Below are 131,689 nucleotides of genomic sequence, written 5' to 3'. Positions count from 1 at the left end.
GATCCTGCTTCCAAAACAAAAACAAAAATTAATAATAAACCGAAAACTCGAATGGGGAAAATGATTATTTTAGTAGAAGCTCAACTAAAGAGAAGAGAGGTCTGGGAAGAAGGTTCCATAGGTAGAGTGCTTCTGTGCCATGAGTTCAAATAACCCGGCGAAGGCCAGACTTGGAAGCATGTGCCCACAATTCACATGCTCTTGTTGAGAGATGAGAGGAGTTAAGTGAATACCCAGAAGCCACAGAGATCTGATTTAGACAAGGTACGTGAGGAGTGACACCCGAGATGGTCCTTCGACCCCCATATGCACACTGTGGCATGTGCATGTATGCTCTCTCTCATACACTCACACACAAAACATCCAGACAACTAAAATGGAGAGGAATGGCAACACGCACAAACAAAAATCATGAACAACATTAGTGATTAGGGAAATACTAAATAATAGCACAGCTAATGAGATCGGCAAATATTGAGAAGAGCAATTGAGCAGAAAAATGTTGGTGAGCATGTGAGGAACTGGTCATATGGACAGGACACAGTTCGCCTGTGTGTAAGATAAACATGCACATAGCCTTTGACCAGAGGGCTGTGTTCATCAGTTTCCGTATGTGACAGCTTTAATGCTTCCTAAGGAAGGCTGGCCAGTCTTAGAAACACCAAAGGGCCTCTCCAGGAACACAGCTCTCATGTGCAAACCAGTGACTCCTGCGTGCACAGACTGGCTTCTCCATTTAGCACCGAAGCCAGTGTTTTTCCAAGCCAACACCTCAGGACCAGGCATGGCTATAATCTGAAATCTGTCAGCATTATTCAGAACAATAAATTCTAGAAATGTTTACTCTGCCTGTGGAATCCCAATCAAAGGATGAGGGCTCCTGATCAACACCGGTCCCTCATGAGGCCGTGTGGCATGGTATAGGACCTGCTAAGGGAACATGTAAAAACAATGTTCTCTCACTGCCGACCTTCCTGTGCTATCAGTCACGTCTCTAAGGGAAATCCTCATGGGTAAAATGAGACATCCAGGCCTTTGATGCCTGGATTTTAACCCACCAGAGACACTAAGAGGTAAATGTGCATAGCAGCTTCATTAGGAACGGTCCAAACTCGAGGGATCTAATTGTCCCTTAACAGATGGACAAACTATAAACAATAATGCAGGACAAAATATAACACAACAATCCACTCTTATAATACAACAGTCAAGCACTCATATTCTAATGGAGAAATCTTTATGGTCATATGGGAAACAAAGACACTTATTTTATTTCCATGAACTTCTGAAAAGAAAAACAAATCTGTAGTAAAATCAGTCAGTGAACACTGGGATGGTCAGTTAGGAGAAGAGTGGAGAAGGGTTGGAGAGATGGCTCAGTGGATAAGAGCACTGGCTGCTCCTAAAGAAGGTCTTAGTTCAATTCCCAGAAACCACATGGTGACTTATAGCCATCTTTAATGGAATCTGGCGCCCTCTTCTGGTATGCAGGTGTACATGCAGACAGAGTACTAATATATTTTTTAAATTAATAAATTACTTAAAAAATAAAACATGTGCTAAGTAGGAGGAAATAACATGAAGAGCAATGAAGATGCTCATCATCGAGACTGCAGTGATTTCATAAAACCTACCGTATTTCATACTTTAACTACACACAGCACAGGGCACATCAATTCAACCTCAATAGAGTTTTAATAAAATAAATGGTTCAGTGCAAACAGAATGGTGAAAAGCTCAAAAATATGGACTTCTTCTCTACTGAAAAAAGAAGAAAGTTTGGCAAATATACACTGGTTCTACCCTGTTTGTGATAGAGGGCCACTTCGAAGGACACAGAGCATCATGAGCAATAGAGATTGGCTTTTTGAGTCCCAGGTTACATACAAGGACTGGCATCTCTTTATTTTCTCCTCATTCTGGCCCACATAGCCCAGGGAATCCAGCTCATTTGAACATCTGTCATTGCTCTGAGTATCAGAAGAAAAACAGCCAGGGAAGGCCTGAGACTGTGTGTGCACCCTCACCTCTCACAGCTGCAGTGAGCAGAGCATTCCAGAAGCACATTTAGATGCTGACATTCTTGGATTTGCTGCCCTCCATGTTTATTAATCAAACCCAGGGTATGGATGTATTTGTGGCAGACTGTAATGGGCTTACTCCTTGCCTGCCATCCTCCAGGAATAACACAAGAGGTAGTACATGCCAGGGTTCTCTAAGCATTGAATAACCTGATTCACGCTGACTTCTAGAGGTGGGATAGCTTCAGCCACAAGTACCAACAGTGATATAACTGTGCGAAGGGCTTTGTCTGGATTAAAAGTGCAATGGAGCTAATGATGCTCTCACATACCTGTCACCCACAGCTCACGTCTCCAGTGTGGATGTCCAGATGGGAGGCAGCTTGTGCTTGAAGGCTGTATCACAAAGGCTACTTTCAGAGTTATCTCTGCTATTACTCATTAAATTGTCTGTACACGTCACATACTCTCTGAACTCCAAGGCCTTTCTTCAAAGTGAATTTTCTAGTACCAAAGAAGGGGGAGCCATTGACTTAAGGCCTCCTTCAGTGTGAATTCTTTGGTGTTTAAGGAGGCTGGATGTCTGGGTAAAGAGTTTGCACTGCACCCATAGTGTTTCTGTCCAGTGTGGATTCTCTGTTAAGTGAATTTAAGTGTTAAATTAAGTTAAAGGCTGAAGGCTTTCCCACACTCACTGCATTTTAAGACCTTTCTCCAGTGTGAACTCTCTGACGCAGGTTTAGGGTGGGATCATTGGCTAAAATATTTCCCACAATGAATGCACTTCGATGGCTTTTCACCAGTGTGACTCGTCAATGTAAAATAGGGTCAAAACTTTCGTTGAAGATCTTGCCACACTTATAAGGTCTCTCTGCAGTGAGGATTCTCTGATGCCGAAAAAGGGTGTTTCTACAGCTAAAGAATTTCTTACATGTAATACTAATTAAATTTTGATCTTATATGAATTTTCTGATGCTGGAGAAGATTACAGCTTTGTTGGAAATCTTTTCCACATTCCCTGAATTCATGAGAACTTCCCACGTTGTGAATTTTATGATGCTCAACGAGTGTGCACTTCCTGCTAAAGACTTTGCCACAGAAAGTACACTCATGAAGGCTTTGTTAGTGTGACCTCGCTGATGTTGAGAAAGTTTGTGTTGGTAGGTGAAGGCTTTTCCACATTAGTTTTTTTTTTTTTTTCATAAAGCCTGGCTGGGAGTAGGGTGTGTAGTTATGTGAACTCTGCAGTGTATGGCAAGGTCAGAATTCTGGCTAAAGCATTCCCCACCGTTACTGCATTCACTGGAACCTGCTACACTGTGTACCCCCCTCTGATCCACAATAAGGCCAGAATGTTGGCTGAAGAACTTGCCACACATGGTGAACTCATTCTCTCATGCTGAAGAAGTAAGTATTGGCTGTGATAGGCTTCCCCACATCTGCTGCAGGAATATGGGCTGTCCCGAGGATGGAACTGTTCATGATGAACAAGATAATATCTTTGGCTGAAGGTTTTCCCACATTCATGACACACAGAGAGCCTTTCTCCGGTGTGAGCTTTCTTATGCCTGACACAATGAGACCATCTGATGAACATTTCTCACATCCAGGACACTTATAGGGCCGTTCTGCACTCTGGATAGTCTGGTGCTCAGGAAGACCATTTTGTGGCTGAATGTTTCCCGCATTCACTGCATCTGAAATGTCCACCTCCACTGAGTGAGGCCCGCAGCATCCATAGTGTACAGGTAAACTACTTCTGTTCTCATGCTGGAGAAGGCCTGAGTTTTCCCTACCCTCTTCACATAGCTAAGGGATTTCTGCAATGGAGATTGTGTGGTCCTCGTTGTCACTGAGACCTTTTCTTCCACTGTGTTGGGGTTGGGAGCAGTTTACACTGAAGGAGAACTGCCTTCCACATCTCCACACGTATGCAGTTTGTGTGGGGAATGTAACCCTGCTGTTCAGACTGCAATACAAGATGTTTTGTGACTGGGCCACACATCCCACAAGAGTAGGATTTCTGGAGACTGAAATCAGCTGTGGCAACCTTGACTTTTGATCCTCTTTGAAAATATGCCTCCTCAGTCTCCACTCGAAACCAGAAACCTCAGAATAGAAAATATTAAGGAAATGGAAATGTCGTGGGAGGAAATGCCCCCACTTAAAATGCAGGTCTTACATTTCTAAGAATACATACATGACACTCTTTAATGACTAACAGCAAAAGTTATCAAGAGAAAACTTCTGTTGTAGTGACCAAGCCATGTCACACACAGGGAGCTTCACCGTAGGGCAAAGACACTGATGGTCGGCATTTCAGGAAGGACGGCGGCCTCTGACTCACTTCCCTGCAGACGGCTTTCAACAAGGCTTGCTGAGGTGTGAGCACTGATGACATGCTAGGGTATATTAAAGCCAGGAAAGGAAAGAGAGGAGGACCTGACCACAGACTACGTAGGCATCCATGCCACACCGAGTAGGTAGTTCATTGTGAGAGAACACTGCAGATGGAGCCATGGAAAGGAATTGGCCTGAGAGGTTTGCTTCACCTAAGCCAAAAGCCAGAGCTAGCCGGGAAAATCATCAAAAAGTAAGGAATGGGTGCTGAATCATAACCAAGTAAAACTATAACTATTTATTCTTCAACTCCATCAAAGACTCCAGAAGGATATAATAATACCTAAGTATATGAGAAGTAAGCAACTTACGAAACTCTAGAAATCACAGAGACATCTCGCTGCCTGGACAGTCACCCAAAGTTCCTCTGTATCGTTGGGGCATCCATCTTCAGCCTACAGGCCCATAGTTTCCAGCAGACATTTCCATAAAGCAGGAAATTTCAAAGGCAATTCAGTCAGTATCTGCTGTGTCCTGTAGAATGTCTCGCAGACTCTTTCATGAATCAGGAACCCCAAAAGATCATCTCACCTTTAGGCAAGTTCAGCAGTCCTCTCTCTGCGGGTTCTTTGTGTCCATTTTATGCCAACAGTCCAGGCAAGAGCACTTTCTTGCCCAAATGGCTATCAAACTCCATAAGGAGCCTCTTCGATGCCCTTCTTCCTCTTGAAGTAGATTGGTGCTGCCAGGAGCAGACGTGTCTCACTGTCATGAACAGTCCTAAGTTATTAAAACATTTAAAATGCCATATTCTGTAGTCTTTGGAAGATATGAAGAATGCCTATCTAACTGAAATATGTCTATATATCTAGAAAATCTAACTAACATGACTACAAGCTTGACTATTATTGATGACTATCCATTAACCTATATTTCCTAATTATACATTATATTTTTAAATGAACTACACAATTACACTACCTTAATCAGTATCAGAAATACATATACATATAACAAAATTGACCTTAAATTTATATCAATAGAGTAAAATTTATACCAATGTAAATTATTCATATCTATATCATTTCCCTTTTAAATGTAAAAGAACACTTATAAACAATACTTGGGAATATGGACACAGTTATTTCTCTCCAAACTGCTTCCTGCTGAATGGGGACGCTGTTAATCAGATCTTTCATGGTGTAACCTGTGTGCCAGGTTCATCTCAGTCATCAGTTGGGTGAAGTAATTTTCTGAAGGTGTTCACAGCAACCTTTCAGGAGGGCGTGGTCTATCATACCATATTGGGATAGATGCAATCCATAGGGTCTCATTTTCTGTAAAAACAAAAGAAGAATCTCTTTTCCAAAGTATCATATCCTTAGATTCAAATTCTGAAGTCAAGGTATTTTCAAAATATCTATGTTGGATTAGTTCAGCAGCATTTATAAACAAAAATATCTTTTAGCAGCTGTTGCTCCTTCCTCAGCATTCAAACAATTCAAAGAGAGCATAATAGCATACAGTATCAAGATTCTCTGTGTATTTTCCATCTTTGTGCAGCTTTATTTTAACCTCTGTTTCATCTATTTTTACTTTTATGTTTTGAGACAGGTTCTCTGTATATCTTTGTCCCGGAATAACTCTGTAGACCAGGCTGTCCTTGAACTCTCAGAGAACCTGCTGTCTCTGCCTCCCAGGCATAGGTATTAAAGGCGTGTGCTACCACACCTTGAAGTCACAGAGGTCAATCTACCTCTACTTCCCAAGTGTTGGGATTAAAGGTGTGTACCACCACACCCAACTACTTCCTTTTTTTCTTTTTTACTTTTAAGAACTTTAACCTTTAGCCTGCATATATTTTTAACAAAATGTAAAGCATTTAGAGGTTTTTTTTCGACTTTGAATCTTTCTTTTACTGTATATCTCTCTTCCTGTGGCCACGTGAGTCTTTAATTTACCAAGTAATATCGGTAGGACTAAAGCCGTGGCTTTGACAGCTAGATCCAGCCCATTCCTTAGCTTTCTGCGATTCCAGCCTTGTGGCTGAGGTACCAGCCAGAGCCATGTTCATTGCCACAGCTCTAAAGTGTTTCAAGGTCCCTGCCAGCAAGCAAGTTGCAGCATTGCACTCAAAAAGCACACTCAAATGCTCTGTAGTCGGATTGCCTGCCAGAAAGAGTCAGAGTCTGCCCTGGCAAGACAGCCCACAAAGCCGGCATTTTAAAATGGCACAGCTTTTTTTCCTGCTAAGGCTAAAAACGGAAAAGCATGTGTTCAGCTTTTCATCAACATTGTTTAAATGTTCATGGCAGGACCTCTTAAAAGAGCTACAAGGTTTTGCAGCTAAAGCTGAGTCAGGAAGCCTCTCTTAGATGAGAGCGCTTGCCTCCCTCTTGCAAGCAGGGCAGACCTCAGAAATTCTGCCACCAAGAAAACATGCTTTACTCTAGTCTTTCCCAAGCTTTCTCAGGCTTTCTGTGTATCCAGTTATCCATGTGGGCGCCATTCTATAGTGTGGAGAGCTGCGGGAAGGCCTGCTTTTCATCCTGCCCGGCTCCCGGCCACCGGCTAGCTTATGCCCAGAAATAACAACACACAAACTGTATTCATTTAAACACTGCCAGGCCCATTAATTTCAACCTCTTACTCACATCTTGATTAACCCATATCTAGTAATCTGTGTAGCACCACGAAGTGCTGCCTTACCTGGAAGATTCTAGCATACGTCCATCTTGGGCCGGAGCTTCATAGTGTCTGGCTCAGAGAGGAGAGGCATGGCATCTGTCTCACTTAGGAGAGGCGTGGCATCTGACTGAGCCATCTACCTCATGTCCTTCTTCCTGTTCTGTCTACTCCACCCACCTAAGGGCTGGCCCATTAAATGAGCCAGGCAGTTTCTTTCTTAACCAATGAAATCAACTCAAACAGAAGACTTTCCCACATCACCTATCCCATGTCATGGCAGGTTTCTGGGTCCTCAGTTGAGCAGTCGAATGAGATGAGCAAGTACTCAGCCCATTTGCCACCCACAGCACCTAAGCAAGAAAACCAGGAAGGAGGTGGGATCTACAGATGACCATGAGAAGCAGAGTAGCTGCTGGGAGAAAGGGAAAGAGCCCAGGCCAGGAGGCAGGGGAAGTGCAGGGAACTGAGCCAGTCTGGCAGAGAGGCAAAGTTACCCAGCATCACATCATGGTACAGAAGTCTCTGTGACTCATCCAGAAGCTTCCATTGCCCCCAGGGAAGTCCTGGGTCACATCCTGAAAGGTCACACTGCCCCACTGTGGTGATGAGAGAAACGGTCCCCTAACCAGAGCCCCTGCTCTCAGTCAATCCATTAACTGAAGGGCAGCTGCCCAGCCCACTGTGACCATGCATATAAGGTCACAGGGGAATAGAAGGTGGGGCCAGAGCCGCCCCGTTCTTCCTTCTCTCATTGGTCATCCTGTTGACGCCAGAGCAGATAAATCCCATCTAAGCAGTGGGTCTGACATGAAGGTCTCAGCCTACTCCTTGCCTGTCTGCATTCCATAATCTGCTTGCCCTTAACTGCACAAATCCAGGCTTTCTTTCCTCTCCTGATTCTGGGAATACCAGTTACACCCCCTTCAAGAACATCACTCTGTTCATCAACTCTTTCCTGTAATATGGAAGGCAGCTTGTTGGGGTTTCTGCCCTGCCCAGTTCCCCAGAGCCAGCAAGCCCCAAAGAAAATCACACAGAGGTGTACCTCCATGAGTTATAAAGCTGACTGGCCCATTAGCTCAGTCTTGTTATTAGCTCTTGTAGCTTATATTAACCCACTATTCTCATCTATGTTAGCCATGTGGCTTGCTACCTTTCAGCCGGGAGGTTACATCTTGCTTCTCAGTGGTCTTGGCTGGAATGCATAGGGAGCTTCCTGGTTCGCAGAATACTCCTGTTCTCATTGCCCTGCCTCTACTTCCTGTCTGGTTGACCCACCTATACTTCCTGCCTGGGCAATCAGCATTTATTTTAAACATGATTGACAGAATACAGACAATTCTCCCGCACCACTTTCCCATTTTTTTCATCTCCCACGCCACAGCAAGCCTGTGGCTCACACCTAAGGTTAAGGCATCCTGCACACATGGGCTGTGTAACTTGGATGCCATCCTGTATCAGACCCGTCTTGGTGCACAGTAGTTGGGGGAACTTTGCCTTGCTCACAGGCTGTCCCCCATTATCTCAGCCATCAAAACCCAGCTTCCCTGGTCTTACAGTTGCCCCTAACCCTCTCATCTACCCATAAGCTTATCCACCAGCCCAAGTGAAGACTTCCAGGACCCACCGTGGGATACCACAAAAGCCTGGGGTGTGGTCACAGGTACGGGTCCCTGTCTCACTGTCACCTTTACTGTTCTGCTTTCCTATCCATCTCATGGCCAGGCTCTTGGCAGCCTTGGTCCCCCACCAATCACAGTTCTACTCCATGAGCATGACTTAACCTTGTCTGTCTTTGTGACGCCCATCTCAGTCTGAGAGATGAGTTCAGGGTTCCTAATCTGATGGGGGAGGAGGATATCCCTTGCTCCCAGCAACACTGCCTCCGTCCACTGAATTCCATTCCTAAATAGAACTAATTTCTACTTCTATCTACATATAGGTCACCAAAATAGGAACCTTCCGTCAGAAGTTCTGTCCTGAACTCTGGGACATACATACAATGCATTCCCACAGAGTTCTCTAGACCTATTCAGATTCAACATGCCCCAAATCTACTTCTTTTCTCTCTACTTTCCTTACTTTTTTTCCTTTTCTTCCCCCCTCCTTCCCTACTCCCATCTGTAGCCAAGTCTGGTCTCATGTCTCAAATTCAGAAATTCGCCTGTTTCTGCATCACGAGTGCTGGGATTAAAAGGTGTGCATCACCATGGCACGGCCCAAACCTATCTCTTAAGATTACTTTCAATAAATTATCCAACCGACCTTTCCACTTCACCTGACAGCATTTCCTTCCTTCCATTGACTTAAGAATCTTTTTGGTTTGTAGGTATAAAAAGGCTGGAGAAGGCTTGGTGGTTAAAAGATTGGTTGTTCTTTCAGGGACTCCAGTTTGATTCCCAGCACCCACATGGTAACCCACAATCGTCCATAACTTCAGTCTCCGGGGACCTAAACCTTTTTTCCGGTTTCCTGGGGCGCTGAACGTTACCTGCCCAGACGTACATTGGAGCTAAACACACAACACATATACAAATAATAGTCTCCAGCTCCCCATGGCACCAGCGCCCTCAGAATCAAAGTCCCTGGGCTCATCCTCTCAGTCTCCCATCTCTTCCGAAGGTCATCTCCAAGCCTCGCAACACGTAGGTCGCACTGTAGAGAAAACTTCTCGAGCCTCCCTTGCACTGGGTGACAGACCGGGACCTCCCTCAGCCTGGCTGCCCAGTCCCTACCAGCCTAGTGAAGCCAAAAAGAGCTGGGCAGAAGCTGCCTCTGAAGTCAGATGAGCGCCAAGCCCAGACCAGAGCACATCCCTGGCCTAGTTAGTCAGGGCGGCCTCCACCTGCAGACTCGGAGCTGAGAGAAGCCGCTCAGGCTGGGACTCAGCGAATTTGTGCTGGCCCGTGCTGTCCGGTACTGGTGTCACCTAGGCGGCATATTCTCGAGTCTCCCTCTAGTCTCCAAGTTACCTGATCTGAGGAGGCAGCACAAACTCAGACTCTCATCTCCTAAACAAATTCCAGTACAGGAGCGCCGCCGCCGGAAGTGCCTCCTATAACGCAAAGTGCTGAGGCTTCTGGGTAATGTAATATCCTCAAGCCATGACCCTTCATGGGAGGGATCACCCTAAAGTTGGAACGTGGGTATGAACAGATACTTGGCAAATAGCCTCGCTGGTAGCCGGAAGTCCTGGTCTAAGTCCTGCATCAAAGGATGTCATATGGCGATTGCCGTGGAAAGGACTAGAGCCAATCACAGAAGTGTAGAGAGTCCTTATTTCAGATATTCTCCAAAGCTACAAAATCAGATTACACAGGCAACCAGATTTGTCTGACCCAAAAATTGTGTTCATTTGATAACGTTGTCATTAATAGTATTCCCTTATTTCTACTCAGATGTGTGGGAACTGACCCTTTATAAAGTCAGTTGTGGGGCTGGTGAGATGGCTCAACAGGTACCTGCTCACTGCCCTGAAATTCTGAGTTCAAACTCTGGGACCTACAAGGCAGAAGGAGAGCACCTTTGACCTCTACACACACACACACACACACACACACACACACACAAATGACAAAGTAAGGCGTGGTCCCAGAACCCTGAGACAGCTGGCCACATCCCAGCTGTGGTCAGGTTTTATAGATGGGACCCAGAGGCACAGAGGAGCGTTTTAACTCATGCACACTACAAATACACAATTGGCCATTGTCCCAAGCAATGGGAAGAAGGCACAAATTTTGCTGTCTGGAGCCTGTGTGATCCTCAGCAGACACTCGGCCTCTCTGGCCCTTTACTGTTCCATGTTTCTGGGGAGTTCATGCCCTATGGACCATGGCCCCTGAAAGTGACAAGCACTCTGGCTGTGGTGACTGTGGTCCCCTAATGTGTTCTGCAGGGGCATTTTTCAGAGCTGCAATTCAGTAGTGACTGTTCAAAGTACCGCTGGTTGTCCCTGCCATGTCCCAACCCACTTAATGCACATCCCCAAATCCAAACAGTCCAGCCTCCCTGTGAATTGCAAGGCTTTTATTGATGGAACCCTGTTTTTAGACACCTGGAGGGTAGGGGTAGGGCTTGCCACATTTTTGCAGGTGAGCAGGCAAGTGGATTCCTTGAGTCTTCTGGCAAAGATGGAATCAACAGAGAGGGTGAGCTTCTATTTTTGCCTGAAAAGAAAAAGGCGGCAAAGCCTCAGAGGTGAAGGGGATCTCAGCAATCATATATGCAACACCACTTCAGAGGGACCTGCCCTCTGCAATAGCTCCTGGGTCGGACTTAGCCCAGGGAGTCTCTTCTGCATTCTGTCTCCAACAAACCACATCAGGGCAAGCTTTGTAAACAGCCTCCAATCCAGCCTGATGGAAGGGCCAACTGTCTTTGAGACACCATGGGCACATGTGGGGCAGAAAGGAGAAGCAGCTGGGCAGGGCCTGGCAGGGCACTAGGTGAGCCTGAAGGCAGCTGTGGCCCCACAATGAACTGATTGCTGTCACATGATGACCTCAGAGACATGCAGCTGGATTGTTGACAATCCCACCAGTTCTACGGATAAGAGGGCATTCAACCAGACACTCCAGCTGCGTGTCCCATGCCTGGATTCTACACAGTGACCTCGGAGATCCAAAGGACAACAAGAAAGATGAGTGTTTGGGGGTGTGGTGGTAGACTTAAAAAGTTAGGATAAAAATTCCAGACTGGAAACGGGATGCCAGGCACGGATGTAGCTGGACTCGGGAGTCTAGGCCAGAAAGCCTGATGGAGGCCCAGTGGTACCATGGGGGCAGGGATTCTGGGGATCTGGTCTGGCTTGACTGAGATGAACAGCCAGTATCCTTCCTGCCCCTTCTCCTGATATCTTTCTGGATTCACAGAGGAGCTGCAGTGCTGGGGAATAATGCACGCTCCATCCCTAAGCTGGGGTGAGCTGGTTGGCACACAGGATCCTGGACCAGACACACAGAGAACTCACCACCAAACTCTGTGCATTCGCCTTATCTTCCTCTGTGAGCTTGTTATCAGCACATATCTTCAGATTTTCAGCAACTTCCAATGTGGCAGAGTCGTTCCTGTACTGGCTCACGAAATCCACATAGTCAGACACAGATGGGCCAAGAAAAAGAGCAAGCTCCTCCTTCAAAGCAGGGCACATGCCACAATCTGGAACACAAAATACAGGTGATCCTCCCTTGAAAGCCTTGCATTAGAATACAGATGTCCTTCCTGGGGAGTAAGGGTGTGAGAGCCCTGGAGACCCTGCATCCCTGACACCAAGCCTAGTACCGACTTTACCCTGAGGTCACCCTAGTACCCACTTCCCCCAGAAGTCAGGAGCAGGGCAGCCCCAAGCAACACGAGAGCACCAGTGAGCTTCATGGTAATGGCAGCAAGTGCTCCTACCCAGCTTGGGCCACTTTTGTAACTGCCCTGGGCTGCTCAGGAGGCAGGGAGGCTGGGTCTGAGCTCTCCAGGTCCCTCCCAGTACCCTGCTTGAACCTCCCTAAGGCTGTGTCAGGGGGAGATGTGTGTTTTGGCGAGAGTAAGATCCTGGTCAACAAAGGCCCAGGTTCAGCCCGGTCCTCTTCTTAGTGCTCTGCTTAAGGTCACATATCATGTGAAGACTCAGGAAATGATGAGCAGGGAGAAGACAAGGTCCTTCCATCTGGCCTCCAGAGTGAGCCTCTGTCACCCTGTCACACCAGGGAACTAATGTTTATTAAAAGCCTCCCTAGTAGTCAATTTCTAGGGTACACCAGACCGCTGACCACTTGGGGACCCTGCTCTGACTGTTTCCGTCCCTGCCCCCATCTTCCACTTGCTTTACGGCTCCACTGAAGCCGACTCTAACTCGAAGTCCTCCTGCGGTCGGAGTCATCTTCAACTGCATCTTTTCTTTGTTTGTTGTTATTTTGTTTGTTTTGCTTGCTTTGTTTGATGTTAGGGTCTCTCTCTATATATAGCTCTGGCTGTCCTGGAAGTCACTCTGTAGACCACGCTGGTCTTAAACTAACAGAAATTCACTTGCCTCTGACTCCCGTGTGCTGGGATCAAAAGTATGCACTATCCAGCTAAACTTGACCTATTACACCCTTTGCTGATGTTTCTGGTTTTTTGCAGACCGATTCTTGCCCAGGTTAATTTTGAGTTTATAACCCTGAGAATGGAGTGTGCCTCTCTCTCTCTCTCTCTCTCTCTCTCTCTCTCTCTCTCTCTCTCTCCTCTCTCTCTCTCTCTCTCTCTCTCTCTCTCTTGTGTGTGTGTGTGTGTGTGTGTGTGTGTGTGTGTGGTATGTGTGTATATGGCAAATTCTGCATTCCCTGGGCCTGGTAGGAAGCATTGTTAATATTCATTAACACTGCCTGATGTGGTGTCCAATACTTTCAATCCTAACACTCTGGATCCAGAGACAGTGGACAACTGTGAGTTACAGGTCAGCCTCGTCCCCAAAGGGAGTTCCAGGCCAGCCAAAAACACACTTTAAGTTCATACTGCAAGTGGCTCATGTTCATTTTCTCATAACTAAGCACAGACACCTCATTTGGAACAATCTGACCCCCTAATTTGTCACAGCCTGATTTTCTTGATCCAGTTGCTCTGACTTTCCACCAAGAACCCAGCATGGCGGCCCTGATGGCAACACCAGCCACTTTGAATACTCCCCAGATTCCTTGAGAAAACTAGAGGGCAATCTCAGCTGGTTAAGCCAGATTCTGAAGACACAGCCTAACTTCGGCTGGTTCAGAGGGTCTAGCAGATTTTCAGTATCACAGAATCAAAGATGACTCTTCAACAACTTCTACCTGAGTCAGACGGGAAGCACCCTGCCTCCCAGTGGCCCAGCAGAGGGGGCTGCTAAGAGGCAGGTTGTGGTAGGTAGTGCCCCTCTGGCCTATGAAGGGCAGAAGCCCAGACCCATTCACTGGGCAGGGAGACATGTTCACACTCTCTCCACTGGGACTGACATTGTAGGCCACATGAAAGGTTTCTGTCTTTTTCCTTCCCTACTTTCAGCAGTGTGGGCTGAAGGGACAGTGACAGTGATGGAGAAGGGGACAGGGGAGCAAATGCAGAGGCAGGGGAATGACATTGAGTGGTCAGCAGGCAAGCACTTGATGTGTGCTAGCTGAGCATTTGACGGAGACAGGGCAGGAAAAGGAAGGGTCACAGCAAGAGAGGGCAGAGAGCAGAGTCTGAGGAAGGATCAAAACGGACAGATCCAGAGGACAGAAACTTCAGGACCTGTTTGACAAAGAGGTGCATGGAGCTATGGCGTCTTTAGACACAAGAGCCTCAACAGGGCCAAGAGCCACAGCACTGGTGAGTGCCAAGGAGGTCTGTCTTCCTACCCATGAGGCTCTGTGTCCCATGCTGGAGTTAGGCCCCTTCACTAGAGGGTTCCTCCTGCTGCTGCTCCCACCTTCCAGCTGCTTCTGCTCCCTGCTGGGACACATGGAGGGCAATGAAAGCTGCCCAATACAGCAGCTGGATTGTGCCCCTTCCTGCACCCATTTCTACCTTTGTGAGCAAAGGGATCCCAGACAGTTAACTGGGGACACACCTGCCTCAGCCTCCCACAAGTGGAAATTCCATGTGGGAAGCACCAGTCTTCCCCTCATTTGTCTGGACTCTGCCAGTCCCCTGAACGCTCTGTGTGCCCTGAAACTGACACTCATCGTTACCCTGGCCTGTTTGTCATCCGGAGCATCTCTGTACCAGGTATGGCATCACTTCCCCATAAGCATGACCCCCGGGAGAGCCCAGGCCTCCAAATGCTCTGCCCTCTTGTCTGATGTGATTGCCCTTCCCCTGGCTGGGAGATTCGATGATTTATTTCCCAGACTGCATCCAAAACCACCAAATCAGAGGGGCAGCCTGCTATGGCATCCACATGTCTAGGCCACACCAAACTCCACCTTGTGCCCTGGTCCCAGTGTGGCAGGTCAGAGGCAGTGCATGGTGTGTGGCTGTAAAGCATGTTGCAGCCTCTGCTCTCCTACTGTCTCCCGCCAGCCCCACCTCCCCACCCCTCATGCTGCCCTTCTGCTCTGCACCAGGAGCTCAGACAGGGCAAGGCACTGGGTGGATGTGGCTGCTCTGTCTTGACTTTCCAGACTCCAGACCACGAACTAAGTTAACTTCTTTCCCATATATGTATCCTGGGTGTTTTGTCACAGCAACGGAACACGGATTATACACCTCAGTGCACTTGGACCCCTCTTATCTAAGAGCACACCAAACTTACCAGAGCACTGGGCTCTAAACCCTGTTGTCATTTCCCTAAGTCCCCTTGCATTGTCTGATTTGGGTGTCCCTTAGCTGTCTAAGTGCTCAGGAGAGCAAGGCATGTGCCACTCTATCCCAGGGACAGCACATAGAAGGTCTCCACAGATGCTGGGTAGATGGGTCGAAGGTCTAGTTCATGTCTCTCAAGTCCATAAACAAGACCTTTCTTAAGACATGAAACCAACAGCCAGGCAGTGGTGATGCTCACCTTCAATCCCAGCACTTGGGAGGGAGACAGGCAGAGCTCTGTTGATTTCAAAGCCTGCCTGCTCTTCAGAGTGAATTCCAGGACAGCCAAGACTATTTCACTGAGAAACCCTATCTTGAAAAACCAAACCAAACCAAACCAAAACCAAAAAACCATGAAACAAACATTATCTTCCTACATAGCCCAGGCTGGCTTCAAACTCTCAGCCTCCTGGCTCCTCCTCCCTGTTTACATTTTACAAGTGCTTATAGAATTTGTCTGGTATTGATTTTTGAAAAGAAAGAATCTAAGTGTCTTGATAAGTCAGAACTAAGTAGTTCATTGTCAAAGGCTCATGGCTCTCACTTTGTCTCCATCAGCGATGACAGATGAAGTTTGCCAAAGACTCAGAGAACCAAGAACCTTCTGACTTACTGGTTAGCTGAGACAAACAGGATTTTCATCCGGTAACTGTTTTGGAAAAGAGGTGCCAAGCGCCAAGGCCCACTTATGAGCTGTCTACTCTGTCCTGTGTTCCTTGTGCTTATGACCTTGCAGGTCCCAAGGGCTGCTGAGGCCTGCACAATATGTCTGCCCAGCTGAGGCCTTCTCACTCTTGGAATTATTAGGAGTGGAGACGAGGGCGTACTGTGGCTAAGATGTGTCTGCTGCTGGGTGACACCTGTAGCCCTCTGCTACCTGTCAGAGCTGGCATCAGGCTTTTTGTAGATCTCACAGAGGTTAAGACCCTTGACCCCACATGTCAGAGGACACAAGACATGTACACATTTCCTCAGTTATTGGAACTGCCCACTAGAACCATTAATATTCTCTGACAAGATGTCTCTATTCTTTTCCCAGCTCCTCAAAGTTTCCTATTTGTGTTCATGTGTGTGCATGTGTGCTTGTGAACTCACACAAATGCTCATTTGTGTGTGTGTGGCTACATGGTATGCTGTCTAGTTTTAAGTCACCTTGACACAAGCTAAAGTCATCAGAGAGGAGGGAACCTCAATTAAGAACATGTCTCCTCATGGTAGTGCTGGCACATGCCTTTATTCCCAGTATTTGGGAACCAAAGGCAAGGATTTCATTGATTTTTGAGGCCAGCCTGGTCTACAGAGAATTCCAGGATGGTCAGGGCTACACAGAAACCCTGTCTTGAAACACCAAAAAATAAGATAAAATAAAATAAAAAAAGAAAAGACAAGAAAAAGAAAAAAATGCCTGAATAAGTTTGGACTGCAGGGAAGCCTGTGAGGCATTTTCTCTCCCCCACACCTCAGACAGATTTTCTCTGTGTAGCCCAGGCTGTCTTGGAAATCACTCTGTAGACCAGACTATTCTTGAACTCAGAGATTCGCCCGCCTCTGCATCTCTAGGGCTGGAATTAAAGACATGTACCACCAACACCTGGCCAGGCATATTTTTATTAGTGATAATGGGTGATGGCTCAGGCCATTGTTAGTGGGGTCATCACTGAGCAGGTGGCCCTGGGTTCTGTAAGAAAGCAGACTGAGCAAGCCATGGGGAAAAAAAAACAGTAAGCAGCACCCATCTTGGGCCTCTGCATCAGCTTCTGCCTCCAGGTTACTGGCCTGCTGGAGTGTCCTGACTTCAATGTTGAATGGTTCTGCAAGGATAAGTCAAATAAACCCTATCCTCCTTAATTAGCTTTTGGTCATAGTGTTTAATCACAGCAATAGCAATCTTTTTATTTTTTATTTATTTATTTATTCCTGATAGGGTTTATGTAGTAACTTCTATCATGGAACTCCCTTTGTAGACCACGATGTCCTTGAAGTCACAGAGATCCACCTGCCTCTGCATCCTGAGTGCTGAATTAAAGGCATACACCACCAGGACCAGCTGAGAAAAAGCCATCTGATCTAAAGCACATGGCATACATATGTGTATGCACAGGGCAGTCAGAGATAGACAATCAGGTGCCTTCAGTTGCTCTCCAACATATCAATGTGTGTGTGTGTGTGTGTGATGGAGAATTCTTATTGGATAATAAACAAACTGCCTTGGCTTTTTGATAGTGCAAGATTTAGATAGGTGGAGTAGACAGAACAGGAAAAAGGAAGTGAGGTAGATGGCTCAGACAATTGCCCCGCCTCTCCTCTCTGGCGCAGACCACCATGCCTCTTCTCAGGGAGAGACATTTGATGAAGCCAGCTGCCAGGTCAGACATGCTGAATCTTTCCCGGTAAGACACCACTCGTGGTGTTACACAGATTATTAGATATGGGTTAATCAAAATATGAGTAAGAGGCTGGAACTAATGAGCCAGGCAGTGTTTAAAAGAATACAGTTTCCGTGTAATTATTTTGGGGCATAAGCTAGCCAATGGCCGGGAGCCAAGCGGCGGGAAGCCGGCCCAATGTTCCCCACTACATGTGTGTATGTGTGTATTTATTTTTGATTATGTGCCTGGGGATTTTTTCTGCATGAATATCATATGATCTGTGTGCAGTGCCTGTGGAGGTTGGAGGAGGGTGTTGAATCCTCTGGACTGGAGTGACAAATGGCTGGGAACTGTCATATGGGTACTCAGTCCTCTTAACAGCTGACCACCTTATAGACAGGGTCTCTTACTGAACTTGGAGTTTGCTAATTCGAAAAGATTGGCCGGTCAGTGACCTCCAGGGGTGGACTCCCTAGGGCTGGGACATTGTGTGCTAGTGTGCCTGGCTTTCCTATTGTGTTCTGGGAATTGAAATTCAAGTATTTATGCTTACACAGCAAGCACTTCCCTGACAGATCCATGCCCCTGGCCATCTTGCTCACAATGAAGGACTGAAGGAAGTAATTGGAACATCCAGAAATACTCATTATTTCTTTTGGAAGAACACTGTCATTCATTCATATTTATCTGCTCATCTAACCATGCATGCCAGCATGGACTCATGTTATTTCACAATTCCTTTATACCCCAATAAGGGTGTTATTTCGTTTGTGGTTCAAATTGTTGAATATTGACCATTAGGAGCTCGTTTAGAATCCCCCGTGCCATTTGTCAAAGACAGTATTCATATGTGTGCATTCATGTACTTCTGTGTGTTTGTGTGCTTCTGTGCATGTGTATGTGTATGGGAACAGGTGTCCTGGTGTATTTGTGTGTACATCAGAGGACAGTTGCTGGAGTTAGTTCTCTCCTCCAACCATGTGTGTTCTGGGATTTGAACCCATGTCAGCAGGCTTAGCAGCAAACACCTTTAATCAATGAGCTATCTCAACTGCCTCCCACCCTACCTTTTGAGACAAGGTCTGTTATTGAACCTGGAACTCCCATGGCATTGGTGGAGCCACCACACTCAGCTCTTTACAGCGTCCTGGGGATCTGAACTCACATCCTTAGGCTTGCATAATGAGCACTTGTCCACTGAGCCATCTCCTTAGTCACTCCATTTTTGTGCGTGGAGCAGTGGATTAACCTCAGGGCTTTGCACATGCTAAGAAACACTCTACTAGTGTGTTAGTGAGCTAGTGATAAAACCCAGATAAGAAGCAGCTTTCTGCTCACAGTTTGCAGGGAAACGGTTTATGATGGTGGAGCAGGCATGGTGGGGCAGGCATGGTGCAGGAATTCGACATGGTTGATCACATCTACAGTCAGGAAGTAGAGAGACATGAATGCCCAGCTTGCTTTCTCCTTTCCTCTTTGTCTATTATCCTAGTCCATGCTGAACACATAAAGTCAGACATCAGTTGACCTAGCCTCTACACTCCCCATCAATAGCATTGATTCCATAGTGATTCTAAACCCAGTCAGGATGACCAGCAAGATTAGCCATCACATACAGTAAACCTCCTGTCTCTAGGAATGATTAACACTGTGCCCTGCTAACAATGTCATTTGTGCCGCCATCTTGTTTCTGAGGGTAGTAGATTGAATTAAACTTGAGAGAGTCCACACACACAGCACTGCCCGGGGACAGTGGAGCGCTCTAGTTTTTACACGGCCAGTCCACAGTGACCTGTGGGGCTGTGACAATGGGGAGTTCATGGCACAGTGAGGAATCCCTCCGTCTACTGCTATCTGCTGTAACCACATTGACTCTACTATTTAGACCTCTTTGAGGCCTGCTTCCTGGTGGAAGTGAGACAGACAAGAGCAGGAAGACAGGGATGAGCTCCCGTGGTGGGGAGGGGGAATTTGCAGCATGATGCGGTTGGTAGAACAAAATCATCACCAGCCCCTGAGGATCCAACGTGACCAAACACACTGGGACTACCCTGGCTGGCAGTCACTAAAGCCCCAGATCTTTCCCCCACATCCTCAGAGGTCTAGACCAAAGGATGTAGCGGCTAAAGTGTCCCCACTATGGCCCCTCAGATACACTTCTACATCTTGAACTCAGGCAGATGCAGAGTTCTGGGCTGTTGGCTGTCTACAGTGACAGAAACACTCCTTGACCCCGTGATTTACACCTCCAAACTTGACGAGGAGATGCTTGGAGCCAGGAGAGGAAAACAAGGTAACAGTTGAGCAGGGACAACAGGGCATTTGTCTCAGCACGTGGCTGCTTGCAAAGGTCAGCTCTAACCATCTTCTGGCAAAGGTACAGCCACTTCTGTACAGAAAGTGAGCACACAGGATGTCTCTCCAGTCATTCGTTTTTCAGAGTGGGAGGGGCTCCTAAGCTCACTCCCCCATGCAAGTGGGAAGGGGATCCATAGGTGCCAGGTTCTTGCCCAAAGGCATTGATAATTCCTGGGAGGCAAGTATAGGGGTGGGGTAAAGCAGGACTGGGCTCAGGGAGACAGCAGTTTATAAGGTAGCAGGATCTGCTCTGGGAAGAGCATTTAACACTCACTCTACACCATGAAGGGGACACTGCTTCTGCTGGCCTTGCTGGTGACCGGGGAGCTGGGCTTCCAGACAAGTAAGAATGGGAACAGATGGACTTTCTGACCCTTGCTCACTCCTCCCTTCCTTATGGATCTGTTTGGAGATCTAGGGGTCCCTTGGGGGGTCATTAGCCATCTGAAAAAGACCCTTGAAATTTCCTCCTCAGGATGGCTGCAGTTGGGATGGGTGGAATGGGGAGACGGAGGTGAGGTAGTGATGATGGACCCTTAGTTGCACGTACAGTTGAAGCTAGTCATGTGTGGGATTTATGTGAAGGTCAGATGTGCAGGCTGGTACACTCATACATCCCCGTTGCTGGGTGTGTGTGTCTATGGAAACTGTGTGCCTTATCTGGGAGACAGCAGCCTTTGGGAGGGCAGGACTGTGTGGAAGGTCAGTTAAGATTTTTTAGAAGTGGCAAGAAACCCAGAGCCTCCATTTCAGCCAGCCTGGGGCTCCTTTAATGATGCCCTTCTGTCTGTGTTTGCAGCGGAAGCATGCATTCCTTTCTTTGAAGTCTATGCTGCAGTCTCCATTGGTAACACGAAATTATTGAATGCCGTCCTTAACAAGTTTGATCCTACTGACGGGGAAAGGGAGGCTTTTGAAAAAATCATGGATTGCTTCAATGATGCAGGAGTGGAAGGCAAAATCCTGAAAGCCAAATTCATGGTAACTTCCTCCCTATCCTGATTCTCCCTGCACCTTTTGGTAGAATGCTGTGTAGAAATATTGCAGGCCACCAGTCACATGTGTCAGGGAATGGACACCAGAGCACTGAAACCTTGCTTACCCTAGCACATGTCCATGCAGCATGCAGGTCCAAGTTCCTGCAGAGCGGTCCTCAATGATGGGTAACCATTGGGTTCTCACCACAGCAGGGCAGGCAGGGACACAGGAGAGTCCTTGGTCTGGATTCTGCACAGGGAGGGCACCCTCAGCTCTCCTCTACTGTTAGGTGCCTGAAGCTTCTGTCTAATGGCCAGGGTCACCTTCTCTGGAGCCTCCCTTAACTCTGCTCTCCTGTCTCAGATGGAGCCCTCCTTCCACTGGCTTCCTCAGAGCCACAGCCAGAATCTCCCTCCATGGCTTAGATGCCACACCCACCACCAGAGAGTACCTGCAGCTACTCACCACAGATGCTCCTGGTATCCCTTAGTCTCTTATTTAAGCATAGCTGGATTACAGAGATGCATATTTTGAATATTGCATCTCTCACTGTCTGTCTCCCAAAGTATTTTTAGTTTGGGTGTCAGGTCCTGCAAAACCACAGCACTCTCCAAGAAGGAATTTCTTCCAGCACATCCACACAGGGACGTATTTCTAACATGGTCATACAGACAGCCAATGTGCTGACAGATTTCCTCAGGTATGAGTCATCATCAAAGCTAGAACTCAGCCATCTTGTTCCCTCTCCAGACCTAACCCCTATCATGCTTTAGGGAACTTCTCCCTTCAACCCCCCCTGGCTAGGGTGGCTTTTCAGACTCCTCCTGACAGCTGTGGAGGAGCTGCAGCTCCCTGGGCAGAGTCTGTTGCTGGAGCCCTGAATCACTGCAGGGTATTTTCTTCCTTGTGCAGAAGGAGCAGCCTCAACATGGGTGACTGGGGAGCCCTGCTGGCGTTTTGCTCCTTGATTATAACCACCTCTGCCCCTTTCTGTCTTTTGGTTTTCCAGGAAGCCATTGTCTTCAGCCAAGAATGTAGAGCATACTATACCCAAGACACCATAGACAAATTCAAGGCATTACTTTCCAAATTTAGCTTCCTTGGAAAATGATGACGGATCTGAGAGACACCGTGCTGCCCTGTCCTCTTTCCGTCCTGAAGCTGGAATCCAGACACCTGTCCCCTCCTTGCTCAGTCTGTTAATCTGGTTCAATAAACACCTGCAGCTTTGCTCTGGGTCCCATGTCTGTGTGTTGTACATGCGTCATGTGATGTGTTCACATCTAGGAGACAGAAAAAGGACTTGGGTAGACACTCAAAGCAGGGCAATTGCCACTGACTGACTAGGTATCATTGGAAGACCTTGCAATCTTTTTGCTATGTAGACCAGGCTGGCCTCAAACTCACAGAGATCCACCGATCTCTGTCTCCCAAGTGCTGCGATTAAAAGTTTTGGCCCCACCACAAAAGGTTCACTGCAGCTTTGTGAGTCTGTAAGGCAGTAGTTGTCTGATACTAAAGAGCATGACATCAGCCACAGGTTTCATCTCATGCTGCCAGGATAGGAACAAGATGCACAGCTACTCACCTCATATGTAGTCTCTGGGTTTCTCACAGGGCAGCTTGATGTAGGTGTGTCTTCTATCTATCTGATGATTTCATTGGTAATTAATAAAGAAACTGCTTGGCCTGATAGGTTAGAACACAGGTGGGTGGAGTAGACAGAACAGGATGCTGGGAGTGAGGCAGATGCCCCGGGCAATCGCCATGCCTCTCCTCTCTGGGTGAGACACGATGAAGCTCTGGCCCAAGATGGACGTACGCTAGAATCTTCCCAGTAAGGCACCACTTCGTGGTGCTACACAGATTATTAGATGCGGGTTAATCAAGATGTGAGAGTAAGCTAGTAAGAGGCTAGAGCTAATGGGCCAAGCAGTGTTTAAAAGAATACAATTTGTATGTTGTTATTTGGGGGCATAAGCTAGCCAAGCGGCCGGGAGGCGGGCGGGATGAAAAGCAGGCCTGCTCGCCTCATCACTACAGCAGCTCACTCCTTATAGGTCAGACTATAACAGTGCTGTAACTCAGAAGATGACTTGGTGTGCTGATCAGATTCTCTTGGTCTGCACGAAAGGTCATCATTTGTCGTGGCTTTGTCTATACAGCAAGTTCCAGGACAGCCAGGGCTACACAGAGGGACCCTGCTCAGTAACAATAATAAAATTAATAATAAACCAAAAACTAGAATAAGGAAAGAGTTGAATAGATGTGCAACTAAAGAGAAGAGAGAAGGTCTGGGAAGAAGGTTCAATGGGTAGAGTGCTTCTGTGCATTTCTGGTGACGTGAGTTCGAATCCCAGAACCCATCTAAAGTCAGACTTGGAAACATATGTCCGTAATTCCAGTTGTCTTGCCAGAAGATGAGAGGAGATAGGTGAATGCCCAGAATTCTGGAGTCCAGACAACCACAGAGACCTGTCTTAGACAAGGTAGGTGAGGAGTGACACCCCAGATTGTCTTTTGACCCCCATATGCACACTGGCATGTGCATGTATGCTCTCTCTCATACACTCACACACATAACATCCAGACAACAAAAAGGAGAGGAATGGCAAGAGGTAAAACCACAAATCATGAACAACATTAGTGATAAGGGAGATACAAAATAATAGCACAACTAATGAGAGTGGCAAATATTGAGAAGAGCAATTGAGCAGAGAAATGTTGGTGAGCATGTGAGGGATGAGTCATACGGACAGGACACAGTTTGTCAGTGTGTAAAATTAACATGCACGTAGCCTTTGACCAGAGGGCCATGTTCATCGGTTTCCGTATGTGACAGCTCTAATGCTTCCTTTGGAAGGCTGGCCAGTCTTAGAAAGACCACAGGGCCTCTCCAGGAACACAGCTCTCATGTGCCAACCAGCAACTCCTGCGTGCACAGACTGGCTTCTCCTTTTATCACCCAAGCCAGGTTTTTCAAAACCAACACCTCAGGACCAGACATGGCTATAGTCTGAAACCTGTTAGGATTATTCAGAACAATAAATCCTATAGCTGTTTACTGTGCCTGTGGAATCCCAATCAAAGGATTAGGGCTCCTGATCAACACAGGTCTCTCATGAGGCCGTGTGGCATGGTAGCCCCTGCTATTGGGACATGTATGTACTATGTTCTCTCACTGCCGACCTTCCCGTGCTATCTGTCACGTCTCGAAGGGAAATCCTCATGGGTAAAATGAGACACCCAGGCCTTTGATGCCTGGACATTAACCCACAGGAGACACTAAGAAGTAAATGTGCATAGTAGCTTCATTTAGAACGGTCCTAATTGAAAGAGATCTAACTGTCTCTTAACAGATAGGCAAACAATGGAGTAATAATGCAAGAGAAAAGTGCCTCATAACACAACAATCAAGTGCTCATATTCTAATGGAGAAATCTTTAGGATCACACATGAATGAAAGATGCTTATTTTATATTGAGGTTTATTGGAATGGCATCTTCTTAAACCTCTCAGAATAAGAAGGAACAGCATGAGAAACTGACTAAAATGGGTTCTGAGAGTGAACAACTCAGCTTCTGCATGTCTTCTCATCAGGGCCCATTTATTTTTCCAGTGTTCTCCCCTATGCTCTCTTGATGTTCTCTCCATGTTCTTTAATCCCACAAGGTTTTAGTTCTATACCTGCACAGACACAATTAACAATTCTTTGGCCATAGCAAGGATACCAGGCATGCGTTTCCCAGGGCAACAAAAACAGAGAAGTCTGCCAGGTAGTGGTGGCACACGCCTTTAATCCCAGCACTCAGGATCCCCATGCGTTTGCAGCCAGTCTGGTCTAAAGAGTGAGTTTCAGGACAGACTGTAAAGCTATACAGAGAAACCCTATCTCCTAAAACCAAATAAATAACTAAATCAAAAGAAAGAAACCAGATGAGCCTGACAAAGCAGGTGCTGGCTCCCTTGCATATGTCTCAGAGGGGCGTGGCTGTGAGATGCCTGGGCACCTCAGAAACTGATAAATAGGGGAAAGGGCCTATGTTTTCCAGGAGGGGAGAGGGGGGGCTTTGTGCATTAAATACATTTGTGTGGTTATGTAAGATCGAAGTTTGTAGTTAGTAAATATAGACAAAGAGGAAAGGAAGAACCTGGCGGTGCTGTGCAGTCTGCTCTTCTGCTCCAGTGGCGGCTGGGAGCCCAGCATTTGTGGAAGCCAGCGTAAGCTGTGGGAGGGCACAAGATGGCACTGGATCTGTGTTGGCATTTTTGCCAATTTTTCCTGAGTGCAAAGAATTTCCTTTCTCTGCAGTCTTTTTGAGAACTCAGTCACTCAGTATATATCCAGTATATCAAGATCATATGGCCAATGAAAGGTCATCCAGTATAACCGCACATGGCAGAGTTATGTACAATTTTTGATTAGTACACTACTGAGGTTTTTTGGGGGGGCCCACTATGGAGAAGGGAGTACTATGGGTTGACAAGGGTTTTACAGAAATGCCAGTGGCCATTCAAAAGCAGTCACCAAAGCTTTGCAAGTTGGGTGCTAGCCTAGTGACTGTCAGCTGTGCTCTCACTGTGTAATACCTGCTCCACAGTGATTTTATTTCCATGGACTTCTGAAAGACGAAAGCAAATGCAGAGTCAACTCAGTCAGTGAACACGGATGGGCGGTCAGGAGAAGAGTGAGTATACGGGGAGAGGAAGAACATTAGGAGCAGTGAAGATGCTCATCGTCACGACTGCAGTGGTGAGTTCATGGGTTTGTACATCAAATTACACTTTAATTACACATAGCATGGGACACATCAATTCAAGCTCAACAGAGCTTTAACAAAAGAAATGGTTCAGAAGAAATGGAATGACTAAAAGCACAAAAATAAGGATTTCCTCTATATTGAAAAACCAGAAAGTTAGGCAAATGCACTGTTGTGCTATCCTCTTTGGGTGAGAGGCCTACTTTGAAGGACACAGAGCATCATGAGCAATAAAGATTGACTTTAGTCCTAGGTCACACACATGGACGGGCATCTCTTTCCTTTCTTCACTTTATCACCCACATAGCCCAGGCAATCCAGTAAACATTAGATCATCTACCATTGCTCTGAGTATTGAAAGAAAAACATCCAGGGAAGGCCTGAGACTGTGTGTGTGCCCTCACCTCTCACAGCTGCAGTGAGCAGAGCACTCCAGAAGCACATTTAGATGCTGACATTCTTAGATTTTTCTGCCCCCACTATTATTAATCAAACCCAGGGTATGGATGTATTTGTGGCAGACTGTAATGGGCTCATTCCATGCCTGCAGCCCTCTTGGGATAACACATGAGTACACACCAGGGTACTCCCTGAACCCCAAATCCTTTCTTCAAAGTGAATTTTCTAGTACCAAAGAAGGAGAAGCCATGACTTAAGATCTCCTTTAGTGTGGATTCTTTGGTGTTGAAGGAGGCTAGACTTGTGGGTTAGAGTTTCCCACATGCACAGCACCCATATTGTTTCTGTCCAGTATCACTTCTCTGGTGTTTATATCTGGTCTTTGGTAGTCCAAAGCTGATCTTTGGGTGGAGTTTGTCACCTTAGTGACACTCGCTTAGTCTAAGTAGAATCATCATTGTGGGGCCCCACTCACATTTTTAGACTTCAAAGGTCACTGTTAGACATAGTCATGTGTCACTGCAGAAAAATTAAACATTTTAAATGCCATATACAGCATATTTTAAGAGGTTACTGGCACTATTAAGGAAAGGCATGGGGCTTCAGGATACATTGCCTGGAGGTACTAGGAGACAGTGAACAAATACAATGGTTTAATTAATAATCTCTGGTAATGGAGGTTGTAAAGTATGACAGTCAGTATCTGAGTTTTACCTTGAGATAGTGTGAAAAGCTTTTTGTTATATTTTAAATTTTTAGCCTAAGAACCAGTTAATCCTAATTTACTAACCTTTTAGTATTACTAGCAGTCCCTAACTTACCAGGAAGCCAAGATACCTTAATCTGCCGTGTAGTGGGAGATGGTCTTTCTGCAGGACATAGCAATCCTGTTTTTCTCCTGGAGAGCCACAACAGATGAAATCTGCTCTGTTCCTTTAAGGGAAGTCCTAGCAGAACTATCTGCTTCTTCTAAGGCGAAGATGTGACTTCTTTTGCTAATACTCTACTAAAGTGGAAGGCCCTGCAGAAATGTGGAAATCTCCTCTAGCTCCTTGAAAAGTTGTTACTTTTTCTGCTTAGCCTTACTCAGACCCCCTTAGGGAGGGATTGGCTAGCTTTCCATGCTCAGGGATTGATTAGTTTAGTTGCTCAGGAGCATAAATGGCTCTGATTCCATGGCCAAACTGTGTTTCTATCACTGGTTCTTTTTAGCCTTTTGAGTTTTATCTTAGGACCAGGGCATATGTCTTTTACTGACTCTGATTCTATGGACAAAGTGTGTTTCTTTGACACTGGTTTCAGAGTCAGGGCATGTTTCTTTGGTCCTGAGCTCAGGAATAAAGATGTTTCTTTCCCTGGCTCAGGTTTCAGATCTAGAGTGTGTTTCTTTCACGGACTCTGGGTTCAGAGTCAGGATGCTGAATGATTGGTTGGTTTACCTGTTTCAGTTGCCCCTTTTACCCTACAAAACTTCAATCAACATATATATATATATATATATATATATATATATATATATATATATATATACACACACACACACACACACACACATGCATATATATTTTCTTGGGCTATTGAAGTCCTTGTCACATTGTAGGTTTTGAAACAAATCACTCAGTTCTTGAGCTGTTAATTCAATTGTGGACCATAGCCAGTTAGAGTCTCTCAACAATTTTTGAAAGTCGTTAAGAGTCCACAATTGATCTCTTCTGATTTGTACCTTTTGGGATGAATTTTTTTTGTAAACCTATTATATATCCCAGGCAATTAGCAGGATCTCCTCTATGTATTATTTTAGGAGCAATTTGTAATCCTTAACAAGGCAAAATTTCCTTCTTCACACTTTTTCTCTAAAACATCTACATTTGAATCAGCCAGCAAGATATCATCCACAGGATGGTAAATTACAGATTGAGTAAACGGTACATAAATCATTTCTAATGGATGTCATACTAAATATTGGCACTGGGTGGGGCTTTGTAACATCCTTGTGGAAAAGTTTCCACTGAATTCTCTTAGCAGCCTGAGAATTAATATAAGTAGGCTTTGTGAAGGCAAATTTTTCTCTATCCTTTTCTTGTAAATGATCAACAAAAAAGCAGTCTTTTAAATCAGTAATTATAATAAACCATCCTTTATGTAATAGAGAAGACAGGGGAATTCCAGGCTGTAAAATGCCCAATGGCTGAATCACCTTATTAATAGCTCTTAGATCTGTTACCATTTTCCAGATTTCTTTTTAAGAACAAATACAGGGGAATTCTAAGGAGTGGTCAATTCTTTGATAGGTTGAGCATTTACCTGCTCCTGTACCAGCTGTTCTAAGGCCTGTGAATTTCCTGATGTCAAAGGGCATTGTTCCACCCAGGCAGATTTGTCAGTGAAGCATTTTAAAGGTAGAGGTATTGATACTTTTGAAAAATCAGCAGCTGTTATGCTCTGTTTTGTACAACCTAAATATTTGGTGTCTATTCTTTATAATACCTTTTAATATTTTCCCCAGAACATATGTTAGTTTATGGCTTGTTTCTGAGGTTGGAGGAATGTTAATCTGTGCATTCCAAATCATGTCCCCATTAAGTCATTGCTATAATAACCACATTTGACTTTAATTTTTGTCTGTATCCTTTTGACTGTATACATTCAACCCATCTCATGCTTGTTTTACCTGAGATAAAGTTCCAGTCCCTAAAAGCTGAATATTTACATATTGAAGAGGCCAATTTGGATGTCAAGATTCTGGTGCAATTTTTGTTACATCTTCCCCTGTGTCTATAAGACCCTCAATTATAATGTCAGTTACTTGCATTTTATCTTTGCTCTTTGACCAATTATAGAAGTTTGCTTAAAATATTTGCTTTATGCTTTCTCCTGAAATTTTTGTTTTATCTTCTAATGTTGTTCTACCATCCAGTCAGTATGTTTTTTTGCTATTGTTTTGCTTTTATAATAGGCATTAGGTCTTTTAATTGCTCTGGGGAGGAGTTTTTTTCTATAGTAACAGGGAATAATTGAACCAAATTTGACATGGGGTCTGTGAGAGGTCCCAAGAAAACATTTCCCAATAGCAGAGGATTACCATGTCTGTCCCTTGTTGATCTGCATACATTGGTCTAATATTGGTCTTTGCTGCACCTTCTGCATACTCCAGAAGGGAGGGGCCTTCTGTTTGGAATATTCCTATAAAATACATTGTTTCTAGGAATGTACTGCCTATACCCCCTTTTTAAGTGACCTTGTTTACCACAAACTTTTGACGTGTTGGTTTTTCTTCAAGTCTCTAGAAATTACCTCTCCTATCCAAGTATCATCATGGTTATGAGATTCAATATTGACTATATCTCAGATCCATTCCCGTATGGCTGATGATAATGCCTTTAAAGATCTAATTATGCTTATGCATTGTGAGTTATCATGCTTTTCTTTTTTGATTTTCAAGACAGTGTTTTATTATGTAACAGTCCTGGCTGTCCAGGTATTTGGTTTGTAGATCAAACTAGCCTCAAACTCACTGAGACTCACATGCTCTTACATCCAAAGTCCTGGGATTAAAAGAGTGTGCAACCACTGCCTGTACATAAATTAGCATTTTTAGAGCCCAAAGATTCAATTATTATTTTCTAGTTTTTGAATTTGGTATTGTTGTATTAATGCTTGATGGAGGACTCTCATTGGTTAATAAAGGATCTGCCTTGGCTTTTTGATAGGGCATATTTAAATAGGTGGAGTAGACAGAACAGAATGCTGGGAAGGGAAGTTAGTCAATCGCCATGCCTCTCCTCTCTGGGACAGTGGCCACGAAGCCAGCCACCAGGTCAGACATGCTGAATCTTTCCCGGTAAGACAACACTCGTGGTGTTACACAGATTATTAGATATGGATTAGTCAAAATGTGAGTAAGAGGCTGAAACTAACGGGCCAGGCAGTGTTTAAAAGAATAGAGTTTCCGTGTAATTATTTCGGGTGTAAAGCTAGCCATGCGGGAGCCGGACAGGACGAAAAGCAGGCCTGCCCACCTCTTCACTACAAATGCTGAAGTCATTCTTTGTTTAAAACCAGTAAAGCTTTGTTTTGGGCTCTGTAAAACTTTAGTAAATGACTCAGTTTTGGCATCCCAGGATTGGTTTCACATGAGTTCATAGAAAGAAGACTAACAGACACCTTAAGTATGTATTGCTCTTTGGAGATTTCAATACCTCTAGCCCTTCTTCAGTGTTCAATGGTCCTAGCCTCATCTTTCCACTAGGTCTTCCACTGTAATTGAGGAACAGGTTCCAATACTGCTGTAACCAAGTCTTTCCAGTTTTGTGGGACAGTTCTGGTACTGACCATGAATTTAATATTTGCTGCACAAAGGCTGGATACATACCATTTTTTACTATCATTTCCTTAAATTTCCTCAAATCTGTAACGTGCCAGTGGGTCAGCTATTCCAGGGTCTGAAGAGGCGCTATCTGAAAGAACATGGGAGGGAGACAAGAACGAGACCAAGCAAGATCCTTTTGTCAAGGTGTCAGTTTATTAACGTAATGGTTGTGGCTATATAGCCCTTGGATGGGGGGTGGGTGGGTAAGGGTAAGAAGGAATGTTGCCGGAATAGCAAAAAATCACTAGTCAGCACACCTGGTCAAACAGCTCTCAATGTAGCTGGGAGATGAGGGCTCTCTGCAAGCATTCTTAGGACAATAGTCCCTGCTATCAAGATAGTTGGGAAGTGAGGTAGGTTCCGTCAGTAAACAGCTCTCAAGGTTGTGGGGCTTTCTGCAAACATTCTTAGGACAATGGTTCCTGCTATCATCCTTTAGGACTATGGTCCCTGACACAAATCTAACATTTCCACAGGAGTCTAGTCAGTTCTTGCATAGCTTTGGGTATACTGTTATTTAGCAGTTGTTCCCAAAAGGTGACTTAATAAATTAAGGTTGGTTGTTTGACATCCTTGGACTGTTCTTCTCTAATTTTATAATGTAATGGTTGTAATGTAGTTGATTCTCCTTTAAATTCCTCTGTCTGTGTTTGAATATCTGTATTACCTGTTTTAATAAGATTTCCTAAGACTTGTAACTTGTCAATTATAATTCCACTATCTTCTTTAGCAACTAGTTGTAGGACTTATTTTTATGACTAACAAATTTCCTAAGGTCTGTGTCTTGGCACATAAATCAACCAACTTTTTAAGGGTTAAAACATGAATTATCAAACCCATAATATTTATAGTTGACATCATGTAAATCCCATCTAAGTTAATTATTCCCTCATTTAATTGTTCCATTTTAAACCATCCATTGTGAAATCATACAGGGACCTTACTCTCTCCATCCTAATAGTGTTTCCCATTTTTTAACATGGGAAAAACTCTCTCTTATTTTAAACTAATTTCCCCCTCTAAGAATTCCCAAGTGTCTCAAAAAAAATCTGCTGTGTGAGGCTGGCTGCTACTGCATAGCACGTCTGAGCAGAGAACACAGGCAGTACACATCATGACTCCTGAAGACAGTTGCTGCTGATAGCATGTCAGCAGCCTGAGGAGAGAATCCAAGAAAAACCGCAACGTTTTCCATCTTGACTCAATATGTGTTAGAGTTTAAAGTAGTCAAAGCCAAATAACAGGATGTTTGGCCAAAGGCCTGGTCACTAGATGCTTTGCTCCTCGAGGCCAAATAATAAAATGTTTGACTAAGGCTGTGGTTTGTAGATGTTTTGAGTATTGAGGAAGTAATTACACTTTGTTTCTTCCTTGTGTCATTGGTCAGGAAGTCTTTTGCCCTCCCCTTTGGTTTTCGGTATATAAGAACTATAAGAAATAAACTCGATGCTGTTACAGTATTCACTGGAAGTCCTCCCAATTCTGTCTTCTGTCTGTTGCCTCTTTGTCTCTCAGTCCTCACTCCCCCTTTCTGGCATGTTTGAACAGGGCCAGCTAGTGCTGAAAAATGATGCCCATACGTGGACCCTCATTAGGCCAGGGCAAAAGACACTGCAGCTGGAAGGAGCATTCGGATCATAGTAGAGTAGAAGTGTGCTGATCAACTTGGGAGTTGGCTATTTAAACTGCCTCCCAGAGAATAACCACGTCGCCTTCCCTCTTCCTTTTTGGTGGTCATGGTGGTCATCTAGGCTTTCCATTTTACCCCTCGGGCCACCTGAGAATGCAGATGTTTAATTAAACCTAAATATCTTTTAATTTGTTCTGATTTGGTCTGATTGGGATTATTTGCATTGGCAGAGAGGCTAGTTTAAGGTATATTCCTAACATTTTGGAGGTCCCACGGGGGCAGGGAGGCTGGCTGTTTCTCACACAGGCCCAAGGCCACGTTTTGGAAAGTGCCCTTATGGTGAATGCTTTGCCCCAGGCTAAAATCAGCTTCCAGGCTGAGATTGGCTTCATCTCCGTGAGTTCCCCCTTTTTTGCTTGATGCTAGTAGGGCTAGTAGACCTAAGGTTCATTTTTGTCAGTTTTCATGCTTTCTGTTGAAGTCACAATGGTGATGTGAAAATCCCAAACAAGTGGCAAAGCAGGACTTTGCTGAGGTGAAAAATTGCGTGGCCAGAGATGCCTACCACTCATTTTTCACAACCCCCTGTTTTGACTCAAGATCACTGTGTGGTGGACGCATTGCCGCAGGCTTGAGTCCCAGAATTTGGCATAAACTTCTAAATGGGTTCTTGCAATTGGAAGCCAGATCCTTTATTGTCCCTGGGGTGCCTCCTACAAAATTTTTATTAATTGGGAGTATTTGATATAATCTGTCCCTAATGGCTAATTTCTCTATGCTCTAAAATTTGTCCTTTATACGACCTTGACAATGGGACATGGTGACCACCAGTGGGAACTCTTGAGTTTTCCATCTTCTGGGACCTCAAAAATTTTTACTGCCGTGGGGAATAAATGGACAGAACTCTCATATGCCCATGCTTTTGGGGCACTGTGCTCTCTACCTCCCTCAGTAGCCAGTGCTACAACACCGGTTTTGATTACCAGGGTCATAGTGCCTCCAGATTTCCAACCATCTGGGAAATTGGACCCTGATAGGTTCAGCATGACCTATCAGACCCCTCCTCTACTCCTTCGTACCCTAACTATTCAACCCCCTCCTGTGAAACAATATTCTTCATGTTCCTCCCCTTACCCATCCCTACCTATTCCCTCCCTAGTCAAACCAGAAGTTCAAGGCCAACTTTCTCTCTACCCACCTTCTTCCCCTCCCTTCCGTCCTACCACATCTCTCTACCTACCCCTTGCCAAAACCCACTTCTTAGACCACTTCTACACACTGGCCTAACCCCTCCCAATCCTCCCCTGTCTCCTCTCATATCAGATCTCACCGTAACCGTGCCCTTCTCTGTCCTCTCCGAGAGGTAGCAGGAACTGATGGCAAAGTTCATGTTCCCTTCTTTCTTCCAGATCTCTCTCAGCTAGAAAAGCAGCTGGGTTCCTTATCTGCTAATCTTTCCTTTTATATTAAGGAGTTTTGACATCTGTCCCAGGCCTACGATCAAACCTGGCATGATTTCTATGCTACTTAGGTCTCTGCTCTCACTCCTGAAGAGCAAAGTAGAATTCAGACAGCAGCTAGACAGTATGCAGACCAGACTCACCTAGTAGACAGTAAGGTCCCTCTGGGGTGAATGGCCATGCCAGCCATAAAACCATACTGGAATTAAGAACCTGGCCAAAACAGCCGATAGAGGCAGGACATCATTATCCAATGCCTCCTTCAGGATATGGAGATGCTCTCAGAAAAAGTAGTTATTTTTGACAAACTTAGAGAGATCACATAGTTAGCTGATGAAAACCTAGCCATTTTTAAAAAACTGATTACAAGAGACCATGGTCCAATATACTAGACTGGACCTAACCTCCCCAGAGGGAGCCACGGTCCTGGCTACCTGTAGGGCCCATGGGTCTACCCCTCTTCCCAGGGTTCATTTTGAGGACAGTTTCTGGCCAGCCAGTGTTTCCTGTTTGTTTCTGTGCTCCCTCTGCCCCACCTGGTGATTAGCTATAGGGCATTGTTTCTCCATCTTGGGTGTGGCAATTTCCCACCTACCTGAATAGAGTTCCTTGTGCAGCAGCTAGGTATATAAGGATTTTCTTAAGTTTGATTAATGGTATTCGGCTGATCTCCTTTCCAATGACCCAGGTCTCTTGTGTGTTCTTTCAATCTCCAGGCTCTTGTCTGGAGTAACGCAGAGGCAGGCATTACGGTTACCCATTTTATTTCTCAGTCAGCACAAGATATTAGAAAAAAGTTCAAAAAGGTTGAGGAAGGTCCCCAAATCCCTGTACAGGTATTGGTGAAAATGGCCTTTAAGGTTTTTAATGCCTGAGAAGAAACAGCCGAGTCCTCCTGACAGACAAGTAGCAGCTGCCCTGAGGCCACTTGGACACCCAGAGGGAGGACAAGGGAAGTCAATCCCGAGGCTCCATCCAGCTTAAGTCAACTTCACCAGCAGCCTGATACAAATGCCGTCTAAATGGCCACTGGGTGCGATATTGTCCTGGACCTCTGCCTACAAGGCCATGCCCTATATCTGCAAGCAGCCTGAACACTGGAAACCACAACGCCCCCATGCCGCTTGTCCCCTATGCCATGCCACTGAAGTCCAGTCTAACCAACATTGGCACGTGAGACTGTGTCAGCCTTCGAGCTTCTCGGCCTTGTGGAGGATTGATGCAACTGAGTTGGTGACTCCTATAGCCCTCTCCAAGCCTAGGGTAATATTGCAGGTAGTAGGTAAGTCCATTTCTTTCTTTTGGCCACGGGAGCTACATACTCTATTTTAACATATCACTTGGGCCTTAAGTTTCCCTCACCAATTTCAGTCATGGGAGTAGATGGGACCCACTCCTTCCCACTTAAAACTCTGCCACTGCCCTGCATTTTTGCAGGGCAATTCTCTCTTTACTAGTCATACCTGCTTGCACTGCACATCTACCTGATGGAGATATTCTCAGCAGCTTCAGGGCCACACTCACTTTGGTCCCCATACCCTCTCCTGAGTCACACGTTCTTCTCACTTTAAGAGCCTCACAGGTTCCTATCCCAGACTGTCCTGTCCCTACTCTTCCTGATCCAGTAGATCCCCAAGTATGGGAAACTTCCACTCCTGTGATTGCTACTCACCCCAGCCAGTCCTAGTTCACCCTAAAGACCCTTCGTCCTTCCCTTCCAGAACTTAGCTTCCTATTTCTGAAACCCACCACCAAGACCTTAAGCCTATTATCACCTGTCTAATGTTTCAAGGACTTCTGATTCCTATAGACTCACCCTGTGACACTCTAATCCTTCCCTTGTGTATGCACTCTGGTGCTTACCACTTGGTTCAAGACCTCTGCCTCATAAATGAGGCAGTTATTCCAGTTCACCCATTGGTTAACAACCCTTACAATCTCCTGTCCAATGTTTCTCCTACCACCTCCTACTTTACTGTTCTGGACCTAAAAGATGCCTTCTTTACTGTCTCTTTACATCCTGACTCATACTTCCTCTTTGCCTTCACCTAAGAGGACTCTGACTGCTGGTCCTCCAGACAGCTTACATGGACTGTTCTCCCTCAGGGTTTTCAGGACAGCCCCCATTTCTTTGGAGAAGCTCTGGCTCAAGATCTGTCAACTTTTGACCCTGGTCCTAACATGCTCCTCCAGTACATTGATGATCTCCTTCTCTGCAGTCCTACATTGTCACTGTCCCAACAGGCCACCTCTGCTCTCCTGAACTTCCTTGAATCCCTGGGATATTGAGTCTCACCAAGTAAGGCTCTCTGTCTCTCTCTGTATGTCTCTCTGTCTCTGTCTGTCTCTCTGTCTGTCTCTCTGTGTGTCTCTCTCCCCCCTCTCTCTCTCTCTCTCTCTCTCTCTCTCTCTCTCTCTCTCTCTCTCTCTCCCCTTGGGCCTGTATGAGTCCAGGTTTTTTACTTACCATTTCCAGAAAACCCCAATATTACTTCTACCTCCAGTCCTGTCCTAAACCCCACAACTCTCCTTCCTGTTCCCTCCTCCACTGGCACCTCCTCTCACTTTTGCCCAGAGGCTGTAGAGGCTTTAACCTCAGCTCATCCAGGTCTTCTAGACCAGCCACTTACAAATCCCTACCTCACCTTGTTTGTTGATGGAAGTTCCCTTACAGATAAATCAGGAAACTGCCAGGCAGCGTATGCAGTGGTCACTTCCACTAACACAGATGAATTGACCTGCCTGCCGTTGGGAACCTCCTCACAAAAGGTCGAATTAATTGCCTTGACTAGGGCACTCCAAATAGACAAGGGCCAATGGGATAATATCTATACTGACTCTAAATATGCCTTCTTTATAGCCCATACCCATTCTGCATTTTGTTAGAAAATATGGTTCCAGATGCCTTGCCTCCTGGGAAACAGATACAGATGGCCAAAGCTTCCCTATCAGGAGGGGATTACCTGTTATGGAAAACTGAATTTGCAAATCAGTGTCAAGGCACAATCAAAATAAATCAGATTGCTTTGAGACTGTTTTATAAAGAAATACAACGTCTCTGATTACATTAACTTTGTTCAGATATTGGGCCCTGATATACTCAAGGCTGAGCTATGACTACTGTATTACAAGGAAAAACAGTTAAGTATGCTGTCTTCCAACTAAGGCCAGTGGTGAGAGAGAGTTGTTGGATCTCTGAGAAGTTGCTTTTGGTGTGGTCAGATGGGGCACCAGGTCAAACAATGTCCTGATAAGGGAATAGGCCTATGGGCAAGAAAGGAACTGGGATTGTTCCAGAGATGTTAGGGAGGGAAGCACTGGGCTAATGAATGTGAATCAAAGAATGCCCAAGGGAATCTCCTACAGGAAAACAAACAGAGAGGCCCACCTCAGGCCCGAGGCAATGTTTTGAGGTCCTTCAGGAGTCTGTCCTCCTCAGGGAAATCCATTCAGGACCTCTGCAGAACAACCCTGGTAGTGCAGGATTGGCTCTCAGCTCTACCAAATTGATAATAATTTTCCAGCTCATCAATTGATGCAATTTCCCTACACATATTCCTTTATATTTCCTAAAGCTGTGAGGAAAGATCCCATCAAAGATGCTATGCTGGTTTTTACTGATTGTTCCTCCAATGGAAGAGCTGCCTATGTTATTAATGTAGTACAAACAGCTCCAGCTTCATCTCAGAGGGTTAATGTATGATTTGTAGCTATGGTTTTCTAGATTCTTATAAATAGTTCATTCCATTTGTATACTGATAATCCTTACATTTTAGAGTCCCTCAAGTTATAAAGACTGTTTCTTCCATTGGGACTAGTAATGGCCAGGTTAGGACGCTATTCAGCACATTCAAGATGCCACTCATCAAAAAAAAAGTTGACATGCTTTGTGGGCCATATGAGAGTTCATTCCAGTCCTTCTGACCTTCTAGTGGATGGCAATGCATCAGCTGGCAAATGAACACAGATGGTTACTTTGTCCCAGGTAGAACTGGCTCAACATTCACATGCCTGTCACCATCAGAACATCAGTTGTTCAAGAAAACAATTTTTACCAGGGAAATTGGTCGTCAAATTGTTAAACAATGTTTTGCTTCCCCACAGTGTTTGCCTGTGCCTCCCTAGGGGGTAAATGCTTGAGGCCTTCTTCCTAATCATTATGGCAAATGGATGTTACTCACACTGCAGAATTTGGCAAATTAAAATATGTGGATGTGATACATATTCAGGGTTCTTGATAGTCACTATGCAAACTGGGGAATCCACCATGCATGTGATATGTGATATCTCATTGTTTAAAATGTTTTTCATATTTGGGGATTCCTAAAATTAGGAAAACATAGAATGTATCCTAATATATTAGTAAAGTATTCTATCAGATTTGTTCCCAATGTAAAAGTGAGCATAAAACGGGAATTCCTTATTATCCTTAAGAATGAGGTTTTCTTGAATGAGCCCATGGCCATCTCAAGATGCAGCTTAAAAATAAAATTAATAAAAATTCATAAATGGGAAGCTATACCCTTAGTCACCACATAATGCTTTAAATTATGCTTTTTTATTTTAAATTTTCTGATGGTGGATGCCCATGAGCAATCTGTCCTAGATAGATTTTGGCATGTTGACATTCAAGTGACTTTTCCTTAAGTGAAATGGAAGGATCCTTTCCCTGGATTATAGAAGGGTCTCAACCCTGTTTTCATATGGGGTCGAAGGCATGTTTGTGTTTTTTCACAGGAAGAAAATAAAGCCTGGTGGCTACCTAAGCATTTGGTGTGGTGTGTGGAACATAGGAGTGATGGCTCTGATGATATTGTGGCTGCTGCCCCCTAGAGGAGTTGGAGTAAGATCTGCTGAACCTATGTTCCTGATCCACTGATACTGCATCCTGCATTTGGAGAAGAGGAGGAGATTATAGTGATGGTTAATGACTCCTGGCTTCCTTGCTAGATCTGCAGCACCAATTTCCCAGACCTCTGTGAGTTTTAATTATTCTGGATTCAGATGAAGAATGCCTATTTAGTGTTTAACCATTCATCTGCAGTTTTACATAAGATGCAGAAGTCCTCTTTGCCAATATAGTGTTCATCTTCTGTTGAAATAGAAGACCTGGAGAACAGGTACTTCAGGACATTACCCTGTGTGGGAAAGATTTGTTGGAGCAATCAAACACTATTATGGAGGTGTTGTGTGGCTAAAATTTCTCTTCTGTAAATGAGGAAGAGTAGAGGTTTCTCCTTCTGGCATTTGGAACTCAAGGACAGGAACCACTCAAACATATCTTTGGAAGTTGGCAACAGTGATGCATTGGACTTTAGGAGAGGTAAAGAGAAAGGTTCAGAATTAGGAAGTTCTTCATACCCACCAAAAAAATCATTTTTTTGCTTCTTGATTGGATCAAATTTATGTAAATTGTAGTTTAACCAATTGTATGTTCATTGTTAATATTCACACTAGAATTACGGTATTGCCCTGATGTGTGATTTCCCTCTGTATGCTATGAACACCATTGGTTAAAAAGGAGCTGCTTTGGGCCTATTGCAGGGCAAAGTAGGGCAAGGTGGGAGTTCCAAGCAGATAGAGGAGGGGAGAGTAGGAGGTGTCAATGAGATGTCATGCAGCCACTGCAGGGGACAGATGCAGGACACTGGACTGAAACTTGCTGGTAGACCACAACCACATGGCGATACACAGATTAATAGAAATGGATAAATTTAAGATATAAGAGGCTTGATGATTGTGGAACATGCCTTTAATCCCAGCACTTGGGAGGCAGAAGCAGGTGGATCTCTGTGAGTTTGAAGCCAGCCTCATCTACAAGAGCTAGTTCCAGAACAGGCTCCAAAGCTACAGAGAAATACTGTCATGAAAAAACAAATTTTTAAAAGCTATAAGATCTAGATAGAAATATGATTAAGATAATAGGACAAGCAGTGTTTGAATTAATACAGTTTCTGGGTGCGTAGTTCCAATCTACCTGGCCAGGAAACTAATGAGCAGCCTCTGTCTACATTGACACGTTAATGTTTGTAACCTCTTCTCTTCACTTTGAAAGTGCTACTGGATGAAAAAAGGTTAGAGCTCATCTGAGAGGAATTTGGCATGCTAATGAGTACTTATATTTGATGAAATTAATAAGGCAAATTTGAATTTTGATGTGCTAAAATGGCTAAAGATATACAGGAACAATTTTTAAAAGGTCACTCCATCATAGTCAATCTTTACTCCTTCATTAGAAAGTATTGTAGCCGGGCTGGAAGATGGCTCAGAGGTTAAGAGCACTGGCTGCTCTGCCAGAGGTCCTGAGTTCAATTCCCAGCAACCACATGGTGGCTCACAACCATTTGTAATGACATCTGGTGCCCTCTTCTGGCCTGCAGGTATACATGAAGGCAGAACACTGTGTACTTAATAAATAAATATTTTTAAAAAAAAAGAAAGTATTGTAGCCATAGGAGCATGTGTACTCTTAGACATCATTTGCTTGCCTATGATTATCAAGTTACTTGGGAACTCTCAGCGGAAAGTTGGCTCAGAGGTTCATGACATCAAGCTGCACACTCTGCCTTAACCCTTTATAATCAGATGCTGGTAGTCAAAGATGGAGAAGATCTTTTTGCTTTCAGTTAATCTAAGCCTGCGTACACATGGTGGGATATGTGTATTGATGACAGATAAGTCTGTAAGATTGTAAAGGACAACCTAAGACAGGCACAGTCACCTGTCCTGTGGCAGAAGTGCAGGATATAAAAATAAATTAAAAGGGGGGAAATCTGTGGGAGCCCACAGTGAATTTATTTCCATCTTGACTGAAGTCCAGAGATCTTAAGGTTGCCAAGGCCAAACGAAAGGATGTTTGGCCAAGGCATGGTCACTAGATGCTTTGCTCCTCAAGGCCAAATAACAAGATCTTCGAACTGGTGGTTACTAGATGTTTTGAGTATTACGGAGGTAATTATGCATGCTTTTTCCTTGTATCATTGGTAAGGAAGCCTTTTGCCCTCTCTTTTGGCTTTGGATATATAAAAGCTATAAGAAATAAACTTGAGGCTGTTATACTATTCACTGGAAGCCCTCCAGATTCTATCTTCTGTCTTTTGTCCCTTTGTTCTCAGTCCTCACTCCCCTATTCAGGCATGTCTGAACAGGTTGGCTGGTCCTGACAGGGCTGCAATAAGAAAATACCAGATTTGCCCAAAGGGCTTGGGAAAGATGGTGATTCGGTGACTACACTGAATGCAGATCGCACATATATCTCCTTGCTCCCAGGAATCCCTGAATTCTTTCCTTTCCTACATGTGACAAAGTTCTACTTCTATTCACATTGGGACACTAAAATAGAGTGTATTTATTTGGAGCCTTTGTTCTGAACTCTAGCCACTCAGTGCCTTCTCAGGGTTCTCTAGAACAGCTCAGATTCAACACGGCCCCAAACCTACTTCTTTTTCTTCTTTTTTATGCTGCTATTTATTTGCTTGGTTTTTTGAGACAGAGTTTCAATAGAGCTGCATAATGCTGGCTGCTCTGGAACTTGATATATAGAACAAGCTAGTCTCAAACTCAGAGATCCACCTGTCTTGGCCTTCTGAGTGCTGGGATTAAAAGGTGTGCACCACCATTGACTGGCCCAAAACTACTTAGCATTCTTTAAAAAAAAAATCTGTACAACTGACCTTTCAATGTCAGTTGATAGCATTTCCTTCCTTCCATTGACTCATGACTCTCCTTTGGTTTGTAGGTATAAAAGGCTGGAGATGGCTCAGAGGTTAAGAGATTGGCTGCTCTTTCTGGGGCTCCAGTTTGATTGCCAACACCCACATGGCTACTCACAATTAACTATAACTTCAATGTCCGGGGTCGCTGGATGTCTTATGCAGAGATATACATGCAAGCTAAACACCCACTATTATATACAATATAGTCTTTTCAGTTCACAGTGTCACCAGCGGTCTCAGAATCAAAGTCTCTCGGTTCATCTGCTCCATTTCCCATCACTCCCACTGTGTATCTCCAAGCGTCTCAACACGTGGGTCTCACTATAGAGAAGACTTCTTGGAACTTCCTTGCACTGGGTGACAGAAATAGAGACATCCCCAGCCCCCAGCCAGGCTGTGGGAAGGTCAGTAAACTGCTGATATCAAACCTTAGGAACATCAAGATCCAAAGTGAGGCTACTTCAGAGCAGCAAGTGCGTGTTAGGTAGGAGGCTGCTTACTCAAGCACAGGAATGGTCTTGTGGTTAGGTACTGACTGACTGTTTGCCTTTTTTCTGCCATTGAATATAAGCAAGCTCTAAAATAAACTCTGGGCTCTTTGGCTGTTTCAGCATAACCAAACAGATTTGATTCTATCCTGTGTTTTCTGTCTGTTTCTTTTATCTGGCATTTCCTTACCCTCAACATAATCTTAATCTAGGAACCCTAACTGGCTTTGTGGGAGCAGGTTCCTACAGATGACATTGGAGTTAATAGTATTCCCTTATTTCTATTCAGATACTTGTGAACTCATCCCTTATAAAGTCAGTTGTGGAGCTAATGAAATGGCTCAAGAGGTAAAGGCACTTGTTCCCTACGCTGGAAACCTGAGTTCAATCCCCAGGAGCTGCATGATAGGAGAGCAGCTTTGATGTTTATACATACATAGATACATAAATGGAAACACACATACACACACACACATGCACACTCACACACACATGCACGCACAAACAGAAACACACACAGAGAAAAGTAGCAACAAAGGAAGTCATAGCCCCAGAAGCCTGATGCAGGTGTCCACATCCCATCTGTGGTCGGATTTTATACATGGGACACAGAGGCCCAGAGGAGCACTGTGACATGCATATACTACACAATTGGTCCATGTCCTCAGCAGAGGACAGAAAAGACAGATTTTATTGTATGCAAACTGTGTGATCCTCAGCAGACACTCAGACTCTCAGGTTCTTCACTGGTCTATGTTCCTAGGGAGTTCATTCGGGCCTGTCATGTATGTGACCTATGGACCATGGCCTATGAAAGTGACAGACACTCTGGCTGTGGTGACTGTGGTCTCCTAGCATCCCCTGATGCATTCTGCAGTGGCAATTTGGCAGGGTTGCAATTCAGCAGGGACAGTTCAAATTCCCACTGGTTGTCCCTGCCATGTCCCAAACCATTCAATGCCCAAACTCAAATCCAAACAGTCCAGACCCCCTGTGAATTGCAAGGCTTTTATTGTTGGAACCCTGTTTGTAGACACCTGTAGGTTAGGGGTAGGGATAGCCGCATCTATGCAGGTGAGCAGGCAAGTGGCTTCCTTGAGTCGTCTGGCGAAGACTGAATCATCAACAGAAAGCATTAGCGTTTATTTTATCCTGCAAAGAGAAAGGCAGCAAAGCCTCAGAGGTGAAGGAGATCTCAGCAGTCATACATGGAACACCACTTGGGAGGGACCTGCACTCTGTCTGCAACAGCTCCTGGGTCTGACTTGGACCTGGGAGTCTCCTCTCCATTCTGTCTCCAACAAACCACATCGGGCAAACCTCATAAACAGCCTCCAATGCAGCCTGATAGGAAGAGCCACCTTGGTCAGGACACGATGGGCACATGTAGAACAGAAAGGAAAAAACAGATGGGGAGGACTTGAAAGGGCTCCAGCTGAGCATCCAGAGCAAATGTGGCCCCACAATGAACTGATTCCTGTCACATGATGGCCTCAGAGGCATGCAATGGGGCCATTGCAATCCCACTAGTTCTAGGGACAAGATGGGATTCAATTAGATTCTGTAGTTGAGCAACCCAGGCCTGGATTACACAGTGACCTCAGAGATCCAGGGGACAAGAAAAAAGATGTGTTTGGGGGTGTGGTGGTAGACTAGAAAAGTTAGGAGAAAAGATCTGGGCTGGAGAAGGGGTGCCAGGTGCTGATGTTGCTGGACTCAGGAGGCTGGGCAAGAAAGTCTGGTGGAGGCAAGCAGTATTGTGGGGGCAGGGATCCTGGGGGATGTTGTCTGGCTTGACTGAGCTGATCATCCAGTGTCCTTCCTGTCCCTTCCTCCTGACATCTTTCTGGATTCCCAAAGAAGTTGCAGTGCTGGGAGGGAACACACTCCATCCCTAAGCTGGGGTAAGCCGGTGGGCACACAGGCTCCTGGACCAGACACACAGAGAACTCACCACCAAACTCTGTACATTCGCCTTGTCTTCCTCCGTCAACTTGTTATCAACACATATCTTCAGATTTTTAGCATTTTCCAATGTGGCAGAATTATTCTTGTACTTGCTCACGAAATCCACATAGTCAGGCACAGACGGGCCAAGGAAAAGATCAATCTTCTCATTTATAACAGGGCAAATGCCGCAATCTAGAACACAGACAAAGGTGATCCACCCTTGAAAGCTTTGCATCAGAACACAGATATCCTTTCTGGGGAGTGAGGGTGTTAAATCCCTGAAGACCCAGCATCCCTGACACCCACACCATAGTACACACTACCCCGAGGTCACCCATACTCTAGTACTCACTTCCTCCTGAAGTCAGAAGTAGGGCAGCCCCAAGCAACACGAGAGCACCAGTGAGCTTCATGGTAATAGTGTCAGGTGCTCCTACCCAGCTTGGGCCCCTTTTATAACTGCTCTGTGCTGCTCAGGGTGCAGGAAATAAACAGGTCTGAGCCCTCCAGGCCCCTCCCAGACCCTGCATGAACCTCCCTGGGGCTGTGTCAGGGGAGATGTGTATTTTGGCAAAAGGATAAGATCCTGGTCAACAAAGGGCCCTGTCTCAGCCTGGTGCCTTCTTAGGGCTCTGCTTAAGGTCACATGCCATGTGAGGACCAAGGAAGTGATGGGTTGCAAGAAGGGAAGGGCCCCTCCATCAGGCATCCAGAGTGGGCCTTTGTCATCCTGTCACACCAGGGAACTCACCGTTTACTGAAAGCTTCCCTAATAGTCAGTGTCTAGGGTAGAACAGTTGGGGACCCTGCTCTGGCTGTTTCCATCCTTACCCCCGTCTTTCACTTGCTTCAGGGCTCCAATAAAGCAAACTAACCCTGAAGTCCTCCTGCTGTCGGAGTCATCCTTCAACTCTGCCTTTCTGTTATTGTTGTTGTTGTTTTTGGTTTTTTGTTTTGTTTTGATATAGGGTCTCTAGACACAGGCCTTGCTGTACTGGAACTCACTCTGTAGACCAGGCTGGACTTGAATTCACAGAGATCCGCCTGCCTCTGTCTCCTGAATGCTGGGATTAAAGGCATGTGATAATATCTGTGTTTTTGCGTTGTGTGGTATTGTATGTGGTGTATTTGTGTGGTCTGTGTATGGTGCTTATTTGTGGTGTATCTCTGTGTGTGTGGTATGTGTGTTTGGTGTGTATATGTGTGTTTGGTATGTAGTATGTATCTAGTATGTGTGTGCTCTATGTGTGTAATATGTGTGTAGTGTGTGTGTGTGTGACAAATTCAACTTTCCCTGTGGTTGGTGATAAACACTGTTGAGATCCATTGATAACTGCCTGGTGTGGTGTCAAACACTTTTAATTTTAGCACTTAGGAGACAGAGACAGGTGGACCATGGTGAGTTTGAAGTCAGCTGGTCCACACAGGAGGGAGTTCCAGGCCAGCCAGATATACAAGTTCATACTACAAGTGCCTTATGTTCATTTTCTCAAAACTAAGCAAAGATTCTTCCATTGGAGCAATCTGACCCCCTGACTGGTCACTGCCTGACTGTCTTGCTGCTCCAGTTGCTTTGTCTTTCCACCAAGAACCCAGCATGACGGCCCTGACGGCAGCACCAGCCACTTTGAATACTCCACAGATTCTCTGGAAAACTAGAGGGAGATCTCAGGTGGTTACCCCAGATTCTGAAGACTCAGCCTTGGTCCAGCAGGTTCAGAGTGTCTAGCAGAGTTATGCTATCAGAATTCTAGATGACCCTTCAACCATTTACATTTTGGTCACACAGGATGTACCCCCCTGACACCCAGTGGCCCAGCAGAGGGGGCTGTTAAGGGGCAGGCTGTGGTAGGCTCCAGTGCCCCTCTGGCCGATAGAGGGGGCTGCTCAGACCCATTCACTGCACAGGGAGACATGCTTGACTCTCTCCCCTGGGACTGACATTGTAGGCCTCATGAGAGGATTCTGCCTTTTGCCTGCCCTACTTTCAGGAGAGTGGGCTGAATGGACAATGGTGGTAAAGGAGGCAGCCAGCAGTGGAGCAAAGGCTGAGGCAGGGGAATGACAGCTGTGTGGTCAGCAGGCAAGAAGCTTGATGTGTGCTGGCTGAAGCATTGGACAGGGACAGGGCAGGAAAAGGAAGGGTCACAGCAAGAGAGGGCAGAGCACAGAGTCTGAGGAAGGATCAAAACGGACAGATCCAGAGGACAGAAACTTCAGGACCTGTTTCACAAAGAGGTTCAGGGAGCTGTGGCGTCTTTAGACACAACAGCCCCACCAGGGCCAAGAGCCACAGCACTGGTGAGTGCCAAGGAGGTCTGACTTCCTACCCATGAGGCTCTGGGTCCCATGCTGGTGAGAGGGTATCTCCTGCTGCTGCTCCCACCTCCCAGCTGCTTCTGATCCTGATGGGATACATAGAGGGCAATGGAAGCAGCCAAGGCCAGTACCTGCAGAGTGTCCCCTCTCACCCCACCATTTCTATCTTTGTGAACAAAGGGATCCCAGACAGCTAACTGGGGACACAGCTCCCTCAGCCTCCCACAAGCAGGGATTACGAGGGGGGCGCACCATGTCTTCCCCTCATTTCTCTGGACTCTGCCAGTCACATGACCACACAGGAGGTTTCCACAGATGTTGGCCAGATGGGTTGAAGGGCTAGCTCGTGTCTCTCTAGTCTGTACACAAAACTTTTCTTAAGCCTTGAAACAAATGGTATCTTCCCATATAGCCCAGGCAGACCTCAAACTGTGAATCCTCTGCCCCCACCTCCCTGTTCACATTATATAAGTGCTTATGTCATTTGGCTGGTATTAACTTTTAAAAGTAAAGATTATAAGTGTTTTGAGAATTGAGAACTAAGTAGTTTGTTGTCAAAGGCACTCGGCTGTCACTTTCTCTCTCCATAAGCAGTGACAGATGACGTTGCCAAAGACTTACAGAGCATTGAGCTTCTGACTTACTGGTTTGTCGATGCAAACAGAATTTGCATCTGGTAACCATTTTGGCAAAAAGGTGCCAAACGCTATTTCCTTGTGGGTTATCCATTATGTCCTCTAGTCCTTGTTTGGATGACCTTGCAGGTCCCGAGGGCTGCTGAGGACTGCGCAATATCCCTGCCCAGCTGAGGCCTTCTCACTCTTGGAAGTATTAGGAATGGAGACGAGGGCGTACTGTGGCTAAGATGTGTCTGCTGTTGGGTGACACCTGTATTCCTCTGCTACTGGTCAGAGCTGGCATCAGGCTTTTTGCAGATCTTACAGAGGTTAAGACCATTGACCCCACATGTCAGAGGACACAAGACATGTACACATTTCCCCAGTGACTGGAACTGCTCACTCGAACCATTAGTATTCTCCTACAAGATACCTCTACTGTTTTCCCATCTTTTCTTATTTTCCTTTTTGTGGATGTGAGGAGAGACACATATATGTTCGTTTATGTGTGTGGTTACATGGTATGCTGGATAGTCGTATGTCAACTTGACAGAAGCTAAAGTCATCAGCGAGAAGTTATTCTTAATTCTGGAACATGCATCTGACTGGCAGTAGTGGCACATGCCTTTAATCCCAGTGTTTGGGAAGCAGAGGCAGGCAGATCTCTTTGAGTTCAAGGACAGCCTGGTCTACAGAGAGTTCCAGGACTGCCAGGCCTACATAGTGAAAACATGTCTCAATCATCTACAACAAACAAATGAACAAAAAACAAAAAGAAAAACAAATGCGCAGCTCACTATTTTGGGATCACAGGAATACAGGTAAGGCACCCATTGTCATTCCTCAATCCGAACCCAAGACAGGGTTTCTCTGTGCAGCCCTTGCTGTCTTGGAACTCACTTTATAGAAAGGCTTGGTGTTGAAATTATAGATCCATTGGTCTCTGCCTCCCTCGTGCTGAAATTAAAGGCATGTACCACCATCTTTTGGGCAGGTGGTTTCTTTATTAGTGATCAGTGGGGATGGTCAGCCTATTATGAGTTGTGTAATCCCTGGGCAGGAGGTCATGGGTTCTATAAAAAACCAAGCTGAGCAAGCCATGGGAAACAATCAGTAAGCAGCTCTCCTCCGTGGCCTCTGCATCAGCTCCTGCCTCCATACTCCGGACTTGCTGTAGTTCCTGTTCTGACTTTGATGTTGAATGGGTATATGGATATGAAACAAGTAAACATGATCCTCCTCAGTGAGTTCTTGGTCATGGTGTTTTATCACAGCAATAGTATCTGTTTATCTGACTGTCTGTCTGTCTGTCTCTCTGTCTATCTGTCTGTCTGTCTGTCTATCTGTCTGACTGTCTATCTCTCTGTCTCTCTTTCTATCTGTTTATGTGTCTATATGTCTATCTGTTATCTATCTATCTATCTATCTATCTATCTATCTATCTATCTATTTTCATTTTCGAGAGGGTTTCTCTGTGTAGCCTCATCTTTCCTGGAACTCACATTGTAGAACATACAGACCTCAAAATCACAGACATCCTATCATCTCTGTATCCTGAGTGCTACGATTAAAGGTGTGCACAACCACACCTGGATGAACAATAGTCTTAACTCGACACATGGCATGCATATGTGTATGCACAAGGTAGCCAGAGATAGACCATCAGGTGCCTTCAGTCCCACTTCAACAAATCAGTATGTGTGGGTGGGGCTAGAGGAAAGTGTTAGATCCTCTGGAACTGGAATGACAGATGGTTGTCAGCCGCCATAGGGGTGCTTTGTCCTTTTAACAACTGACCACCTTGTAGATTTGGGGACAGGGTCTCTTACTGAACCTGGAGTTTGCTAATCTGGTTAGATTGGCAGGTCAGAGATCCCCAGGGGCCGACTCTCTAGGACTGTGATTACAGGTGTGCCATTGTGCCTGGCCTTCTTCTTGGGTTCTGGAGATTGAAACTCAAGTATTCAGTTTCACATCAAGCACATTTATGACTGGGCCAGCCTTGAGCCCACCTTGTTGTTGTCTTTGGAAACATGTGCTCACACTGAAGATCTCAAGGAAACAATCTTCCCTAACCAGAGGAGCATCTAGAAATAATCATGATTTCTTCTGGAAGAACACCCTCACTAATCCTATTTATCTGCTCATCCAACCATTCATGCCAGCATGGATTCATTTCTTATTTCACAACTATGTTACAAGATGATGTTATCAGGGACCTCTGAGTGCCAGCCTCGGGGTCTCCTCAGTGTCCAGACAGAGACTCACAGCAAGCACGGGTTTAGAGCTGAGGGAGAAATGAACTCTCCACTGCCTACTTGTTTGCATCCGTTTCTTTATTCTTCTCCTACCGTTCTCTTCTAATTCTGTGACGTTTTCAGTTTATGCACACACAAAACAAAGGCAGTTCTCTGGGCCTGAATGTCCTTTGATCTTTGAAGGTCCCAAATGAGATCAGTACGAAAGACTCCTTTCCTAAATGCATGTCCTGACAAGATGGGGGCAAGAAGGTGGCTTCTAATGTGTCTCAAGGAATGGAGCAGAGATTAGATTGTGGGAACCAAGGTTATTGACTGTGTGACTAAATTTCCCACTGAGGTCCCATGGAGTGATTGGGTGATGGCCCACTATACCAGTACGTGGGAAAGAATTGTGCCCGATGATCCATCCTCTGTCAAATCTTGCCCCAAGGGAGAGACTTTATGGCTTCACAAGACATCTACTGAAAGAATCAGATGATATATGGAAGGTGGTGGGCCCAGCGCCTTGAGTACGAGGCTTCCCTCAATCAGAACGCATTTGTTCTGGGGGAGTCAGCCTTCTGTTCTGTCAGCTGAAATCTTACTTCACAGTTCCTGTGGACCACAGCAGATGTTATTTAGTCTTTTTGTTCAAATATTTGAAGTTTGATCTTTAGAAGCTTGTTTAGCCTTCATTTTGGTAGTTTCTGCAGACATTATGTGTGTGTGTGTGTGTGTGTGTGTGTATGAGAACAGGTCCTATGGTGTGTAAGAGTGTCATCGGACAATTTGCAGAAGTTAGTTCTCTTCTCCAAACATGTGGGTTCTGGATTTGAATCTAGGTCATCAGGATTAGCAGTGGCAACATTTAATTACTGTGCTATCTCAACTGCTTTCCACCCTATTTTTTGAGATGAGTTCTGTGTTTGAACCTGGAGCTCCCATGCAATTTGTGGTGAATCCACCACACTCACCTCTTTACAGAGTTCTGGGAATTTGAACTCAGGTCCTTAGGCTTGCACCATGAGCGCTTTATCTACTGAGCCATCTTCTTAGCCACCCAATTTTTGTGTGTGAGTTAGTGGATTAACCTCAGTACTTTGCACTTGCTAAGTAAGTCTCCTGTCACCAGGTATGATTAACACAATGCCCAGCCGACAATATCATTTGTGCCACAAACGTCTTTCTGAGGGTAGTAAGTTGAATTGAACTTGAGAGACACCACACACAAAGCACTGCCTGGGGACAGTGGAGCGCTCCTGTTTATATGCAGCCAGTCCACAGTGACCTGTGGGGATGTGGACAACGGAAACTTCATGGTACATGGATGAATCCCTCCCTCTACTGAGGGCTGCTGTAACCACATTGACTCTACTGTTTAGACCTCTTTGAGGCCTGCTTCCTGGTGGACTGAGACAGACAAGAGCAGGAAGACAGGGATGAACTCCCATGGCGGGGAGGGGGAATTTGCAGCATGATGCAGTTGTAGAACAAAAGCATCACTGGCCCCTGAGGATCCACACATGACCAAACACACAGGGAATATCCTCCCAGATGTTGCCCCCATGTCCTCAGTGGTCTAGTGAAAAGTTTGCAGCAGCCAAGATGTCTGAGTGTGCCCAGTATGGCCCCTCAGATACACACACTTCTGCTCAGATCGTGAACTCAGGCAGATGCAGTGTTCTGGGCTGTTGGCTGCCTACAGTGACAGAAACCATCCTTGACCCCTGTAGTTTCCACCTCCAAGCTTGAGGAGGACATGCTTGGAGCCAGGAGAGATGAGAAGTGTTAGCAGGAAGCAGAGGTTGGGGACAGCAAAAAGGGCATTTGGCTCAGCATGTGGCTTCTTACAAAGGTCAGCTCTAATTGTCTTCTGGCAAAGGTACAGCCACTTCTGTCCAGAAACTGATGAAGCAGAATGTCTCTCCAGCCATTTCTTCTTCAGAGTGGGAGGGCTTCCTAAGCTCAGTCACCCATGCAAGGGGGAAAGGAATCCATAGGTGCCAGGTTCTTGCACAAAGGCATTTGGAACTCTTGGAAGGCAGTGTCGGGAGTGGAGTAGGATGGGGTAGGCGGGACTGGGCTCAGGGAGACAGCAGTTTATAAGGTAGCAGGATCTGCTCTGGGAAGAGCAGTTAGCACTCTACACCATGAAGGGGACGCTGCTTCTGCTGGCCTTGCTCTTGACTGGGGAGCTTGGCTTCAAGACATGTGAGAACGGGAACAGACAGGCTTTCTGACTGTTGGCTACCCTATCTCCCTTCCATATCTACCTGCTTGGAGATCTAGGGGGTATCTGGGAGGTTTCTAGCTAGAAGAGCTGCAGGAGACACTGGAAGCTTTCTGTTCAGGATTACGACAGTTGTGGGTGGAATGGGGAGACAGAGGCATGGAGGTGATGACGGATTGTGAGGTGCATGCACAGCTGAAACTGAGTTATGTGTGGGATTTATGTGAGGGTCACATGTGCACGTTGGTGCACTCATGTATCTGCCTTCTGCTGGCAGTGTGTGTCTATGGAAACCGTGTGTTGTATCTAGGAGACAACAGGCTTCAGGAGAGCAGGACTGTGCGGAAGATCAGTTAAGATATCTGTAGAAGTGGCAAGAAACCCTGAGCCTCCACTTCTGCCAGCCTGGGGCTCTGTTAATGATGTTCTTCTGTCTGTGTTTGCAGCAGAAGCATGCATTCCTTTCTTCGAAGTCTATACCACAATCCTCATTGGAAACAAGAGAATATTGAATACCCTTCTGAACAAGTTTAAACCTACGGACGGGGAAAGGGCAGCAATGGAAAAACTTCTGGAATGCTACAATGAGTCAGGATTGGAAGGCAAATTCCTGAATACTAAAGTTCTGGTAATTTCCTCCCTACCCTGATGCCCCCATGCACCATATGGTAGAATGATGCAGGCAACCAGTCATGTGTGTCAGAGAACCCACACCATAGCAGTGAAACCTTCCCACCCCAGTACATGTCAATGCAGCATGCTCGTCCACATCCAGTCTGTCTATGCTAGTTTCTGCAGGGCGCTCCCCCATGATGGGTGACCACTGGGTTCTCACCTACAGCAGGGCAGACAAGGACACAGGAGAATCCTTGATCTGACTTCTACGTAGGGGGGCACCCTCAGCTCTACTCTAATCTAAGGTGCCTGAAACTTCTGTCTACTGGCCAGGGTCATCTTCTCTGGAGCCTCCCTTAACTCTACTGTCCTGTCTCAGATGGAGCCCTCCTTCCACTGCTTCCTCAGAGCCACAGCCAGAACCTCTTTCCATAGCCTAGATGCCACCACTACCATCAGAGAGTGCCTGCAGCTATTCACCCGAGCTGATCCTGGTCTCCCTTATTTAAGCACAGCTGGATTACAGGGATACATATTTTGAATTTTACGTCTCTTACTCTCGGTTTCCCCCAAGTACTTTTAGTTTGGGTGTCAGGTCCTGCAAAACCACTGCACTCTCCAAGAAGGAATTTCTTCCAGCACATCCACACAGGGACATACATCTAACATGGTCATACAGCCAATGTGCTGATAGATTTCCTCAGGTATGAGCCATCATCAAAGCTAGAATTCAGCCATCTCGTCCCCTCTCCAGACCTAGCCCCCATCATGCTTTAGGGAACTTCTCCCTTCAACCCCGCCTGGCTATGACAGCTTTTCAGACTCCTCCTGACAACTATGGAGGAGCTGCAGCTCCCTGGGCAGAGTCTGTTGCTGGAGCCCTGTTCACTGCAGGGAATTTCCTTCCCTATGCAGAAGGAGCAGCCTCAACATGGGTGACTATGGAGACCTGCTGGGGGTCTGCTCCTTGACTGTAACCACCTCTGCCCCTTTCTGTCTCTTTGTTTATCAGGAAGCCATCGTCATCAGCAAAGAATGTAGAGCATACTATAAACAAGACACCATAGACAAAATCAAGGCATTACTTTCCAAACTTAACTTGAGTGGGAAATGATGACTTATCTGAGAGACACCGTGCTGCCCTGTCCTCTTTCCGTCCTGAAGTTGGAATCCAGACACCTGTCCCCTCCTTGCTCAGTCTGTTAATCTGGTTCAATAAACACCTGCAGCTCTGCTCTGGGTCCCATGTCTGTGTGTTGTACAGGCGTCTTGGCTGTCTTCAAATCTAGGAGACAGCAAAAGACTTGGGCAGACACTTAGGGCAGGGTGACTGCCACTGACTGGCTAGGTATCATGGGAGAGCCATTGCAGCCTTTTTTGCTGCTATGAAGACTAGGCTGGCCTCAGACTCACAGACATCCACCCATCTCTCCTTCCCAAGTGTTGGGATTAAAAACATTGGCCTCCACCTTGCAAGGCTCACTGCAGCTTTGTGAGACTGTAAGACAAGTTGTCTGAGGCTAAAGAGCATGGAAGCAGCCACAGGCTTCTCCCCAGCTGCCAGGATAAAAAGAAGATGCAAAGCAATCACCTCATATGTTGCCTCTTGGCTTTACACAGGCTGCTAGCTCCATAGAGGTCATTCCACAACAGTGCTATGTATGACTCAGAAGATGACTTGTATGTGCCTATCATATATTCTTGGTCTGCAAGAAAGATCAACATTTGTTGTAGCCTGGTCTATATAGCAAGCTCCAGGACTTCAATGGCTACATAGAGAGATACTGCCTCAGAAACAAAACCAAAAATTAATAATGAACCAAACACTCAAATGGGGAAAACATTTAGAGTAGGAGCTCAACTAGAGAGAAGAAAGAAGGTCTGGGGAAAAGTTTCAATCGATAACGTTGCTTCTGTGCATTACTGTTGACATGAGTTCAAATCTCAAAACCCAAATAAATCCAGACTTGGCAGCATACATCCATAATTCCAGTGTTCTTTTTGAGAGATGAGAGGAGATAGGAGAATTCCCAGAAGTCTGTCTGGAGTCTAGACAACCACAGCGACCTGTCTTAGACAAGGTAGGTGAGAAGTAACACCCAATATTGTCCTTTTGACCCCCATATGCACACTGTGGCATGTGCATGTATGCTCTCTCTCATACACTCACACACAAAACATCCAGACAACTATAATGGAGAGGAATGGCAAGAGATAATCCAAACAGAATATGCAGAAGGTATGGCAAAAGATGACATTGAACTAATGAATGCAGATCCACATGAGACAGGCAAGGTAACCCTTTGCCATGCCTTAGGGGCCCTCTTGCAGGCCCCCATGTCAAATTCAATCATGTGGAAGTCAGATAACAGCTGACAGGAAATTGAACTTGGGCACAAAGCAAGCCCTGATTTCTGTCTTTGAGAAGTGTGTAGGGAATGAAGTACAGTTGTGGAGTTGCAGGGATAACCTGACTTATTGGAAGCCAGGCAGTACTTAGAGCCGCAATAGGACAGCTCTGGAGGGGTAGAGCCAAATTCAAGCCAAGGGGAAGAAGTCGAATCCCAGGGAACACTTTCCAATCACACACCCTGAAGCTTCAACAAATTAGAATTTTAATGAGAGTTGTTTACTTTGGCTTCAAATTTTAGGAGTATATATGTATGGCTGTATTGTACAGTAGTCTTATAGCCAGTACTCTTTCCTGTCCATAAGTGTAAACACATGTACCGTGCATGCATGTATATAACAAATTAGCACACAATGTACTTGAGGCCATTACATTAGAAAAGCATTAGTATCTTTATTATAAAGAACAGTAATTATAAATATATTAGCATCTGTCTATACTAGTAGTGTGTGTTTAAATAGAAAAAGCTTATCTATTGATTGGTTGATAAAAAAGATTTAGTTACCAGAGACGCATGAGAATACAGTCTCAGCCAGGCAGTGGTGGAAAAGGCCTTTAATCCAAGCCTGGTCTACAGAGAAAATTTCAGGACAACCAGGGCTACACAGAGAAACCCTATCGCAAAAGAAAAAAAAAAATACAGCCTCAGCCTCAGTTTTCCTGAGCAACAGTGGTTCAGTACAGAGTTTGGTGTATTGTAAATTCAAAGACTAGAACTATCACATATAACAAGAATTCACTACAATGTAAAGATGTATGTATATGAGTATTTGTACCAGCAGGTTCTTCTATTTGTCACATCACTTGCACTTTGTAGGGTAAAAGGGACAACTGGAGCAGGAAACCAACCAATCACTGAGCACCCTGATTCTGGACCCAGAGCCAATGAAAAACGCGCCCTGGATCTGAGATCTGAGCCAGGGCAACATCTTTATACCTGAACCCAGGACTAAAGACACGTGCCCTGACTCTGACACTAGTGTCAAAGAAACACACCTTGTTCCTAGAATCGGAGCCAGTGAAAGAAATATGCCCTGGTCCTAAAATTAGAGTCAAAAAGCTAAAAAGGATTAGTGAAAGAAACAGTTTGGCCATGAAGTCAGAGCAATCTCTGCCCCTGACCAACTAAACTAACCAATCCCTCTTCTCCCTGGGAAAACTCCACCCCTAAGAAGTCCTATATAAGACTCTCTGCCTGTTCAGTTAGAGGCTACCATTTATTCCTCCCTGGCAGAGGCAGCTGCTCTCCTAGACTCCTTCCCAAATAAATCTCTTTCTCAAAAGTCTTAGAGTCTAACATCTTAGACTCTTAACATCTTTCAGTGGAAACATAAGAGGGAAAGGTGGGATGGGGAGAGAGAACCAAGAGCAGAGAGGTCACTCCAAACTCCAGAATAGGGGTGGTGGGCAAAGCAATGGGTATAATGTGTGCAGTCAATGTGGTATAAGGAAGCATCGTGATGCTAAAACAACAGAGAGAAGTTGGGCCTAATTTGGCATGGATGGAAGGCCAAAAGAGATCAGCCGAGGATATGCAAAAATATTGGTATGTGATCCTATTTCTCAGGAAGAGTGAGAGTTACCAAGCAGAAGAAATGAGGCGTGTGGTCGGAGAGACAGACACTGTACTAAGTGAGAACAGAGTACAAAGGTTTGACAGAATCCTGAATACCAAGCAAAAGGTGAAGAAGGCGAGAGCTGTGGAAATGAGGAGGAAGACAGGCAGGACAGAGAACATACACTGTCAGGGTCCTGGTCCGTGCAGGAGTGAAGGAGGGCGAGAAGCTCAGACACACTGGGTCTGCTGCCGTGAGTAAGGACTAAGGGAACAGAACACATGCAAAGCCAATAGCATTTACATAAGATCAGGGACATAACACAGGCAAATCAACATTAGGAACAACAATAAGGATCTATAGGAAAAGAAGTTAAAAGTACAATGCTAATTCGCCCAAAATTTATCTACAAATGCAATATTACATTAATTCCATCCCCCTCCCCGAATAGCTATCATTATGACAACAAACCGAAACAAATGCTCATGAGGACAAGGTCAACACACTGCTGGCTGAGATGGAAATCTGACCGGAGGTTTCTCAAAAACACTAAGAACAGGATTGACATGTGATCCAGCTACACCACTCCTGGCTTTACCCAAAGGTGTCTAAGTCCACACAGCACAGAGGTAGACACCTGCACAGCCATGTCTGGAGCACTATTCACACAGCTAAGTTGTCTGAGTAAGGGCAGAGTGTAAGGTGGGTGTGACGTCAGGGGACCACAGGTGAGGGCTCCATGTTCTGAGCAGCTGAGATCCACCAGGCTGAGGAATCTCATCACAGCTGCCCCTTGGTGCCCACGGCCACTCTCAGCCACGCCCCTTGGTGCTCCATGGCCACTCTCAACTGCCTACCTGTGCGGGGGCTTTGGAAGAGACCTCTCTTCGCTGCCCATACTCCCTGCCGATGCTCCTGGAGGTAGATCATCTCTGGCATAGGAACAGATACCCTGGCATGAGAAATACAGAAAGTAGCATTTATAGGTAAGGACAGAATTACAACCTCATGTTTACAGTGTGCATGTATTGGCACACTGCCAGGAAACCACAGTGGGAAATAGAGTCCTGGCCTTGGAAGGCATTCTCTGTCAGTTTGAGTCAGAAGCATCCGACCTGCTTGGAGAGCACAGTTCCCTAGCAGTGCCTGTTTCAAACCCAAATGAAAACAGAGGACATTTCTGCCCATAAGCACCCAGCATGTGGGTTTCAGAGCTCCCAAGTAACTGTGGTGTTTAAGGATGACTGAGAAACAGGGGACCCTCGAACTGAGGACGGGCGTCTACCGACAGTTGTTTGAGGCAGGCCTACTGCTCAGTTGCTGCATCATCCTGCACCCCTACCAGGGACAGCCTGAGGACTTAGAGCAGGAGAAAGGTGACAGGAGAACGGCGCTGGCTGCTGTCTAGCAGGAGCCAGCCGCACCTCTGGGCACCTAAGCAGATGGAATCACACGCCTGGCTTGCAGGATGACTCTAGTATGGCAAAACTCCTTTACTTTCAGTCAAACACGAAGGCTTATGGACAGAAATCGGGCTGAGGGAGCCATAGGAAAATCACTGAAAATCCCACATGGCAGACAAAACAGTCAGGATTCGCTGGGCAAAGGCTCACTGACAGCTGCCACATGCCTGGCACTGAGCTTGGTGGTGGGACCTTGGGGGCAGAGCACTGAACCTCCCTTCATTGAGCTCCCTGTTCTCGGGGACTCTGCTTGTTTGGTTCCCACATCCAGAATGCTATTCCTGGAACACGCCCAACACTAGCGCACAAACCAACATGTTTACTGTGGACACAAGGCTGGCAGAACCCCAAGCCATTTGAGTATCTAGGGAAAGGGAAACTTGGGCTTCCCCTCACTTCCGACTTCACACCGAAGGTAAAGTGGCTTCCGTGGAAGACACTTGGGTTTGTCTGTTGTGCAGACTACGGTGGCCCTGAGGTGCTCCTCGTTCTGCTCTAGGCAGTCTGGATACTGGCTCACTTGCTTCACAGGTGTTACTAAAGGGCTGCACTAAACATGAAACCATCTGGATAATGAGGTCAGCAAGCTCATAAGCCCCACTCAAGGTTGGGCCTGGGAGGTGATTTCTTTTCTGCAGAGGCTAGCCAACAAGAGCAGAGGACTCAACACTAAGTTGCTACTTGGCACAGGCCTTAGGATATATGTGTCAAAAGTGGAGGTGGCAGGAGCTAAAGAAGTCACTTGGCCAAGGCTGTGCTGCTATAAGACACCAGCAGCACCGGGAATAAAACACCTTATCTGTCCCCAAGCTGCCCTTGAGTGTTGATCCTTGCACCCTGGCCTCTCATTTGTCTGCATCACAGCTGGATCAACCTCTTGGAGAGCCCTATCCTGGTGGGCCCTGCTGGCTGGGCTGAGAGGCCATCTCACTCAGCCCTGCTGAGTGGTCACCTTCCCTTCAGTGGGGATGTGGAACAATGACATCTGACGGCCTGACTGACAGTAAAGAGGACTATGTTTCTATGTAATGATCCCTGACGTAGACACTGAGAAACTGAGCTGTCATATCACAGTAAGCTGAGGCTGCAGGAACATAGGCGGTGACCTCAACCAACAATGCCTACATAGGGTGCAGTGAAGGCAGCTTTAAGTTCTGCACCCAGAAGAGAAATGGGTCCTTACCCAGGGAGACCAGAAGCCCCCAGGTACCCATCACCACCTCCTGGTACAGTGCTCTCTGAGCCAGGTTCAGATGTCCCCATTCCTCCACGGTGAAGGTTACGGCCACATCTTCAAATGAAACCAAGGCCTGAGAATATAAACAGAGGTAGTTGGGTGGCTGTGTAGACCACATGCAAAACTGGACCCTGTTCCATGGTTATGGACAAGAAATGCAGGAACCAAGTCTGACTGCAGATCTTAAGGACCTGGCCTGGCACAGACAATAACCTGTGATGTTAGAAGAGCCCAACCTGGTTAGTTCAGCCATTAGAGCATAAGACTCAATCTCAGGGTCATGGGTTCAAGCTCCATGTTGGTCACCAAATGTAGCACTGATTCTAATTGGTCTTAATAATAAAAACCCGGAGACAGATATTAGGGGGTAAAAGCTGACAGATCAGAGAAGCAGACAGCCAGCTACTAGTTCTTACCTCTACAAAATCCTCAGACTGAATGGGGTATCCTGTCTCTACAAGTCTCTAGACTGAATGTCATCTCTATGAAACCTCAGACTGAAATCTGAGCTCCTGTCTCCTCCAGCCTTATATTCCTCTCTCAGCCCAGCTGTATCACTTCTGGTCTTCACCTCTGTAGTGCTGGGATTAAAGGTGTGAGCCACCACCATTTGGCTCTGTTTCTCTTTTAGACTGATTCAGTCTGGGTTAGCCCAGGGTGGCCTTGAACTCACAGAGATCTGTCTGCCTCTGTCTCTCTCAAGTGCCGGGATTAAAAGTGTGTGCCACCACTGCCTGGCCTCTGTGGCTATCTAGTGTGGCTAGCTTTGTTTGTTAAAGCACAAACAAAAATATCACCACAGGACTTAGGGAGGGAACGAGGTCACTGTAATTCAAACAATGACAACCACCTCAGCTGCTGAGCCTCACTGGTCTGCCCAGCATAGACTAGTAACCAGGACAGTCAGGCTACACACAGAGAAACCCTGTCTCACACACACACACACACACACAAAAAGTACCTGAAGCCAGGGCATGTGTTTATTGCTCTAGTTGGTAGCATAGACCTGGGAGTGCAGAGCCTAAAACTCATGTGACAACCGACTTTATTCAGAGCATCAGACAATTTATACTCTGAGGGTTAAGAAGCGTCACCTGAGTAATGTGTATAATTCCAAGGACAAGCTGCACGTGGCAAAAACACGTTTTCCAGAGAGGCTAATGAATAACAGCTAAAGTAAACGCACTCCCATCCACTACACCTAGAAGGAGCACAAAAACACGTTCCAAGGACAATTCTGTGTTTTGAACAAACTGAGGTCACAAGATCTTGTCTTCTTGGAGTTTCCTCATGAACACCCAGAATCCTCTTCACATGACTCCATTCTTGGACCGTGTTCCAACAAGCTGGGAAGATGGCTGTGGTGAAGTGCTTGTGGCACAAGGACAGGATTTCAGATTCCCAGTGCCCATGGATATGCCAGGTGGCAAAGGATCTCCAGAGCAAGATGGCTAGCTTGATGAGCCGGAAAGTCAGCTCTGAATCCAACTGGGAGACATGGCCTCAACAGATCAGGTGTAGAGCAGCTGATGGCAGACATCAGCCTGAGGCACCACTTACTTATTCACACACACACACACAAAAAAAAAACACACACACACAGACCCTCTTGGAAACCCTCCCATCCTGGTGGGCCCTGCTGGCTAGACTGTGAAGACATCTCACTCAACCCCGCTGAGCGGGTCCCCACATCTGTGGGGCTGTGGGACAATGGCTGACTGAATGACACTGATGAGAAGGATTATATTTCTTTCATAATAATCCCTGGTGGAGACACCAAGAAACCAAACCTGAGCACATAAGATCACAGAAAGCTGAGGCTGCAGGGGGATGCCTGTACATACAGACACAGACACAACTGCTTCTGCCTTCTGAGTGCTGGGATGAAAGGCATTAGTCACTATGTGTTGTAGTTAGAGTTGTTTTAGAAGAGAAACCTCAACTGAGAAAACCCCTCCATAGGATCAGCCTGTATGCAAGCCCATAAATCAGCCTGTGTGCAAGCCTGTGGATCAGCCTGTCAATCAGCCTGTATGCAAGCCTGTGGGGTATTTTCTTGGTTGATGACTTATGCAGGAGGTCCCAACCTACTGTGGGTGGTGCTACCTCTGGGAAGGTGGTCCTGAGGTGTATGGGAAGATAAACTGAGCAAGCCAATAGGCAGTCCTCCTCCATGGCTTTTGCTTCAGTTCCTAACCCTGGATGCTGGACTACAAGCTGTAAGATGAAATAAGCCCTTTCCTCCCCAAGTTGTTCTTGGTTATGGTGTTTGATCACAGCAATAGAAACTCCAAGACACCATCCGTGCCTGGCTCACACTATTCCCTAAGATTACTGACATATCTGGTAACCAAGTGACCAAGGACAGTGGCCACCATGGTTCTGTGAATGTGGGTAGCAACCCGGAGCATGGTATCTATCTTGGGCAAGGATGTGGCGTAGGTGAGGGTTTGCCGGCCACACAGTCTCACCTTCCTTAGAAACACGCATGCAGTTTCTGGGAGCCCATGACCCCAAGGCCTCTCAGATTTCCTTGAAAAAAGCCTAACATTTTTCATGAGGCACCTCAGCCTGGGAGGACTCCTGAAGTCCTCATCACTTCCATGCTCACCAGTGAAAACCTTGCAGAGTATACTTTGGGCATCACACAGGCTTCCCTACCCTGCTGTGGGCTACCGGTGGAGACAGTTTCCTGTCTCCTTGTGAAGCACACTGGGAAAGCGCCAAGCAGCACATATTCAAGGGGCAGCTTGGAAGTACATCTGGGGACTGCCGCAGCAATCGCCTGCAAGACACAACCCCATCTGCATGGCAGCTCCCTGTGCGCAGGAAGTAAACAACTCAGGAAGTTCTGGAAACCAACCAGATTCGTTACAGCCCTTGCGACAGTTTGTGAGCTACTGTGCGGTTGCTAGGAATTGAACTCAGGACCTCTGGAAGAGCAGTCAGTGCTCTTAACCGCTGAGCTATCTTTCCAGCCTCCCTTGTGATAGTCTGAATGTAACTGGCCCCCTTAAGCTCATAGGGAGTGGCACTATTAGGAGGTACGACTTTGTTAGGAGTAGGTATGACAGCAGTGTGTCACTGTGGAGGTGGGCTTTGAGGTCTCGTAGATGCTCAAGACACAGTCAATGTTTCAGACCATTTCCTGTTGCCTGTGGGATCAGGATGTGTTCCCCCTCCACTGTCAGCTCCTTCTCCAGCACCATGTCTGCCTGCCTGCCACTACGCGCCCTCCATGATGAGAATGGAATAAGCCTCTGAAACTATAAGTCACACAATCAAATGTTTCCTTTATAAGAGTGTGCTGTGGTCATGGCGTTTCTTTACAGCAACAGAAACCCAAAGGCATCCCTCTCCCCAGGCATGTCTAAGTCGTAAGGCCTACCAAGCGACACCACCTGTTGAGCTTACCCAGAAAGAGGTTCAGACCCGGAAAGAGTACAGCCTGAAAGAGCTGTACTCCAAAATGCTGAGATGCCCGCAGGTAGTGCAGTGTGCTCTACATTTCCGGCTCTTTTGAGTCATCACCCAGGCTAGAATGGGCTGTGGTACAGCTGTGGAGTCCGACCAATGTTCCTGTAAATAACCCAATAAAACTCACTGCTTCACCCAATGGAACCCTGATATTATCTTTACTTTGGTCTGTTAGTGTCCTATGTGGGGTGAGGAGGCATTTGTTCACATCATCCACACAACAGGGACGAAGTGACAAAAAGGGGTACACAAGCTTGGAGATTTAGGGCAGGCAGCGAGATGAATGGAACGGTGGCTTGAAGATTGCAACCATGGCAGAAGGTGGAGACTCAATCTGAGGACGGCGGGGCCTCAGAGGGTAGGGTCTCCCTCACTAACCACTTACTAAATAAATAATACACACCCTACCTTTGTAGGAGCCCACATTCCAGGGTTGGGGATGGACCTGCAGTAACATGTTAGCAGGCAGCTGGGGAGAGAGCACAGTGGCAGAGGCCTCGCCTCACACGTGAGACTTGGGATTGATCCACTGGAACAACAGTTCGAGAATCAGCACTTGTGCTGAATGAAGTCAGGTACTTCTAAGGTTCTGAAAACAAAAGGGGATGGAATGAGGACGACTGGGAGAAACATTAGAGGAAGCAAGCGGGGAAACGACCTGGAACTGAGACAGGATAGAGTTACAGGAACACTGCAGGGACCTGGGGGGGGGGGGGAATGCTCGTGCATCATCCTACAGGCCACCTGAAGCCCTTCGCCAGCTAGACGCAAGAACACAGCACAGGGCCGAGACAGCTCAGTGGCTAAGACTACCACTTGTTGCTCTTGCTGAGGATCCAGGTTTAATTCCCATCACTCACATGGCAGCTGTCTGTAACTCCAGTTTCAGGGTTCTGATGCCCACTTCTGGCCTCCCCAGGTACCAGGCATACACATGGTGCCCATAAATACACACAGGCAAAAAAATTCAGACACAGAAAATTAAATATATTTTTTAAAAGAATGCAGCATTATTAACATTTGCTGTGAAGGCTGCTGGCACAGTACTTCTATATTAGAGGTTTTTTATGTTGAAGGAACAAGCCAGGCTGAGGCTTGAACATGTGTGACCTTGGGTGGGGCCTCCCTCCTCCCCCCCAGACTCAAACATATTGGCTAACTGTTTACAATAAAGCTAGCCCGCTTTCCTGACCGTGTGAGCCAGAATTTAACATGATGGGCTGTAGTCCTGTCAGGGTCCCCTCAGGAAGCATAGGCCATTCCACTTAGGTCTCTTAGCAAGTCTTTGATGACTGTAACTTCAATCACACCAAAATCCTGAATGACTTTTGTTAAAAAAAAAAAAAAAATCACACCTCTCTCTCAGAGATGTCCACATGCATGCTTTTGGGTATGTCTGGTTTTCATGAGGAAACCCCTTCTCCCCTCTTAAGCCCCTATTATAATGTTGTCATTAAACCCTAACTGCTTCAAACCGGGCTAACCCTGAAATTCTTTTCAACATCGAAGCAGCAAGTTCTGGCTTGACATGAGTTTGAGGTCCCTAAAAGTCCAAGGGAATTCCTCAGGCTGCTGTGGGGGACAACTGGGAGCTGTGCCTTCCCTGCCTGAGAGAGCAAGGTTGGGATGGACAGATACCGCAGGCCAGGTGAGGAAAAGTGAAGTTGTCTAGCCCTGAACTCCTGAGATGTGTCAGCAATTAAAGTGCATGACGGATCACTGAGAGAATTGGAGTTCAGAAAATCCACCGAAACGCTGTGTGGGCCTAGGGACCTGTCTGTAAGTCGAGCTTCAAAACGGGGAGACAGGGTAGCCCAGAGCAAGCTGGCTAGCAAGCCTGGCCATACCCACAAGCTCTAGGTTTGATTGAGAGACCTTGAAAGTGTGTTGGAAGATGACTCCCTACATCAAACTCGAGCTTGAGCATGGATGCCTACAAGTGCACCTGCACTTTCATACGCATGTAGCGGCACACATGCACACACACGTATACACACACACACACACACACACACACACGCACGTACACATACACGAAAACGTAAAAAGTAGTCCTAAATGCCGGGCGATGGTGGCGCACGCCTTTAATCCCAGCACTCGGGAGGCAGAGGCAGGCGGATCTCTGTGAGTTCGAGACCAGCCTGGTCTACAAGAGCTAGTTCCAGGACAGGCTCCAAAGCCACAGAGAAACCCTGTCTCGAAAAACCAAAAAAAAAAAAAAAAAAAAAAAAAAAAAAAAAAAAAAAAAAAAAAAAGTAGTCCTAAAAGTGATCAGGACCATGCTGGTAGTGAACAGTGTGGCATGCTGGAAAATAACTGTGGGTCCGCTGGGCATGTGAATCCCCCAAAGCACCGTCATTAACGAATATTTTAACGGATTTCCTTTGCAGTACGGATTCAGTGCTGTTCGGGGGCAAGCCAAATTCGCTAAAAAGATAAACCCAGTCTCTTTGCCTGCAAGCAGACCACCTTGCAGGCTACACGGATGCTCCCGGAGCCACACCCATAGAGTGATGCTGCCTGGGTCCTGCTGAGTACAAGACCCAAACCACACGCGTACCGGCTCCAGTTCTCTCGGGACGGAATTATTACGGACATTCCATTACAGACACAGCCAAGGGCATGGAAGAGCAGGGCTCAAGGCTAGAGCCCGACACGGGAGCCCCCTGAGGCCCCCGCTGCTTCCAGATCCAGAGCACTAACGCGGGAAGGGTCGGAAGTTCCAGGATCAAGTACCCAAGCAGATGGCCCGAGAGCAGGGCACCTCCACTCACCTGTGCGGGCGTCGCCATGGAGACCACTTGTAGTGCGGGCCCCGAAAAGCGTGCGGCGGGGAGTGCTATTCAGCCGCGAAGGAGGACGCGCTCCGCGCGGAAGGTAGAAGTGGATCCTCTGTTCTCGAGCTCCTTCTCCTGCGCTCTTCTAGATTCAACGGAGACTGCTTCAGCCCAAAGCAGAGAACCGCTGGGGAGGCGGGACTGAAACCAAGGGAACAAACGTCGAAAGTCCCGCCCCGAGGTTCCCAGGAACGCCCGCTACTCCGTGCGTCATTTCCCAGAACGCGGCTCTGCCTTCTGGGAAATGTAGTCTTTCTTCAACCTTCACACCCCCCTCCCCCCAACCCTCCCAGCGGCACTTGGAACACACTTCCTTTTCGCTGTAAAACAGTATGCTTTATGAAGGAAGCACTTGTGTAAAAGGGTCATTCCTGACATTTGGTAGTGTTATCGTTACCATTACCCAGCGCTTTGGCAAAATATCTAGCCACCCCCAAGCGCTGGCACTTCCGGGTTCCAGGGCTGTGAAGGCGCCACCAAGCGCTCAGACGAATTACATAGCCACCCAGGGCCCTCAAGCCCTACATGACCTGCAGTAGCGTGATCACGTGATCTACACATACGTCACTGCAACCACTGGGCAGTTTTTAAGAACTAGACACAACCCCTCCACGCTCTCTTCATGCACCAACTACCTTAGATCTGCACACGTGAGTTTTCCTCGCTTAATAAACTCTTAAAGTGGGTTTCGTTGTGTGTCTCCTGATCTGTTCTCGCTGGCCCCTGGTATTTCCAGGTAGGTAGTCTTCTCTCCTAATATCTTTAAATTGTCTCCTTCTCTGTCTTCATATCTTAAGACACCCCTCTCCCCTTTTGGTCAAAACCCAATGACCTCATTTAAACTTGAATACTCTCTGTAAAGACCGTCCACAAAAAAATGACCACCTTCTGCTCAGTGTTGATTTCAACATCATAGGAAACTTGTCTTAGAGGAACGTAGTTTAACACCTAACACCTTCATTACTCCCTCTGGTAAGGTTAGACATTGCTATTTGGTTACACACAAGTTTGCCAGAATGTGCCTGATTCCACTATTTTATCCATTTTGGGTCTTTTGGCCAACAGTTGTTATGATTCTAGCCAACCAGCATGGCTGGCACTTCTGAGTTCCAGGGCCACACATGTGCAGACAAGCCCTCAGGCAGAATACTTACTCACCCCGGGGACCTTAAAAGGCCCTGCATGACCCATGTGTGGCATGGTTGCCTCACCTATGTATGTATGACACAGTTATGTAAGCCCTTGCTCGCATATGTGAGCTCAGTCATCTGCCGTCTGCGTATGACGTAGCTACGTCCACCCCCCTGTGGGCATGCACTAGCCAGCACATAAAAGCTGGACGTGCCATCTTCAGTCCTCTCTGCACACCAACTTCCCCAGGCCTGTACATGTCTCCTCTAATAAACTCCTAAGCAGGTTTGTTGTATGCTTCATATTTTTTTCTCACTTGCGCCAGGTAATTTCAGTTGTGTGATCAGCCTCCTCACACAGATAGTACTGTTATGTCCAGATCCGCGAAGTCCCCCAAAAACCAACAAGGAGACCGAATCCCCTATGTAAAAAGCAAAGAGCCTTTATTTTATGCAAGTTTGCAAGCTCGGTCTCTCCACATGTCCAACGTATTGGAATAATCAGAGAACCCCAGCTCAGTTAGAGTTGGGTTTTTATAGTAGTAAAGGTAGGGGTGAGTGATTTCTAAGATTCAGGACTCCTGATTGGCTGACATGTGTCTAGGGGTGTCCTAGTGAATGTGTGCTGGAAGGTGATCCTATCTACAACGGTTGGAACGTTAGGCATTTCCTTTGGATGGGCTGTTCCTGGATGGTGCCTGAGCAGTCTCAGTTTGTGGTCCTTCCTGCAACCTCAGGGTAAACTACTGAGACTCAGGCCTCCATTAAACTCATCTATGGCTGGGTCCTACACTGGCAGGTGATAATGGTTGGAAGTAAAGAACTTCCGTTGGTTGGTCTGTTTCTATTTAGCTCGTCGTGGCTGGCTCCTACAGTACAAGTATTATTAGGAATACTTTAAGGTCCCAGGAGAAATGCGCCAAGGTCAGTTTCCCAAGTGGCCAGCATTTCAGAAGGGTCTGAGGTAAGGGTGGCAGGGCAGCTGCTATCATCTGGCATTGGCACTGCCCCTCTTTGTTTCCATCACTAGGCATGGGTTGGTTGAACCACACTCAGTCCTGTGGGATCCACCAGGCCCAAGATCCTCTGCAAGAGCCACATTCCCACGTCCTAGGAGCTGATGTGGTTGTGTGAGGGATCAGCCAAGCCTGTCACTTCACCGAAAGCCTTGTAGGGGTCCAGTGACTGTGTGGGTGGGCAAAGCCCCGGCTTATTTAATTTAGCATGATTTTACAAAGCATTCCCTAATGATCCCCTGAACTTTATTGGTATCAGCTGTTAACGTCTCCTTTTGGTCTCTAACTTTTATTCATTTGGCCCTTTTCCTTGCTTTGGTTAGTTTGGCTAAGACTGTTGATTTTATCTTTTCAAAGAATCAACTCTTTGTTGCACTGATTCTTTGTATTACTGATTTCATTGTTTTGGGGTGTTTCATTAATACTTTCCACTTACTGATTTTGTATATGGCTTTTACCCCCTAGGATCTTGAGGTACGTGAGGTGGTTTGAACAGGAGTGCCCCATAGACGGTATGCATGAATGCTTGGCCTATAGGGAGTGGCACTATTAGGAAGTGTGGCCTTTTGGGAGGAAGTGTGTCACCTTGGGAGCAAGCTTTGAGGTCATATGTACTCAAGTTATGCCCAGTGTGGGACATAGTTGCTTCTACCAATTACAGAACAAAATGTAGACCTCTCAGCTCCTTCTCTTGCACCATGTTCTGCCATAATAATAACCTTTGAAACTATAAGCCAGCCCATTAAATTTTTCTATAAGAGTTGGTGAGGTCATGGTGTCTCTTCACAGCAATAGGAACTGTGATGGATTAAGTAAAAAGGCTGCAGATCCCCGAGTGGCTTCAGCAGGCAGGATCCCAAGACCACGCTGCGGGTCCTGCAGGTCCCCAAGCAGCAGCAGGCAGTGGGCAGTGGGTCCCCAGAGCAGCCAGTCCCAGGCAGGGATGGCACAGTTCCCCGAGTGGCTGCAGCAAGCCATGAGTCCCAGGCAAGGAGCCATGTGGTAGGTGAGAGACCTCAATGGGGCAGCCAGTCCCACGAAGAGAGACAGACAGATGGGCACGCCACGAGACCACGCTGCAGGTCTCCAAAGGCATCTGGTCCCGGGAAAGGGAGACATGTGGTGGGTGAGAGACAGACACATGGATAGGTACACCATGCAGAGTGAGGATGGATGTTTATTTAGTGGGTTATGGAAGGGAAGGGGGTAGGGGGTAAGGAAAAAGGGAGAAGCACAAGTAAGAGCACAGAAGGCAGTGGTACCAAGGGTGATTTGAACTGGGGGTGGGATGGGGGGAGGATCAAAATGTTTCAGAGGAGAATTTTAGTATGTTGCCTAGAGATCATTCTTGTGATATTTTGCTGAAGAATGTGGCTGCTCTTTGCCCTTGTCTAAAAAATCTGCCAGAGGCTAAATTTTTGGATTAATTGCATTGCAGAGGAAATCTCAAAACAGTCTAGTATAGACTCTGCTGTGTGGTTACTCCCGTTGATTAATAATGAAAAGGGGTTCACTAAGCAAGTAAAACTACAAAATGTACAGATTGAAGAGAAAAGGGACACCAGGAAGTGGAATGGATCTAAACTGTGTTCAAAGAGATGCAAACAGATTAAGAAATCAAATAAAGGAAGTGGTGACCTCAGGGCAAGAACCCATTCAGATAAACTTCCAATTTGTGAAAAGGAATCAAACAACAGTTTAGGTCCAGGTTTGGCAGTGAACACCTTTAATCCCGTTACTCAGAAGGCAAAGGCTGGCAGATCTCTGAGTTTGAGATCAGCCAGGTCTACAGATGGAGTGTCAGGATAGCCAAGCTTAGGCAGTGAAGGAAACAATGGAAAGCAGAAAGCTGGTGAAGATGTAATTGAATGAGAGGGCCATGGTCCAGTCCCAGTAAGCAGCAGAACATGACAGTTTCGGTCATGTGGTTCTGGGTTTAGAGTCAAGGGTAGAAGAGAGGGCTATGGAATCTTGCTTTGCAAATAAGGAAAGCCACTGAGTCCAGGCACGTGGCAGGGTCCTTGCATGAGGACCTGAGAGGCCATTGTGTAAAGATGCTGTGAGGAGGAAGCGTGGAGTGTCTTGGAGAACCCAAAATATTGGAAATGCCGGAGTCGTGGGATTCCTGCGGAGGAAAGCTGCTAACAGGGAGAGGAGCCAGCCTGAGAGAAAGAAGTGTGTGTTGCAGTCAAGAGAGCAGAAGGGAGTTGAAGATCTGAAGAGCATTTTGACATCAGACATGGGGATGCAGAGTTTAGAATTTTCCTAGCTGGTTTTTGGCCTTGAATTGTTCCAGTATTTCCTCACTATTCTCCCATGCCTCCGTTTTGGAATGGTAATATATATGTACATATACATACATACATATGTATGTGTGTGCGTGTGTATGTGGGTAGAATGTTCCTATCCCAACTGCATGTTCCAACATAATTGACTGGGAGGTTTAAGATAAAATATAAATGCTTGGCTGATAGTGATAGTTAAGGCTTGTTACTAACTGACTCTTACACTAAAATTAACCCATATTTCTTGTCTATGCTTTGCCATGTGACTTATGGCTTGTTACCTCGTTTTCTATACATTCTGCTTCCTCGGCAGCTGGCTGGCATCTCCCTCACTGTCCCCTTCTTCATCTCAGCATCCTCAGTTTGATTGTCCTGTCTAACTTGCCTTGCTATAAGCAAATCATCTTATTAACCAATGAGAATAATACATATTCGCATGTACAGAAGGATTATTCCACAGCATATATCCTGTGCCATTATATGTTGGAAGTATGTAATTTGTTTTTTATTTTGATTTTATAGGGGATTACAGTTAAGAGATTGCATGAACCTCAGAAGAGACTTTGAACTTTGAAACATTGTTGATACTGCGACAGACTATGGGGACTTTTGAAGTTGGACTAAATGCATTTTGCATTATGTTATGACCACAATCCTGGGGGGCCAGAGAGTGTAATGTAGTAGTTTGAATAGGCATTGCCCCCATAGATGCATGTGTTTGAATGCTTGGCCCATAGGGAGTGGATGAGTGGCCTTGTTGGAGGAAGTGTGTCACTGTGGAGGTGAGATTTGAGGTCTCATATGCTCAAGGTATACCCAGCATGGGACATAATTGCTTCTGCAGCCTGCAGATCAAGATGTCGAACTCTCAGCTCCTTTTCCTGTACCATGTCTGTCTGCATGCTGCTATGGTAATGGACTAAACCTCTGAACTGTAAGCCAGCCCCAGATAAATATTTTCCTAAGTGTTTGCATGGTCATAGTGTCTCTTCACAGCAACAGAAGCCCCAACTAACACAGTGCATCATTATTTCTTTGACTTTGAAATGTAAAGACATGCATCATACACTTCCTGCCTAACTGCCTTAAACAGTTTCTGTGTCAACATTTTCAACTGATTTCAACATGAAATTATAAATTTCTTTCGTGATTTCTTCAAGACTTACTGATTAATCAGAAAGGGACTGTTCACTGGGGCCTCCTAGCTGTGGGAAAAGGGGCATCAAAGAGTAGAGATGGGAGCTAGCTACAGGCCCGCCAGTTTTCACATCCTACATCTCCACCCAGTCGTCTTTCGCTCGGCATCCGCCCTGTTGGTGTTTAATAGCCAATGTCATTTTACACGGTTCTTGACCTCTGTGGTTTTCTTCTTTTTCTCCTCTCTTCTTAGTCCTGCCTTGTGCTTTTTCTGCTCACAAAGAATACAGCTTGACTTCCTTTGTTGCATTCCTGTGCCTCAACCTCCTGAGAGATAGGAATGTGGTACATCAACTTATAGCCTACCCTTAGCAAAATCGCCGGATGCTTTTTGCCCATATAATTTTTACTCTTATCTATGCTCTCCTCCTCTACTCTCTCTGTTTCATGCCAACACTAACCACTGGACTTACTGTGTACTCTCCCCCGTCCACTTACGCCCATGCTAACTAACATGCTGGCATGCACACTACAACCAACATTCCTTTACTCCTTAAAATGATTAGTGCTTAAGGGGTGATCATTGTAGAACTGATTACTATTCTGTTTGCATAGTGTGTGTGCTCTTGGGTAGCGATTGTTGGTATAGAGAAGAGCTGAGGGAAAAGCCTGCTGTCCTGCACAGAGGGAAACAACTCTGCTGTGATGTAGTCCCTTCTGAATGTTGCAAACAGAAATGGATAGAAGACCTAATCTATCTATAGTAATAAAGAGCCACCGTTAGCAAACTGCATCCCTTAGCAAAAGCTCTTCCTCCTCCTCTTAAACTCCATAACATAAATCCTTAGACAATTACAGCATGATTAATAAAAACCCAGAGACATATATTGGGGTTTAACCTGAAGATCAAAAAAGCAAAACAGTCAGCCACTGGCTCTTACCCTACCTCAGCCTGAAATGGAGATTCTACCTCCAGGAATCTCAGAATGGACTGTGTGTGTTATGTGTCTCTCCCACCTTACATTCCTCTCTAAGGCTGGCATTAAAGATGTGCACCATTACTGCCTGATTTCTATGGCAGCTGGAATAAATTAAAGGTGTGTATCACCACTGCCTGATCTATAAGGCTGACCAGTGGGGGCTGTTTAACTCTCTGATCTTCAGGCAAGCTTTATTTATTAAAATACAAATGAAATATCACTACAGACAATAATTGCAGTCTCTGTGTACCCTCACCCATATGGCTCACCATCAGTCTTGACAATGTGTCTGCTTTTAATCTGTACTCTGAATAAAATTATCTTGCTATTTGTGAAAATCTGTGTGAGCCCTTATTTTCAGTTCTTTGGATAAAAACCTAAGAACCTGGAAATACTGACTCTGACTCTGACTAGGGAATCAGAAACCTAAACTGAAATGATGCTGGAAATGAAAAAAAATCATTAAGTCAATTAAAAAGTCAGTGAAAAGTCTTACTAATAGAACAGAACAGACCATGGGAAGGACAATGACCTATCTCTGCCCCTCCATCCAAAAGAGCTGAGACCCTCTCTAAGCCCCACCCTACTACTTCCTGTCTCTCTATCTGTCCTCAGTCCTCCAAAACCTCTATGGTTAATTTTGGCTATCCCTCTGATTGAAAGCAAACTTTATTGTCAGAATAAAGTTGATCACAACACCATGTCCTGAAAACAAGTTAGAGGAGCTGGTGCAAATAACACATTTCAAAACATACAAACATGCAAGGTCTCTGGGACATCATAGACCAAATCTATGAATTCTGAGCATAGATGAGAAATACTACATTTGAAAAGCATAGAAAATATTTTCAAAAAAATAATGGCAGGCAATTTCCCAAATCTTGAGAAAGAGGACCTGAACAAGCATAAGAGGCACACAGAACACCCCAAAGAGGCAGGGCCATAAAAGAACCCATGTCATAGTACAGTTAAAGTACTGTGCTGGATAGTCTTATGCCAGCTTGACACAGCTGGAGTCACTGGAAAGGAGGGGGCCTCAGTGGAGAAAATGCCTCCGTAGGACCCACCTGTAAGGCATTTTCTTAAGTAGTGATTTGTTGGGAATATTACGTTAAGGTGTGTTACTTTTGTTAATGGTGAATCTGTTTAACTCTGTGAAGCTGCGAGGCTTTGCCTGTCCTGAGTACCCGATGGTCTAATAAAGACCTGAACTGCCAATAGTGAGGTAGGAGAAAGGATAGGCGGGGCTGGCAGGTAGAGAGAGTACATAGAAGGAGAAATCTCGGAGTAGATTTTCCCAAGAAAGAGGGGGACATCAGGGGCCAGCTATCTAGCTACACAGAAATCCACAGAGTAAGAATAAGATTTACAGAAGTAAGAGAACAAGAAAAGCCCAGAGACAAAACTTAGATGGGATAATAAAAGAAAGTTGGCAAGAAACAAGCCAAGCTAAGACTGGACTTTTATAACTAAGAATAAGGCTCCGTGTATGATTCATTTGGGAGCTGGGTGGTGAGCCCCCCAAAAGAGTTCAAAGAGCTTAACATATTACGATAATGATTAATGGGGGAGGGCCCAGGCTATTGGCTTCAGATCCTGAGACCCCAACTCTTCCCTTCATCCAAGGCCATGGTTATCAGCTCCAAGGCCTCCGTGTGCTCAGTCTGTTCTTGAGACACCCTGTGTTCGCCTTGAACAGCATCATTTGGTTTCCTGCTGACTTCATCCCATTGTGTGATAGTTTCTGCTGGCTTTGTCCCTTTCCTTCCCTGAAAATAAAATGCTGGGCTTCTTAATCCACTTGCTTGGCATAAGACGCAGCTTATGAAGACCTCCTGAGTGCCTGGGTTCTGTCTTCTTTAGCTTTGATTGTTCGGGCCTTCCTTCTCAGGACTGTGTCACTGAAAAACGACTTTCAGCTCTGTTCAAACACGATACAGTGCTGACAAGATGCCTCAGTAAATAAAAACACGTGCTGCCAAGTCTGACAAATTGGGTTAGATCCCCAGAACCCACATGGTGAAAGAGTATCAACTTCTGCAAGATGTCCTCTGACTCCATGCTGTGTGTGTGTAAACACAAATACTTAATGTAAAAGCATTCAGAGTCTGTCTGCTTGCTGCTCTAAGAAACACACCTGTGGGCTGGAGCGATGGCTCAGCTGCTCTTCCAGAGGACCACGGTTCAATTCCAAGCACTGGAACTATGGTTCAGAACCAGTAATAACTCCAGTTCTAGAGGATCTGATATCCTCTTCTGGCAACTAAGGGCATTGCATATACATGGCATAAAACATATATGCACGCAAAATACCCATACCATAAAATAAATTAGAAAAAAACATACCCTGCCTTCCAAGATTTTGTGGAATATTATTTTAAGCTGTGCTACTTTGCCTGCCTAAAACACCTGATTGGTCTAATAAGGAGCTAAGTGGCCAATAGTGAGGCAGAAGAGAGAAATAGGTGGAGCTGGGTGGCAGAGAGAATAAATAGAAGGAGAAACCTGGGAAAGAAGATCTGGAAGCAAGAAGATCAAGGAACAAGAAAAGAAGAGGCCAGCCCACCCAGCCACAAAGCCAGACACGGAATAAGAAGGAAAGAAAAGATATACAGAAAGAGAGAAAGGTAAAAGCCAAGAGGCAAAAGGTAGATGGCTAGAAACAAGCCAAGTGAAGGCCAGGCGTTCATAAGAAACAATAAGCCTCCATGTGCTTTTATCTGGGAGCTGGGTGGAGACCCCAAAGAGCAAAGAGTCAAATGAGTCAAAGAGAAAAAAACTACAAAAGATGGACCCTATATTAGGGTAAGAGGGTGAGCAGGTATTTTTAAGCTAAAGGAATCAGGAAACAAGCATATATCTGTCTATAATCTGACAAAGACTTTAAACAAAACAGAGTCAGGGGGTCAGGGGAGAGTGTTAAAAAGTAGCTCTGGCCAGGCAGTGGTGACACTTAGGAGGCAGAGGCAGGTGGGTCTCTGTGAGTTCGAGGCCAGCCTGGTCTATAGAGTGAGCTTCAGGACAGGCTCCAAAGCTACACAGAGAAACCCTGTCTCAAAAAACAAACAAACAAATAAAAGTAGCTCCATTTTGATTGAGGGAACAAGCTATCCAGAAGACCTTACAATTTCAAACATGTTATACACCTATACAGCTGTGCTGAACTGCTTAGTAGATACCCTAATATATACTGGTAGCTACAAAATTACAGTTCAACCCTCACACAGTAGTCATGGGTGATTTCTACACCACACACACATCAATAGATCATCCCCACAAAACAAAGAGGGAGACAGCGCAGTTAAATGACATCACAGATTGGACAGAGTTAGACAACTGTAGAGTATTCCATCCAGAGATTGTTGGGCACAGCAGACTGTGGAACTGTCTTTCTCTTTGTTTAATTGTTTGTTTATTTTTTTTAGTTTTCAAGACAGTGTTTCTCTGTGTAGCCCTGGCTGTCCTGAAACTCATTCTGTAAACCAGGCTGGCCTTGAAATTACAGAGATCCTCCCGCCTCTGCCTGCCAAGTGCTCAGATTAATGGTGTGCACCATCACTGCCTGGCTAGAACTTTCTCTAAAAAGATCACAAAAACAGGAAACAAAACCAGAAAAATTGAAATAACTACTTGTATTCCATCTGATCTCAGTGGAACAAAGCTAGAAGTCACAAAAATTTAGAAATCTCATGAAAATTAAACAATTGATTTTTAAATTATTTACTGAAGAAATCAAGAAAGAAAATGTTGAGAATTCTAAATCTGGGGGATGTTAAAAGGTTCAGAGGGTAAAGGAGACCTGCGTTTATGTAAAGATGGACTAAGAGAACAGACTCTACATAGTTGTCATTCGATCCCAGAAACACACACACACACACGCACACGCACACGCTCACACACACCAAGGCACATATGCTCCCCCCATAGTAAGTACATATTTTTTTTAATTATATAATTAAATGAAAATGAAGTCACAACATAGCAAACCCCGTGGGTTACAATGAAAACAATCCCAGCAGAGAAGCCTACTGTTGCATCTACATTAAACATTCAGTTCTTGGCATGACTCATCAGTTAAGAGCACTGGCTTCTTCTGCAGAAGACCCAGGTTCAGTTCCAAGCACCACATGAAGACTCACAACATGGTGGCTTCAGTTCCAGGGGATCTGATGCCCTTTTCTGGCCTCTGCAGAACCCAAGCTTCTGAGTGGTGCACGGACACGCATGCGGTCAAAACACTCATATACACAAAGTAATATACAAATTTTTAAAACTCAGATTTCAATTAAGTAACTGATGTGCAGCAAGGCCTTGGGGAAAAATCTGATGCCCAGCAAGGCCTTGGGGGAAAAAAAGAACAAATGATACTCAAAAGTTGCAGACCTAAAGAAGTGATTAAGATCCAGATAGAAATGAATAAACTAGACCTGGAAGGACTGCAGCCGTGGCATGAAGAGCTGGTTCTTTGAGAAGATAAACAATGGGGTGAGTAGAAAAGCTCAGAATGTGTCCTGGCTAGTTCTATGTCAACTTGACTCAGCCTATAGTCATTTAAAAGAAGGGAACCTCATTTAAGAAAATGTCTCCATCTCAGGACATAGGGAAGCCTGTTAGGCATTTCTTAATTAGTGATGGATGGGGGAGGGCCCAGCCCATTATGGGTGGTGCCATCCCTGGGCTGGTGGTCCTGGGTTCTATAATAAAGCAAGAGGAGCAAGCCATGGCCTCTGCTTCAGGTCCTGCCTCCAGGTTACCGCCCTGCTTTATGTTCCTGTCCTGACTTCCTCCAGTGGTGAACAGTGAATTGTAAGCCAAATAAACCCTTTCCTCCCTTGGTCATGGTGTTTCATCACAGCAGTAGAAACCCTAAGTTAGAAAGCAAAGTCACTTGCCAATGTCAGGTTAAAAAAAAAAAAACCCAGGGAAAATGGCTGCCATGTCTATTAGCACCCCAAAGTGCATGCTGGCCTCCAGGATCGCTCAGCATCACAAGTACCTGTCACAGAGTCCATGCTGGCATCCTGGCTCCTCAGCTCTTCTCACTCTGCCCCCACCTAAACTCCAGCTCCCCAAGCTTCTCTTTCCTATATAACCCTACCATTTCAGCCATTCGCATCCTTGGTCCTCTCTCTCTCTGCAATCTCCTCTGCTACCTCCTCTCCTCTTCCTCTCTCAACACTCCCCCATCCCTAGTCTCAGGGCCCAGTTCTGGTAATCTCTAGTCTATTTCTCTCTCTCTTCCTGCTCCGGACTCTTCCAGATGCCTCTGGCTGTTTAAAAACCTTCCCCTCAATCATACCTTGGAACGATCATACCGTCATTTTACACAGCCACCAAGCCTGAGGACCTGAGTGTGATCCCGGGAACCCGTATGGTAACAGGAGAGAAGCGACTTCTTTGAAAGATGTCCTCTGCACACACACCACCCAACCTGCGGACACACTAAGGAAAAAGGCTAAGACGATGCGCAAGATTGACTAGCCCTTATCCAAACTGGAAGAGAAGACCCAACACAACATAGTAGAGATAAAAAGGGGAATAACACAACAGATACTAACAAAATTCAGAAAAAAAAATTATAAAGACATGCCTTAAAACTGTTATCACTCTAGATTGGAAAATCCAAATGAAATGGAGTATATGCACTGAAGCTAAACCAAGGCAAGATGTGTAACTTATAACACAATGAGATTGAAGCAGTAATGAGAACTCTCCCAGTCCAAAATGTCCAGGTCAGCAGGGTCTGCTGCTGAATTCTACCAAGCCTTTAAAGAACTAAGATTGATGAATCTCAGTTATTTCATAAAGTAGAGAAGGAGAATTCAATGTGTGAAGCCAGTATTACCCTGATACTAAAGTCAGACAAAGACACAACATGAAAAGGAAATTACAGGCTGGTCTCACTGACGAACATAGACAGAAAGATGTTCACTAAAGTCGTTGTGGACTGAATTCAAGAATGCACCAGGCTGATGTTGTTCTAGAGATGCAGATGTGAATCAACATATGTAAATCACTGAATATCAACGCGGACTCGAAGGCAGAATTCACATGCACATCGGCAGGAAAGGCTTCTGTTAAAACCCAATGTCTTGGGACTGGAGAGATTGCTCAGTGGTTAAGAGCACCGGCTGCTCTTCCAGAGGTCCTGAGTTCAATTCCCAGCAACCGTATGGTGGCTCACAACCATCTGTACTGAGATCTGGCGCCCTCTTCTGGCGTGTGTGCATACATGCAGGCAGAATATTGTATACATAATAAATAAATCTTAAAAAAAAACCAATGTCTTTTCATGACAAAAACCTCTGAAAAGTCGAGAAATGGAGCGACCATATCTCAATAGTATATATATTATACATATATACATATATAACATATTGTATATGTTTGAGACAAACATACAGCCAACCTCACCCTTAGTACAGAAAAACAAAGCATTTCCGCTGAGATCAAAGATAAGACAAGCAGGTCCCCTCTCACCTCTTTAACTTCGCACGTGAAGTCTTAGAGCAGGCAAGAGAGGAAAATAGAGTGGATACAAACAGAAGAGGAAGAAACCTAGTGCCTTTACTTCCAGGTGATGTGATTCTGCACATTAGGGACCATAAAGACTCCACCAGGAAACTCTTGGAGATGATAAACACTTTCAAAAGTAGCAGGATACAAAAGCCAGCACACAAAAATCAGTAACTTTCATAGATAGATAGATAGATAGATAGATAGATAGATATCAATAAAAGACATACTGAGAAAAAAAATACAGGGTGATGATTATATTCAAAATCGGCTCAAGACTGATAAAATATCTTGGCATAAACTTAACCAAGGAAGTGAAAGTTGTCTGCATACAAGCTTTAAAACACTGGAAGAAAGAAATTGAGGAAGACAGTAGAAAATGGAAAGACTTAGCATGCTCAGGGATTCAAAGAACAAATATGGAGAAAAAAGGCTCTTACTGATCTACAGAGTCAATGCACACATCATCAGATTCCTGTACTATTCTCCACAGAAAAAGAAAAGGCCACCTTAAAAGTCAAATGGAGCCGGGCAGTGGTGGCGCACAACTTTAATCCCAGCACTTGGGAGGCAGAGGCAGGTGGATCTCTGTGAGTTTGAGGCCAGTCTGGTCAACAAAACGAGATCCAGAACAGCCAGGGCTACACAGAGAAAACTTATCTTGGAAAAAAAACTCAAATGGAAATGTAAAAGACAAAGAAAATCTGAGAACTAGTGATAACGCAGGAGGTGTCACTATCCCTGACCTCAGATATATACTACAGAGCCGCAGTGACAACCGCAGCATGGTACCATCAGCCAAACCGACATGGGGAGTGGTGAGACGGAACAGGCCACCTGGATAGACGCTCCCACGGCTATAGCCACTGCGTCTTTAATAAAGACGTCCAAAGTACACATTGGAGAAAGACAGCCTCTTCAACTGAGGTATTTTCTTGACTAATTATTGATGAAGGTGGGCCGAGCTCCCTGTGGGTGATGCCACCCTGAAACAGGTAGTCCCAAGGGTGTATAAGAAAGCAGGCTGAGCAAGCTATGGGAAGCAAGTCATAAACTACTGCTCGCCCATGGTCTCTGCTTTAGTTCCTGCCCTGACCTTCTTTCATGATAGACTGTGAACCAACTCTAAGGTGAAATAAACCCTTTCCTCCCCAGGTTGCTTTTTGTCGCGGTCTTTATCGTTGCAATAGAAAGTAAATTAGGATGAAGGGGTTGCCCACTGAATTTGGACTCTCTTGTTTTTTTTTTAACGTTGTTCAAGGTTGAAGCCAATATTGAGCCTGGACCTTTCACGGACAGGTTTTCCAACAGGGCTGCATTCACTTAGGGTGATGATTGAACAAGATAATGCTAACTAGAGCTAGCCACCAGCTCTAACAATGGAAAGCCTGCCACCTCAGAACAAATCCTCAATGGGTTCTATGTGATACTAGGAAAATAAGGGGAAAACAAACTTGATGCCTGATGTTTGGGTGGAAGTGTCACCCTAGCCCCTGGCATCCATATATGCAGAGTCTGGAATGTTTGGGAAGATGTTCCATCCCAAGTCCCCGCCCCTGGGAGTTGTCTCAGCCCAGACTCCACCTTTGAGAAAGCCCACCAAATGATGACCCCTCCCCAGAGGTGCTCAAGACCACTTCCACCGGCTATTTAAATTGTACCCCAGAGAACAAACACATCGTTTTTCAGGTCTTCCTTCCCCGACTCCTCTCTAGGGGGCGGATGGATGGCCACCTGGGAGCAATGGTATCCATTAAACCTGGGCTTTTTCCAGTTCGGTTTGATTTGGTCTGATTTGGATGAGCATCAGCGGAGAGGTTCATGGGGTGCAGAAACTTTTCACCTACATCACCCCCTTTACCGTGGCTACTCAATGGGTCCTTCCAAGTGAGGACCCCCCCCACCCCAGCAACCCACCTAGAGTGATGTGAGAGACAGTCTGCTCTCAAGGCTGTGGATTTTCCAGGGAAATGGTCTGCTCACAGTTTCCCACGTCGCAATCACCAAGAGCAAGGTGGAGCATGAGTGTCCTGAGAGTCAGGCCACTTGTGGTGGCGTCTGCCCTGCCCTGATTTCATCACAATCTCTCCTCTTGGCCTGCTCAGTGATGTCCTCAGCTACTCTCCTGTGCATGTGAGGGATCCTGAGTTCTGCCCTATCCTGCCATATCATTGCCCATAAAGAGACACTGACTTTGCTGGAGTTCTGTCGGGATTTCGAGACTCCCTCCCTCTGAACCACGTGGTACCTGGCACTTGGGTCAGTCTTGTGGAGTTTGGAGGGCTGTTGAATGAGTGGGCTGTGCGCTGGGAGACTTGGATATCTGAGCACCTTGGATTTGGCCCATCCTACCCAGCACAAGTTGCCCTCACGTCATGGAGGAGACACCAACAGCCGTGACCCAACTGCTGCCAAAATCTAAAAAATCAAAATATCACTCACTTCTTTCCGTGATCTTTGTTTTCCTACTCACCCTCTCATTGGCCTTCTTTGTCTACACTTTCCTGATCCTGGGAAAACAGAAGCCAAAGTATATTCTAGCCGAGGAGAGCATAACAGTTAGAGAAGTGGACCACCTGAAAATAGTGAACGTGTCCAGGATGTGGTATTATCAGTCGAAACTACTAGTGCCCAGTAGTGAAAACATAGCCATACAGACGCCTTGGTTGGCTCCCATCGTGTGGGACGGGACTTTCCAAATTCAAATCCTGAGCCAGCAATTCCGGCTCCAGAATGTCTCCATTGGGTTAGTCGTGTTTGCCACCGGAGAATATGTAGCCTTCCTAAAAGTGTTCCTGCAGACCGCGGAGACATACTTCATGGAGGGACACAGGGTGAAGTACTACATTTTCACTGATCAGCCAGCTAGCGTGCCACTCCTGAGAACCTCTAAGGGGAGGCAGATGGTAATTCTGGAAGCCCAGGCTTCTGCGCATCCCCTGAACACCCACATCTACAGAATGGAGGTGATCAGCCATTTCTCCCAGCAGCGCTTTGCGAAGGAGGTGGATTACCTGGTCTGTGCGCACGTGAACATGGTTTTCTGCAACAGCGTTGGCGTGGAGATCCTGTCCTCCTTGTTTGGGACACTGCACCCTCTGTTCTTTGGATTGCCAAGACAACTGTTGGCCTATGAAAGGCAACCTCAGTCACAAGCCTACATTTCTGAGGACGAGGGAGATTTTTACTACTCGGGGGCCTTCTTTGGGGGAAAGGTACTGGAGGTTTACAGGCTCACCAAGTTGTGTTACCAGGCGATGATGCTGGACCAAGCTGCTCACATCCAGGTCATGCGGCATGATGAAAGCTATTTGAACAAGTATCTCCTTTACAACAAACCCACCAAGGTCCTCTCTCCTGAGTACATGTGGAATAAGGAACTTCTGAACAGACAACGTTTTCAAGAAGAGTTGATAAACGGGGAAATGTTTGTAAGAATCAGCAAATATCCCTGGACTTACACTCACCAAGACTTCCAGGGAGATCCCGAACAGGGTCAGTGACAAGGATGTTCAATCTGCTAACATACTGTCTGAGAGCAGAAGCAATTTTTTTTTAATTTTTCAGTTTTTTGAGACAGGGCTTCTCTGTGTAGCCCTGGCTGATGTCCTGGAACTCAGTTTGCAGACCAGGCTGGCCTTGACCTCACAAAGATATGCATGCCTCTGCCTCCCGAGTGCAGAGAGTCAAGGTGTGCACCACCACCACCCAGCTCAGAACCAGTTTTTTTCTAGTGTGAGCACAGGCTTCGCATTTCCAATTGGTTGAAAAGGATGCTCAGAAATAATTGCATCTGCACCCACCTGGTGTGGTTTGCTTTCCCTTGCTGTGATAAAATGCTGACCTAAACCTAGTTGGGGTGAAAGGGTTTGTGCGGCTTACAGGATATAATACTCCATCACCGAGGGAAGCCAGGGCAGGAACTCAGGCAGGAGAGACCATGGAGGAACGCAGCTTGCGAGATTGCTCCCATTGGCTTGTTCGGTTTCCTGTCTCACCTAGCCTAGAACTACTTGCCCAGGTGCCACCACCCACAGTGGTCTGGGCCCTCCCACATATTAACTGACGAGACAATTTCTCCTGGTGGGGAAAAGTCTGACGGATACAGTTCCTCAGCTGAGGTCCCCTCTTCCTATGGGAAGTTTTTTTTTTTTTTTTTTTTTTTTTTTTTTTTTTTTTTTTTTTTTTTTTTTTTTTTTTGTCTTTGGAAACATATTTTTCTTTTTTTTTTTCTCATGGTTTATTATTTTTTTATATTTAAAAATTTCCATCTCCTTCCCTCCTCCTCCCCCCTCCCTCCCCTCCTTCTCCCCCTTCTCTCCCCTCCTTCTCCCCCTTCCCTCCCCTCCCCTCCACCCATACCTCCCCTCCCTCCCTCTCAAGGCCAAGGAGCCATCAGGGTTCCCCACTCTATGCTAAGACCAAGGTCCTCCCAACTCCCCCCAGGTCCAGGAAGGTGATCGACCAAGCTGAGAAGGCTCCCACAGAGCCCGTCCATGAAGAACAATCAGAGCCCAGAGCCATTGTCCTTTGCTTCTCAGTCAGCCCCCGCTGTTGGCCACACTCAGAGAGACGGGTTTGGTCGCATGATCCATCAGTCCCATTCCAACTGGAGTTGGTGATCTCCCATTAGTTCTGTCCCACCGTCTCCATGAGTGAACGCACCCCTCTCGTTCCTGACTTTCTCCCTCATGTTCTCGCTCCTTCTGCTCCTCATCGGGACCTTGGGAGCTCAGTCCAGTGCTCCAATGTGGGGCTCAGTCACCTTCCCCATCTGTCGCCAGCTGGAGGTTCCCTCACGGTCCTCACTTTCTTTCTCATGTTCTCTCTCCTTCTGCTCCTCATCAGGACCTTGGGAGCTCAGTCCGGTGCTCCAAGGTGGGGCTCTGTCATTTTCTTCATCTATCATCAGGTGGAGGTTCTATGGTGATATGCAAGAAATTCATCAGTATGGCTATAGGAACTGGCCTTTTCAGGCTCCCTCTCCTCAGCTGCCCAAGGAACTAACTGGGGGCGTCTCCCTGGAAACCTGGGAACCCCTCTAGGGTCAAGTCTCTTGACAACCCTCAGGTAGCTCCTTAAATTAAGATATATGCTTCCCTGCTCTCATATCCACCCTTCCTATATCCCAAGCACCCCATTCCTCCGAGCTCCCCCCGCTCTCCCCTTCACACTTTTCTCTCCCCATCTTCCCTTGACCCAGTCTTGCCCAACCCTCAAGTTCCCAATTTTGCCTGGCGATCGTGTCTACTTCCAATATCCAGGAGGATTACTATATCTTTTTTGGGAGTTCACCTTCTTATTATCTTCTCAAGGATCCCAAACTTATAGGCTCGATGTCCTTTAATCATGGCTAGAAACCGAATATGAGTGAGTACATCCCATGTTCATCTTTATGGGTCTGGGTTACCTCACTCAGAATAGTGTTTTCTATTTCCATCCATTTGCCTGCAAAATTCAAGATGTCATTGTTTTTTGCCGCTGAGTAGTATTCTAGCATGTATATATTCCACAGTTTCTTCATCCATTCTTCCACTGAAGGGCATCTAGGCTGTCTCCAGGATCTGGCTATTACAAATAATGCTGCTATGAACATAGATGAGCATATGCTTTTGTTGTATGATTGGGCATCTCTTGGGTAGATTCCCAATAGTGGAATTGCTGGGTCCTGGGGTAGGTTGATCCCGAATTTCCTGAGAAACCGCCACACTGCTTTCCAAAGTGGTTGCACAAGTTTGCATTCCCACCAGCAATGGATGAGTGTGCCCCTTACCCCACAACCTCTCCAGCAAAGGTTATTATTGGTGTTTTGGATTTTAGCCAATCTGACAGGTGTAAGATGATATCTCAAAGTTGTTTTGATTTGCATTTCCCTGATAGCTAGGGAGGTTGAGCATGATCTTAAGTGACTTTTGGCCATTCGAACTTCTTCTGTTGAGAATTCTCTGTTCAGTTCAGCGCCCCATTTTTTAATTGGGTTAATTGGCATTTTACCGTCTAGTCTCTTGAGTTCCTTATATATTTTAGAGATCAGACCTTTGTCAGTTGCAGGGTTGGTGAAGATCTTTTCCCAGTCAGTAGGCTGCCTTTGTGTCTTAGTGACAATGTCTTTTGCTTTACAGAAGCTGCTCAACTTCAGGAGGTCCCATTTATTCAATGTTGCCCTTAAAGTCTGTGCAGCTGGGGTTATGCATAGGAAATTCCTATGGGAAGTTGACGGCTGAAGCTATGACACCACTCTCAATGTCAGCGTTATCGGACACAAAGGTACCCCCACCCCCAACACACACTTAGGCGGGCTGATTTCTTAGGTTAGGCCCACTTGGCCTTCTCTTCCTTAGCAGCCCTTCAGGCTGAACGAGGCCGGTTGGTATCGTCTTGTCCTGGTGAGCAGAGTATCATAGACAACACCTTTCCAGAAGACAGGAGGTCTAGTCACACATCTGCCTTTCACAGCAACTGTCACACAGCCTGCTTTGATCTCTGGCCAACGTGAGCTGTACGCCAAACCACTTCCTCTTCAAATTCTTTGGTTGGTTGGTCTTTGTTTTTGGTTTTGGTTTTTATGGTTTTTTCAAAACAGGGTTTCTCTGTGTAGCCCTGGCTGTCCTGGAACTGGCTCTGCAGACCAGACTGGCCTCAAACTCACAGACATCCACCTGCCTCTGTGCCCCAAGTGCTGGGATTAAAGACAGTGCCACCAGCGCCCGGCCCTCTCCAAACCCTTCGTGTCGGTGGAAGAGCTCCCTTGAATGCTTGCTCAGAAGTGATGTGATGTCAGACCAAGACCCTCTTTCCTCATGCCTGGCTTCTGTCCATCTCAAAACACAGTCAGTTTTTGACTGACAGCAGTGAGTGTTCCTACTGATGGATAGCTCGTAGCCCCTGGGTTTAGCTTCATGATTCACCGAGTAGTTGAAGATGATTTCCCGAGAACAGAAAGCCTTTGCCTCTCTTTTACTTAGAGATCCTTTCTGTGCTCTCTAGCAGTGGTAGTTATTGCAGAAACCTTAGATTTCTGAGGCTCTGTTTTAGTTCTTTCTCTTTCTTTTCTCTATACGGTGCAGAGGGGCAGAGGGTTACCCCATAGCAGCCTTTGGCTTCCTTCTGTGCATGTAAAATGTCTTAGTTGCTGGAACCTTCTATTTTGAGGCTCCAAATTTAAGATTTGGTTTTGTTGTTGCTTGATACAAGGTCTCACAGTGTAGGCCTGGAACTTGCTAAGTAGACCAGGCTGGCCTTGAACCCAGAGAGATCCTCCTACCTCTGCCTACTGAGCACTGGGATTAAAGGTGTGCACCACCGTGTTCAGGCTTGTAGGCTGTCCACTGTTCTAGAGGTGGTGGGACCTGGGAGAATGGCGCCAATGAATGAGGAGGACTGCAGTCGTATACACTAGCCAGCTGTATTCCAAGCATCAGACAGTTTATACTCTGAGGGTCAGGGAGACTCGCGTGAGTAAAGGGCATGAACTTAAGGGCAAGCTGCACATGACAAAACATGTTTCTCCACGGAGGCATAATATAACAATAGCCAGGTGTAATGAATAATCGGAAGTAAACTCACTCCTGTCCACTACACCTGGGAGGAGCATAAAAGCATCGTCCAAGAACAGTTCCACGTTCTGAAGAAACTGAGGTCACAAGATTCTTGTCTTGTTTTCTTGGGATTTTCACGCACACACATTCAGGAATCTCTTTACATGACTCTATTATTGGATAGTGTTCCAACAATTATATATATATATATATGTATATATATATGTATATGTATATACATATATATATGTATAAACACATTTCATGTCAATACTGAGAAGCTGTTTTTACAACAAAAACAATTCAGCAAAACGTTGTCTCCAGAATGGAAAGTGAAAATATACTAGTAGTGTTCCCAAGGGCCCCGTGACCAGTCACAGCAGCAGAGCAGGCCCTGAGGCTCACACCATCCCCTTTCCATCCCATCATTTGAGTCTCAGCTATGACGTCATGGCTGTCCTAGGACTGGCTCCTCAGTGGCCGCCACCTTCCGTCTCAGCAGGGGCCATCTCTGCCCTTACAGTTCAACTGGAAGAAGGCAGATGTGCACTTTGTGCCATTTCCATTTTCGTGTTGGGTCTTCCGTGGCGTTACACTCCTGCAGGGAGCCTGTGAAGCCTGGTGGGCTCCCAGCGGTAGTCTGTTTGCTGCTAGAAAGTGTAGGTCCTTCCTACAACACTTTCCCAGCATGTGTTCAATCCCTGGTAGCACAGAGAGAAAAAAAGCTGCACTCCCTGTTTAAAATGAGTGTGAGCTGTACAAACGTGACTTACCTTTATCATGCTTCTCACCCGGCTAACGTTCTGTATGTCATTGCCTATGAGGCCAAAGTCATGTTGAAGTCTCAGGGACAGGAGAGTTAGGAGGTGGGTCAAGGAGCTATGTCTGCCCTTCTAAGATGATTGAGAAGTCCTCCCATAAGCCCAGCATCTATCAGTGAAGGCGCCCCAATCCTCATTATCTTTCTATCACTTTGACAAAATACCTGGAAAAACCAACTTCTTTCGGCTCATAGTCTCGGGGGTTTTGGCCCGTCGTTACTTGGCCTTGTTGCTTCAGGCCTGTGGCCCATGGTGGAGGGGGAGCCTCTCAAATGCTAGCCAACAGAACGCAAAGACCAAGAGAGAGGGGGCAAGGCTATGGGGACAAAATTATCCTTCAAGGGAACTTCATCCCCAATGGCCTGCTTCTTCCCACTAGGCCCTGTTTCCTAAAATAATAGCCCACTCTGTTGTGAATCTGTCACGAGCACCAAAGCCTTCAGAATCCAGTTATTTTACAACCTTTGACCTTTGCAGCTTTGGAGACCAAGCCTGCAACACACAAGTTTTGTTGGGGTGGCATAAGGCGGGGTAAAGTGGGGTATTTTGGATATGGACTCTAATGCCCATCTTTCTGTCTTCCAGGGTTCCAGGGTAACAAGATGGATAAGCTATGCTGAGTCCATTTGGAACCAAGCTGCTGATGGAGAGGAATCTTTGCAGTGACGCTTCTTCCTGCTTTGTTGTGTTTTAATAATAAAAAAAAAACAGCTAAAACCAGTCTTTATCACAGCAATTCTAATAAATTAGCCGTGGCTCTGCCCTTGGTATCCAGGGTCTGTATGTTGTGTGGAGGATGTGCACTGTCCGGCCAGGGATCTGGAGAGATGCTGAAAGGTGGCATGTGTGGTTGAACTGAGCATAGGGTTGGAGTCAAAGCCAGGATGACTCTCAGCATGATGATATACATAATAGTCACGTGGCATTTACATTCAATAACAACACATATTTTGACAGTATTTTCCCATTGTTACCTGCTTCTTTCATGACTCCCCAGAGCCGATGTCATCCCCTCAAGTCTTTCTACCTTTCTGTGGTGTGTGTGTGTGTGTGTGTGTGTGTGTGTGCATGTGCTTGTGTGTGGTATATATGTGTGTTTATAATAGCAAGGTTCTACATATGAGCTTGCACGTTCAGCATTTGTCTTTCTGATTCTGGTTTATAAATTGATACACACACAATAGACTTCTGCATAACCATAGAGAAGAAAATGATCTCACTTGCAGGGAAAAGGGTAAAACTAGAAATCATGCTGGAACTGTCCAGGGCTGTTCACTCATTTGTAAAGTAGGCTTCTGCATTTTAATCTTTATTATGTTTTAATTTATTTATTTTATGTGTATGGGTTTTCCCTGTATGTACGTCTGGGCACCTTTTGCATGCTGCATGCCCTTGGAGGATGGAAGAGGGCATCAGGTTCCCCAGAAGTGGAGTTACAGATGTTTGTGAGTTGCCAAGTGGGTGCTGGGAATCAAACCTGGGTCCTCTGAAGATCAGTCAGTGCTCTTAACCATTAATCCGTCTCTCCAACTCCACAAAGTGGGGTTTTTAAGAATATTGTTTTTAGGAGACAGGGTCCTGTGTAGCTCAGGCTGTCCTCAAACTTGCTTTGTGTCTGAGGATGACTTTGAACTTTCCATCCTCCTGTCTCCACCTCCCTAGGGCTGATTGCTCAGGTGAAGCCACCAGAGCCGTTTTATGCAGTGCTGAAGATCAGGCCCAGGGTCATGTACATGCTAGGCAAGCACTCTTTCCACATAACTGCACATCTAGCCCAAGAGTTAAATAACAAACATGTGAAACCAGACTTTACCAGTTCCGAAATGTAGAAGTAATATGAACGGTGAGTGGCCACAGGCAGGGAAAGGGCTTTTATTTCTCCGCAGGCCATCCCGCAATTCAGGGGGTTCTGGAGATGACCTAGGTCAGCTTATCTCAAGGCCTTTCTGTCTGGTGGCATTTGCCATTGTCTGCTACTTCCTGAGGAGGCCCACTCATCCGCATAGCTCAGCATCGTGGTGGCAGCTTCTGCAAAGGTGGAGGAGGACGTGTAGGGCTGACACTTACCCAGCCACAAGAGTACAAGTCTAGTCCTGGCTGGCCTGGAACTCACTATCAGAATAGTGAGTTTAGGTGCTGAGAAGAGTGCGAACCTGGCGATCGGTGTTGGTGGTAACAGTAATTCCGGCCCCCCTGGAATCTGCCATCTTGAACTGTCCCCAAGAACCACCCTCCTGCAAAGAGCAACAGGGCTATAAATAAGCATTAGGCAATCCTGAGGCTGAGCTGCTGGGCTCTCACTCTTTTGCTCTTTGATGTCCTTTCCCTCCATACCTCCCTTCCCTGGTACACCTTGTCTAACCAGTCAATCAAGAGTTGCAAGAGTCCTTCAGAAGAGTGCATCTCGCCTGGGACTTGAGACTCAGAAAGGAAGGTCTTCTAATGTCTTACTACACTGTCGGAAGCAGACAGCACACAAACCACCCCTCTGGGACAGCTCCAACGGCCTCCTCTGTTCATTTTCTTCCTCGTCCACTCTGTTGCTTGGGTCTCTAGGTTCCAGCTTCTGGTGAAGGTCTCCCTGCAGCATCTGAATGGCCCCTCAGTCCTGATCCCAGGGGGTCACATAGTGGTCCGTGCGCTCGCTCAGTCTCACAGGTTTCCATGCTTACCTGGCGAGTGTGTGTGGGCATGGACGTCCTCTTTCCCTTGGTGTCACAAATGAAATGTGGCACAGAGTTCGTGCATCTGAGAGGTGTGTAGCCACTAGGAGAAGCAAAGACTTCTACTCTACGGCCAGAGTGGCTGTCTTCCTGTGCTACCTAAGCAGTTGCCTCCATGTGTCTTGGCCCATCCAACAACTCTCCACACCCTTGCTGAGAGAGAGAGAGAGAGAGAGAGAGAGAGAGAGAGAGAGAGAGAGAGAGAGACCCTAGGAGCTCACAGAAATGGGACTGTACAGAGCTGGGTGTTTGAACAGTGTCAATGGCAAAGTAAAAGGGCCACCAAGCAGTAGGAAGGGCTAAATACATTTGGGTAAGTGACATATTGGTGGCCATTGTGTCTTCTCAGAGCAAGTCCCAGCTCCGTATCAGATGCACCCAACTTTGGAGAAGGGCGCGAAAGGTACACCCAGAAGCAGGGTTCCATGCTAAGGGAAACTTAGACCTGAGCCTCTGCCAGCCAATCACTCACTGGTTGCAAGTGGAGGCCAGTGAGGAGCACTAGGGAATCTGTCCTGGAAGACAGTCACAGTCACTGTCCTCTTGTGCAGACGGCCTAGAAGGCCCACCCAACTGAAGACTCATCTGTTCCTGCAGGACTCAGCATGACTGAGAGAAGACTGGAGGAGACACACCCACTTCTCTTGACTGTCAGGTCCTGTCCCGCCCATCCAGCTAGGGCACACTGGGTAGGGCCATGCTCCCCACTGTTCTGAAGAGACCTCTGTCCCTATCAACAGGTGGGCTACATGTCTTCGGATTTCTCTTGGTGTGAAGACACACCATGACCACAGCAACTCTTATAAAGGAAAATATTTACAGTTCAGAGGTTTAGTCCATTATCCCCATGGCAAGAAGCAAGGCAGCATGCGGGCAGACGTGGTGCTGGAGAAGGAGCTGAGAGTTCTTTTAAAAAAAAAAAAAAAAAAAAAAAAAACTTTATTTAACTTTATTTCATGCGCATTGGTATAATGATGTTAGATTCTCTTGAACTGGAGCTACAGACAGCTGCAAGCTGCCATGTGGGTGCTGGGAATTGAACCCGGGTCCTCTGGAAGAGCAGTCAGTGCTCTTAACCACTGACCCATCTCACCAACCCAAGCTGAGAGTTCTTACGTCTTGACTCACGGACAACAGGAACTGATCTGATCTCACTGGGCATGGTTTGTGCATATATGAGACCTCAGAGCCTGCCTCCACAGTGACACACTTCCTCCAACAAGACCACACCTATTCCAACAAGGCCACCCTTCCTAATAGTGCCAGTCCCTTTGGGGGGCCATTTTATTTTAAACCATCACACCGCCTCAGGCACACCTGACCTGGAGAAGCTATCTCCTCCAGGTTGTACTTGCCATTACTGTAATGGTCCGTCCTGTCCCTTTAAGAGACAAGCCCCACCCACTTTCCCCTATACTTCAGCTGAAGCAAGAGATCTTTCTTCCACTTTGCTTCCAGCCTGCACTCTCTCTGTCCTGTCTCTCTTGGAAGAGGTGGCTGCTGCTGTGCTTCCCTTTCCTTCCCATTTACTAAATGAACTACATCTAAACTCATTCTGCATGGCCTATCCATCTCTGTCTTTCACCGGCCATGGCTCCTCCTCCTTGAGGGACCTGCTGCCCACAGAGGTCTCTCACCTGCCTCCCACTCACCTGGGACCCACAGAGGCCTCTGGCGATGGGACCTGGCTGCCCCTGGTGGCCCGCTGCTGCTGCCCCTCAGGGACCTGTGCCATTTTATCATTACAATTACCGTCTTGCCGTAGACCAGCTGTGATGACCCACACTAGACTCTCATGAGATGGGACTTTCCACTGTTCCGTTGTTGGGGGAGGGGAAGGAGGGTGAGATTCGGGAGACCCTCTTGGGGTCCCTCCCCTCCCTGACATTGCAGTTGCTGCTCTCTCAGAGGTAAACAATTTGCCAAATAGGACTTCTTAGGCCACTTATAAGTCACCCTGAGGACCTCCTGGTGTCGTGGCTGCCCAAGAGTAACCCATTCCCACCACTCATCGGGTCTCCAAGCTAAATTTGGTCAGACTCATTTCTTTGGTCTGCTGGTATCAGGGTGCCCCCTTACATGGGGTGCCCTCTTACCTGGGGTACACAGATGTCTCTTTATATCTCCCTGAGAAAAGGTGCATGCCTCCTGACCAGACTACATCCAAAGCACCAAAGGTTCTAGACCCTTTTGTTCCAAACTGGAGGCAAAGCAGTCATGTTCAACGCGTTCAAAGTGAAGGTGGTTATGACTGAGCCTTGGGACCCATCTCCTCAAGGAACATGAGCACTGAGAGTTTTTTATCCCTACATTCTGCCAGACACTCGGGGGGCAAGAGCTATTGCTTTGATTTTTTCCGAGGCAGTGTTTCTCTGTAGCTTTGAAGCCTGTCCTGGATCTTGCTCTTGTAGACCAGGCTGGCCTCGAACTCACAGAGATGGGCCTGTCTCTGCCTCCCGAGTGCTGGGATTAAGGACTGAGCTATTGTTCATGAACAGAGTCAAAGGCTCACGGGCCTCCAGGGCAGAGGTTAGCACAATAGGAGGAGGACATTCCATATCTGTGCCTCGGGACACCCCCATACCAAAGCACGTGCGGGTCGCCTGGGTTGCTCACACCAGAGAGAGCACATCTGTTTTAGTGAGAACACTGCTCATATTCTGAGGACACCTCTGTTCTGGCTCTCAGGCAAGCAAATTCCGACTTTCAAAAACCCAACACCACTGAGAAAGCACTCATGTTTCAGGAGAAATACACCTTGATGGTGGACATAGCAAACACCAGCCTGGCGTACCAGTTATCTTTGTCACCTGCTTAGGCCTTCATTAAGTTCTCACAACCAAGGTCAGTAGGCTCATAACTCTCTGTAACCTCAACTCCAGGGTCTTCTGCCCTTTTCTGGTCCCTGTAGGCATTGCACTCTAGGGCACAAACCCATATAGAGACATACACACAGAAAAAAATAAAACTAAATTTTTGTTGTTGTTGCTCTTTTGAAATAGGGATTCTCTGTGTAACAGCCCTGGCTGTCCTGGGACTCACTTTGTAGACCAGGCTGGCCTCAAACTCACAGAGATACCTCTGCCTCTGTCTCCCAAATGCTGGGGTTAAAGACATACGCCACCACTACCTAGCCTAAAAGTTTTTAATTGGTCAAAGACCTTATTTTTTTTTTTAAATTAACTCACTGGATGGTGGTGATGCACACTTTTAATCCTAGAACTTGGGAGGCAGAGATTGGCAAACCAGTCCACAAGTGCTAGTTCCAGAACAGGCTCTAAAACTACAGACAAACACGGTCTTGAAAAACAAAAACAGAAAACCTCAAAATGCATAAAAATATAAATGTGAAACAAAACAAAACCATGTAAACTTCTTGAAGTAATATATAGGAGATACTCAAGTAATATTGGACTTAGAGTGTCACCTTTTAGATAAGACACTGGAAGCAGTGAGAATGCCTAAGAGAGAAGCTTGACAATTTTGGTGGTCATTAAAGTAAAAATCTGGGGGCTGGGAAAATGGCTCAGCAGTTAAGAGGACCAAGGTCAAATTCCCAGCACTCAGATGGAGGTTCACAACCATCTGTAACTCCAGTTCCAGGGGTTCTGATATTCTCTTCTGACCTTCACAGGCACGAGGCCACACATGTGGTGTGTAGACATAATGCAGGTAAAACACTCAATGTGTAAAATATTTTTTAAAAACTTTGAGCGGGGCCCTGAGTTGTTAAATGTATCAGCCACCTAAGAGAATAACTGACTTCTCTGCAGGCCTTGTACAGCCTGTATGACAAGGGGCTTACATAAAAGTGTGTGTGTGTGTCAGCCTGGTCTACAAGAGCTAGTTCCAGGACAGGTTCCAAAGCCACAGAGAAACCCTGTCTCGAAAAAAAAAAAAGTGTGTGTGTGTGTGTGTGTGTGTGTGTGTAGTCAATATGACAAGTGTTTCACATAAAAGTGTGTGTGTGTGTGAAGTCAATATGACAAGTGTATCACATAAAAGTGTGTGTGAGTGTGCATGTGTGTGTGCACATGTGTGTGTGTGCACATGTGTGATCTTTCTCTATCAATCTCCACTTTAGTTTTTAGTCAGAGTCTCTTACTAAGCCTGGACCCCACAGATTCAGTAGACTGGGCTGGCCATTTAGTCACAGGACCGGCTTACGCCACTTTGCAGTGCTAGCATGCTGCAACACGCAGTTCTTGCAGATTCCATGTATGTACATTGTGTTCACAATACCTCCACCTCCAGCTCCTCCCATGTCCCTCCCCCTATAACTCATGGCCTCCTTTGGTTTAGTTATTACTGTTACACACACAGACATGCATGCATGCGTGCACACACACACACACACACACATACTTATATATAAATGAATTAATATGTAAACTCAACCTGCTGAGTCCATTTAGTGTTGTTTATACGTTTTGCTTTTAGGGATGGTCACTTGGGGTGTTGGACAAGCAACAAGGAGACTCACCCCTGGAGAAGACTGCTTCTCTCTCTCTCAGGAGGCATCATTTGCCTGTACATCCTCATCTGTATTGGGGCCTGGTAAGGTTTTGCCTATTCACATAGGCACTGAGTGAGGTAACTCAGACCCAGAAAGACAAAGACTACATATTCTGTCATATCCGAGGTTCCCAGCTCCAAGTTTTCAGATGTGGGTCTGTAACCTGGAGGAACCACAGAAACCAGGAAAGTAAAGAAAGGACCATGGTGGGAGGCAGGGAGGAGCTGGGGTGCTGTGGAAGTGGAAATGTGCAAAGAAGGGGGTGCTTTAAATGTGGGGGGAAGGAAAGTAACAGTAAAGGAGAGGGAGAGAAGAGAAATAAGCAACACTAAGTCTTTTTGGAAAAGCCACAGGGCATATTTCTTTGTGTTTACCTAAGACTCCATGTAATATATAGGTGTATGGGTGTGCATATGTATAGAGTTTAAAGGAAGTCACACTACAGTGCTTCCTTTTAATAGCACAGACTAACACAACCCCACTCCCAGGCATGGGAAACTCACTTTGGAGTTGTTGGTCAGGTGGAGTCCACTCGTTGCCTCCCAGAACTCGAAGGTGAGTGCCTATTGCTGAAGGCACCATGCACGATGGACACAGGACTTGGAGGAATCAACCTAGGCCCAGAAGCCCCCTCCCTAAGGATGGGTTTTCATAGTACCAGCAGATGCTATGCAAGCCACCATGGGAGAAAAGCAATCCATAGACTACCCAGTGATACCAGCAAATCACGACTACTGTCCTGGAAAGATGTCTCCAAAGAAGCAATAGTGGTGCTTGTATCTTAGGGGCACCTAACAGCTCTCCAATTGGACTTCCAACCTACACATAATATGGGAATTCATGCCTGCTACCATAAGCTTACAACTACCTGGAAAGTGAGGTCATGGAACCTAGAGGGGAACCTACTACGGCCACTTTCCTAAAGCAGAGAACTTCTGTATTCTGGATCCTAGCTTTATATCCACTGCCAAGAGCAGCTCCCTCCTCTTCTTAAAGTAGTTTCTTTTTACAGTAGATAGAGACCATTACAGAGAATAATTGATGTGGGATTTCCCTCTGTAATGCTGTGAATATGTTTTATTACCATTAGTTAATAAAGAAGCTGTTTGGCCAATGGCTTAGCAAAGTCAGGTGGAAAATTTGAAGAGAGATATAGAGAGTAGGTGGAGTTGAGGAGATGCCATGTAGCTGCCGAAGGAGAACGATGCTGGAACCATTCTGGTGGTGATACATAAATTAATAGAAATGTGTTAATTTAAGACATAAGAGCTAGTTAGAAATAAGCCTGAGCCATCGGGCAAACTGTTATAATTAATATAGTTTCTGTGTGATTATTCAGGTCTGGGCGGCCAAGAAACCAATGTGCAGACTCCATTTACAAATAATTCACCATGGTGCAGAGTGATGGTGGTGGAGGTGGTAGTGGTGGTGTTGTGGTTAGATCCACTTGATTCTACAAGACAGCACGTTAATGCCCAGGGAACATCACTGAAAAGGAGGCAGAAAAGCTCTCAGAGTCAGAAGGCCTGGACATCCGCTTTGAAAATGGATCCTTCTACATATGACCAGAAGCCACACCCATGAAATCTCAACGACATGGCTGCCTATGCACTGTTTGGGTCCTCACATCTGTGTAGCAGTTTACTGACCGAGCCCCTTCTGCTGCCCCATTAAAAATCATTTTTAACTCTAAGAGGCAGGCTTTCATGGCAACGCAAACTTCCTATTTGCTACGAGTATGACTTTCCTGCTGGTGGGAAATAGACAAATCACGACATTAACAGTGAGCTGTAAGTGACAGGCATAGGCTGGCCGAAGGCAGGGAGACCGGCTTCACTCTGGACAGAGTCTCCTGGCACTGTGGACACTTGTACAGGGACAGAGAGGCAGCCAAGGGCCCGGCAGCCTTCCTTTGGAGTCATGCTCTTCCACATGCTGATAGAATCTTTCCACTTTAGACAGAATCTAAAAATAAAAGTGTGCTCATTCGTTTGTCCTAGGGGAGGGAGGTGGCACAAAACAGGATGAAGGAACCAGGAGTCTGTATCTAGGAGACTTTCCCCCTGATCCCTAAGCAACGTCTTCTCTGGTGTCTGGTACCTTCCGTCAGGCTGACATGGCACTCTTCTCTCTTTAGGGTCTTTAGAGAAACTTGATGAGGGCAGGGCAAGAACTTACACCTGAGCTTGGAGACTGGCCTCCCTGTGTGTGTGTGTGTGCGTGTGTGTGTGTGTGTGTGTGTGTTGGTGTGTGTGTGGTATATGTGTGTATGTATGTGGTGTGTTGTATGTATATTGGTGTGTGGTGTATGTGGTGTGTGTGTCTGTGTGTGTTGGTGTGGGTGTGGTATATGTGTGTGTTGTCTGTGTGTCTGTGTGTGTTGGTGTGGGTGTGGTATATGTGTGTGTTGTCTGTGTGTCTGTGTGTGTTGGTGTGTGGTGTGTGTGTATGTATGTGTGGTGTGTGTGTCTGTATGTGTTTGTGTGTGTATGTTGTGTGAGTGTTAGTATGTGTGGTATATGTGTGTGTGTGTGGTGTGTATGTATGTTGGTGTGTGGTGCATGTGTGTGTGTCTGTGTGACTCTGTGTGTGTTGGTGTGTGATGTATGTGTGTATGAGGTGTGTGTCTGTGTGTGTTTGTGTGTGCATTGTATGTCTGTATATCTGTGTGTGTTTGTGTGTGTTGTGCATCTGTGTATCAGTGTGTTTGTGTGTGTGGTGGTGTATGGTTATGTATGTGTATGTGGTATGTGTGTCTGCATGTGTCTATGTGTTTGTGTGTGTGTTGGTGTGTGGTATATGTGTATGTGGGTGTGTGTCTGTGTGTTATTGTGCTCTGCCACATTTGGGACTTTGTTGACAACTTTTCTCAGCATGCAGGGAAAAGTGGGGCTACCCTTTCTGTCAAGCTGGTTTTAAATGAAGAGAGTGTGCTGAAGGTGGGGGGCTGGAGAGATAGTTTGGTGGTCTGAGCATTCGCGGTCCCTGCAAAGAAGCAGAGTTTGTTCCCAGGCACTCACATGGCTGCTCAGACAGCCTTAACAACTCCAGTTCCATGGGGGTCAGATGCCCTCTTCTGGTCTCTGTGAACACTACACACATGTGGTGTAGGAATGTACATTCTGACACTCCTACACATAAAATAAATCTTTAAACGGAGAGAGAGGGAGCATACTAAAAGGATGGTTAGAGTGTAGCAGTGACCAGCCTCTCTCTCTCTCTGAATAGTTTGTGACGATGTCTTTATTATGTGTCTGAATGTAATCCTTGGGCAACTCCAAAATTTTAACATTCTTGACGAGGCTGAACAAATTGACGTGTTCACCCACCCACCTCTCAAAAGCTGTCTTCTTATTAAACATGTACTCTAAAGAGAGGATCTTGGTGGGTTTGTGGTAAAGCAGGTACTTGTTCAGGTGACTCTCGCCGTGCCCCAGGGCGTCAATGTTATTGGACTGATCTGTTACGATCATCAGGTGACAGGCTGCAGTGAGCCTGTGTATCTCTGCCACTGATCCCCCAAACAAGGACCCTGTGTAGTAAAAGTCCCCCTCATCGTTTGGGATATAAGCTTGTGACTTAGGCCGCCGTTCGTAGGGTAATACCACCCTGCTGGCCATGTAGAAGCTCAAATGGAGGGTGGCAAACAGAGGAGAGAGAATCTCCACACCCACGTCGTGCTGGAAGGTGACGCCCACATCGGAACACACCAGATAAGCCACCTCCTTGTGAAAGCGCTGTTTGGAATAGATGCTGATGAACTCCAGGCGCTGCCTGGAGATGTCCTTCTGGTGCTCAAAACTTGGGATCTGGAAGGTGATCACTTTTCTTCCACTCTGGAGGGGGATCCGAGGAATGGCATGAGGTTGGTCAGTAAAGATGTAGTAGTTCACCCTGTGTCCCACCATGAAGAATGTCTCCGCGGACCTTAGGAACTGTTCCAGGTACGCCAAGTAGTTTCGAGAAGCAAACACAGTCAACCCAATGGTAGCATTCCGGAGTTGGAACTGCTTGTTTAAGATGTCAATGTTGAAAGTCCCTTCCCACACAATCGGGGCGAGCCAACTGGTCAACACAAGGACATCTCTCCTAGCGGGTTTAAGTGCACTTGGCTGGGGATATATCAGTTTTGGAAATGGTTTGTCTTGCAGCCAATACCGTTCTCTCTCAGCCACGACTGCCTTGATTAGCTCAGTCTTGTGAATCTGGCTCTTCTGGTGCCAGTAGCCACAACCAAAGATGGCCAAGACCAGAGCAACAAGAAGAAAAGTCACTTGGTGACGTGAGAAGTATTGCATGGACAATGTCCACAATGACCTGGCCATGGCCCACGTCCGATAAATGAAGGCTGGACCTGTAAACATTCTCAGCGCCCTGCCCTTGCCAAGAGATGAGGTGAGATGCATAGATCATGGGACACGCATGTTTCCTCCACTCCTCCTGAGCCCCTAGCACAGTTCAAGAGCTACCTGAAAGCAGGGTGTTCAGGGCTCCCCAGCGGAGGACGGTTCCAGAGATGCTACATAAGTTCTTAAATTCAGTTTTGGTTTGAGGTTATGCCAAAAACTTGCTCGGGAGAACCCATTCAGCAGACAAATGAATCTTCAGGGCCAGAATGCGGAAGCCAGGGCTCCTGAGACAGGGTGATGTGAACGCTGAGCAGATGAAGGGCAGATTGTGATGAAAGCAGGACAGGCAGGGCCACCAAGGGGTCATAAAACCTGTCCCCTGCCCTGCCCTTCACCCTTCCTGGCTTGAAACCTTCGTTTATGCAAGGCATCATTTGAGAAACATGACCTAGAATCCTGGTAAAAGAGGCAGGAAATCTCCAGGTCAAAGGTTACTTTCCATTCGACCCCAAGGAGCGATTCAAAATCCCTCAAAGGTCTACTTAGGAGGCAGGCAGCCATACATTGTGTTTAGGGCTGGACCGTCAAATTCTTTTTTTTTTTTTTTTTTTTTTTTTTTGAGACAGGGTTTCTCTGTGGCTTTGGAGCCTGTCCTGGAACTAGCTCTTGTAGACCAGGCTGGTCTCGAACTCACAGAGATCCGCCTGCCTCTGCCTCCCGAGTGCTGGGATTAAAGGCGTGCGCCACCACCGCCCGGCTGGACCGTCAAATTCTTATATATTATTTTGATCCCACAGAAGAAGCCTGTGTGTGAAGCACAGATGAAGGAAAGCCTCAGAGAGAGGGCTCACTAGACCTTGATGACATCGCCAACTGGAAAGCAGAAGCTGCCTCGTGAGCCAGATGCTGAGTGTGAACTCTTGCACCCCGATCTACCGTCTCGCATGCATGTCTTTTGGGGGGTTGTTTTATGCCTTACTTTGTTCTTCGACAACCAAAAGCAACATGGGGAGGAAAGGATTTGATTGGGTTATAGGTTATACGCAGTCCATCATCAGGGGAAGCCTGGGCAGGAACTCAGGGCAGGAACCTGGAGGTGGGACCTGAAGCAGAGACCACTGGGGAGTGTTGCTTCCTGGAGTGTATGCCCCTCCTGGCCTGTCCCCCTAGTTTCCTTATACACCCAAGGCCACCTGTTGTAGGGATGGTACCCCCCCCACAGCAGGCCAGGTCCTCCCACATCTTTTCTCAATCAAGAAAATGTCCCACGGACATACCCACAGGCCAGTGTGATGGAGGCATGTTCTCAGTTGATGTTCCCTCTTCCCAGGTAACTCTAACCTGTGTCAAGTTGATGGGAACAACAAAATAGGACATTTTACAAGCAAATTCTTTCACTTAATACATGTGTGTATGTGCACTTGTGTGGCATGCTTGTGTGTGTATGTGCAAGGGTGAGAGGAAGCCTCCAGGTGTTAGTCTTAGGAATGTCATCCACTTCCTTTGTAACAAGTTCTCATTGGCCCAGAGCTCAATAATTAGGCTTGATTGGCTAGTCAGTAGGCTCTGAGGATTCTCCTGCCTCTGCCTCCCCAGCACTGGGTTTTCGAGTGCATGTCATCAAGCCAGGCTTTTTGTTTATTTATTTATAATCTGGAAAGTTGTCCTTTATTAATTCTATTTGTAGAGAGTTTGCTGTCTGTGTATATGGGGCCAACTGATTCACTCCGTTCTGTTTCATCAATCCCGACAGCAGCACACACTGTCCTGATTACAGTGTCTGTTCATCTGTCCCGACAGCAGCACACACTGCACTGATTACAGTGTCTGTTCATCTGTCCCGACAGCAGCACACACTGCACTGATTCCAGTGTCTGTTCATCTGTCCCGACAGCAGCACACACTGCACTGATTACAATGTTAGATCCTGTATTGATAGCAGACATAAGGTGTTAACACACTCCAACTTTGACCTGCAATTTCAAAAGTAACTTAAGCCAAACTTTTTAAAGTAGATACTTGGCCTAGAACCCAGGTACTATTGCTTGCAAGGCAAGCACTCTACTGACTGAACAGTCCTCCAGCCCCATGACAAGTTGTTTTTCAAATGTATCTTAGGCTTCCATTTCAGCTGACTCTCAAAGACACTGCCCACTTGTGCTGTATAGTTTTATGTCAGCTTGACACAGGCTGACGTCATCTGAAAGGAGGGAGCCTCAGTTAAGAAAATGCCTCCCTTGGAGAGGGAAGTAGGCAAGCCTGTAGGCAAGCGTTTTCTTAATTGGCAATTGATGGGAGAGGACCCAGCCAATTGTGAGTGGTGCCATCTCTGGACTTGTGGTCCTGGGTTCTATAAGAAAGCAGGCTGAGCAAGGCATGAGGAGCAAGTCAGTAAGCAGCATCCCCCATGGCCTCAGCATCATCAGCTCCTGCCTCCAGGTTCCCATCCTAACGTTCTCGGATGACGGACAGTGCTGAGGAAGTGTAAACCGAATAAACCCTTTCCAACCCAAGTTGCTTTGCTCCTGGAGTTTTGTTGCAGCACTAGAAACCCTAACTAAGACAGCGCCAAATGAGGAAGAGGGATGTTTATTTGCTTATGTTCACTACAAACACACCTCCTCTAAGCACTTCTGAGTATGCACCTCATCGCAGATAAATCTGACATGGACTCACAGAAAAACTGACAGAATATAAGGTAGAGACCCACAGCAGGGAAAGAGCACACACTGTTTACAAAATGAAGCTAAGTGGTGGCATTTATGTCTGCCTTCTTGTGTGAGGGGTGGCTGGAGGTGTGCCTTTCAGTGGGCTTCTGCAGTCCCTTTAGGGCACTTCTGAGCCCATGACAAAAAGAAGAGGTGGATATGGTTGTTTGGGGACATACATTACCATTCTTTCTTAGGGACAGATTTGATGCATCCCAGGCTGGACTCACATTTGGTTTGTAGCTGAGGATAACCTGAATGTTCTAAACCTCCTGCTTCCCACCTTTCTAGGGCTGGGGCTACAGATGTGGACCCACCATGTTCCTTTAGGCTGTGCTGGGAAATGGCTGGCTTGACCCCAGTGCTCCATCTGTGGAGCAACACAGAAAGAGGAGCATGGCCTTAAAGACTCAGCGCACAAAGGCCAGCGACTCCCTAGTTACGGAACAAAAGACTAAAGGCCTTGAGAATTCCAGCAAACTCTGCCTCCTGCTTAGCCACGTCCAAGAGAGCACAGCATACGCACTGTTAGAGGCCTTTCACTGCTCTGAAATACTCTTCCCTGTTCACTAGTGTCACTTCCCACGTGTCTTGGTTGCTTTTCTGTTGCCATGACAAAACACCATGACCAAAGAAACTCACAGAAGAAAGCATTTACTTTGGGGGCACACAGTTCCAGAGGGTTAGAGCCTATGACCATAGCATGGTGGCAGGCAGGCATAGCACTGAGCAGTAGCTGAGAGCTTACATCTGATCCCCAAGTATAAGGCAGAGAACAAACACCCTGAGAATGGAGTCAAGGACCTCGGCTCATGCTGCCCTCAGATTTACTGAAAATCATTCTGACTGCCCTCTCCTGAAGTAATACAAAGAATTCAGAGCACACGGTGGGCCCATGAGGACATGGTGTGGCAGTTTGAATGAGAATGGCCCCCGTAGGTTCATATGCTTGAATGGTTGCTCACCAGTTGCTGGAACTCTTTGGGAAGGATTGAGAGGTGTGGCCTTGTTGGAGGAAGCGTGTCATTGGGGGTGTGCTTTGAGATTTCAAAAGCCTATGCCAGACCCAGTGTCTCTTTCTTCCTGAAGATCTGGGTATAGAACTCTCAGCTACTTCTCCACAGCAACAGAATACTGACTAAGACAGACCCAGCCTCAAAAAAATCAGCCAAAATGGAAATGCAATAACTGAGCAAATAGACCCATTGGCAATGAATACGTATTCACCTGAAAGCACACCATTTTTGTCTTATTTCCTTTTATTTTTAAAACAATTATTGTTATCTATTATCTATTCTCTCTCTCTCTCTCTCTGTCTCTCTCTCTCTCTCTCTGTGTGTGTGTGTGTGTGTGTAAAACAGAACATGTGTGGAGGTCAGAGGACAACTTGCAAGAATTGGTTCTCTCCTTCCACCATGTGGGTCTAGGGATGCAACACAGGCCATTGAACTTGGTGACTATTGTTCTTACCTATGAGCCATTTCATCAGTTTATATTGTTATTTTTAAAAAATTGTTTCTGTGTGTGTATTGTACATGTGTGTGCACCCACAGAGGACATAAAGAAGTGTTGCATCCCTTGGAACCAGAGTTACAGGCATTCAAGAGCCTTCCAATGGGAGTGCTGGGAACCAAACTTGGGGCCTCTGCAAAAACACAACACAAGAACAAGTGCGTAGCTGGATCCATGGCTGAACACAGACCTGGCAACAGGATGGGAGGTCTGGGTGATAAGCTGGTCCTTCGTCTCCTGGACCATACATCACTTAGGCTTTGAGACAAACATGAGCCATGTCTCTAGGTGACTGCATGTTAACTGCTTCTGTGGTTGCTGTGAGCAGCTACCTGACATGATGTCCAAGACTTGTCCTAACTGTGCTCATCTCCGGATCTCTTCCAGCACAAGCCTTGAATGAGAGATTAAATTTAGTAAGGTTTTTTCTCTTTAAATGTACATTGCGTATTTCTTTGGGGGAGGAAAAGTACATGATCTTATAGTGAACCCACCTTTCTAGGGTTGGCCCAACACTCAAGGGAGGCGACAAGGGAGTGTCTCCATCTAGAGGGGTATCCTATTCCTGTATTTCCATATCCTATAAGATAGTCATCTCTGGGAGAATGCAACTGAGACAGATGGAACACTCCTGACTTCCTCTCCAGCTCAGCTTTTGGGAGTCCCTGATAGCAAACACCACATGGCAAAGAGAAGTGTACCCATGAAGGAAGGAGGAGCAGGAGTAATCTGTAGGAGTCTGTTACATCCCCGTGGCTTGTCCTGTAGAAGCCGGATTCCGGGAGCAAGTGGACAACAGTCACCGGGCATGACTGTGGGGTGCTTGCCATTCTCAGCTGGCTTATTACAGGGATGCCTATAAAACCATTCTTTTTTATGGATATGTAATAGATTGCCACACAAAGAGCAGATTAAGACAGCATCCATTTATTGATTTATGCATTTATTTTTATCTTTGTCTGGGGGGAGCTGTGGAATAATCCTTTTGTACACTCGAATATGTATTACTCTCATTGACTCAATAAAAAGCCAACTGACCAACAGCTAGACAGGAAAAGGTTATTCGGGACTTGCAGATAAAAACAGAGGACAGGGAAGAAGGGGGCAGAATCGCCGGCGAGATGCAGAGGAAGCAGGAGATGATCATGCCATGCTGAAAAAAAGGTACCCACCGTATGGTAGAGTGTAGATAAGAAATATGAGTTAATTTAAGTTGAAAGGGCTAGTTACTAACAAGCCCAAGCTATTGGCTAAGTATTTATAATTAGTAACAAGTCTTGTGTGGCTATTTGAGGAGCAGGCAGTCTGACAAAAAACTCCACCTACAGAGAGAGTGAGGGGATGCGTGCTGTGTGTAACTCTACAGTTCAGAAGATAATCTCAGAAAAGCAACACCCATTTAGCGTCTAACTTTTCTTGTTTGTTTTTTGTCTTGTCACTATAATTTTATTTTCTTTTTTGAAAATAAACTGGGAGTTTAAATTGCTCCAAGAACCATAAAAAGAAAATGAAGGACACACAGAAGTTTGTGAGGTGGGGAGGGGGAAGGAAACGGAGGTGCAGATTGTACTAGCACAGACCAAGCTGACAGGTTGGGATGGGGCTTGGGTTGGACCAGTGGAGCTGGAGAGATGATTCAGTGGCTAAGAGCACTCGCTGCTCTTCCTGTAGACCTGGGTTTGGTTCCCTGTACCAATATGGTGGTTCACAATCACCTGTAACTCCAGCTCCAGGGGAATCAATACCCTCTTTTAGCTTCTTTGAGCAGACACACACACACACACACACACAGAGAGAGAGAGAGAGAGAGAGAGAGAGAGAGAGAGAGAGAGAGAGAGAGAGAGAGAGAGAGAGAGAGAGAGAGAGAGAGAGAGAGAGACAGAGACAGAGACAGAGACAGAGAGAGAGAGCATGTACTCACATAGACATGTATGCATACATATAAATAATTTGTTTAAGTTGGAACAGCTTGGATGAGGTCTGCTTGGATTATTAGAAGGCCAAAGACAAGGTGTGAGCTGACTGGGCTTGCGGAGGGAGGAACCAGTGAAGGACTCCGCACGGGCTCCAGGAACACTGCAGAGGGTTGCTTACCTTAGCTTCTCGGCCTGAAACTGCTAGGTCTATTCTGACCACTAGAGGGCACAAGAACCACGATCCCTGTGTCTTCCATCGGCGGCTTCTGCTCCTTCCAACCGCTGTGGCCCAGATGCCAGCGGCAGAGCCTTCCGGCTCTAACGCCAGACTCACAAGATCTATTCATCGTTGATGCTCTCAGGCATTTCCTGCGCACGGAAAAAGCACCTGAATTCAGTGGTTTTCATCCTTGACTATGCGAGAGCTGTTGGAGTTTTTAAAAATGCCTGTTTCTGATTGGAGAGATGTCTCAGTAGTTAAGAATGTTTGCTTCCTGCTCTTGGAGAAAACTTGGATTCAGTTCCCTGCACCCACATGGCAGCTCATAACCGCCTGTAACTCCGCCTCGAGGGGGGTCCAACTCCCTCTTCTGGCCTCTGTCAGTACCTGTATGCATGCAGCATACGTAAACTTATACACACAAATATGTGTTTTTATGTATATACATATATATAATATGCATATAATACACATATTTTTTTAAAAAAATATTTAGTTATTTTTCCTGATGTCAAGCCAGATGTGGCTATGCATTCTGGGATCATAATGATTCATTATGAAACAGAAGGATCGCAGTGAGTTCAGAACCAGCGTGGGGTACACAGCTAACCCTGTCTCAATCTCCCGCCCTCCCAACTCCTCCCCCTCCTCAGCCCTGTCCTGTTTAAGGCCATGTCATTCTAGAACAGAGAAGAAGATGATTTGGGGGGGGGGGAGAAAGGGAACCAGAGAAGGGGATGGGGAGATGGAGGTGTGCAATAGAGGAGGCTGTGATTAAGAACCAAGTATAACGAATGCACCGTATGTATAAAAATGCAATAATAAAACCCATCACGTTGTATGCTAACCTTAAAAGTCAGCTAAGCCAGGTGTGGTGGCGCACACCTTTAATCCCAGAACTCGGGAGGCAAAGGCAGGCGGATCTCTATGAGCTCCAGGTCAGCCTAGTCTACAAAGTAAATTTTAGGACAGGCTGGGCTATGTATTGACCCTACCTCAAGAAAATAAAAATAATTAATTGGAAATTTCCTGATTCGTGGGCCTCCACCTCCAAAGACTATGGCTTTTCCTAGTCTGGAGTGTGATGAGATTATTTATTATTATTATTATTATTATTATTATTATTATTATTATTATTAGAGACAGAATGTTTCAATTTAGCCTAATGGTGGCACACACCTTTAATTTCAGAACTCAGGAGGCATAGGCAGGTCGATCTCTGAATTTGAGGCCGGCTTAGTCTACAGAGTGAGTTCCAGAACAACCAGGGCTACACAGAGAATCTCTATGTCAACGACAACAAAAAGGAAAACCGGAAAACCCTAAACAGATCTTAGGATCGGGATGCGATTCAGTCAACACAGCACCTATTGGGTAAGCACAGGAACCTGAGCTCGGATCCCCGAGACCCGTGTCAAAAGCTCAGCTTGGAGGTCTAGCCCTGTAACTCTAGCACTGGGCTGGCCTTGGACTCACAGGGATTTCTATCCCTGCTTCTGCCTTCTAGGTGATAAAATTAGAGACAAGCATCACCAGGCCTGGCAGAAGCCTGCCATTTTGACTAGACTGGCTGAGCAGTGGGGCCTGGGATCTGCCATTCTCCATCCCCAAGGACTATGTACAGACAGGCATCGCCATGCCATCAGGGCCAGCTTTCTACATGAGTGCTGGGGACACAACTCAGGTCCTGAGTGTGCGCGTGTGTGTGCGTGTGTGTGTGTGTGTGTGTGTGTGCGTGTGCGTGACAAACACACAATTTTTAAAACTCAGGAACCCACTCAGTCCATTCCTGAAGACGGCACCTCCGTGAACTAATCACCTCTGACAGGCCCCTTCTCTTAATAGTGTTGCAACAGCAGTTCAATTTTCAATGACTTTGGAGGGGACATTCAGACCACGGCGTCATTCCTCTCTCAAGTGTTTTCTTTCCTCTCCAGCCACCCTCCCCAAACTGATATCCTATGATTCTTATTGAATTAACTTTCAGGGACTGTATAATGTGACTAGGAACACAGGCATCAAGGTGAGGCATGTGTGTCCCACCGTCAGAGTTCCTCCTTGGACAACCCTCATTGTTTCTCCTTCTGCATGGAGCTGTGCCCTTTTCTCCATCTGAGGGTTGTCATCTCTGGTTTCTTTGTTCTTCCGCTCCACTCCAGAGCTCTGGGCTGTGGAGCACTGGGCTATGGAGCACTGGGCTGTGGAGCACTGGGCTGTGGAGCACAAGGATGTGGAGCACTGGGCTGTGGAGCACTGGACTGTGGAGCACTGGACTATGGAGCACTGGGCTGTGGAGCATGGGGATGTGGAGCACGGGGATGTGGAGCACAGGGATGTGGAGCACTGGACTGTGGAGCACTGGGCTGTGGAGCACGGGGATGTGGAGCACTGGGATGTGGAACACTGGGCTGTGGAGCACTGGGCTGTGGAGCACTGGAGTGTGGAGCACAGGGATGTGGAGCATGGGGATGTGGAGCATGGGGATGTGGAGCTCTGGACTGTCACTTTGCTATCATGTTGTGTCTGTCCTCCATTTCTATTTCATGGAATCCCCTCAAAACACAACTCCAGAGGGAATGGAGCTAATTTATTCAGAGCCCCAGATAAAAGCATTGTTGAAGAAGCCTGGCAGTTTGAGTTCAATCCCTAGGACCCATGTGAACCAACTTCACAAAGCTGCCCCCGGCCCCCACATGTCCACTGTGGCACACAACAGTAAATTTATTTTTAATATAAAAGGAGGGGCTGGACGGGTGGCTCCGTGGTTAAGGATGCTTGCTGCTCTGTCAGCTGACCCCAGTTAGCTGTCAGGACTCACATTGGGTGGTTCATTACTGCCTGTAACGCCCCTCCAGGGGATCCAACACCCTATTCTGTCCTATGGGGGCACCTTCACACACTTGGCAAACATAACATACAGATAAGTAAGAACAAACTGTCTAAAAAAATTTTTAAATATAAAAAGAGATAATTTATTCTGAGTCAAATTTGAGTGGCCACAGCGCAGGATCACAGACTCAGGCTACCTCACAAGCCCGCTGCCCTGTAGAACTTCAAGAGTCATGGAAGACAGTCACAAAGCACTGCCTGTACAAAATACGTTGTTGGGGCCTTGAAGTTAGCGGGTGATACTAGAAAGGGGCTAGCCTCTCCTACAGGTGTCACACCCTGTCTTTAACATCTTAGTGTTGGGGACCTGGAAGCCAGTGGTCTTCTAGGCAACTGCAGTCCTAAATGCATTACCTGGAACTCAAAGACATTAGGTCAGACGTGGAGGTCACTAAGGCGTGACTATTAAGGGGACTGAGGACAGGCTGAGACGATGCTGATTGCCCATCCCGCAGCACTCCGCCTTTCCACAATTACAAGGTGGCTAACCAGTCAGTCAGCCTGTACGGTCTCCAAGCCAGGCGCGTCTTCTTCAGGCAGGGCAGACTCTGCTCACATTGCTTCTGTCACTTTGGTGGAAATGTCTTCCAGAGGCCTCCTCAAAGAATGCTCACTGGTAATCTTCCCAGACAGTTTGATCTTGAGACACTGTTGCCCCCAAATGGCTACTCTTGCTTACACTTGGTTGGTCGCTGCCTGGAAGTTAACTTAAATAGCTGTTCTCTTTCTTGTCCAGACCTTCCAGGGTCCTTCCAACTACCACCTGGAAGAGAAGCCCACTCATTCCTACATCTACCAATTGCACTGGGTGCTCTCCATGTCTCCCCTAATCTTGTTCAGTTCTGGGAAGTTTCCTTTCAGTGTGTCTTTAATATTTTACTTGCTACTATATTTTCTCTTTCTTGAAATTCTGGATTTATACTCCAATATTCTTATTTTTCTGTTATTTTCTATGTTTGAGTTTTAGTCTGCTGAAACTCTTCTTTATGTAACTTTTGTAGATAATGTTTCATTTACCAGCTTAATTTTTTTTTTTTTTTTTTTTTTTTTTGCCGAGACAGGGTTTCCTTGTAGCTATGGAGCCTGTCCTGGAACCCACTCTCTAGACCAGGCTGGCCTTGAACTCACAGAGATCCACCTCTGCAACTTGAGTGCTGGGATTAAGGGTCTGTGCCACCATGCCCCGGCAACCAACTTAAATTTTTAAGATTAAAATTAGTGTGTGTGTGTGTGTGTGTGTGTGTGTGTGTGTGTGTGTGTGTGTATGTGTTTATCAGCCTCCTCTCCTAGCAGTTTCAGGACGTACTCTCCTGTTTCTAGTTTCCTGGGTGATTTTATTCGTGCATCAATGTGGAATTGCCTAGATTTTTTTGCATCTTTTTATCTATTAATAAGCTGGGTTACATTTATTGGCTTGCTTTGTCAAGTCATCCTTACGTTCCTGGCACAAAGTGGTCCATGAACTTCAGCTCACTGATATTTTTATTTATTGTGTTTGCATCTATGCTTCTGAGTTCAATATTTCCCACACTGAAAACTGACAAACTGGTCAAATTTTGATTCATGATAGTTTTGATAGGGGTTAAAGGGGCCCTGGCTGTTATCCTAAGTAGCAGCTGGCAACAAAGGAAAAACCAGGTCCCGAAGCCCTGCGTACAATAGGGGCCAGGAACAAGCTGTGCTTGGAGCCCACAAAGATGAAAACAGCCTCAGCAAGCAGTCGCTCCAAGGACTGCTGTACCCACTACGCAAAGGTGACTGGAACATGGCTGGGGCTAACTATTTCAAACTCCCCTGTGAACTGTTTTGGGGTGGCCTTCCCATGATGGAGTGCCAGCTAGACTGCCATCACTTCGGTGGGAAGAGCAACCAAGCCACTGACCAGGATGGAAAGGTTCTTGACTAGATTGCCTTGTCCCCATTCTCACTCCAGTTTTTGTCAAAAACCTCTGTTCTGATTGGTTCTATTCTATACTGATTCGCATATGCATTTACCCGGGAGAGCAGGGCGTACCTGGCTCTCTGTAACAAGGTGCAAAGGCTTCGCATCAGCAGAGTCCTTCATTTGCTTATTCTCAGCTCATCCTCACTGGAGGAGGAGAAGATGGAAGAGGTGGAGAAGAAGGAAAACTGCCTTCAAGACCAGTAAGAAGCTGGAAGTGACAGCACATGCCTTTAATCCCAGCACTTGGGAGGCAGAGGTGGGCAAATCTGGGGGTTCAAGGACAGCATGGTTTACACAGTGAGTTCCAGGACAGTCAGGGCTACCTAGAGAGACTTTGTCTCAAACAAAACAAAAAACCTAGCAGGAGACAACCTTCCTGTATACTCAGGCCTCCAAGGTTTTTGCCTCAGACAGGGAACTCCCTGAGGCTCCAACTGCTCCAGCCTCCAAGCCCCGTCCTGCGGCCAACAGTCAAGGAAACCCATTCTTTCCTCAGCCTCTGAGCCTCTATACTCCCATTGCAGATGAGACTCCATACCGACTGCTGCCCTGTGCCCCCGAAGGCCTGTCATTTCTGAGGTTTTGCTGGACTGAGCCTTGTAACTCTCCTGGAGACCTACAAGACTGACATTTCTAACATGTGCCAGCAAACTCTGCCAGCCTCCTGCTGCTACCAAGAGTTCAACTTCCAAAGCTCCATTTAATTGTGGTGGCCTATCTTCCTTGCTTGAATTGCTAATTTTACATTAATAAAATTCCCCTTGGTTGCTCACCCTTAACTGCCTACTTCACTCCTGGGAAGGGCAAGACAAGAGTCAGGCCAGAGGCCAAACCGACTTGTGAGGCAGACCAGGAAGTAGCTCTCACTTTTCTTTCTGGAGAGCATTTCAATTAGACGTTCCCTTGAGAAGCCAGGTCAGAATCTTTGGTCTGTGTCTGTGTGGAAACCGTGACGTGACATGGAGAGATGCTGAGTGCAAGGGTGTGTGTGTGTATGTGTTCAATTAGTAGCTCAATTATTGACTTTTTATAGAACTCCTTAGGATTTTTTTCTTGAATACACTTCAGTAATTCTTAGGAATGATATCCATTGTGTCTAAATTTTAAATATATTGACTAGAAGTTGATTAAAATATACTCAATAATACTTTTATGTTTGTTGGATAAGTACCTTCTGCCTTGACATTCATCCTCTCTCTCCTCTCCCTCCCTTTCTTCCCCACCAATGTACCCAAAGATTTATCAGTCTTCTATATGTAATAAAAAGAATACAAATGTCCTTCAAGTTGTATAAAATTTGCTCATGAGTGCACCCAAGTCTAGAACCTTTTTATTTCCCCCAATGAAGTGAACGTATGTATTACTCTATCAATGCTATCCGTTTCCTGTTTTATTTTGAAGCAGACTCATGAAGCCCGGACTGGCCTCTGCTCAGGATCCTCTGCCTTAGCTTCCTGAGTGCTGGGATCACAGACATGTGCCACCACACCCCTCAATGTTTGTCTTTTTAAGAATACTTTTGCTTTTTTCCACTGTTAAAAGCACATCACCTTTTCAGTTATTGTTCCCTCCTTGTTCTTTCGTCCTTTCTCTTTCCCATGTGTGTGTGATTTGTGACAGCTAGATCTTTGCTTCTCATTTGACAGGGTTTTTTTTCTTTTATTTATGTGTGCATGTGCATTGAGTAGTGCCCATAGGGGCCAGGAGAGGGCGCTGGATCCTCCTAGAGCTGGAGTTACAGGCAGTTGTGAGCCACCTGATATGGGTGCTGGGGATCCAGTTAAGTACAGAGCCCATCTTTCCAGCCCTACAGTTGTTCATTTTTTAAACCATTCTATCCTATGTGTCTTGTTTATTTTCTCTTTATCCCATTTTCTCTGTTTCTTCTTCTTCCTTTAGTGTCTTTGGACTGACAGCTTCTGCTCTCAGCTTGGATTCCACGCTCCATCTTACCGCCAGTCCTTGTCAGTGACCTTCACTCCCCTTGAACAACAGGAAGACTATAAAATGTGTTCTCTCCGACATTCATCCTGTCAGTCCATCATTACCACGTATATGGGCTCTGTTGTAGTTGGGGTTTCTTAGGTTTGTTTATTTTATGCTTGTATGTGTATGAGTGTTTAGCCTGCATGTATTTATGTGCACAAAGAACATGCCTGGTGCCTGCAAAGATCAGAAGAGGGCCTTGGATCCCCTGGGACTGGAGTTACAGATGGCTGTGAGCCACCGTGTAGGTGACTGAACCTGGCTCCTCTGCAAGAATACCAAGTGTTCTTAACTGCCAAGTCGGCTCTCCAGCCATGACTCTTTTATTTTTTTTTTTTTGAGACCAAACACTAGGTAGCCCAGGTTGGCCCTGAGTTTATAATTCCTCCTGCCTCAGCCTCCTGAGTGCCAGGGTGACTGACTCCTACCTCTGGGGTCACCTCTTATGCCTGCCTTTGAGTTGCTGTGACTCAGGGGTGCATGGCTGAGGGGTGCCGTCTTCCTTTGTGCCCGCTAACCAGGAGCTTTGTGGAGGGCGAGGAGAGCTTTGGTTGCTTCCTGACAGGAAACTCTCTGGTGATAGGAACCACGTGACTTCAAGCATCGTTCCAGAGCTACAGGACTGTGTGCGGAGAGGGTCTGTGCCTTCCTCTGCCCTTAACTCGGCCTCATCCCTGCAGACAGGCCACTTCCTGCCCATTCAAGCGTGTGTTGACTGCTTAGTGCCGGACCACAGTGTCAGTGGGCTCCAGCTGCCAGAGTACAAAATCTCACTCTTCACAGTCAAAACAAGTGACTGTTGATCTGTCCAGCATGGCTGACCTCTTGGGTTCTGCGGGCTGAGTCTGAGATCATCACCAAGGGCATGCTTTCTTTCCTGGCTTTGTAGACTCTCATTTCTCTTTCTTTCTTTTTTGGAGAGAAGGTCGCACCACATCACCCAACCTGGCCTTGAAAGCCTTATCTTGCTGCCTCAACCTCCTTCACTGGGAACACAGGCCAGATGCCACCACAGCTGTCCTCAGAGACTGGTGACTCTGTTCTGGCAACCTGTCCTCCTAGGCCACAGTTTGGTCTTTCAGATACCAACGGCTCAGTTGTGAGTGGGCAGGGCATTTCTGAATTGCCCTCGCCAGTCAGGTGCAATTCTACAGAAGGCATATAGCAGCGATTTTATTAGCAAAGAAAATTTAAAGAATTAGAAAATTTCTTGTAAATTGTGTGTATTTCTGTGAGCGTGTGTGGGTTTGTGCACATGAATGCTGTTTCCTGTAGAGGTCAGTTCATCCTGCAAGCCACATCATGGGAGTGCTGGGAAACACACTCCCAGTGCTCTGTAGCTCTTAATGCTGAGCCATCTTCCCCGCTCCCAGTTCTGCCTGGAGCTGCATCAACGGCAAAGCATCCGCACTGAAGCAAGTGGCAAATTTGCTCGCTTTCCTTACTCCACAGTATTCTGTTATGAACGTATCACAATTTGCTTATTCATTCTGCCAGCAATAAGCATGTGTGCTCTTCCAAGCTTGGGGCCACTATAAACACAGCTGCTAATATAATTTTTAAAGATATGTAGCTTTTAGTGGACATTTCGAGTCTTCGCCTGAGTGTTGTAACAGGTTGAGCTGCTCTGTCCCCAAAATGTCTATGTCCTAACCGTGAGCAACTGGGGCCCTTACCTTATTTGGAAAAGAGATCTCTGTGGAGGAGATTAAGTGCAGGGTCCCAAACTGAAGCTGTTTTGAATTACCCTACGAGCCTAAATCCAATGACAGGAACTAGATGGGAAGAAGTAAAACAAACTCCATTTTGAAAAAGAACTCCATTTTAGACAGGACCTAAGCAGGGGGGTGAATGCAGTCCAACAAAGACATAAATGTTCCCAAGAAACTGTGTCTGCCCTGGTCAAAGTGACCCACCAGGTACTCAAACAACATCTGTTTACATTTGCTTGCTTTAATCGTCCTTGAAGTACCTGATTAACCACTGTTTTGCCCCTGTGGTTAACAAAGGGACAGCAGATGTCTGGAGGATGTAACCAGAGGGGCTGTTGTCCCCTTAGATACCAATAGCCTATCAGGAACTAACAGCTGAGATTTACCTCACCTTTAGCTGATTGAGATATAGGATAAGTAATTTTGTATTTTGAGACTGTAACCTTATGACTGCTTTGTGGTTTTTGTTTTTATAAACCCCTTATTAAAATAGACAGGGTCTTTCTCCCTCCATCTGCTGTGTCACAGTGTGAGGCAGAGGACCTGTGCTAGCCCATACTTAACACATAACACCTTGCTTTTGCATTCGGAAGTGTGGCTCTGTGGTGGTCTTCTTGGGAGTCCTGTTCCCCACCCCCAATAAGACAACAAACCAAGCAAATAAAAAAGAACGACATCTAATTACAAATGTCCCCATGAATCTGGGCAGCAGTGGTGCATGCCTTTAGTCTCAGCACTCAGGAAGCAGAGTCAGGCGGATCTCTGTGAGTTCAAGGCCAGCCTGGTCTCCAGAGTGAGTTCCATTCCAGGTCAGGCTCCAAAACTACACAGAGAAACCATGTCTCGAAAAACCGAAACAAAACAAAACAAACGTCCTCATGAGGGCATGGACTTACCAGATCAGCTACAACCCAGTGCACAGCTGGGCCTTGAGTTGGCCCACCCTAACACCTACCCCCTCTAGGACCTGCAGGAGCTCATGAAAAGACTGGCTCTGTAGAACAATACTCACAGGATCTCCAAGACACCAGGAGGCCACAGGATATCCCAGAGGAGTTCCTGATCCAGTGATGACAGGGGACCAGAAACCACAGGCTTTGAACCAGACCAGTGACTCATTGCAATGAACATTTGCCAGTCAGGCTGAGAGAACAAAGAGGTATACTGTGTGACACACAGAGACTCGAATGCCACCAGGACGGATGAAGAGGTACTGGAGAGGCAGGAAAGAAGGAGAAGTAAAGAGGTTTTGTTCTTGTTTGGGTTTTGGCTTTTTGCTTTTGTTTGGTTGCTTTATTACTTTGTTTTGTTTTCTTTGGGGGGTGCTGCAGGGGTGAGGGGAGAATATCGAGGGACCGGAAAGTGAGCAGAATTGGGGTACAGGTGCATGATATGAAACTCCCAAAGAATCAACAAAGAAGTTGAATTTAAAAAACAAAACAAAAAACCAATGTCCTCATGAAAGACCCTGGGGTGGGGTAGGTTGGGGCACTGCACAGACAGAGGCAGAAGAAGTCAGAATGACATAGCTACTAGTTAAAGTGTGTCTTGTGCCTGCAGAGTCTGGAAAAGACAGAGCAATCAGGAATGCAGACCTCCTGACTGAACCTACACAGACCTCCTGACCCCGACACCTACATAGACCTTCTGACACCTACACAGACCTCCTGACACCTACACAACCTCCTGACACCTGCATAGGCCTCCTGACACCTACACCTACATAGACCTACTGACACCTACACTTACATAGACCTCCTGACACCTACATAGACTTCCTGACACCTACACAGACCTCCTGACCCCTACATCTACACAGACCTCCTGACACCTACACAGACATCCTGACACCTACACCTACATAGACCTCCTGACACCTACACAGACCTCCTGACACCTATACAGACCTCCTGACACCTATACCTACATAGACCTCCTGACACCTACATAGACCTCCTGACCCCTACATCTACATAGACCCCCTGACACCTACACAGACCTCCTGACACCTACACAGACCTCCTGACACCTACACAGACCTCCTGACACCTATACAGACCTCCTGATACCTACACCTACATAGACCTCCTGACACCGACACCTACATAGACCTCCTGACACCGACACCTACATAGACCTCCTGACACTTACACAGACCTCCTGACACCGACACCTACATAGACCTCCTGACACCTACACAGACCTCCTGACACCTACATAGACCTTCTGACACTTACACAGACCTCCTGACACTTACATAGACCTCCTGACACCTACATAGACCTCCTGACACCTACACAGACATCCTGACACCTACATAGACCTCCTGACACCTACACAGACATCCTGACACCTACATAGACCTCCTGACACCTACATAGACCTCCTGACACTTACACCTACATAGACCTACTGACACCTACATAGACCTCCTGACACCTACACAGACCCCCTGACACCTACACAGACCTCCTGACACCTACATAGACCTCCTGACACCTACACAGACCCCCTGACACCTACACAGACCTCCTGACACCTACACAGACCTCCTGACACCTACACAGACCTCCTGACACCTACATAGACCTCCTGACACCTACACAGACATCCTGACACCTACATAGACCTCCTGACACCTACATAGACCTCCTGACACTTACACCTACATAGACCTCCTGACACCTACACAGACCTCCTGACACTTACATAGACCTCCTGACACCTACATAGACCTCCTGACACTTACACCTACACAGACCTCCTGACACCTACACAGACCTCCTGACACCTACACAGACCTCATGACACCTACACCTACATAGACCTCCTGACACCTACACAGACCTCCTGACACCTACACCTACACAGACCTCCTGACACTTACACCTACACACTCCTGCTGGCAGTGGCTCTGGAACTCCAAGGAGGCACATTTCTGTTCTCTTAGGCCTTATGTCTATGGGCATTTGTCACAGGACCCCGGGGAAACAAATAAACACTTTAAACATGTTAATAAAGCAAGGCGACTCCCTGTAGTCTTAGCACTTGGGTTGCTGAGGCGGGGGAATTACCGTGAGTTTGAGGTCAGTCTGGACTGCACAATGCGTTAGTCCTTGTCTTAAAAATATAATAACTTTAGTCTTACATATTTGTGTTTGTTTTTAATGTGTACAAAACTTGAAAAAGAATTTGAACTAGGTACCATTTTTATTATCATTTTACAGGAAACTTAGGCATGAGGTTGTACAGTCTCAGGACCAACCAGGCTTCTTTCGGGCAGCCTGGCCCCAGGGCTCAGCAGCATAAGCTTTACTTTCCCCATCCTCGCCAAAGTATTGGAGGGTGTGCAAGACGGCTCAGTGGGTAGAAGTGTCATTTGCACAGGCCTGAGCTCAGTCCCTGAGGCTCGAAGTGGTGGAAGGAGAGAGTGTTTTCACATACACACACACACACACACACACACATACACACACACACACAATAAATAGACAAATAAGCAAATAAAATTAAGGAGCTATTTTGCCAGCTCGATTCTGTGCCACTTCGATGGTAAGTGTGCACCTACTCCATTTTCAACTGAACTTGGCTTCCCATACAGTTCTGGATCCTGGGAAGTCCAAGAACCTAGTACAGCACCAGTTTAGAGCCTTGGTGTTGGGTCCTGTGTGGAAGATGGCAGCCCATGGCCAAGAAGAGCATGGGAGCTTTCAAATGGAAACGTCAGTAAAGTATTTTGAGGACAGATTTTCCCACGCCAAGCCAACACTTCACTCTTAGAACAGGTGATGTGTGAATCCATATTTTCATATTTTCAGCATTGTGTCCCCAGCTCAAGACACTGTATTTAAGCTATGGAGCTTTTAGGAGGTGGGGCATGACGGGCAGAAATAGGTCACTAGGGGCAGACCATGGAAGGTTACAGCCACCCAGCTTCCTGTTGTGTTCTATCATGTTCCCAGTTCATCATGAGGGAGGAGCCCCTAGCATGGACCCCAACAGGCTGCTCTTCCAAGACTTCCTCCTGAGACCCAGATCCACCTATTAAACCGTTCCCGGCAGGTATTTTAGTCACTGTGGTGCAAAGGGCAAGTGTTTAGTTGGAAGCTCCGCTCCAGTCTACTAATGTAGGCCCCATATGACAAAGGCTTTCTTTTTTAAGGCTATCCGTTATAGTTTATGTTTGTGTGCCTGACTGGATGTATGTGCGCCACATGCATTCCAAGTAGGTCAGAAGAGGGTACTGGGTCCCCTGCAACTGAAGTTATAGGTGGTCGTGAGCCACACTGTGTGTGCCGGGGCCCTCGGCAAGGACAGCAAAGTACACTTTACACCTGAGCCATCTCTCCAGCTCAGTGTGTGGACTTTTAAAACCTTTCATTTTCTTTGAGTACATAGAATTGCAATCCATAAAATGGGAGAACTTGACTAACCAAACCAAAGGTGGGTCAGAGAGTTCTCAGCAACCTGACTGTGGGCACGGAAATCACTCAGGTCTGTTGGGGGAGTCTAACCGGGAGATAGGAAGAAGCATTCAGGCTAGACAGAGAGGGCACTGACTGCCCAGAGAAAGGCTCCATTCTTTGGGGCTGGCAGGATGGCTCAGAGCGTGAGGGTGACTGCTGCCAAGCCTGACAACCTGAGTTCAGTCCTTGGGACCCACATGATGGAAGGAGAGAACCAACTCATGCAAGTCGTTCTCTGACTTCGGCATCAGTGCTGTGGCACATGTGAATACACACACACACACACACACAGAGAGAGAGAGAGAGAGATAAATGAATTCGTACATAAAGAATAAATAATAAATGAATGAATGAATGAATGAATGAATGAATAAATAAATAAATGGAAGATTCTATCCAAGGCAGCGAGTTCAGTGGGGTTACATTACAGCTGGAACATGAACAACTCTGGGGCAGATACATTGAAGTCCCAAACCCCAGTCAACTTTCCACTTCCTAATAAGCTTCAACCCTCCCAAGACCACATGCAGCTCAGGAAGGACATGGTGACTGGAATCTCCTGTCACCGGGGTTCTTGCTCTTACTTCCCAGCAGGGCCTGCTAGAGCCTTACCACCGTGACCACAGACCTGACTGTCGGTATTTGTTTATTCTTTCGCCTTGACTGTGGGCCAAGGTAAGGTTACCAAGGCAACTGTACATCGTGATGGCGATGGTGGTGTCAAGCCGGAGGAAGCGGCCTCCTCGTGCAGCTCCTCCCAGCTTTGTTCCCCTGCAAACATGCAGGCATCACCAGTTCGTTTTTAAGATCTTTCCTGGCAAGCAGTGTGGAAAAACACCCCAAGCTCAACCTAGCCAACCTAGGGAAATGACAAACATTCTAGAAAGGGTAAGCTCGTTCTGGCTTTGACCCCAGCAACTGGCTCCTGGCATCCTGCACAATGTCGGTGTCATGATCAGTTGTGACCATGAAGTTATGCAAACGTTCCTTTGGAAATATAAAGCAATAGCTTCCTACACCAGTGACTGGGCACTCGGGTGGTTACTCCAGCCTAGGAAAGCTTGTTGCTTATAGGATCCCCTTAGAGTCTCCTAAAATCTCTTACAACTGGTGGGGACACTGCCCATGCTCAGCAGATGAGGCCTGGAAACAATAGCAAGAACTTTATCTGCGGCTTAATTCCTGTTTTCTTGACTTTCCTTTTTTAGTGTTAGAGTTTGAATCTAGGTAGGTGCTCTACCACTGAGCCACACCCCAGCCCCTCACTGAGGGATTCTAGGCAGGGGCTCTACCACTGAGCCACACCCCAGCCCCTCACTGGGGGATTCTAGGCAGGAGCTCTGCCACTGAGCCACACCCCTGCCCCTCACTGGGGGATTCTAGGCAGGAGCTCTGCCACTGAGCCACACCCCAACCCCTTACTGGGGATTCTAGGCCGGGGCTCTACCACTGAGCTACAATCCCGGCCCCTCACTGGGGAATTCTAGGCCAGAGCTCAAATACTAAGCTATGCCCCCATCCCTGCTTTTACTATTTATTCTGAAACAGGGTCTTCCTAAGTCTTCCTTGACCAGACTGGACTTGAGTCCTCTCTGTAACTCACTCAGGCCATGTCCGTACAACTCTCCTGCTCCAGTCTCCTGAGCGGCTGCTATTAACAAGCCTGCATCACCAGGCCCAGGTTAATTCCTAGTCTAGACAAGCAGCTGACGATGAGTGTACCAGTCCAGTGGGAGAAGGGAAAGCCTGGGACATTATTATGACTGAAAGCCTTCTGGGTAGCTCTCTGGGAGCGCTGATGCTGACCACAGCCAGAACTTGGGACTTTCATGACTACAGACAACTCAATGAGCTTCCATTTTTGCAGTCTTCTCACCTGTCCCTGGGTTGTAGCTAGAGTCTGTCTCTCATGGTCCCACCTTACTGCTTAAAACAGCCAGGGAAGGTCAGACAATACTACAGGATCTGCCCAGAATCAAACATCCGCTCATCGGAACGTCCATGTTTTGTGCCTTCATTTGCCTTCTCATGATATTACCAAGAAGGTGGTTGAGAAGGACCTGACAGTTTGTCCCTAGACCTGGTCAGCACAGAGAAATGCTTCAGAATTCCTAGGATGTGAGCAAGAATTGAGAGTAGAATAGCAAAGGAACGGGAGACTGGTGTCATGGCTGGTGTGTGCCTGTAATCCCAAACCCTTGAAGAGCTGAGGCAAGGAGGAGAACAAGCAGCTCAAGGCCAGCCTGGCTATATAATGAGACCCCCCCCCTTCTTAAAAATAAAGACAACTTGAGACTTTCTGAAGTGGTAAAGAGTGGGGTGCAGTCTGGCCAAAACCAGACACATTTGATACAGAAACCTTTCAAGTACAGAGAATGTGGGTGAGGTGTGGCAAGATGTCAAAACTTCCTGGGTGGGAGTACTCAGGGAAAGATTAAAAACAAAATAAAACAAAAACAAAGCGAAAACATAAAACCAAGAAACAGATTCAAATCTTGCTGTGACTGGGGTGCCCATAGCCACCCTGGTACAGCGTATTGTTTATCAGGAATACACAAGCCTGCTGGGCTGAGCCCCACACTGGTGTGAAGATGATCATGTCAGGGGACAGCGCCTGCACAGTGGTCCTCCTGTGGGGGAATTCTAGAAAGGACACGGGCTCTGGACATTTCGTCCCCTACCCCATCTCATTTAGGACTCTGGTGGGCAGTCCCATGACCCTGTCTGTCACTCCTCTGAATGTGGGGAGGAAGACAAAATGCAGAGGGGGCTCTACAGTTTACAACCGAAATGTTCCCCCAAAGGCCTGCTGTTCACAACCTACTTTTCAGCTTGATGTTATTAGGAAGTGGCAGGGCCTACGAGCAGCCGAAATGTCATCGAGGCAATGAAGGAGGGACCCAGGCCCCTCCTCTTCCTCTTTTATTTCACAGCTGAGCCCCATGGCAACCAGCTTCCCTACTACCTGCACAGAAAGTGCTGGCTCATCACAGGCCCACAGCAATACAGATGATGGTCCCAAACCTTTCCTTTGTATACATTATCACTTGGGGTCTTTGTAACAGTAACAGAAACTGTCTGTCTTAGTTGGGGTTTCTATGGCTGTGAAAAGACACAGTGACTGTCCCAGCTCTTACAAGGAAAACATTCATTAGAGCCTGCTTACAGTTCAGACACCGAATGCAGTATCGTCATGGCGGGAAGCATGGCGACATACAAGCAGACATGGTGCTGGAGAGATAGCTGAGACTTCTACATCCAGATTGTCAGGCAGCAGGAAGAGAGAGTGCCAAACTCTCTGACTCGAGCATCTGAGACCTCAGAGCCCACACCCTAGCAACACACTTCCTCCAACAAAGCCACACCTACTCAAACGAGACGGCACCTCCTAATAATGCCGCTCTCTCCGGGCCTATGGGGGTCCATTTTCATTCAAACCACCATTGTGAGAGGGGCATCATTCAATTCACAGAACTTACATATTGGGAAAATAGAGGGGTATCTTATCCTGCTGAGCCTCAGATTTTATTTTTATACGTATTCACTTTTTCTTTTAAAATATTTATTAATTTGTGTATATGGGTGTTTGCCTGTATGTCCGCCTGTGTACCACGTGCCCAGGGAAAGGTAAACAGAAAGGCAAACAGGAGCTGCGGGAACTGGAGTTACAGGCAGCTGTGAACTGCCTTGTGGGTGCTAGGAACAAGAGTAGTCAGAGTCCTAAACCACAAGCCATGGCTCCACTCCCACACAGGTGCTGCCTTACTCACCCTTCTATGGCTGTGAAGAACCCTCAGAGCCCGCCCCCAGCTACACACTTCCTCAATCAAGGCCACACTGACGTGGGATGTCCTTTTGTATATATGGTGCTTTTATTGGCTAATGAATAAAGCTGCTTCGGCCAATGACTTAGCAGAGTGCAGCCAGGGGGAAACCTGAACAGAGACTTAGAGAGAGTAGGCGGAGTCAGGCAGGGGCCATGCAGTTACTGAAGGAGGCAGATACCGGACCTTTACCAGTAAACCACAGCCTCGTGCCAATCCATAGATTAATAGAAATGGGTTAATTCAAGATTAAGAGTTAGCTAAAAAATATGCCTGAATTATTGGTCAAACAATGTCACAATTAATACAGTTTCTGTATGATTATTTGGGTATGAGCAGTCAGAAAATGAACAAACAGCCTCTGCCTACAAAATGGTGCCCAAAATGAGGCTAACCCAAGTGGCCAGGCACACACTTCAGGTCCGGGTGCTTGTATGCCCGCACGAGGTTAGGAGAAAAGTAGCTGAGAACACGTCTGCCGCTCAGCACTCCTGCTGTGGCAAGCAGCTGGATCGGGTCTGCTAGGCATTCAGAAGCAGAAAACCATGGAGGATTCCCGATACCATGCACAGAGACATTTTCCAGGCCACACAGCACGCCGCATGGCAGATTTAGCTTTTACTCAGACAAGAAAGGTTTATGTGCTGCACAGGGCTTCCCAGACTTGAGGTGGAGAGCAGGGCTCCCACCCAACAGTCCCAGAGCTGGAAGGAAATGTACTCTTGCCATAGCAAAAGGCCAAGAGAGGAGGAGCCAGCATCCAGGACTGCCACAACCACATTGCTTACCATTTTAAAATGTTCCTTGTCAAAAAGGATTTCAAATACTCAATAGGACAGAATCAGATATAAAAGACCTCTAAACAAGACACAGTGTGTTTAAAAACATGTGTGTAGGCTTGGGAGAGAAAAAGAGCATAGACAAGTTATAAAACAGTAAAGAAGTAAAAATAATATAATAAATGTTAAAAATAATAAAATAAGCCATGTAAAAATAAAATATACAGAGAGTCTGGATTATGTATGGTATTACGTTTTTCTTAAATTTTTGACTACAAAGAGACATTTGATTCTGGAGACTGCTAAGTTAAACCACCATAAATATATCTTAACTTCAAAATTTGGGTTTAAAGATACATTATTTTTTTTTAAAGGTTCTGCTTCTGTTTCCACAGAAGATAAAACCCTATGAGTTTCTTCCAGGCTAATATGGTTTGAAAAAAAAAAAAAAAAAAAACACAAAAAAAACGTTTAAAATAAACAATGCTCAAATTCCCAAAATGACTGCTTGTAAATGTTTATTTTCATTTAAAGAGGGTAGATTATCAGTGGTAAATGGTCACAGTCAATCTCTAGAAAAGGGGGAGATATGATATAGAGATGAATACATTGGTACAGACTTTGGTCTGTTGATACAAATTTAAGGTCGATTTATAACACTGTGTTGCAAGGAGAGGGCCACTTGTTCTTCCCGGCTTCCCAGCTAGCTTGCACCCAAAATAACCACACAGAAACTGTATTAATTAAAGCACTGCTTGGCCCATTAGCTCTAACTTCTTATTGGCTAACTCTTACATCTTAGTTTAACCCATTTCTATTAATCTGTATATTGCCACATGACAGTGGCTTACCGGCAAGATTCTAACCGGCATCCATCTCAGGAGGAGGATCCATAGCGTCTCTCTGTCTCTGCCTTCTTTCTCCCAGCATTCAGTTCTGTTTTCCCTACCTACCTAAGTTCTGCCCTATCAAAAGACCAAGGCAGTTTCTTTATTCATTAACCAATGAAAGCAACACATAAACAGAAAGACTTCCTACACCAACTGTGTATATGAATTTCTTCTCTTATTTAAAGTATTATGTTTGTGTAGCTCACTTAAAAAATAATATATAGTTAAAATACAAGTTAATAGATAGTCATCTATAATAGTCAAACTGTAGTCATGTTAGTTAGGTTTTCAAGATATATAGAGATATATTTCAGTTAGATAATCTTCAAAACTTCAAAGACCTACAAAATATAAAATGCTTTAAAAACTCAGACTTTTCTTGACAATGAGACATGTCTGCTTCTGGCAGGCAGCACCAATTACTTCAGAGAGGTTGATGGGCATTGAAGAAGCTTATTATGGAATTTGCCTTCAATGTGACAAGGCTATTCATTTGGGCAAGAAACTGCCCTTGCCTGAACTACTTGATGGTATACTGTATAAATGGACATGAAGGACACACAAAAAAAACTGCCAGATATTCTACAGGATACAGACAAGACAAAACAGATCTTCACATTTCCAGCTTCGTAGACAAGTCTACCAGATATGGATGCCCCAATATTATAATACTGTCTAGGCAGTGAGATGTTTCTGTCAATTCTAGAGTTTTGGAAGTTGCTTACAATGTACTTTCTGTTAAGTAATATTATATCCTTTTGATGTCTTTAATGAAGTTAAAGACTAGATAGTTATAGTTTTCCTTCATGATGATAAAAGATAAATTAGATATAAAACTTTCGACTCACAAAGAAATAGACTAAATATTGCAACTATAATTCTTGCTTGATAATTGTTTTGTATATGTAATTTTACTATGTTAAAGTTAAAAACTTTCTTTTTATTTAGACAGGAAAGGGGAGATGATGTGGGATATCCTTCTATATATGTGTTGCTTTTATTGGTTAATGAATAAAACTGTTTCAGCCAGTGGCTTAACAGAGTGTAGCCAGGCAGGAAATTCGAGTAGAGATATATAGAGAATGTAGGCAGACTCAGGGAGACACCATGTAGCTGCTGAAGGAGACAGATGCTGGATCCTTACCAGTAGACCACAGCCCCATGCCAATCTATACATTAATAGAAATGGGTTAATTCAAGATGTAAGAGCTAGCTAAAAATATGCCTGAATCATTGGCTGAACAATGCTTCAATTAATACAGTTTCTGTATGATTATTCAGGTCTGAGCAGTCAGAAAATGAACAGTCTCTGCCTATTCCATACCTCCATAACAAAGCATTCAAATATATGAGCAGATGGGGGCCATCCTCATTTGAACTACCACACAGTGCTTTCCCAGTTTTCAAGATCCTATGCATAGCCCAGGGTGATTTTATTTAACATTTTTAATAATTTTATATATGAAGCAAGGTTTGTATACAGTGAACCATTGAAGTGTGGCATCATTTTGGAGATCTGGGATTTCAGATTTTCATACCAGGGTAAGGCCTGTGTGGCAAACATTGACAAATGGAGTAGAGCAGTAAAATTTTCACTATTAATCCCTCCCCCCTTTTAGGACTTTACACTGACTCTGATGCAAGAGGAAAAGACAACTTCATTCTGTATCAAGACTGACTATCGGGATAACATAACTGAGCCATTCTTGTAGCCCAGGTTTATGTAGTAGGCCAATGGATCAGCCTGGCCTCTCAGAATCAGGCTTACAGAGGTGAGACATGGGTAGCTGGCAATCAGCAGCCAGGCACATCATGACAACTCCATTCATCACAGTAGAAAAAAAAAGAGTGCACTGTCTACAGATGGAAAAAAATTAATACATAAACCATAATGCATTCCTGAAATGGAATATTATACATTAGGCAAAACAGATGAAGCATAGCTAACCTACAGCCATATGGTGGAGTCTTAGAAAGACCCTGGTTCTTCCTGTCTGGGGTTTCACATTTTAAAGTTCAGTGACCACCCCAGTCAGTAGTGATCTAGAAATATTAGATGGAAAATTCTAGAAGTAAGTAATCCATAGCTGTAAATCGTGTACCACTCAAGTGGTAGTAATGAAATTTCGGTCAGTCCTGGCCTGTCCTGCTCAGGATATGAACCATGGCTTTGTCCTGCATACCCATGAAGTATCTGTCATGCCTCATTTTGTCACTTGGTACGTGTTCCCCAAAGATAAGGGGGACTATTTAATGCTGAATGAGAAAAGCAAGTCTCAGAAGATGGCACATGGTATGTTTTAATTTTATAAAGCTTGAGAGAGGGACTGGAGAGATGACTCAGAGGTTGAGAGCACTGGCTGCTCATTCCGAGGTCCTGAGTTCAATTCCCAGCAGCCACATGGTGGCTCACAACCATCCTTAATGAGACCTGGGGTCCTCTTCTGGCCTACACTGCAGGCATTCTTGCAGACAAAACACTGTATACATAATAAACAAATAAATTTAATAATATTTAAAAACTAAAATGACTTTGATTTTTTAAAAAAAAACTCAAGAGCAAGACTAACTGAAAATACATGGTTTGGCTGCATCAACGATGTGGGGAAATTACTGGAAAAGGAACTGAATACTGCCGTCCAAATGAAAGGTCATGGAGACTTCTAGAAGAGAGGCCAAGTGGGATGGGTGTAGTGGTAAAACGCTGTGGTGAAGTTCCCCGAGGGGCGCAGTGGGCCACTGTGGGTGGTTTAGGACAGCGGCAGGTGGGAGACCACGGGGGCCATGAGGGGCAGCTGGTCCCACCACCTGAGGCCTCTGTGGTCCCAGGTGGTGAGTGAGAGACTGGTCCCACAAAGAACTGTGGCAGGTGAGAGACAGAAACTGATAGGCACACCATGCCTATCAGTGAATATTTATTTAGTGGGTTATGAAGGGGAAAGGGAAAGGGGGGAAGGATAGAAAGAGGGAAGAGCACAGAGGGAGGCAGAGAGAGAGAAAGAAACAAAAAGAGAGAGGGGGAGCAGGAAGAAGAGAGGAGAAGTTACAGGGGGGGGAGGGGAGAAAGCTCAGGCTGGAAGCAGAAGGAAGATCTGCTGCTTGCCTTGGCAAACAGGAAGGAGGGGGCGAGGCTGGTCTCTTAAAGGGACAGAGCAGACCATTACAGTGGGGAGTGGCCTAAGGCAACAGACAATCCTTTCTCTGGCTGCTGTGACCAGACAGAAACACTTAAAGAAAGGAACTTGCCTCAGGATTTTAGCTATGGCTGCTTGGTCCTGTGTGCTAGGATAGAAAACCACAGTGGTACAGGAAACAGGGAGAAAGAGAGACAGGAAGGGTCCAGGGACAAGATATCCTCAAGGGCACACCACAGGCAACCTATTTCCTTTGGGTAGGACTCATTTCTCAAAGTTGCTGGAAGGTCCCAAAGACAAAGCAGCATCTCTAACAGGCGCCTGTAGGGGGCATTTCACTGTCTCCCTTGCTTTGTTACTTTCCTGTGATTGTGAGAGCAAAAGTAGTTTAAGGAAGGAAGGGATTATTTTAGCATATGGTTCCAAAGAGATAGAATCCATGGCAAGATAGGTATGGCAATGGGCAAAGGCAAGACATGGGTGCAGAAGCAGGAAGCTGGCTGGTCACATTCTCATCCACACACAGGAAGGAGAGAGAAAGGGTCATGGCGGGTGTGGGGGGGGCAGGAAGTGACGTGAGGCTGTAAACTCCCAAAGCCCCAGTGACGTACTTCCTCCAAACAAGACGCCACCTCCTAAAGGTTCCACAGCCTCCCTGCAAAGTGCCACCAGCTGGGGACCAAGTGTTCAAGCACCCCAGCCTATAGGGGACGATTCTCCTTCAAACCACCACACACACAGGCATTCACAGGGCACTCATAAATACGGGCAAGGGAGACAAAAATGCCTCACTTAAACTGTGAGGAATGCTGGTATAGGAGGGGTTGTGCACGACAGCGAGGTGGGGGCTGCCATCTGACCATTAGGATGTTCCCTGAGTTTGGAGGAGCAGCCCTGGGAAGCACAAAGCGGAAGCTACACAGCAGGCCAAAACAGGCCCAGACAGTGCAGTGATTATTAGAGGGCTGGACAGCACAGTGAAGGACAAAAGGGAGAGAGGCCTTCCTAGGTGCCCTCGGTAGTACGAGCACCCCCGCCTCCCCTCCCCCACTCTATACTTTTCTTCCAGGAACAGCTGGCCAGAAGGTAACAGGACTCCAGTCAGACACGCTGTTCCACTGTTCCGGCCTGAAGGTCAGGAGTCTCAGGCCCAGCCCACCTCAGGGAGAGAAGGAAGGGCCTAGTCCTGTCTTATTCTAGAAATCTGAACCCTGTGAGACAGAAGGAAGGACTCACAAGGTAAGGTCTCAGGGTTCTAGCGCGCTAGCAAGGTTCAGGCTGGGCCTGAGAGTCAGAGTCCTCCTCAAACTAAGAAAAACAATCTTTTGGGTTCCACCCTCCCCCTCTCTCCCCAGTCACCTTTCCCTTGTCCCTAGTCAGCCAGATTGCAAGAAGTCTTTGCTGCGTTCTCCAGTGAGCAGACACAGGCTCTGGTCTGGCATTGCCAGACCCAAGCGCTCTAACAGCACAGGTGCAGGTCCTGCTTCCCTCAGGACTAAGCAAGCCTCAGGGCCGCCTTCCCTTTGTTTGTCTTGGCTGGGACCTTGAGAAAACCAGGGAAGGAAAGTCCTAGAGTCTGCCTTTCTCTGTCCCAGCTTGGCTAGCCATGATGAAGCCCACTGAGGTTTGGCTCTTTTCTGGCCTTGTGTGTGAAGGCGATATGGTGTCTGGACCTCAGGGTACAGCCATGGTGAAGGGAAGACACCCAGCCTGGACACATGAACAGCTGCTTGCCGAGCTCTCTGTGAGATCGGAGCTGGGCTCTGGGTGCCTGAGTCTCAGCACCGGAAGTCCATTCTGGGATATTTTGTCTCTAGAGGACTTTTAGAAATCCAAGAAAGAAACAGGAGCTCGGAGTCCTGAGGCAGGATGTCAGCAGGGGTGGGGGCTTCACCCAGATCTCTGCCATAAGCCCCCTCCCCAACTGTACTTGGACAAGGGCTCTGTGTTTCACTTCTTGCTCTCCCCTAGGGACCACACTGCTGTCCACATTCCTCCTCATGGCCGAACTCCTGCCCCTGCTGCCTTGGACTCCCCAGGAGGCCCAGGGAGGTGACCAGGGCTCACCTGGTTCTCCAGCAGAGCAGCAAACACAGGCTGACAGTGTCCAGGACCTATCTCCTAAATCCTGGAGGCTCTTGGGGGTGCCTGCTATTCACATAACTCCATCCAGTGATGTGGAGTCACCTCCAGGCTCCCCAAGTCCACCACGCTTTCAGAGAATGAAGACCCCGGACCTGGAGTGTCCATCTCAGGACAGGTCAGACTCGGGAATGGGATGTGAGGTGTCTTTGTTTTGTTTCTTCCTATGGCCTCAGCTCAAGTGTGGGCTCCTTTCGGTTGGTGTGCTGGAGAGTAATCAGGGTCTAGCCTGAGCCCACAGAGTCTTGATTTGAAGCTATGAAACAGACATATATATTCATTATGTTTCTTTTACATGTAACCAAATACCTTAGAAGAAGAAATTACAGAAGGATTTGTTTGGGCTCGTTCTTTGAGGGTACCATCCATCATGGCAAGGAAGGTACAGGGCTAGGAGGATCTGGAGGCTATGGCGGCAGGAGCAGGAGGGTGTCTGCCTGCTCACATCTCTCAGGACCATGAAGCAGAGAGATGGGAATACCAGTCCTATGTTCTCTTTCTCTCCCCCCCCCCCACCCAGGAGTAAGCTACACACATTCAAGGCTACTCCCCCCACCCCACAGACACACTCAAAGTTATCCCTCATTAGTGCTCTAGAGATGCATCAATCCAGCGAAGTCAGCAAAAGTAACCATCACAACCCGCAAGGCTTAGGAACGTGCATCAGGACCAGTGACTGTGGGTCAGAACCCGGATTAGGGCTGGGAAGCAAAGGTAGCACATTGCAAACAGAATTTTGTTTCCACAAGGAAATATGCTGACAATAAAAATGGGTGGGGGTGATGGCTCAGAGGTTATGAGCGTGCACTGCTCCTGCAGAGGACCTGAGTTAGGCTTCCAGTAGCCACGTCAGGCAGCTCACAGTCACCTGTAACTCCAGCACCAGGGCATGAGATGCCCTCTTCTGGACTCCAACACAGGCTCTCTCTCTCTCTCTCTCCTCTCTCTCTCTCTCTCTCTCTCTCTCTCTCTCTCTCTCCCCCCTCTCTCTCTATCTCTCTCACACACACTATATTAAAAACAAAACATTTTTAAAATTACTTTTAAAAAATTGAAAATAACATCACGTACAAGGGAAAGTGTAGGTGTGGTTTCTGCATCTCCAGGGGCAAGATATATTTCTAAATGGGCCACCAACCATCACAGGAGCTATTTCCTGCTGTGGCTGACAGGTGGCAAAAATACTTAAACAGAACGTATTGGTTAGGGTTTCTATTGCTGCGATGAAACACCATGACCAAAAAGCAAGTTGGGAAAGAAAGGGTTTATTCAGCTTAGACTTCAGCATTGCTATTCATCACTGATGGAAGTCAAGACAGGAACCCAAACAGATCAGGATCCTGGAGGCAGAGCTGATACAGAGGCCATAGAGGGGAGCTGTTTACAGGTGGCTTCCCATAGGTTGCTCAGCCTGTTTTCTTATAGAATCCAGGACCACCAGCCTAGGGGTGGCACCACCCACCATGGGCTGGGCCCTCCCTTATGAATCACTAAGTGAGAAAATGCCTTACAGCCGCATCTCAAGGAGGCATTTCCTCAGCTGAGGCCGTTTCCTCTGAGAGCTCTAGCTTGTGTCGGGTTGACCACAAAACCACCTGGGACACAAGACTTCTGCAAAGAAAAACCACCTCTAGCTCAAGGAGACTAAAACTAAGAAGGTCAAGGGCAGAGGGGCAGAAAAGGAAAGAACCAGACTGACTGGCCTTGAAGAGAAGGGAGTATGTGCCAGGGTTTCTCCCAACCATGGACACTGGGTAAGAAGGCCAAATATTCAGGGAGCAGAGCTCTGCCCTGCTCAGAAGTCTCAGAAACAAGAGTGACAAAGCCAGAGGGAAAAACAGGCTGCAAAATGATACAATAGGGGTTGGCCGTGTATCTCTTCCAAAGATACAACCTAATAGGCTGGCTTGTTGATGCTGATGTTGTAACAAAATTGCACACGAGGGACCTGGGCTGACTTCAAGGCAGTATGTACCCAGCATGCCCAGGCACTTGGGCCTTTGGTGGTAACCATTAAAGTTTATCTGTTTGTTTTTTAATCTGATTTTTTTTTAAGACAGGGTTTCTCTGTGTAATAGCTCTGACTGTCCTGGAACTCACTTTGTATACCAGACTGGCCTGGAACTCACAGAGATCCACCTGCCTCTGCCTCCTGAGTGCTGGGATTAAAGGCTTGCGCCACTACGGGCACAGATGTTTTTAAGTGTGTCTACATGTGTATCTGTACATGTGCATGTGGGTGCCTGAGGAGGCCAGAAGAGGGCGCTGGATCCCCTGGAGTTCCATGCATTTGTGAGTACTCAGAACCTATCTCAGGTCCTCAGCAAAAACAGCTCATGCTCTTAACCACCAAGCCAGCTCTTCAGACTTTTTTTTGAGAAAGGGTCTTGCATTATAACCCTGACTAACCTCAAACTCATGGTCCTCCTGCTTCAGCCTCCAGAGTGCTGGGCTGACAGGCGTGCAACATCGCATGAGACTTAACAGCTAGTCAGTCCTTCCCTCCCTCCAATATTTTTTTGGACAGGGTTACTGCATAACCTTGGCAGGCCTGAGCTCTCTATGTAGAGCAAGCTGGATTAAAGCTCACAGCAATCCTCCTGCCTCTGCCTCCCAAGTGCCTCTGAGGCCTATTCTACCACAACAGCTTAACAATTTTTTTTTTTTTTTTTGGTTTTTCGAGACAGGGTTTCTCTGCAGCTTTAGAGCCTGTCCTGGAGCTAGCTCTTGTAGACCAGGCTGGTCTCGAACTCACAGAGATCCGCCTGCCTCTGCCTCCCGAGTGCTGGGATTAAAGGTGTGCGCCACCACCGCCCGGCAACAATTTATTTTTTAAAAAATTCCAAATAAAATGGCCAACCACCAACCACCAACCAAAACCAAAAGGAGAAGTCCGGAGTGATCTTTTTGATATGCAAAGCAGAGTACAGTGGTCTCCCACTTAAACCCTTTATGACTTTCCGTTCTCCTTTGATATAATTCGGAATCTTTAAACAAATTAATGGAACTTTTAATGCATACTTAATGCATATGGTAGTAGGGACACAGATGGCCATTAAACATTTTCTATTTGAAGTAATAAAATATTCTCTACTTAAAAATACAAAAGTTTCTGGGTTTTGGTGGCGCATGCCTTTAATCCCAGCATGCGGGAGGGAGGCAGAGCCAGGCAGATCTCTGTGGGCTGAGACCAGTCTGGTCTAGAGTTCCAGGACAGCCAGGGCTACACAGAGAAACCTTGTCTCAAGAAAACAAACCAAAATAAGTTCTAGGTCAGCCTCAACTACGTAGTGAGTTTGAGGCCAGCCTGGGATACATAATGAAATCTTGACCCTCCCTCCACCCTACCCCTACATTCTCACCACCAAAGTAAATGTCTGTTAAGAGGAAACAAGCGACGGAAGTATAAAAAGCGCAACAGTCACAGAGAGATGGAAGGCAGCCATGCAAGGAAGCAAGAGTGTCCAAGTGCAGAAGGGACAGCTGCGCAAAGGTCCTGCTGCCTAAGGCAAATGGGAGGAGCAGGAGGCAGACGCTCCTGGAATGAGTACCGGGAGGCCAAGGAGTCAGGCAGGTGAAATCAGGAGGGCTCTGGTCACCAAGGAGAGTACTTTGTCATTACAAGGAACAAGGTAGAGCCAAGTATGGCTTGAAGCCAAGAGACAGACTTGGCTGTTCACAGGCTCTCTGGCTGCAAGCGGCAACAGAATGAGGCAGGAATGAAAGCAGACCAAGGTAGG

The 131,689-nt window shown here is 46.3% G+C and overlaps 2 protein-coding genes and 1 pseudogene across 4 annotated transcripts; 1 reads left to right on the top strand and 2 right to left on the bottom strand.

Moving 5' to 3' along the window:
• Nucleotides 1-42,858: 42,858 nt before the first annotated feature.
• Nucleotides 42,859-64,951, bottom strand: LOC119821234 (major allergen I polypeptide chain 1-like). 3 transcript variants are annotated; one of them, XM_038340149.2, is made up of 7 exons: nt 64,753-64,951; nt 62,387-62,567; nt 61,916-62,080; nt 58,448-58,574; nt 56,659-56,753; nt 43,819-44,006; nt 42,859-43,016 (listed from the first exon to the last, which is right to left on the bottom strand). In XM_038340149.2, exons 4-7 carry the CDS (start codon nt 58,525-58,527, stop codon nt 42,987-42,989), a joined length of 393 nt encoding a protein of 130 aa, XP_038196077.1. In that variant the 5' UTR covers nt 58,528-58,574; nt 61,916-62,080; nt 62,387-62,567; nt 64,753-64,951; the 3' UTR covers nt 42,859-42,986. The 3 variants fall into 3 exon arrangements, with proteins under 3 accessions (XP_038196077.1, XP_038196078.1, XP_038196079.1); XM_038340150.2 differs by lacking the exon at nt 61,916-62,080; XM_038340151.2 differs by lacking the exons at nt 61,916-62,080; nt 62,387-62,567.
• A 15,486-nt stretch (nt 64,952-80,437) lies between these two features.
• LOC119821887 (histo-blood group ABO system transferase-like) lies at nt 80,438-81,382 on the top strand. The gene has a single exon (XM_038340989.1). It carries the CDS (start codon nt 80,480-80,482, stop codon nt 81,380-81,382), a length of 903 nt encoding a protein of 300 aa, XP_038196917.1. The 5' UTR covers nt 80,438-80,479.
• A 13,864-nt stretch (nt 81,383-95,246) lies between these two features.
• On the bottom strand, nt 95,247-105,787 carry LOC119821885 (annotated as a pseudogene).
• Between the last annotated feature and the right edge of the window lie 25,902 nt (nt 105,788-131,689).

This window comes from Arvicola amphibius, chromosome 8 (assembly GCF_903992535.2).
Source record: "Arvicola amphibius chromosome 8, mArvAmp1.2, whole genome shotgun sequence".
Lineage (NCBI taxonomy): Eukaryota > Metazoa > Chordata > Mammalia > Rodentia > Cricetidae > Arvicola > Arvicola amphibius.
This window is presented reverse-complemented; position numbering and strand designations above follow the sequence as displayed.

What these genes read in the sequence shown, in the direction of transcription:
- LOC119821234 (XM_038340149.2), bottom strand. Translation starts at nt 58,527, where the DNA reads ATGGGGACATCTGAACCTGGCTCAGAGAGCACTGTACCAGGAGGTGGT. An exon ending in CTTCCAAAGCCCCCGCACAG is followed by an intron (nt 44,007 to 56,658) that starts GTAGGCAGTTGA and finishes TCTGTGTTCTAG; the next exon opens with ATTGCGGCATTTGCCCTGTT. An exon ending in CGAATGTACAGAGTTTGGTG is followed by an intron (nt 43,017 to 43,818) that starts GTGAGTTCTCTG and finishes TTCTCTTTGCAG; the next exon opens with GATAAAATAAACGCTAATGC.
- LOC119821887 (XM_038340989.1), top strand. Translation starts at nt 80,480, where the DNA reads ATGTGGTATTATCAGTCGAAACTACTAGTGCCCAGTAGTGAAAACATA.